At 39.0% G+C, this 128,243-nt stretch overlaps 4 protein-coding genes, 3 long non-coding RNA genes and 1 pseudogene across 9 annotated transcripts in view; 5 read left to right on the top strand and 3 right to left on the bottom strand.

Annotated features, from left to right (window-relative positions):
• The first annotated feature begins 27,833 nt into the window (after positions 1-27,833).
• On the top strand, positions 27,834-30,846 carry LOC121778043. The gene is made up of 2 exons (XM_042175358.1): positions 27,834-29,055; positions 30,109-30,846. Exons 1-2 carry the CDS (start codon positions 27,834-27,836, stop codon positions 30,423-30,425), a joined length of 1,539 nt encoding a protein of 512 aa, XP_042031292.1. The 3' UTR covers positions 30,426-30,846.
• Positions 30,847-32,185: 1,339 nt separating this feature from the next.
• On the top strand, positions 32,186-33,237 carry LOC121764237 (NDR1/HIN1-like protein 1). The gene has a single exon (XM_042160292.1). It carries the CDS (start codon positions 32,338-32,340, stop codon positions 32,962-32,964), a length of 627 nt encoding a protein of 208 aa, XP_042016226.1. The 5' UTR covers positions 32,186-32,337; the 3' UTR covers positions 32,965-33,237.
• Positions 33,238-36,698: 3,461 nt separating this feature from the next.
• LOC121764257 (NDR1/HIN1-like protein 3) lies at positions 36,699-37,649 on the bottom strand. The gene has a single exon (XM_042160311.1). The coding sequence runs from the start codon at positions 37,567-37,569 to the stop codon at positions 36,853-36,855; it is 717 nt and encodes a 238-aa protein (XP_042016245.1). The 5' UTR covers positions 37,570-37,649; the 3' UTR covers positions 36,699-36,852.
• Positions 37,650-59,606: 21,957 nt separating this feature from the next.
• Positions 59,607-62,912, bottom strand: LOC121764233. The gene is made up of 3 exons (XR_006042552.1): positions 62,078-62,912; positions 60,827-60,895; positions 59,607-59,840 (listed from the first exon to the last, which is right to left on the bottom strand). It is a non-coding gene; the product is annotated as an uncharacterized LOC121764233 (long non-coding RNA).
• Positions 62,913-64,477: 1,565 nt separating this feature from the next.
• LOC121778027 lies at positions 64,478-73,042 on the bottom strand (annotated as a pseudogene).
• Positions 73,043-78,813: 5,771 nt separating this feature from the next.
• LOC121792150 lies at positions 78,814-87,593 on the top strand. 2 transcript variants are annotated; one of them, XR_006048844.1, is made up of 5 exons: positions 78,814-79,448; positions 80,406-80,501; positions 82,009-84,692; positions 85,650-85,745; positions 87,394-87,593. It is a non-coding gene; the product is annotated as an uncharacterized LOC121792150 (long non-coding RNA). The 2 variants fall into 2 exon arrangements; XR_006048843.1 differs by lacking the exon at positions 87,394-87,593 and having other exon boundaries at positions 85,650-86,289.
• Positions 87,594-93,298: 5,705 nt separating this feature from the next.
• Positions 93,299-97,754, top strand: LOC121792149. Its single transcript, XR_006048842.1, has 5 exons — positions 93,299-95,512; positions 95,629-95,713; positions 95,909-95,996; positions 96,106-96,194; positions 96,894-97,754. It is a non-coding gene; the product is annotated as an uncharacterized LOC121792149 (long non-coding RNA).
• A 27,365-nt stretch (positions 97,755-125,119) lies between these two features.
• LOC121764224 (transcription initiation factor TFIID subunit 15-like) overlaps positions 125,120-128,243 on the top strand; it is a 3,364-nt gene continuing 240 nt past the window's right edge. Inside the window, exons 1-8 of one of the 2 annotated variants that reach the window (XM_042160286.1) lie at positions 125,120-125,243; positions 125,437-125,617; positions 125,912-126,264; positions 126,376-126,573; positions 126,956-127,039; positions 127,550-127,631; positions 127,705-127,828; positions 128,050-128,243. The exon at positions 128,050-128,243 is cut by the window's right edge and continues 240 nt beyond it. In XM_042160286.1, coding sequence (XP_042016220.1) covers positions 125,498-125,617; positions 125,912-126,264; positions 126,376-126,573; positions 126,956-127,039; positions 127,550-127,631; positions 127,705-127,828; positions 128,050-128,234 — 1,146 coding nt within the window. In that variant the 5' untranslated portion in view covers positions 125,120-125,243; positions 125,437-125,497 and the 3' untranslated portion in view covers positions 128,235-128,243. Of the gene's footprint in view, positions 125,244-125,436; positions 125,618-125,911; positions 126,265-126,375; positions 126,574-126,955; positions 127,040-127,549; positions 127,632-127,704; positions 127,829-128,046 lie in introns of both variants that reach the window. The other variant, XM_042160282.1, reaches the window with a different exon arrangement.

Below are 128,243 nucleotides of genomic sequence, written 5' to 3'. Positions count from 1 at the left end.
TGGTGGAGCACGTTTACGTCGTTGTTCGACCCGGGGACCCCGAAGTACGCGTGCCAGATCCAAAGGCGGTAGTCGGCAATGGCCTCAAGTATAACGGTTGGATGGGTGCCTTTGTGGCCGCTCGTGTAGGACCCCTTCCACGCCACCAGGCAATTCTTCCATTGCCAGTGCATGCAATCGACGCTGCCGAGCATCCCGGAGAATCCGTGCACTGTTTCGTGAAGGTCGAGCAGGAACTGACAATCGGTCGTGCTTGGCCTCCGGAGAAATTCGTCGGTGAAGGCTGCCCGAACGCCTTTGCAGAATTTGAGTAAGCACATTCGCTCAGTGCTGTCTCCGATGTGGAGGTATTCGTCGAACATGTCGGCCGTTTGTCCAGTGGCAAGCTGGCTGATTGCTGCAGTACATTTCTGCAGCGTCGTGTGGCTGGGACGGCCGACCGCGTCGTACCTTTCCTGGAAGAACTCTTCCCGGGCTGCCAAAGTATTCGCGATTTGGAGAAATAAAGGTTTCCCCATGCGGAAACGGCGACGGAAGTACGTATCTCCCCAAACCGGGTCATCGCAGAAGTAGTCGCGTACTAACCTTGCAGCGGCTTCCTCCCGGTTACGATGGATGTACGTACGGGAGCGTCGTTGGGGCGGCGCGGCTTCTTCGGCCTCCCGTCGTCGATCTTCTTCAAGTGATTGTTGCAATATTTGACGCATTTGTTCAAAAGGATCCATTAGTTTGATTAAATTTGGGAGAAGGAAACGAGAGTTGATTTGAGATGAAAATTGGGGTGGAAATAGAGAGGAATAGATGTGTGCTTGTGATTGAAATGAGTATGAAATAGGAGTATTTATAGAGTAAATAAATAAATAAATAATAAAAAAAAATATAAAACGGATATAAAAAACGGTCACATTACCGTTGCCAAAAAAAAAATTTATTAAATTCGTATTTAAAAAAAAAAATTGAATTATTGCGTCACCGGGACGAAGCCCACTCGCGGGGCAGCGAGTGGGCTTCACGCGTCGAATGGGAGGCCGCCACGTCGCCTAGGCGCGTGGCGGAACGTTTCGTTCCGCGTTCCTCCGGAACGGAACGCGGCCCGGCATAGGAACGGGGGCGGCACGAAATGGCGAAGGAACGTAGGCTGCAACGCGTGCCGCCGCGGAACCGTTCCGCCGGAACGGCATAGGAACCGCAACGGCACAGCGTTGCGGGTGCCCTAAGAGCATCTCCAATGGCGGCGAGCGGACAGGCTAGCCGATTCCCGGTGCTGGCCGGTCCACTCGCAGAACCATTGGAACCGGCGAGCGCTATTTCGGCGAAAAAATCGGCGACCTGACGCCGATTTTCGGGCGCTGGCCGATCCGCTCGCCGGTCGGCTGGCCGCCATTGCAGGCTCCCGATCAGCGACCGATCGACCAGCTCAATTTTTTCTTGTTTTTAATTTTTCGAAACACTATATATACGCGATTTGCACGTTATTTTCATTCGCACCGCTTGTTTTAACGAGTTTTCTCTCTCACTTAATTTCTGTACAAGAGCAATAAAGCAAAATGGAGAACAACGAGTCTACTCCAGTGATGAGCATGTCTCTAACTCCCACGGTACCCGTGGGAGGTGGATGGGATCCGATGGCTGGGTACTACAACATGTACCCTTGGCAGCAGATGATGCCCGGGATGGCAGCCGGGGGTAGTATGCCGGTATGGCATGGGATGCAGGGCGGGCAGGGGGTATCGGGGATGCAACCTGGGATGCAGATGATGCCAGTGTGGCAGCCGGGGATGCAACCCGGGATGCAGGGGACGCCGAGGGGGGGGACAATGTCTATCGCCCCAGTCTTGATTTTTTGACTGCTTCTTTGCACACATCGACCTCATCCGAGACGCAGTTCACTGGGTGTGACACTTTCTCCTTAGAAGAGTTGGGGATAGATCTTGAGGATGCGGACACTCTCGTTTAAACGGGGGAGTAGGGCGGGGTCGGGGCACACCAAAGAAGAAGAATGGCAAGGAGAAGGGCAAAAGGGTGGTCAGCGAGTCGTCGCAGCCGGCTGCTGACGACAGCCCGACACGGAGGAAGTGGACGGATGCGGAGAACGTCGCGCTGTCCAAGGCTTGGGTGAGTATTTGCGATGATCCCCTCCATCGAACAATCAGAGGATCGTTAACTTGTGGGCTAAAATATCAGCAGCCTACAAGGCATTTTGCCCGGAGGGGAGGCCACACAGCGAGGAGGAGTGCCGGAAGGGGTGAGACCGAATCAGGGCTGCGGTCTCCCGATTTTCGGGCTTGTACACCAACGCCCTCCGCATGCAGACCAGTGGCCAAACTGACGAGTACTGCAGGAGGATAGCGGAGATAGCCTTCCCCGTGCCCGGGCTTTATAAATAGTTCACCTACTAGAACTGCTATGAGGTGCTGATGGACTCCGAGAAGTTTCGGGCAGGTGTCGATGCTGACTGGCCGAAGAAACAACGACTGAACTATGCCGGTGATTATAGCGGCAGCAGCGGCGGTTCCCACGACCTCCCCGAGGATGTTCAGGAGTTCCCGTCCCCTCCATCGTTTACTCGCCGCACTCACCCGGTTGGTCAAAGGCGGGCGCAACGGGTAGCAAGGGGGTCGCTCAGGGGTCCCAGGAGGTCTAGTCGGCATCCCCCTGTTGGCAAGTCGCCAACCGAGCTCGCCTTCTTCGCGCGTCAACAAACGCGGGCTCAGATGCACAAGATCTTAGCGGAATGGAGGGCGGCAATTGACCCGTGGAGAAGAGGTTTCTTCACTCAATGCTCGAGAGTATGCGGGTCGATTTGGATGCCGCCTCGGCACAGTTGGGGGGCTCAGATGCCGCAGATTTGGGGGTCCCGGATAGCGGCGACAACGGCGGCGACGGCCACGAGGAGTGAGGCGGAGACGAAGGCTCGTGTGTGGAAGAGGGGTTTTTTTTTAAAAATTAATGTAATTTTTTTTAATTAATGTACTTTTTAAAATTTTACTATTATTATTGAATTTTCTTCTATATGTGTCGTAAATTTAATTCCGTATTTTGTGTGATTGTTAATTATTTATTTTTTTATAATTTTATTTATTGTGACTAGCCTATTGTTTGTCCAGTTGCTTATCCTGATGATGTGGCAAGAGGACTTTTTAGTGCTAATAATGTGATAAGAGGAATTTGTGACTAGCCATGGCTAGCCTAAAACTATTGGTGATGCTCTAATCATCCATAAACAGAGTATGATAAAAAAGAGTTTAATGAAATTAAAGAAAATGTAAAATAAGAAATTTGAATAGACGTATTGCTTGCTTGGAGGCCAAGGAATTTCCGGTACTCGTTCTCTCGAAGCTGCTACTGCACGAACTCTGCGTTTCTCCTTTCTTTATTCCCAAAATACCCCCACCGCCATATTTTAATACCCTCCCCTCTATATATAAGCTCCATATCCACATTTCTCGATCAAAATTATTTCCCCCTTTTTTTAATTTAGGTTGACGATATGGTGGAAGGCGGTGGTGGTCCGGCGTTTCCGGTGGTGTTTTTCGACGGCGAGCGGGAGATGAACATCGGAGAGGTCAGAGTCAATCCGACGCTCGAGTACAAGCCGTTTCAACACATGCTGAGCCAGAAGATCGGGATTTCCCCCAACCAAATCTCCATCTACCTCGTCGACCGGAGAAAGAACCCTAAGTCGCCGTTCTCGGAGGACCGCCGCCGGATTCCGATCACGGGGAAGGTCAACTTCGCTCTAATCTGCCGTCAGAAGGAGTGCTGCTTCCTGGTCGTACTGAAGAGGTCTAGGAAGTCGAGGAATCGGAGGGAGAAGGCGATGACCGGGCTCGATCTCGCCGACTTACTGCCGGGGAGCGAGTTTCCCCGGCCGGCGATGCATTTGGCGCCGGAAAATCTGGTATTACTCCGGAGAAATCAGCAGCTTCCGTTTCAATCGAGACAGAACGACCTGTTGCAGGGTTTGGGATCTGAGAGAGTAAATTATGAAATGGCAATGGCGAGGGGGAACTTGGACGCTGCTTATTTCCCTAATTATGATGATTGGTATGCTTTTCACCCTTCGAAAATGATGATGACGAAATCTGAAACTGGAAAAGTCTATTGTGAGGAGTGTGTGAACGCGGAGAAGGATGGGGAAACGCCGTCGTTTCACCCCTGCGCAAACGACGCCGTAGTGACCTGGCTACCCGCGCCGTTGGGGCCGATTTGTCGGCCGAATAATCCGGCTCCTTGAGGCATGTTCTCTGATACTACACGATTTAGTTTTTCTTTTTATTTGCGTTTTAGGATCAGATTCAGAGACGGCTCTGATGGAATTGGGTGAATGGAATTAAGAATTTTTGTGGTATAATTGGGCATAACACGGAGTGGTTTATGCACGAAATCGTGGTGGGAGCACACGTGACCTCCATTCAAGAAATGTTTGAAGGAATTGTGCCAGAGTTTGTTGATTTTTTCGTCGAATTCATGAGAGGTTGGATGTTTGGCCGAGAATTGGAATTTAATCTCGGATTAAATTAGGGTTTTAATTCTCATCTTTTCTTGTTTTCAGTTTGTAGAAAGTATTACTGCTAGAAAACAGAGGAAGTATAGTAGGGAGGAGGATTCTGTACATTGCCCTTGTTTTGGTGCCTACTTTTGTTAGAAATTGCTGTGTTCAAGTCTTACTCCTTTTGTGTTTTTGAATCGTTTTCCCCCAATTTTTTTTGTTGCTCGATCCATCCCCTTTTCGAATTTTATAAGAGCGTCCACTATGGGGGTGGACGCGGCTATAGCCGCGTCTGGGGCGGGTGGGCGGCGGTGGGCGGGCGGCTATAGTGGGAAAGGTGGGCGGACAACTTTTTGGGGCGATGGGGGCGGCGGACACGGGATAGCCGCGTTCGGGGCGAGGACGCGGCTATGGAAAAATAGCATTTTGTATTTGGAATTTGGGGGCTATTGGAGGTGTCCACTATAGTGGCGGAAATAGAATTTTGGGGCTATGGACAAAAAACTGGGGCTATGGACAAAAAACTGGGGCGAGGCTATTGGGCGTGTCCACCTTATAGTGGACACCCTAAAATACAGTACTTAATTAAAATACTAATATTGATTATTGAGCCGGATTTAGTGAGTCACTAGAAAGTTGGAAATTCTAAATTGATTTGCGCTTTTGGGAAAGATTTTAATTAATGGCCCCACGAGCCCACGATTCATGTCAATATGATGGATATTTTTTTCTACGACAGTTCTATCCAAATAGTAGTATGGGATGTTTAAAAATCTACCATGGTAATAGCCCCGTCATAGGCTAGCTACAAACTCCTTATACCATATCAACTAGACAAGCAATATGCTAGCCACAATAAATAAAATTATAAAAATAAATAATTAATAATCACATAAAATATGGAATTAAATTTACGACATAAATATATGAAAATTCAATAATAATATTTAAATTTAAAAAAGTACATCAATTGAAAAAAATTACATTAATTAAAAAAAAATCTAATGACGTGCAGTCCTCCGCGCTCACAAATCTTCAATTTAATCATTTTGGAGTCGAATATGAGCATTCACTTGGCGCATGTCGGCATGTGCCTTGAGGCGGCCGACTTCATCGTGAGGTACCCCCTTCGTACGTTGGGGGCGGCCACGCCGTGGCTTGGGCCGGCTTCATTAGCATCGTCATTGGCCCAACTAGTCAGTTGTACACCTTCAACTTCGACAATCATGTTGTGCAGGATAATACAAACGTACATTATATCAGCAATGCAGTCGACATGCCACAAACGCGTTGGACCCCTAATTGCCGCCCATCGAGACTGGAGCACACCAAATGCGCGCTCCACGTCCTTGCGCGCCGACTCCTGCCATTCTGCAAAGTAGGTCTTCCCCTCATCTGATGCGCATCTGATCGTCTTCACAAAGACGGGCCACCTAGGGTATATCCCATCCGCCAAGTAGTAGCTCATATCATGTTGGTTTCCGTTGGCGATAAACTGATGGCCGGACCGACACCCTGACACTGCTCGTTGAAAAGGGGCGACGAGTTGAGGACGTTGAGGTCGTTGTTCGACCCGGCTACCCCAAAATATGCATGTCAAATCCACAGGCGGTAATCAGCTACGACCTCGAAGATCATCGTGAGATTCTTTCCCTTGTACCCGGTAGTGTAGAACGCTTTCCATGTAGCGGGGCGGTTCTTCCACTCCCAATGCATACAATCTATACTGCCCAACATCTCGGGGAACCCATGCTTCTCCCCGTGCATCTGCATCAGATCCTGGCACTCTTCAGGGGTAGGGCTTCGAAGATACTGATCACGGAATATTTCAATGACGCCCTGACAGAAATACTTCAGACAATCCATGGCAGTTGTCTTACCGATGTGGAGGTACTCGTCCCATATGTCTGCCGCTCCTCTATAGGCCAACTGCCTGATTGCCGTAGTGTACTTTTGTATAGGTGTGTGGCCGGGTCTGCCAGCCGCATCGTACCTGAACCGAAAACACAAATATCGACGCTCCAAAGCATCAACGATACGCATAAACACTGCCCTACGCATCCTAAAACGCTGCCTGAAAAGAGGCGCCCCAAACCACGGTTCCTCCGCAAAGTAGTCTTCATATAGCCGCTGATGTGCAGCTACGTGATCCCTATCAATCACTGCTCGTCGGCGGACAACAGGTGGAGGTCGAGGTACCGCCGACTGCAAGGCCCTTTGTATCAACCGGTTTATCTTGCGGGACGTATAAGCCTCCAACTTTTCGTTCATTTGCCGTTCGTACTCCTCACCACCACTACCACCACTACTACCACCCGCGTTACTCATTTCACGTTGTTGTTCTTGTACAGAAATTAAGATGGAGAGAAAACTCGTTAAAACTAGTGGTGCGAATGAAAATGACGTGCAAATCGCGTATATATAGTGTTTCGAGAAAAAAAATTTTTGAGCAGGTCGATCGCTCGCCGATGGGGAGCCTGCAATGGCGGCCAGCCGACCGGCGAGCGGATCGGCCAGCGTCGGGTCACCGATTTTTTCGCCTAAATGGCGCTCGCCGGTTCCAATGGTTCGGCGAGCGGACCGGCCAGCGCCGGGAATCGGCTAGCCTGTCATCTCGCCGCCATTGGAGATGCTCTTAGGGTGTCCACTATAGGAGGACAGCCGACTCCCACCGCCGCCCCCCCCCCCTTCTTGCACAGCCGTTTCACCGCCGCGCCGCCCGTGTCCACCCCGTTTCCAGGCAATAGGGCGCCGCGGCCCTCGCCCCACCCATTCTTCCTCAGCCGCGTCCTCGCCCCCTTCTCGCCGAACGTCCTTCCGCCCCCGATTTTTTGTCCACTTCGGGGCGGACGTCCCTCCCACTATAAGCCGCCCCGTCGTCGCCCCCGTCGGGGCTATAGCCGCGCCGGTGTTATAGTGGATGCTCTTCCCACGAATTTCCATGTCTAAACGGAACTCGTTAAAAGATTAACTCGTTTTTTAATTCTCGTGAAATTTATGACTTAACATTTCGAAAAAGTTCTTTGCGTTTATATTTAAATAAATATATGTGGACTTGGTTTTTGGTCCCCTTGGAAACACATTGTAAATTAATTAAGGATAACATGTAACGTACATTAAGATTAAATGTAATCACGGTTATCTTTGATAAAATGGTAAGTAGATACTATTCACTTGTTATACATCTTGACTTTGCCACAAATTTTAATAATTATATAACTTTTAAAAAATGAAAAAAATGAAGGTGTATAAATTTTATTTTTATATATTGTATTAATTTTATAATAAAGAGTGAACTACACCAATGGTTCCTAAAAAATTTTTATAGTCTTTTTGGTCCCTAGAAATTACATTTTTGGTACCTGTCAGTCTTTTATACCCCTTTACATTTGAAAAATCTCCTAAATGCCATGGAAGAAATTTTTGGTATTTGAAAATTACAATTTTAGTACCTCTTCAATCATGCAATTTTTTTGGACATACACCACCTTTTGAATTAATTCACTTAAACTTTTTAAATAATTATTTGAATAGCGAATAGATTAAACTTTATAATGAAAAAATTACTATAATTTACTTTAATATTTTTAGAGAAAAATGTTACTGGCAAGAGTTCGCTTTAATTTACATTAGATATAATTCACTTAAATTTTAATTATTTTACTTAAATAATATTTTTAACTATACTATATTTTAATTAATGTAATTAAAATATTTATTTTTCACTTATAGGGAGTAACATTTAAATATTTAAGTAACATTTTTAAATAAAAAAATATTAAACTATAATATTTTTTTCTTCTTAAATTTAAAAAATGTAAGTTGAATTTCTTTAGTTTACATTAATATTTTTATTAAAAAATGTTACTATTAGATTAAATTTTTTCTTCGCAAATATACAGATTGATTGAATTATAAAAATAAATAAAACATAATTTAAACATTTGATTTCTTATTTAAATTTTTGCAATCATAAAGCATCAAATATTATTTAAATGAGGGTTTCATTGACTTTTTAAAAGAAATGATCATGGAAGAAAAAATAAATAAAAAATTAAAGGGAGAATTGAAAGGTCCAAAATGCCCCCAAACATTAAATATTCACACTAGTGGTGCCTAGTGTTACTTTAGTCTTATCGTACTAAAAATGATACAAAATTTTTTTGAGGACCATTGGTGCATTTTTCGACAAGTTCATGGACTATTAGTGTAGTTCACTCTATAATAAAATATGAGTGTGATTAGAAGGTGAAATAATATGTTGTCCACTTATTAAAAATGAAAAAAAAAATGTTTCTTTAAATGCTGGATAGCCCGCAATGACAAAATGTGTCAGGTTTTAGCTTCAAAGAATACATATTATAGAACGTGGAAAAAATCTAATTTAATTGAATTCACCTATATTCCACCTCTATATAGTACCTACGTCTAGATTATATACTAACTCGTAGGGATATCTTCAATCATACATCAAACTTCATTTTTAGTGTAAATAACTTCTCCAATCAACTGCAAATCTAAATTCATTTTTACATTTTTCTACGGAACAACACTCTAATGCCAAAATTTTGTGAGACATATAGTACTAAAAAATGGTGTTAAATTTAAGTTTAGTGTAAATGGATGGTGTAAAATTAATTTTGGATATAACATATACTGAAAAAAGAGTTCGAGTTTAAGTTTGACATGAATGGTTAAGGATGATATAAGAGTCTCTCTAACCAAAACTCATTTTTGGGTAGAGAATCATCTCTAATCGTTCCCCAAATCGCAACACAATTTTGAGTTTGTTGACAATGCATACCCAAATTTGGTATACGCCATTCACAAATGCAAAACCTTTTTGAAAAATTGTGTTCCAAGTTCCAACCAAACTGTGCGTTGTATTTTAAGAATGGATGAGAGAATTAAAATTAAATAGCTTACCTGCATCGTCGATTGGGCCTTTAAAATTTGTGTTGTTTAATGAATTGATTAAAGTGGGCCTTTAAAATTGGGCCAATATAATTGGATTTAATCGTATTATAAATTGAAGATGAATGATTTAATGTTTGATAGTTTAATAATTAATTTATTAAATATTTAATAATTGAGCTAATTAAAGTATTTTTAATACATAAATTTATTAATAAAAATATTATTAAATTAATAATTTATATAAATTACTGAAAAAGTGTTGTGGGGTTAATACTTAATATGTTAAATTAAGATTGAAAAGGTATGCAAAGTGAGGGAATATAAAATACTATTTTGGTTTGAGTTTGGTGTAAGTGGTTGGAATAAAATTATTGTTTGATATGATATATACTTAGATTTGAGTTTTGATGTATATTGATGGAGATTGTATAATTACAAATATCCACCTGAATTTTATTATCAATATATGACTCCTAATTACACTAAAAGTCTTGCTACAGTATGCATCCACCAGTACTTCATATTCACCAAATTATAACTGCGTCACCTACTATATAATTGGGTCGTATTTCGTAATCGATAAGAAGATATAGAAGGGATGCAGTCGATAAAATGATATAGAAAATTGAAAAATAAGTATACGAAAGATTTATAGATCACAAAGATACTGAGTGTAAAAAACTGAAAAATAAGTAAATGAAAGGTTTATAGAATACATTAAAAAATGGTATTTTAATGTATTAATTAAATTAGATTAAAGAGAATAAGTTCATTACTCCAATGCCCATGCCGTAGATTGAAAGTATCGATATTTTATTGAAGAGAATTAGGGCCCATAGATTACAATATGGAGTCATTTGTAAAGAGAAAATGAGCAAATTATGTGAAGCCTTGTACGACATAGATATCCCAAGAATATGAGATTCAGCCCAACAAAAAATTAAAACAAGTACATAAATTGTAGAACACAAGGAAGGATAAGAAATGTTTGATTTATAATCTTCAATGCAACCAAAGAATCCTTTACTACAAAGATAATGACAACTCTTGTAACTTTTATCATGCAAAACCATCTACAAACCTCGATTCCTAACTACTACTATTCTCTCTGTCCCAACTAAAATGATCAATTTTTCTTTTTAGTTTGTCACAACTAATATTACACGTTTCTATTTTTGATAACTTTCTCTTTCCAATTAATACACTCAACCACTTTTCTTTCTCCATTTAATACTTAGAGTGTCCACAATAGTTTGGTCAAGATCAAGGCACAGCTACAAAACTTATCCACAGCCACAAAAACTTGTCCAGCCCAATAGTAGACTTGTCCACAGCCACAAATCACATTATTTTATCCGAAAAAATAAAAAAAGGTGTAGATGTGTGTGATAGGATGAAAAATGAAGTATTTATAAACAAAAAACCGAAAAAATAATAATAAATAAAGTTTTTCCGGCCGCCGCGGTCAGCGCCGCGGCCCTACTCCATGCGTCGTGTCCACGCCTAGTAGTCCCCCCCGCTACGGCCCTCCATTTCCACCCCTATAGGGCGCCGCGTCGTGTCCTCGGCCGGGCGCCACGACGCCCTATTGTGGACAACACTCTTATACTCACTTTTTTCGCTCCAATTAACCGTATAACTAACAATTCCTAAAATTTCGTGACGACTAAGAAATGTGTCATCTTATCGGATGGAGTACTCTAGGAACATATTTCTATAAAGTGACTGATATATAATACAATCATAACTATTATAGTACTATGGAATCTAAAGATAATAGTTCACCCAACAATCATAACCGTCTCTTGAAGAAGATTTTCCAAAAATATATCAAAATTTATCTCGAAAAAATAAAGGGGCATTTATACAAGATTTTCCAACATCAGTGATTGCTTTAATAAATTAAGTAAACAAGGTGATGAATCAGTAATACCTAACCGGCTCTATAATTCACAGATTGAAATAATAGTTGGATGGAATAGTGTAGAAAGTAGAAGAACAAAGTTTATCACAAGTTCCTATTATTCAGAAAGCATGATGTTAATGTGACTACACTAATACCAGTATACCACACATAAAGATATTTAAGGATCAGTTTGTTTGTCAAAACTAAGGTTGTGATTTTATTTCTGAAGTTATATTTTAATGTGGGTAAGCCGCCATTGTCGGTTGTGAATATAATTTGTGGGGATATCCTAGCATAGTGTCTCCCCTCCCTAGATTCCTTATCCACCTCGTTTTCCTTCTATTTTATTCTGAAAATTATTTTATTGACGAAGGCTCTACTATACTATGTAGCCCATGAGACATTAGGTTCCAAACTTTATTTCCTCTAGATTTTCCATGTGACCTTCGCACAATTACTTAATTGATTTTAGCTGTAATTATTTAAAGTATTATGTATGCGTTAAATGAGTCTTTTCAATAAAGTTAGAGATTAGTCACTACTCATATCTAGGCGTGCACAAACCGAACCGGCCCGGCGGTTAACCGCCGGTTCGGGCCAGCCGGTTCATGAACCGGAACCGGAACCGGGACCAGAACCGGCGGTTTGAACCGTCCGGCGGGTTGCAGCTTCCAACAGGCCGGTTCAGGGTCGAAGGATGCGTGAACCGTGAACCGGCGGTTTACCGGTTTGAACCGGCGGTTCAACGGTTCAAACCGCTGGTTCAGAGTTGAACCGCCGGTTCAACCGATTTTTTTTAAAAAAAATTATTTATAAAAATTGATTTTTATATTTAAAATCAATTTTTACAAACAAATGAATACAAGAAATTCGTAATAGCCCATATATATTTGATGGGCTTGCGAATTTATGAAACCATTCTTGGTTGTTTCTCTTTTATAGAGACATTCTTGAATATTTTATGTTCCACTTTTGATGTGAGACAAACTCATTCTTGGTTGTTTCTCTTTTATAGAGACATCCTTGAATGTTTTATGTTCCACTTTCGATGTGGGACAAAATCATTCTTGGTTGTTTTTCTTTTATAGAGACATCTTAGAATGTTTTATGTTCCACTTTCGATGTGGGACAAAATCATTCTTGGTTGTTTCTCTTTTATAGAGACATCCTTGAATGTTTAATGTTCCACTTTCGATGTGAGACAAAATATGTTGAAGTACTTTCTTTTATAACTACATGTTTAGAGCATTCATTCATCTTTTTCCAATGTGGGATACAAAACTTTCTTTTGTCTTCTACTTTTCTTCATGTTTTGTATGATATATATAAACAAAATTATTATTCAAATATATTCTTGATTGATAAAAATAAAGAATTATTGAGAAATATGATTTGTATATAGAAAATATTTATTTGTATAATAATTATTGTTAGGTTTATACAATTTGTATAAGAATTATTCTTTCAATGTGTATAATATTATTTATTAGTTAACATATACATAAATTTATAAACATAAGCAAATCATTAATGATAAATAAAATATTAAGTAGTGTTTATTAATTTTTGTAAATAAAATATATTCATTATAAGTTGAAATACACTCTCTATAATTCAATACACTCTCTATAATTCAAGTTGTGTTTTCCCTATAATTCAATACACTCTCTTCCAATTTAAATGCTCAAGTCCAATATTAAGTATTGATATTTTAAAAATCAAAAGGTTTAACTTTAAGTAGTGTTTATTAATTTTTGTAAATAAAATATATTCATTATAAGTTGTAATTTTTAGTCTAATTCAAATTTATTATCAATAAAATTGTAATTTTCACCTTATTGTTTGAAATTTGTGTAAGCACATTTTATACATAATAAAGACTAAAAAGACAAAAAAAAAAATTACTCCATACTTAAAGTTGGATTTGATTTTTAAAATGTCAATACTTGGATGAGAGTATATTGGATTTTATTTAATTTAGAAGATAGTATATTGAATTATTCTCTTTTATAGTTACACATTTTGGATGTGTTACTCTTTATTTCAATGTGGGATAAAAGTCTTTATTTATAAGTATATTATAGATCGTCCATCATTGTTCGTCTATATTAATACTCTATCTTCTATTATTATAATTTAACAACAAATATTATTACATAAACTATTATTCATTAGTTCTTTATCATTAATAATTTGCTTAGGTTTATAAATTTATGTATATGTTAACTAATAAATAATATTATACACATTGAAAGAATAATTCTTATACTATAAACCTAACAATAATTATTATACAAATAAATATTTTCTATATACAAATCATAATTCTCAATAATTCTTTATTTTTATCAATCAAGAATATATTTGAATAATAATTTTATTTATATATATTATACAAAACATGAAGAAAAGTAGAAGATAAAAGAAAGTTTTGTATCCCACATTGGAAAAAGATGAATGAATGCTCTAAACATGTAGTTATAAAAGAAAATACTTCAACATATTTTGTCCCACATTGAAAGTAAAACATAAAACATTCAAGGATGTCTCTATAAAAGAGAAACAACCAAGAATGATTTTATCCCACATCGAAAGTGAAACATAAAACATTCAAGGATGTCTCTATAAAAGAGAAACAACCAAGAATGATTTTGTCCCACATCGAAAGTGAAACATAAAACATTCAAGGATGTCTCTATAAAAGAGAAACAACCAAGAATGGTTTCATAAATTCACAAGCCCATCAAATATCTATGGGCTATTATGAATTTCTTGTATTCATTTATTTGTAAAAATTGTTTTTAAGTATAAAAATCAATTTTTATAAATAAAAAGTATTTTTTTTAAATTTTCGGTTGAACCGCTGGTTCAAACCGGCGAACCGCCGGTTCATGCCAAAAACTAGCGGTTTTGAACCGCCTCGTGAACTGGCGGTTTTTTGAACCGGAACCGGAACCGCCAGGACCCTTGGCGGGCCGGTTCTGGTTCATGCATATGATGAACCGTGAACCGTCGGTTCATGAACCGGAACCGGCGGTTCGGAACCGTTGTGCATGCCTACTCATATCCTTTCGTTAGTTTAAGAGCTTTAGCAATGGGACACCCTGAGGGACGCCCTAAAGCCCGCCCTATGCACCGCCACGTCAGCATTTTATCCTCCTACCCTTCCACCTGCAGTGAGGCGCCCTATAAGCCGCCCTAAAGGCTGCCCTAAGCATTTTCTTTATTTGAATACTTAAATAACTATAAAAATTGGAAAAAAACCTTCATTTCATTTAAAATTAATACATTACAATACGAATTTAAAAAAATACGCATTCTCAACGACGACGGTTACGGGCCCAAACTTCTTCAACCATGTCGTTCATGAGCTGAGCATGGTCTTTTTGGTTGCGCATTGAGGCCTGTCTAGACAGAACCTCATTGAAGCCCGTCAGTAATCCTCGAGTGTGGGGCGCGGTCGCCGTGCTGGAGCTAGATCCACCTTCATCATCGGCCCAATCGGTGACGCTTCCACCTTCGTGTTCGACTATCATGTTGTGCAAGATTATGCACGTATACACGACATCGGCGATGACTTCCTTGAACCAAAGACGCGCCGGCCCTTTCACTATTGCCCACCGTGATTGGAACACACCAAATGCCCGCTCCACATCCTTCCGCGCCGCCTCCTACTTTTGCGCAAATAAAACTCTCTTCTCACCCATTGGACAGCTGATCGTCTTCAGAAAAACAGGCCACCTTGGGTATATGCCATCGGCCAAGTAGTACCCCATGTGATATCGGCGCCTGTTGGCAGTGAACTCGATGGCCGGGCCGTTGCCATTGCATTGCTCGGTGAAGAGGGTGGATGAGTTGAGGACGTTGATGTCGTTGTTCGACCTCGCTACACCGAAGTAAGCATGCCAGATCCAGATCCGATAGTCAGCGACGGCTTCGAGGATCATCATCGGGTGGTTGCCATTGTATCCACTAGTAAATTGGCCTCTCCACGCCCTCAGACAATTCTTCCACTCCCAATGCATACAGTCGATGCTCCCTAGCATCCCAGGAAAGCCGTGCGCCGTCTCGTGCATCTTCATCAGGCCCTGGCAATCCACAGCAGTCGGCTTTCGCAAATATGTGTCGCTGTAAGCCTCCACAACTCCCCTACAAAATCTATTCAAGCACTCGCGGCCAGTTGTCTCCCCGACGTGAAGGTACTCGTCGAACATGTCCGCCGTGGTACCTTAGGCCAACCGCCGGAGTGCAACCGTGCACTTCTGCAACGGTGTAAGTCCGGGTCTACCGAGGTCATCTTCCTGATATTGGAAGTATTCATCACGTGACTCCAACGTCTGAACAATGCTGAGAAAAAGATAACGATGCATTCTAAACCTGCGGTGAAAAACAGTCGGGCAAATGGTCTGCAAATAGACGTTCATGAGCTACGGTGTGTTCGCGGCGGACAAATGTCCGACGTCGAATAGGCCTGGGAATCTGCTCCGCCGCCGCCTCCTCCTCGCGCTGCATTTCGGCTAAGCAATCCGCCATTGCGTCATTGACGGCATCGAATAAGGCTCGCGTCAAGGTCCGACTAACGCCCTCCGAGGTACTCCAGTCGTCGCCGTGGTTCATTTTTGTTTGTGAGAGATTATCAAAATATTCGTATGGAATGTGAGAGAAATGTTCGTATGAAAAAACGCATTCCATCATCCGCGTCGCCCACAATGGGCCGACGATGCCCTATCGTCCGCGGATGATCTATAAGGCGCAGACGATGCATCGGGAATCGTCTGCGCACCCACAGTGGGTGGATGATGGAGCGCCCGAGGCATCGGGCGACCTATCGTCTGCCCCATTGCGGATGCTCTAAAGACAACTTTTCATCAAGATTACTCACTACTGCTCCGAAAAGCCGTAACCTGCTAGCGGCATTTTAGTAGAACCATTGATACTTTAGACATTTACCTTTGTAGGGATCAGACCAATCCAGATTCACTAATTACCGAGACCTATTTGTTTTTATACAAGAGAGCTCAGCCAAACTCTCAACCACGCTGCTGACTTTACAAAGAAACTAGCTAGGATACAAGATTACAATATCTAGCTATTACAATCCTTCGTTGAAGTAATCCTAGCACTCTTTGTCCGAATGCTACTGGATCACCAAGGAGAACCTGCACACTAAGTGAACTTGTTAGCAAAACAACACAGGATCCTCTTGGATCTAAAGAGTAATGTACACAAGTAAGCAGGAAACTCAAGAATCAGAATAGATCTTTGTAATGGCTCAGCCCCCCGCCTATAGCACAAATCTATTCTCTAGAAACTAGATCCAAGGGAGCAACGTTGAATCCACCAGTGATTCACCTCACACCGCAGATACCAAACCAACCGACTCCACCAAACCAGATCTGGAACCTCCGAACACAAACTCACACAGAACCTCACACACAAAACCCTAGTTCTCACCAACACCACAACAACCGAAGCAGTTGTCTTCTCCAACACTCACACAAGATCAATCACTCAAAGAACCGTGAAAGATCACAGAGAAACAGCCGGAGACTAATCGGAGAAGAAAAGAGAGAAGAGAAGAATTTCTGAGTGAAGAGAGTAGAGAGAGCAGTTTCGAATAATATCAATCGGCAAAGGAGAATGCATGATATATATATTAACTGAGTATTGGGCTAGGGCAGCCACCAGCATACATTCTATCTGGGCCATCATAAAACACAACCCAAATAATGTCCACAACCCAAATATTCAACATACTCCACCTTGGACATTATTCTGAGAAACCAATATGCACTATCAGCTAAGGTTTAAAATCATATCCTACAAGGCAGCCCTCTCAGCTCCAAAGAACATAAGTTCACTAGCATTTAGGGAAGCCACCAGGTTGCCTTTAGACACCAGAGGGTTGACACCCATGAGTGTAAAGGACTTCATGCCTATAGTCACCTAACACCATTACCACAACTGATAAGGTGACTGAGGTCTTTCCCCCGGGACATGCAACATATCCTAGGTCAAAATGCAAGTACTTTATGCAGAAAAGAAGTTTTTCAAGTGGTAAGCTCTTAGTTAACATGTCACCAGGATTTCTATCAGTATGCACTTTTTGAAGAAAAACTTCATCTTTTTCTACAATATCTCTAATGTGATGAAACTTTACATCAATATGCTTTGTTCTATCATGAAATACAAGGTTTTTACACAACTGAATAGCATACTGAGAATCAGAAAACACAGTAGGAGGAGACTTCACAAATTTTAGTTCAGAAAACCCTCCCTTTAACCACACAACTTCTTTCATTGCCTCTGTAATGGCAATATATTCTAACTCAGTAGTGGACAGGGCCACTATGTGCTGCAGCTGAGACTTCTAGCTAATACAGGACCTGCAAACTGTAAACACATAGGAAGTGGTGGACTTCCTCTTATCCCTATCATTAGCATAATTAGAATCAACAAAACCAGTTAGTGAAACACCATCACATTTAGAATAGCACAACCCATACTTAGTAGTATGTTTCAGATATCTCAGGAGCCACTTCAAAGCTTCCTAATGAACAGGACCAGGATTTGCCATGTATCTACTCAGACAGGACACTGCATAAGCAATATCAGGCCTGGTACTTACCATCAGATACATTACTGATCCAATTGCATTTGCATAGGTAATTTTCTTCATGGCATCAATATCAAATTTAGTTTTAGGGCACAGATCTTTACTCAACATAAAATGAGCAGCTAAAGGCATATAGGCAGGTTTAGCATTAAACATGTTAAATTTTTCCAGAATTTTGTACACATAAGGTTCCTAATGCAACACAAGCATACATTCCTTTCTGTTCCTGAAAAGATTTATTCCCAATATTTTCCGAGCATCACCAAGGTCCTTCATATCAAAATTCTCACTCAAAGCAGTTTGCACAACCTTTATAGTTTTCAAACAGGGACCCATAATAAGCATGTCATCAACATACAACAGTAAGAAGACAAACACATAATCAAGATTTTTCACATATAAGCATGCATCAAAAGTATTTCTCACAAAGCCCATCTTATGCATACAATTATTAAACTTGATATTTCACTGCCTAGGTGACTGTTTTAAACCATACAAGGCCTTTTTCAACAAACACACAAGATTGGGAAACTTAGGATCAACAAAACCTTCAGGCTGTCTCATGTAAATTGGTTTATCAAGATCACCATGCAAGAAAGCAGTTTTGACATCCATTTGTTTCAACTCCCAGTCAAAATGAGCACATAAAGCAAGCATTAACAACACAATAATGAATTTAACAACAGGAGCAAAAATTTTAGTATAATCTACCCCCTCTTGTTGAGTAAAACCTTTTGCCACAAGTCTGGCCTTGTACCTAAGGCCCTCCACCTAAGCATGCACAACGGTTCGGAACCGCCGATTCTTGTTCATGAACCGGTGGTTCACGGTTCATCATATGCATGAACCGGAACCGGCCCGCCAAGGGTTTCGGCGGTTCCGGTTCCGGTTCAAAAAACCGGCGGTTTACGTGGCGGTTCAAAACCACCGGTTTACGGCCTAAATCACCGGTTCCAGGCCGGTTCGGCGGTTCGTCCAATTTTATTTATTTTTTGCATTATTTTTATTTGTTTATGTATGAAATGTGCGTAAATAAAATTCAAAAAAATACGATGAAAGTTACAATTTTATTGAGATTACACGTTTACAACAATTACAAATCGAAAAAACCTTGAGGTCTTAAAGTCTTAAACAAAAATTTAAATACAAACGAGAGTACTAGTCAATAACGAAGCTAATTACAAATGACAAAAAAGACGTAAAAGTTCTTATAAGAAAAACTTATAAGTACATATACTCTTAATCGGCGAAGGAGATCTTTCTACATAACTAAATTAAGGACACCTTTAGCAATTCAACTTTAAATGTTGAGTTTAGTCTAACAATCAACAATTATAGTAGAATTGTCAAAAGTTTCCCGGATTTAGCCGTATAGAGAAATTTACTTCATCGACTAGAGTATATACAAATACAATTATGTAATTGTATTTGCATATTTTTAAAGTAGGAACAAATGGAAAAAAAAGAAATAAAGGAAAAAAGGACTTGAGCTCAACTTAAATTTAAAATTTAAGTTGAGGTGTCTACGTATCCCCAATGCTCATTTGCATTAGGGAATCAAAGTCCACGTAGTTCTCTTACCTTACTTACCTATTTGGCTTGGCCGGCGGCGGTTGACGGTTGGCCTACGATTCATCCCCGGTGAATTCATCTTGTGATCCCTCCTGACGATCATCACAATCATTTTCTTGTTCTCGGACGTCAGCTTTGGCCCAATCATCAAGTAACATCACGGCTTCCATATTTTTCGCCGAGAGCTTACTTCTTGATTCATCCAACACATGCGAGCCAACACTAAAAGCGGACTCGACGGCGACAGTGGAAGCCGGAACAGAAAAAATATCCTTGGCCATTGACACAAGGATGGGAAAATCTTTCTCGTAGGTTCCCTACCAATCGAGGACGTCGATTTGGACGGGAGGAGTAGGACCTTCATCACCAAAGGAAAAGAGTGAATCGAAATATAAATCTAATTCACTCACCATACCTGAGTACCTTCCGCCGGTGCTGTAGCTGTATAGGTCGGCTAATTGGGATTGCTCGTTGGGGTCATCATAATCGGCTTGAAATGCGAAGCTATAGTTATGTTGTGGAGGAGGGGGGTCTTCTGACTTGGTGGGTAGTGTTATATTTGGTTTCATATTCGGTGTAGAGAGCGCGCAAGTTAAACTCGAGGGTTTGTTGGATAATGGACCTGTCTGGGAGGGTTATTTGAAATGTTTCTGAGAGGTCTACTCCAAATTCGTCACTGGTATCGGATTGGATTGCTTGAAGGGGGCCAAGATCAATAGAACTTAAATTATTATAATAAAAATCTAAAATCCTAGAGGTACCCGCTAATTTCCATTTTGGATCCAATACCTTTGCAATCAAAAACACGGTTGGAATCTCACTGAAATACTTAAGCTATTTTTCAATCATATAATATAAAACACACATTAATTCATGTGAAGATGAAGCATTTTTCATTGCAGTTTTAAAACCAAGTGATATATACATGCAATGCTCTAAAACACGAACAACAGTGCAATAATAAACACCAGATAATTCAACAGTAGCATTTTTGAAATATTTGAACAATTTAAATAAAGCCACGCTATGTTCCCAACAACTATGTGAAAGATATAAATCATGAACGGGATAGGTTATATAAAAATCACATAAAGAATTTTTATGCGTCAAAGTAGAATTCAGACAATCATATGTCGAATTCTATCTATGAAACACATCCATAGTAAAATTCGTATATCTAACATTCTTTTGATGATAATATTTCTTTCATGCTTTGCCAATAGTCGGCTTTTGATGGATTAATCTAACTGCAGTTCTAATAGGACTAACATGCTTTTGTCATAATTCAAGCGCATCTTGTACACATAAATTTAAAATATGACATATGCATCTTTGATGAAAATACTTACCTCCAATTACCGGAGCACAAGCCGCAATCAAATCGCTAATACTTGCGATGTTAGCAGTTGCATTATCAAAACCAATAGAAAATATTTTGTTGCATAATTGAAACTCATTCAAAACTTGTATAATCAAAGAAGCAATTTCGGGTGCAGTGTGTAGAGTTTCAAATTCTCTAAAACCTATTAAACGTTTGTTTAAAGTCCAACTATTGTCCACAAAGTGAACCGTAATGCCCATGTATGAATGCCGGTTAAAACAATCAGTCCACACATCTGAGCAAATGTTCACTTTGTGGCCCAAGTTAACTAAATAATGTGATAATTCAACATTTTTCTCTAAACATTGCCTAACGGTAGATCGTTGAACGGTCATTCGCCCTATTCTTTTGATAGCTACGTTTAAACCACTTTGCATAGTAACCTCAAATTTTTTGTCATCATAAACGTTAAAAGGAAAATGCTTCATTGCCGCCCATCTAGTCATAACATCAGAAAAAAAAATTTGATCATATTTAAAAAGAGGCGTACCTGACGAACCCGAGCCACCGGGTTGGAAGTTTAGTTGGGTTTGGGTAGATGTAGTGTCGCATTCTACCGGATACTTTGTCACCAAGTGGCGACGGAGGGTGCCATATCCCCCACCACTCGAGAATTTGTCGACTTTATCACAATAGTTGCAATATGCATGAAACGCCGATGTCTCTTCTTGAGAGTGCGGATCATGAGGGCTTGGAATCACCACCGGGACCTTCTTGTAGTGTTTGACAAAAATATCAGATTTCAAAGCTTTTGCCATATTAGTGGGTGGAGGGGGGGATGCATCTCCTCATTTCCACCGGTGCTAGATGGAATACGAGAATGAGATCTATCATCGTTGTTGTCCGAGTCCGACGATATAGACACGTCATACTCATCATTTTGTTGGGAACCACCGCCCACCGCCCCCACCTTGATGCATTTCAGCGAGTAGCATGACCATCCTATGATCTTCTTCTATCTATAAATATAATATAAGTTGAAGTTTAATTAGGAATACAAAAAAAATTAAAAAACTCAATCTTATGAAATTATGAATTGTAAAAATAATTTTTCATTACTTACTTGCATTCGTTCAGCCGCCACTCGGGAAACCTCTTCCATAACTTCTCGACGACTAGACCGCCTTGATTTTGAGGTACGACTAGTACTTTGATCTTGGGCAATTCCCTTGCCCCGATCACCACGTCCCGGTCCACCACGAGAAGAAGATATAGTGATAAATGAAAGTAGTATGGATTGAATATGGAGTATGAAATAAGTGATAAATTACGAGCACAACAACAAATATAGTAGTAAGTAGTAACTAGTAACTAGTAAACAACTTGAGCAATTAGAGAGAATGAGGAGAGAATAGAGAAATAGAGATTGAGAATGAAATCCTTGTTAACACAAGAATGAGGTGAATAAAAATGAGTGGGAAGTGTGGTATTTATAGGAGTAAAATTGGAAGAAATAAAAAATAAAAAAAATTTCAAATTTCAAATTCGGCCAAAACCAGCGGTTTACCGCCTGAACCGGCGGTTCAACCATAAACTGGCGGTTCAGTCCATGGTTTTCTGACGGAAACCACCGGTTTCTAACCAGTTTTCAGGCCTACGACCTGCACCCTACGACCTGCCACCTGAAAAGTCACCGGAACCGACGGAAACCGGTGGTTTTCGTCAGAAACCGCCGGTTTGAACCGCAACCCTAGCCTGCAACCCTATGCCCCTAGCCGGCCCTAGCCGGAATCCGCCGTTGGAACCGTTGAACCGCCGGTTCACGGTTCAATAATCCCTCGACCCTGAACCGGCCCGCTTGAACCGCGAACCCGCCGGATGGTTCAAACCGCCTGTTACGGTTCATGAACCGCGGGCCCAAACCGGCGGTTAACCGCCGGGCCAGTTCGGTTTGTGCATGCTTACCTCCACCTCATTTTTCAACTTATAAAGCCATCTGCAATCAACCAGAGATGCACTAGGAGACAAAGGTACAAGAATCCAGGTAAGATTAATTTTCAGAGAATGCATCTCCTCCAACATAGCTTTATGCCACTGACTCCAGAATTTAGACTTGACAGCCTGCTTTTAAGACCGAGGTTCATCCCCATCAGATTCATACACATTGAAAGCTAAGTTAATCAGGGCAACCAACCCCACATAACCATCATATCTAGAAGGTTTCTGAACATTAAGCCTTCTAGGTCTATCCCTAGATAACACATAGTCATTCAAGTTGGGAGCATCAATAGCATTTTGAATACGAGGATTAGTTCTCACAGGACTAGCATGCATATCACAAGCATTATCAATATTATCAGGTAGAGGTACATTGTTGACATCATTAGCTTGTAGATTTCCCTAATTGGGTGTCTCATCAGGAGTATAGACTGGATGAGAGTTCCAAAAAGGCAGCTCCACCTCGCTTGGAGCATCCACTGAATGCTCCACACCAGTGGGCTATTCTGTGGACTCCACCTCAATAAGAGGATCATTGTCTACAGTATCTGAAGCAGGGTTGTTTGTCACCTTTAAGTAAGGGAATTCATCTTTATTAAAAACCACATCCCTTCTAATAATGACCTTAAACACAGGCTCATCTCTCAACCAGACCCTATATCCTTTAACACCCTCAGGACATCCCAGAAAAACATCATTTCTAGATCTAGGCTCAAGTTTATAAGTTTTGGCATGCACAAAAGCAGAACAATCAAACACCCTTAGATGAGAAAGATTCAAAGTTTTTCCAATAAAAACATGTTCAGGGCACTCCTCTAACAAAGGCACAGAGGGAGATCTATTAACCAAGTAAGTAGCAGTCAACAAAGCTTCACCCCAAAACTTTTTAGATAAACCAGATTTTGCAATCATGCATCTCACTTTATCAAGTAAGGTCCTATTCATTCTTTGAGCAACCCCATTTTTCTATGGGGTATAAGGAACAGTTTTATGTCTTCTAATTCCAAAACCAGCACACATATCATCCATCTGTTTATTACAAAACTCCAAGCCATTATCAGTTCTTATAACCTTAATTTTCTTTCCAGTCTGAGTTTCAATTAAAGTTTTCCAAGCAACAAGCTTTGCAAACACTTCACACTTATGTCTCATGAGAAAGCACCAAACTTTTCTTTAAAAATCATCAATAATAGAAAGAAAATACACAAAACCAGAATGAGAAGACACAGAAGCATGCCCCTACACATCCATATGCAAGTATTCAAGAACATTTCTACTGATATTTGCAGGTACAGGAGTAGGAAAGGTAACCCTATGTTGTTTACCCAACACACAAGTGTCACAGAAAGGCAAGTTACCATGAACATCAACTTCAAATAAGATAGCATGCTTTTTCAGAATTCAGTCATTTTCACTCATGTGACCAAGCCTATTATGCCACAACATAGTTTTATCAGTTTTAACAACATTGGCACATGCTTTTTCACATATAAGAGGCACAATAGTACAGACATACAAACCACATTTTCTTTTGGCCTTAAACAGACACATAGAACCTTTGCAGATTTTCATGCATCCTTCCCCCCATTTACCCCCAATGCCAGAGTTCTCAAAGGCAGTACAAGGCATCAAATTATAGCATAGATCGGGATCATATCTTACATCCTTCTGGTTCAACACATAGCCATTATCAAACTTTAAACACACAGTGCCAATTTCAAGAATTTCACATTTCTTGTCATCAGCCATTGACACATAAGTATTAGTTACATGCTTAATATCAGTGAACACTTCCTTGAATGGACTGACATGATAAGTACATTCAGAATCACATAACCAATCATTTGAAGTAAATGGGCACATAGAAGAAGCATTTATATACATCAAATCATGCACCATATACACAGATTCATTAGCAGCATCATATTTGGCAATATTCACAAGATTTTCAAGCTGAGAGTTATTATTGGGAGATTTATTCTTTTTAGGCTTTGTACACTCTTTTTTGTAGTGCTCAACTTCTCCACAATTAAAACACTTCCTGAAAGATTTTTGGTCCTTGCTAATGGACCTAGATCTGTTCTTTTTCTTAGAATTAGAGTTGGTACCAGATCCACCATATGATTCATTCCCCCCTCTTGACTTAGGTCTTCCCTTGACATTCAGAGCCTTGTTAAAAGCATTTTTATCAACAACCCTTTCCCTTAATTCAAGTTCTTTAGATTTTAAGGAGCTAATAATCAAGTCCAGAGGGGCAGAGTCCCTGCCATACTTAATGGTAGCTTTCACATCACTGTAAGAATCATGTATGGCATTCATTAGAGCAATACTAGTGTATTCATCAATAGTTTTATCACCAGATCTTTTAATATCCTGCACAAGCTTCTGAAATCTATCCATATTATCATCAATATCCTTGGACAAGTCAAGCTTAAATTTGAACAATTTTTCAAGCAAGTACATTCTTGAAGAAATAGAAGTTTCAGTAAAAAAAGTATCAAGGTGTTTCCACATTTCAGAAGCAGACTCAATATGATCAATTTTCCTAATCACAGAATCAGACAGATTGAGAACCATAGTAGCTCTAGCCAACTCATTCATCTCATCCAGTTTTTCTTGAGGAGTGTCAGCAGGCAAAGAATCATCAACAGCCTTAAACACATTTTGCTGAATAAGAATGCATTTCAATTTCTGTTTCCAAATAACAAAATCATTTTTTCCATTAAAAGGAACCAAACCAACATGTTGAGTCATTTTTAAAATTACTTTTGTAAGAACACAGGAAGCAAGACAGAAACACAGAACCTTGTAAACTTTAAAGCACAGAGACATACACAACAAGACAAAGCACACTTTCACACAGCTTTCACACCAAATCAGACTTTAAATCCCTGAATGTCATGAGCAACATTGGCTAAGGCTATCCCAGTTCGCAATCACTCACTTCTGGAGGGCACAGGGGGTCACTTAGGCAGTACCAATGCTTGGTCAAGTAATGAGAGGTCAGAAAACACAGAGCACCAAGAAATAGCAGAAGCAGAACACACAGAGAAAGCAAGAAACGACCTAAGTCTTTGCTAGAGACTGTCTACCAGCAAACAATATCCCAAGCCTAAAGTTGGCACTAAAACAGAAAAAGAAAATAGGAGATTCAGCCAATTTACCAGAGCCCCCCCCACTCGAAGGAGGATTCCACTTGCCCACCTCCTTAATGTGACTCGGCGTGCCGGACTAGTCCCCCAGTGGCTCTGATACCACTGTAGGGAACAGACCAGTCCGGATTCACTAATTACCGAGACCTCTTTGTTCTTGTACAAGAGAGCTCAGCCAAACTCTCAACCACACGGCTGACTTTACAAAGAAACTAGCTAGGATACAAGATTACAATATCTAGCTATTACAATCCTTCGTTGAAGTAATCCTAGCACTCCTTGACCGAATGCTACTGGATCACCAAGGAGAACCTGCACACTAAGTGAACTTGTTAGCAAAACAACACAGGATCCTCTCGGATCTAAAGAGTAATGCACACAAGTAAACAGGAAACTCAAGAAACAGAATAGATCTTGGTAATGGCTCAGTGATGTGAATCCGGGTATTCACAATCATAAAATACAACGATGTCGAGGGCCGTGGGTTGATTGGTGTCCGAAAAGAGGGTGGAGACATGTCAAGGTGCTCAAGGCCTCGTGGGGGGAGGGAACGGAAGTGACGCCCGTCCAAATATTTCTTATGGAGTCATTTGCCCCTCACTGCGCGAATTTCGTATAATGGTCATAACTCTCTCATCCGGACTCCGATTGGGGCGTTTAAGATACTCACGCGAAGCCCTTTCGAAGACGAAGATAGTGCTTTTGGAGGATTCCAGAGAAATCGCCCGACCGGGCGATTTTCAAGGGGAAAACGCCCGACCGGGCGTTCTGTCAGTTTTTGGTCGCGAATTCCAGAAAGTTCGCTCAACCGGGCGTTTTGCATGAGCCAAAACACCTGACCGGGCGTGTTGCCCGACTTGCATTTTTGGACTCTTTTTGTCTCTTTTATTTAGCACTTTTAGTCCCTTGTATAAATACCAATGTCTAGGGTTTTGTGGGGGGACTTTTGAACATTATTGAAGAACAAAGACTCCATTGGAGCACCCATCTTCATCATTGAAGATTTATCCAAAATCCCTTGTGGTTGCATTTAATCTATTGCCGGGCTTAGATTATTTGTTAAGGTATGCTTGCTAGTTCTTGTGTTGCTAGTTGGTGGAGCCATTAGGTTTTTGTTTGTGAAAGTAGCCATTGGGTTTTTCTTTCTTGAGCTTGAATCTAAATCATAACACTTATCATCTTCTTCTTCTTTTCCATCTTTTTATTGTCATATTTCTTGTTTGGGTTATTGGATATTATTGCAAGAACAAATCCGGGCAACATATGTTTATTGAATCCTTAAGATTCACATTATTTGGTATCAAGAGCCATTGGTTCTTGTTCTTGTAATTGTTAGAAATTTATCAAAAAAAAAGAAAGAAAGAAAAAAAAAGTGATACTTCAAAATATATCCACGGGCTTTAGCTATAAATCGGTATACATATTGTTGGGTATGCCAAATTGATTATTCCAAAGTTGTAGACCAAAATTGAATCAATTGTTGGGTCTATTGTTGTTGGGTGAAATTGTGCACACAAATTGTTTGTTGATTTGTCCCATTAGCCTAGCACCCTACTTTCACTTATCTTGTGGCTTCTTGGACTAGTTTTCACTTGTCTAGTTGTATATCTTGTTTGTGCTATTTGTGCAACCCTTGAGATTACATCGTCGAGAGCAAGTGAGAGAGAGTATCTAGCCACTAAATCTCTAAGCCTTCCGAGAGATTTTGGGTGTGAGTTTGGGGAATTGGGGACATGCTTTGTGGGTTGGGAAGTGAGCTCCTCACTAAAATCTCCATTCTTGGGTGTGTGCGTTGTTTGTGTTACTAACAAAAGGGACTTGTCCCTAGTCTTGTGCAATTTGTTTTGTAGGTACTTGAAATGGTGAACTCTAGGCATGACTCGCCTATAAATCAAGTTGCCTCACCATCCGATGTTACTATCGAAGAGATGTTCTCCTCAATCATGAAGGAGATGCACAAGGTGCGGGACAATGTGAATGCTATGCAAGGAGGATTTACGACTTTTCATGAGGATATAGCCCTCCTCAGAGATCGAGTTAGGCATAACCATTCCATAGCACCTAGTGACCGAGAGAGACATGATTGGAGTGGCTACAACTCAAGGTACCATGATGATGGACTTGATAGAGGGAGTAGAAGGGAACGAATTCCAAAGTTCCATGGAGAGTCACACTCTAGGAGGATGAGGGATCATGGTCATCATAAGGTGCATGAGTGGCTAATGGGGGAAGAAACCTCAAGTAAAGCAAGGAAGAGCTCAAACTCTCAACATTATGGTTGTGGCACAAGTGGAAGAAGTGTCCCACCAAAGAAGGTGGACTTATCTCATCCTAGCTATCACACGAAGGTTTCGTCGTGGTTGTCATCCAATTTCCCTCCTTCAAAGAGCTTGATTCAAAGTGAGCGTGACAATGTTAATCGCATTGTTAAAGAGCGTGTCAAATATAGGGTGGATTTTATTGCCAACGAAAATGAAGAGCAATGTGACGATGAAAAAGAGTCTACGGCCATATATGAAGAAGACGCACACCCAACTTTCAATGATGGTGTGCCAAGCATAGTGGAAGCCGAAGACGAATGTGAACCGTTGAATGCCCTTCAAATCTTGAACACCGAACCAAAGCTACATGAGGTTGCTAATGGAAACAAGCACTTGAGAGAGGATCGAGAGAAAGAGAAAAAGCTAGAGAGTGAGGGCATGCTTCAAAAGCCAATAGAGTGTGAGAAAAGGCAAAAATGTGAGACGCAAAAGCCAAGAGAGAGTGGTGGGGGTGAGTGTGAATCAAAGCTATCAAGAGAGAAAAACTACAAGCATGTGAGAAAAAAAAGTGGCTTGTTAGATTATAAGGTCAACCTTGGGTGGGCACTAGATAATCCTTTGCTTTTTGCCCTTGGTGAGAAATATAAACTTTTACCCACTAACACTTATATTTCTTTTTGTGTTGATGAGCCTTTTATAGTGAGTAAAATTGAAGACATGGAAGTGAGACATCATGATGCAAATGGCTTGGAAACTACCTCACCGAAAAATGATCAAGAGGAACAAGAGCAAGTCGAAGAACTCATTGCCCAAGGTTCAAGTACACTATCCTTGCTTCCTTGTGATGTTTCTTTGAAGTGCTTAGATAAGATTGATGTGTTGGACAATAACTTGCTTTGCAAAATTGATTTGAACCATGTTGAGCCTATCTTGTACTTAAAGCATGAGTTTGTAAATTCAAGAGTGACACATGTGAATAAGATTGATTTTGAAAAGCCGGCTTGTGATGATAGCTTTGTCATTGGTGATTTGTGGCATCAAGAGCTTGAATATTTGAATACCAAGTCCATATTTTCATCTTATGTTGACCCCTTCTTGAGAAATCCAAGCATTGATAAGTATGTTATTTCGATTTTGGATTCTAACTTGAAAGATGAAATGACTTCCTTGCATACTAAGATGTCTAAGCCTTCACTTATTCGCCATTTTAAGTTTCATAAACATGTGGATGAGAATGTTGATGACTTTAGAACTTGGTATTTGCTATGTTTTCATTGCAAAATGGTTAGACCCTTCAATGGGATTGGGATGTTCTATGGTTGTTTTGTGAAGGACTTTTCCACTCACATGTCTTTTGTGGGTTATGTTGTGATTAAAGTCATAGTAATGCATTGTTCCCATGTGTGTGCCCATGTCTTGAAATTGTTAGAGCAATTGCGAGGGACTTATTTTTATAAGTTTCTTATGTTAATTGATATTATGTTTTACAAGATTCATGTGGTGTTATACAAGGTTCACATGTCTTGTGTTGAGCATACCCTACATGCTATGCACAATGATTTTTGGTCACATTCTTCTCATAATAATGATCACTTCTTCAAAGTATTGGAGCAATTAAGTAAGCATCATGTTGACAAACTTGATTCTATATTTGGCATAATTCCTTGTAAGCTTCAAGAAAATAATCTTAAGATTGAGGTCTCCTTTGTTCTCATTGCTAAATTCGTTTTTGAATGTGATAGTGGAAGTTGGTTCGTTGATTGTGATTGTGAGAACCATCTCCTTGTTTGTGAAATATCTTTTGGGTTCCAAAGTGAAATCAACCTCTTGTATTGTACTATGATATTTGATTTGGACTCGCTCGATTTTGTAGGTGTACTTGATCGGGATTTGAGGACAAATCCTTCAAAAGAAGGAGAGGATGATGTGAACCCGAGTGTCCCAAAGAAAAATCGAAGAACCGGATTTGAGGACAAATCCTTTGACAAAGAAGGAGAGGATGATGTGAATCCGGGTATTCACAATCATAAAATACAACGATGTCGAGGGCCGTGGGTTGATTGGGGTCCGAAAAGAGGGTGGAGACATGTCAAGGTGCTCAAGGCCTCATGGGGGGAGGGAACGGAAGCGACGCCCGTCCAAACATTTCTTATGGAGTCATTTGCCCCTCACTGCACGACTTTCGTATAATGGTCATAACTCTCTCATCCGGACTCCGATTGGGGCGTTTAAGATACTCACGCGAAGCCCTTTCGAAGACGAAGATAGTGCTTTTGGAGGATTCCAGAGAAATCGCCCGACCGGGCGATTTTTAAGGGGAAAACGCCCGACCGGGCGTTCTGTCAGTTTTTGGTCGCGAATTCCAGAAAGTTCGCTCGACCGGGCGTTTTGCATGAGCCAAAACGCCCGACCGGGCGTGTTGCGCGACTTGCGTTTTTGGACTCTTTTTGTCTCTTTTATTTAGCACTTTTAGTCCCTTGTATAAATACCAATGTCTAGGGTTTTGTGGGGGGACTTTTGAACATTATTGAAGAACAAAGACTCCATTGGAGCACCCATCTTCATCATTGAAGATTTATCCAAAATCCCTTGTGGTTGCATTTAATCTATTGCCGGGCTTATATTATTTGTTAAGGTATGCTTGCTAGTTCTTGTGTTGCTAGTTGGTGGAGCCATTAGGTTTTTGTTTGTGAAAGTAGCCATTGGGTTTTTCTTTCTTGAGCTTGAATCTAAATCATAACACTTATCATCTTCTTCTTCTTCTTTTCCATCTTTTTATTGTCATATTTCTTGTTTGGGTTATTGGATATTATTGCAAGAACAAATCCGGGCAAATCTATTTCTTTTTATTGTCATCTTCTTCTTCTTTTCCACCCGCTTATAGCACAAATCTATTCTCCTGAAACCAGATCCAAGAGAGCAACGTTGAATCCACTAGTGATTCACCTCACACCGCAGATACCAACACCAACCGACTCCATCATACCAGATCTGGAACCTCCGAACACAAACTCACATAGAACCTCACACACAAAACCCTAGTTCTCACCAACACCACAACAACCGAAGCAGTTGTCTTCTCCAACACTCACACAAGATCAATCACTCAAAGAACCGTGAAAGATCACAAAGAAACAGCCGGAGACTAATCGGAGAAGAAGAGAGAGAAGATAGGAATTTCTGAGTGAAGAGAGTAGAGAGAGAGAGCAGTTTCGAATGATATCAATCGGCAAAGGAGAAGGCATGATATATATATCAACTGAGTATTGGGCTAGGGCAGCCACCAGCCCACATTCTATCTGGGCCATCATAAAACACAGCCCAAATAAAGTCCACGGCCCAAATATTCAACAACCTTTAACCAAAACTAGAAAGATTATACTATTTCCCCCTGAAATTCATGTTAATAGAGTCATTTTAATATTTTGAGCAGTTTGAAGTTAACTGAATCATTTCTTTTTTTAAATAGAACAATAACCTCTCTTACTTTATTCATTAATACAGTTATTAATTTTAATATTTTGAGAAAAGTTTGAAATTAACTGAATCATTTCTTTTCTTTTTTTTAATAAAACAATAATCTCTCTTACTTTATTTATAATCACTTAACACACTATTCTTAAACTTCATACTAAAAAGAAACGTCTCAATTTACAAGGAACAGAGGGAGTATATATACGCATATGAAATAAACAAATAATTATACACTATCATCCCTCCTATATACTCCCTCCATTATGCGATAATGACAACGTTTCTTTTCTGTCTTATGTATTAAAAAAAATTTATGTTAAGTGAGTTAAGTAAAAGAAGAATAAAGTACGAGTAGATAGTTTAATATTATCAACTCAACTAAAATCAAATCCCATCCTGTCTTAGACGTCTTCCCTATGAGTATTTGCAAATATATACGAATTCACGGATATGAAATCCAATAAACACACACGACACAGAGTGGGAAGTCATTATCCCACAAGAGCGTCCACTCGTTTCCACCTTATCAAATCAACCGAGCTGCTTAGCCGGGCTATATTAAGACAATTAGCAGACCTCATAATAATTTCTCATCTCCACACACACCCAATTAAATAAATTCAGCGGCATGTCGGGGAAGTGCAGCCACCACAAGAGCAAGCTGCGGAAGGCCCTGCGCAAGTGCTGCGCGTGCCTCCTCGTCTTCAGCTTCATCATCCTCCTGGTGATCCTCCTGGTGTGGGCCATCCTCCAGCCCAAGAAGCCCACCTTCCTCCTCCAGGACGCCACCATCTTCGCCCTCAACGTCTCCGCCACCAACGTCATCTCCACCACCCTCCAGATCACCGTCCTCTCCCGCAACCCCAACTCCCAAATCGGCGTCTACTACGACAAGCTCGACGCCTTCGCCACCTACCACAGCCAGCAGATCACCTACTACACCTCCATCCCCCCCGTCTACCAGGACCACAAGGACCTCAACATCTGGTCCCCCTTCATCTACGGCAACGACGTCCCCGTCGCCCCCTTCAACGGCCTCGCCCTCGCCCAGGACCAGTCTAACGGCGCCATCAAACTCACCGTTAAACTTGAGGGCCTCGTTAAATGGAAGGTCGGGTCCTTCGTATCCGGCCGTTACCACCTCCACGTCTCCTGCCCCGCTTACATCCCCCTTGGAAATAGCGAAGCTAACGGCATCGTCATCGGCACCGGCATTAAGTATCAGCTCTCCCAGAGCTGTAGCGTAAGTGTGTGACAATTATACTTAAATTTAATCTTCAATAAAACAGAGGAATTGAACACACATATATATTGATGAACCATTACCACTCCACAGGCCGTATTTTTAATTAAATGTGGAATATTATTAGGCCCATTTTTATGTTAATTTTTATTTTATATTTCTCAGCTTCTTAATTGCTTTTGTTTACAGAGGAGCAGATAATTGTACATTTTCCTCGTGATTAAATTTGTATATCTTTGTAATGACTTGTGTTTGGGCTTAATTGATTCAGTGATTATGCAATAATTGGCTCTTTGATAGTGGGTGTTTAGTGGAGGTATTAATAAATTAGGAGGCACTTTCCTTTACTATTGACTTATTCTGTTATGCAGTTGCTTCTTCTTCACTAAAGTCAAGTATCCTTTGATTTAAATAATGATTTTAAAATTTGATAGTACTAATATTCTACACTCTCTAGTCTCTTTTGATTTAAATAGTGATTTTACAATTTGAGAGTTATTATCCTCAAGTGGTATAAAGTATAAACAATCTCACGTATGAGCTGTTTATGTGACCAAACCATGTGATTTTCCACCATTTAAAGTTTGTTTACATACCATCATCATCAGTGTGGAAAAAATTAATAGGATCAATTTAGGGTTGTTGAATATAAAGTGATCGTGCTTTAGAGTTGTTGAAAACTCCTCGAAGCTATTTGTTGTTCAATTTCAACAGTAATGAGAATATGAATAAAATATGGAGGATAATAAAATAAAGAGACTTATATTTTTATTTAAATGACACGAGAATTGGTTGTATAATTCGTTTTTTTAACTACGGCTGGTGGTACTATTAAGCCAGAATTATTTCATTAAAGAATTTCTATTTGAAATATGGTACACTGGAATAACAAGGAAAACTATTTCTAAATAAAGAAAATGATATTTTCCCATTTTTATTAAATATCTCATACTTTTTAAATTCAAATTTTCATAATAGAGATATAATTAAATATAAACTACTTTCCTATAATTTACAAACTAAAATCAAACTAAAATCTAGACTAGATCTTAGTTTGTAATTTGTAGGAACGATATAGTTTGCAGTATATATAGTACGACCCCTTCATGTGTTATGTTAGACATATTATAATATACTATATACACGCAGAAATATAAGACAACTACTGCAGTTTTATGTAAATAATTTTAAATCGAATATTCAGCTAATTATTAGAAAATTTAGTTGACAAGATTATTTATTCCCATTTTTAAAAGTTATATTTACTTTAAATTGAATTGATTAGAATCTTTTAATATATTGCACCAATAATAAAAATTAAAAGCGTTAGCATAAAAAAATTACACGAAGAAGATGATATATAGTTTACACACAAATAGTACTAAAATCCTGATGGAACACACAAATATTAAAATCGAGTTCCTAGACAATTTCCACACAAGTCTATGCTATAAAGGTAGACCCATTTTAAATTTTATTCATAAAACAAGATACTAGTAAGTACATGATAACAAAATGTAGTACACAGGTAATTCATATAAAAATACAGTGGGCTTCTACTGGGCTGGGTCAGGCTTGGGACCAAGCCAATTCTAAGTTTACAAAAAGGCTCAATTAGAGCCCGGTCTAGCTACTAAACCAGGTCCAGGTCTGCTCTATTTCACTAGTGGGCCGGCAGTTGACATGTGTAGCCTGCCAGGCTTTAATAGTTTAATCTTTGAATAAGTTGACATTTTGGGAAATAAACCTAGTTCAATTCATCTTGAGGACATTCACAATGCAGCCTCGTTGGGATCGGCTGCTTGGCGGGGCTGCGTTGCAGCGCCTCTCAACCATATGGTCGCCCGACAAACAGCCTGAATCCCGGCTGAAACACCGCCGCCGCGCAACGCTTGCAGAAGCATTACAACTGTCGCGGCTGGCATGCGATTTAAAACTTTACATATATATTTTTGATAATTTAATATATATTGCTTTCAATTTTTTTTAACTATCTACAAATTTTGAGAAATAGATCTAAATGCTCAAGCGACGTTCATGGTCTATGCATATACAATGGTGAGATCCGAACTATTCAGAAACTTGGATTATTCTAGAGAAATATTCCATGTATTTTACTTCTCATATGTTCAAGGTTGAGCGCGTCCACCTATGATCGATGAGCTTAAAAAAAGGATTTAATATAATTTCATATTTTCAAAGTAATATGAAGCAATTTTTTAAACGATAATTGTGAAATTGAGTTGGGATTGAAAAATAAAAATTTATCATATTCAAGAATTAAATTATTATGTTCATTAATTTCTATTTCAGAAATTTAAGAATAAATTACTTTAAATCTTAGGCCCCGTTTGGTAGCTATGTTACGATTAGATAAGATGATTAATCCGGGTTTATTTGTGCATTTGGTAGCTATGTTAATAAACTTAATAGCCCGTGTTTTGTATCCGGCCCGCACAAAGCCCATTAAAAAATCTATGTTTCAGTCACACATGTAACCACCCATTTTGGCATGTTACATATCAAGGATGCCTAGTTAATTTTGCAAAATACATTTTTACCCATAATCAAGCCTTCTCCAGCCTCGGGAGCTCACCGCCGCCTAATCCGACTCCGGCAACGCCGCAGCAGCAGAGGAACCCTAAGAAGCGGACGCGAGCTCGCGGCGGGCGCCGACCACCGTGCTCACCACCGACACCAACAATTTCAGGCAAATGGTGCAGGAGTTCACCGGCGTCCCCTCCGCTCCGTTCTCCGGCGGCTCCCCGTACTCGCGGCGGATGGATCTGTTCTCCGCCGCCTCCGCCTTGAGATCTGCCGCGAATCTGGACGGCATCGGCCCGATCTACCCCCTCCGCCCCGTCGCGAATAAGATCCTCTCCCCTTTCTCCTCCGCCGTCGCGCCGCCGTCGCAACTCCTCAATTCCACCATGATTGACTCCATAGCTCCGACGGCGACGATCACCAACGCCAGCAGCGCGTCAAAATCGAGCATCAATCTGAGCGGCTTCAGCGCCTCCGCCTCCGCCGCGGCGCAACACGGCGATCGGAGTAGGTGGAAAAGAGTGGAAACGGTGAGGAACAACGATTTGATTCACGAATTTGACGGAAACAACAACAATATCAACATCGGTGAATCGCTGAATTACAATTTGAATGGTGAGGAAAAAGGAATGGAAAATGCTGCTTCTTCCATAGCTGAAGGTACAGTGGCATCATGAATATGTTCTTCCGATCAATTAATTAAGTAATTAAATAAAATTAATGAGGATAATTTTGACAATTACAATTTTAATCCTTATTTGTGACTTGTTATACCAAACACTTAAATAAGATAACTCAAAATTATCTTAATCTACCGAACACTCAATATATATTTCTTAACTAATTGAAACTATGATAATTATCATGAATTATATCATACTTAGTCAAAAAATGACATAGCTACCGAGGCCTTAGTGTACAATTGAGAATTCATCAATTTGGTTTATGTTTTTCATCGTCCAGTTACGTTGGCGGTACGACATCGTTTCCGTTAAGAATTAGACTCTTTTCTCTCTCCACCATTATTAATTTCGTCAACTTGCTCAGCAGGAAATTCAAATTTTTTTTTAAGTAACGTAGAAGTCCACTCTAACGGGCAACATTTAACAATTTGTGACCGTTTCTTCGTCACTCAATGGTCACTTAATTATCGCCTCTTAATTAGTATCTAATCCCAATTCATAGAAATTAACACAACAATCTAATAATAAATTCTTTATTTATTCACAAAGCAGTACTGAGAAGATACCAACAAAATTCAAAACGAGAATAATGTTGTATCAAAAGTCGATAAACAAAAGAATAATAGTAGCACTAACAATAAGATGAAGTAATCATGAAACAATGAAAAGACGCTCAACGCCAATCGAAATCACACCTCGTGGGCTCGTAAGGCCCTCCTGAGGCCGTCCCGTTTGAACTCAACGGAATGTTCAGTTCGCAATCGATCTTCGGCTTCACTCTGGTGGATTTCACAAACCAAAACTTGAGTCTGATCCGCAGATACAGCTTGATGTCGATGTCGTACCTTCCGGCTCTCAGATCTTCGTTGTATTTCAACATCTCGTTGGCTCCGAGCGGCACCAATTGCGATCCTTTGAACTCGGCGCTGACGTTGCTGGTGTTTTTCTTCCCCTGATAGAACTTCTGCAGGTCGACGGTCTGGAATCGCTGGCCTTGGTAGAAAGCCCTAGCCTCGATCCGGTCGTAGTAGATGCCGATTCGCTTGTTCGGGTTGCGAATCGTCAGATTCAGCGCCAGATTGTAGTGGAGCGTGTTGTTGCGGATGTTGAACTCGGTGAGCGATGCCTCGTTGACATGGAATTTGACGGTGTTGGGGCGGAAAATCAGCCAGAACACGAGGACGACGATTCCGACGATGATGAGGATGGTGAAGAGGATCTGGCAGATGCAGGTGCAGAGGCAGTTCATGAGGCAGCCGCAGCAGCAGGAGAACGGGTTGCAACAGCATCCGCCCCCATCGCGGCCGGGGCGGTGGTATTTTTGTGACGGTTTCGACGGCGGAGGAATGGAAGGGCCGTAGTATGCCCCATTCAGGTGCGGCTCTCCCATTGGTTGAAGAGTGGTTGGAACAGATATTCCTGAGAGAGAGAGAAAAAAAGGGTGAAATTAAATCTGATTTTAAAAAAAAAGTGGTATGCCTAGACATATATATACACTTTTTACAGTACACGTAGGGATGGGTATTTGTGTGTGAAGAGGAGAATTAGTATTGTAGGTGGAAAACAAGTGACACGCGGCGACACATTATTGGTGTGGGTTTGATTAGTGATGGTTTGGCGAATTTTTGATGGTGATGAATGCAGGAAAATACAGATCACGATACAGAGATTTACGTGGTTCGATTTACTGAGGTAAATCTACGTCCACGGGAAGAAAAGAGGGCAGAGTTGTATTGCTTGATCTGTTTTCTACAGCTTACAATACAGACTTGCTATTTGATATTTGATCTCTAGAGAACTTAACCCTTCTTTATCTGATCTGAGTTCTATTTATACATTGAACTAAGATCGTGGCTTGCATCACCACTAATGATGGTTGTGAATGTCGTGGAGGTCATGGAGATCCTGCATGGGTCCACTATCCTGCATGAGATCCTGCATGAGTCCACTATCTCTGTGCTTGATCCACTATCCTGCATGTGATCCTGCATGAGTTGACTATCTTCCAGTTCGGTCGAATACTGAGACCGAACTGCTGAACTATTGCCGAGTAGCTTTTGCCGATCTGAGAGTGGAGCTTTTACCGAGCTGTAGGCTGGGGCCGAACTCTTTGGTAATGCCGAACTGATACTCTTCCTTGGGCTTTGGGCTGATGGGCCGTCACTGCTATTGGGCTTGTTTAGTCCGTACCCCATCACTACCCCCCCCCCCCGAAAAGCGAAGTGAATCACTTCGGCGAAGCGAGTCACTTCGGCATTCTGGATAAAGGTACGGGGGAGGCTGACGTCAGGGGACGTGCCTTGCGCGTGACTGCATTAAATGCGACAGTAAAATCCGGCCGTTGAATCCTGAAAAGGTGGGATTCGAAACGGTGCGATGATTTTGAAATCTTCTCCGAATCTGATAAATACGTCCTTTCTTCATCAGTTGAACACTTTTGCTATTGCTTCTTCTGCATTCTCTCTCTTTTGCGAAAAAATTTCCTTCCGCTTTCAAGAATTTCTTCAGAATTTTTTCAGACTTTCAAAGAGTAAGAACTATGTCTTCTTCTTCTTCTTCTGAGTCAGGTAGCGGTAGGAAAGGGGATAAGGGGTCTTCTAGCCGGAAAGAATCCGGGGAGAAGACCGTAGAGTATTTTCACAGTATCTTGAGTAAGGATACTGTGATATCCTTACACGAAAAATATTTTTTTCCTGGGGGGAAGGTTGCGATTCCCGACGACCTTCATAGGGCTGACTCGCCGCCGGAGGGTTACGCCACCGTTTATGAAGCCGGCTTGGAATGCGGGCTTCGTTTCCCTCTTCCCCCTGCCTTTGTAGAGCTGCTAGATTTTTTTTAACTCCCTTTAGGTCAGGTGACTCCGAACTCTTGGAGGCACTTATCGGCCTTCGCTGCCGAACTGCGTAGGCTAGATAAGGATCTGTCTCTGAGGGCAATCCTTAATTTCTTCCAGTTTAAGAGGAAGGGATCTTGGTTTTACTTGATCCCTTTACAGCCTTTTAGGGCCTTTTGCAAAACCAAGTGGTCAAAGTGGCAACATCGCTTCTTTTTTTATAATAGGACAGCGGCTCCCGGCTTTCCTTGGAGAGGGCCGAAGTCCGTGATTCCTCATCCTCGGTTAGAACCGTTGGACGAGCTCGAGGGCGAGCTCAATAAGATTCCTATGATTAGGAAGCAGTACCTGGAGTCTGAGCTCGTCAAGGGCGACTTCGTGTTCGACTCCTCGTCTTCGGACGAAGAGACTGAGGGTGAGGAATTCTTTTTTATGCATTACTGCCTTGACGACGAAAACTAACCTTGTTTTCTTGCTTTTTGGCAGTGTACATGCTGAATAAGATTAGCCGCAAATCCTCCGAATCTAAGGAACCGGAGAGGCCAAAAACCACCAGCTCGGTGTCTAATGCCGAGAAGAATCCGAAGAGGCAGAAGACCTCTTCTTCGGATCCAAAAAAGCCGGAGTCCACTTCGGCAAAGGGGAAGGGGAAGACCCAGAAGCCCCCAAGAGCGCCAGAGAAAGACGTGGTCTTGGCGCCTCCTTCGGAACATATCTGTGAGCCATTTTTATGGCCCACGGACTTCGCCGAGGTGAATTCTCTTCTTGATTTTCTGGCCTTGCTTTTTTCCTGTATTTTTTGTGGCCCCTCTGTTGACTTTTTGCTTTTTCCATTTTCAGAGGAACGATATGCTCTCCAAGCTCGTCTCCGTCGAACTCTCCAAAGCGTCCAACGACTATGCTGAGATGCAGAGGAAGTTGGCGGCTGCTTGTCACCGGGCCGAGCAGGTTGAGGCAAACTTTGAGAAAGCCAGAGCTGCTAGGATTTCGGCCCAGGATGAAGCTCAGTTTGCCAAAAACCAACTCGTCATCCAGCGAGAGCAGACGAAACGGAGGGATGCTGCCGCCGTGGTTGCCCAAGGAGAGGCTCTCTGTGCTTTCGCGGAGAAACTCTTTCTGAGCAACCAATTTTCAGCCTTTGTCGGTGATCTGCTGAAACTGATGACCGATAAAGCCGAGCAGGGTCCCGAAGTCATCCTGCCGCTGTACGGCCGAGAGATAGCAGCTCGGCTTCAGAGTCTGCCGGTGCTTGAGGAGCTTGCTTCGTCCTCGGTCCTGCTTTCTGCAGACCAAGTTCGTAGTTGCCGAGCTGACCGCGATGAGAACATGGAGGCTATCTTTGCCTCCATAGGGTCAGTTTCACCCGCTCCAATTTTCCATGGAGAGGGTGAGACCGAGCAGCATGAGCGGCAGACCGGCGATGAGCAGGCCGAGCAGGAGGCGCAGCAGATCGGCTACGGTGGCGCCGAGCAGGCTGGGGAGAGCAGGGAGGCCGAGGCTGAAACTGAAGCAGACAAGGAGAAGGAAGCTGAACCTCACCGAGAAGGCGGAGACGAAGCTGGCGGAGTATGATTTCGTCTCCCTTCTCTTAGTTTAGTTTCTTCCTTCTTGTAAAACGGCCTTGAAGCCCTTGTGTAGAAAAATTTTTTTCTTATGAATGAAAAAATTCTTCTTTCTGCTCTTGTGTCTTCGTATAGCCTTTCGTACTCTCTTTTACTCCTGTTGTGGTTTACTACCTGCTCCGTAATCTGAAATGCCGAACTGACATAGCTGCTCTATATTCTGAACTCTTAAGGAGCTGGAGGTACTTCACTGGAAGCGGCTGTACTCTTCGGCTTTAGACGAAGCTGAGAAAAGAGCCATAGCTGACCAGGTGAAGAATGACGAACTCTTGGCTCGTTCAGTGAAGCTGGAGGCCGACAATAAGGACTTAGAGTCCGAAAAGAAAGATCTGGAGGCCGAGCTGAATACCGCCGTCGCTGAGAGGACTGCGTATGAGGATTTCATCTGCAGGCGCGGGGGAATGACCATCTCTGAAGTTCAGGAACGAGTTGACGAACTGTGGGAGGAATATCATGTACTCCGGAGGAACAATGCGCTGGAGAGCTCGGCTTGCCAACAAGTCGTGAAATCATTGCGGCGCTGGGCTTCTCGGTACGACATCATTCTTTCCCGGCGTCCCTCAATCGAGAGATTCCTTAGGCATTTCCCGTCAACAGATGGTCACACTCCAGCTCAAACCCCTGATTCACTTGCTCAAAACCTTACTCCAATTCAGCAACGAACTCAGGAACAGCCGGAAACGTCAAGACGAGAACGGACTCAGGAGCAACCGGAAACGTCAAGACAAGGACGGACTGAAGTTCGTAGAGGAGCTGTGATTATGAGTGAGCAAGATCAACAAATGCTTCGTGAAGAGACTCTTCGCCGCCGAGGTGCTAGAGCTTCCCGGGCTCAGGGAAGAGGCGGTAGGTCGATTAGAGCACCTCGTCGACCTGCTTATTCTTCAGCTGCCCGGAACGCCCGAACTCGGCTTCACGAGGATTTTGTGAATAGATGGCTCAACTTTAGCAACCAGGGACAGTAGAATAGTCCTTTGTAATAGCGTAACGCCTTCTCGTAGGGCAGCGGAGTTGTATGCCGAACAAGTTTTAATAAATGAAATCTTCATTTCGCTTCTATCACTGCGTATTTTACAGCTCAGCGAAAAAATTTCATCGTGCTCGTCCTCGGTCTTATGAAGTAAACTTCTTTGACCGGACTTGTCCTCGGTCTTATGAAGTAAGCTTCTTTGACCGGACTCGTCTTTGGTCTTATGAAGTAAACTTCTTTGACCGGACTTAGTCCTCGGTCTTATGAAATAAACTTCTTTGACCGGACTCGTCTTTGGTCTTATGAAGTAAACTTCTTTGACCGGACTCGTCTTTGGTCTTATGAAGTAAATTTCTTTGACCGGACTAAGCTTGTGTCCTAATTTGGCGAGTTTTATCGCTCGGATCGGACTTTCCCTTGTCCTAATTTGGCGAGTTTTATCGCGTGGATCGGACTTTCCCTTGTCCTAATTCGGCGAGTTTTATCGCGTGGATCGGACTTTCCCTTGTCCTAATTCGGCGAGTTTTATCGCGTGGATCGGACTTTCCCTTTGTTGCAGTTCGTTTCAGACGAACTGCTTGTTTCTTAAGCCGAATTGTGGTCTTGTATCCTCCTTAGAAGCTTGGACTCACAATCGTTGGCTTATTGTTGCAGTTCGTTTCAGACGAACTGCTTGTTTTTTAAGCTGAATTGTGGTCTTGTATCCTTCTTAGAAGCTTGGACTCACAATCGTTGGCTTATATATGTTCTAAAAAGGGGATCAGCCTTTGAAGAACAAGATACCTCAGTAACATTTGTAAGAGACGACACGCACATAGACAGACAAAACGCACATAGACAAACATGAAACACAAGTAAAAAACAAAGAAAGCACATACCCCTAGGACCGAACTAGACACAAAACTGACTGACCGGACTGTCTCTTACAAATGGAACTTCTTGAGGTTGGAAACGTACCATGTTCGGGGTGCTTGTTCTCCTGACATGTGAGTCAATTTATAAGACCCTTTGCCGAGGACTTCTGGCACCCGATATGGACCTTCCCATGTGGGTTCGAGTTTGCCCAGCTTTTCTGCTCGGCTTACTTCGTTGTTTCTCAAGACGAGATCTCCCACTTGAAATTGCAGCTTTTTCACCCTTTGGTTATAATACCGGGCTACTTGCTCCTTGTACTTGGCTGCTTTTATGCAGGCTAATTCTCTTCTTTCTTCGGCCAGATCTAGTTCGGCTCTCAGTCCGTCCTCATTCAGTTCTGCTGAGAAATTAAGAGTTCGGGGACTGGGTATGCCGTTCTCAACCGGAATCACGGCTTCAGTGCCGTACACCATCGAGTTCGGCTCCGGTGTGACTTCGGTCATTTCGCCTGCCTCTGACTCCGGCTGCTGTGATTGCTATGCTTGATGGTGCCGAGCTGATTGCTCGGCACTTTTAAGCGCAATCTGCAAACACTTGCTCTTTTTTTATCACCTCGGATGACCGCTATCCCTCCTTTAGTGGGGAAGGAGTTCGGCGAGGAAGCCTCTGATCGCCAAAAGGAGTTCGGCGAGTTTGTCCCTGATCGCTATGATCGGGCTTCCTCCTGTCTCCTCGGGATGAGCTGTCTAAAGACCGTTTGCGACGGTCTGCCTCATCGGCACGGGAGAACTGGTCCGCAATGTCCCACATCTCTTGAGCTGTTTGCGGACTGCATTCCACGAGCTTTCTGTAGAGAGCTCCGGGCAGGATTCCATTTTGGAATGCCGAAATGACAAGTAGATCATTGAGATCATCTACTTGTAGGCATTCCTTGTGGAATCTCGTCATAAAGTCGCTGATCTTTTCGTCGCGACCTTGACGTATAGAAAGCAGCTGAGCCGAAGTGATTCGGGCTTCCGCTTTCTGAAAGAACCTCCTGTGGAAAGCATCCATTAGATCTCGGTAAGATCTAATGCTGCCTTGGGGGAGGCTATCGAACCACCTTCTTGCGTTCCCGATAAGCAGCTCGGGAAACAGCTTGCACATGTGGACCTCATTGAGACCCTGGTTCGCCATGTTATACTGATAGCGTCCCAGGAAGTCATGAGGATTCACCAACCCGTCATAAGTCATCGACGGAGTTCGGTAGTTCTGTGGAAGGGGAGTTCGGGTGATATCGTCCGAGAACGGAGTCTTCAATGCTCCGTACATGGCGAACCCGACATCTCTTCGGTATGGAGGAGATGGAGATCTCCTGTGATTCCGGTACCGAGGAGGAACAGGAACATGTCGGGGTTGAGGATTCTTCTTCCTGGAAGACACGGCACTACTGCGGTAGTGACTTTCATGTCTGGATGAGGAAGGAGAATCCACCGTTTTCGTCTTCGGTTCTTGGCTCTTTTGCAGGAAGGCTAAGAACTCATCCTGCTTCTCAGCCAAGAACAGCTTGACAGCCTCATTCAAATCAGGCTGCTGGGAAGACTCGGTGTGTGGACCTTTTGAGCGGCTTGTTCCTTCATCGTGAAAACTGGAAGTAGATGTCTCCCGAGGCTGTTTTCCGGACCTGCGGGCTGGACTAGCTTCCTCATGGTTTTCACGAACGGTATTACGGGTAGTATGTGATCTGGTATGCATTTTTTTTGGGGTGGAAAAAGGGTCAAAAATTCGCTTTATCACAAATTTGGTTCTCTGTTTCCCACAGACGGCGCCAGTGATGGTTTGGCGAATTTTTGATGGTGATGAATGCAGGAAAATACAGATCACGATACAGAGATTTACGTGGTTCGATTTACTGAGGTAAATCTACGTCCACGGGAAGAAAAGAGGGCAGAGTTGTATTGCTTGATCTGTTTTCTACAGCTTACAATACAGACTTGCTATTTGATATTTGATCTCTAGAGAACTTAACCCTTCTTTATCTGATCTGAGTTCTATTTATACATTGAACTAAGATCGTGGCTTGCATCACCACTAATGATGGTTGTGAATGTCGTGGAGGTCATGGAGATCCTGCATGGGTCCACTATCCTGCATGAGATCCTGCATGAGTCCACTATCTCTGTGCTTGATCCACTATCCTGCATGTGATCCTGCATGAGTTGACTATCTTCCAGTTCGGTCGAATACTGAGACCGAACTGCTGAACTATTGCCGAGTAGCTTTTGCCGATCTGAGAGTGGAGCTTTTACCGAGCTGTAGGCTGGGGCCGAACTCTTTGGTAATGCCGAACTGATACTCTTCCTTGGGCTTTGGGCTGATGGGCCGTCACTGCTATTGGGCTTGTTTAGTCCGTACCCCATCAATTAGTGTTATATTAATATGTGAAAACGCGGTCGCTTGATGAAAATTTGTTACCCAAAACGATGATGCTTGGAAATTTCTTCGACGTTGACTTGATATACCTTTCAATTTAATTATACGCGGCAGCGTATCCAATATCGACTGCTTTCATCCTATCATTGATTTTGTAAATCTTATGCTATTTTATGTAAATTATAGTAATAAATTTTAATTCTTTATACCCTTATTGGTGTGTTTTTTTTTTTGAAGTCTCGGTCTTTCTATGTTTATCCCGATTATTTATTGTTCAACTGCTCTGTTTTATAGTAGTTTATATTTACTAAAATATCAATATTAATTATTCATTAGAGTAAATTGTTTTATTGTTAGGAATTTAATAATTAGTATTTCTGATGCTTAGATTAGCATTACTTTTTTTTGTCAACAACCATTTACTACGATTCAGTCTTAAATTTTCAGCGCGTATATCTATGGTTATTTACCTTTTACAATTTGTTGTTATAATTGTCTTCCATTTTACTTCCTCGTATTTTATTTCATCCAATGAATCCTGACATGTGATACGATCTCATATCTTAAGAAATCACAATATCTTAGTTATCTTTTATTTCATCATATCTTTTTCATATCTTTGTTTTCTTTTTCAATAAGTTAGGTTAATAGTATTCTAGTATTATAAATAGGAGAACTTGTTATCATTTTATGCAATCAATGAATGAAAATTAATATTTCTGCCCAACAACTCGTTCAGAATTATCTGCAACTTAGATTCTGCGCTGCCCGACGGATAGGTCTTCCGCGCACAGCCAGATCTTCGTCCCCGCCGATCCTACGTAAGGACGCCGGAGAAAGAAACAATCAAGGTCCGTATCAGCTGGTGCTTTCATTGAGAGCTGACCCTCCCACCATCTCGAATCAAAGCTCCACTGCTGCCCGACGGAAAACATTCCGCGCACAGCACCTGCTTTGGTTGCCAAGTCCAGCCTGTCCGCCGAGCTCTAGCCGCCGGACAATCCTACTTCTACAAAGCCCGACGGGAAGGATTCCTGCGTGCCGCGTTGAAGTCAGACCATTATCTATAACCCATACCTCACCACCCAAAAGAAAAGAGTAACCCTCTTCGTCTAATTCATCCAAAAAAAAGGAAGAAAACCACCAAACAGAAGCTTCCCCATTCCTTCGTAGAAAACATCCTATCTTCAGTCCGTCAACATGTCATACGACTATGCCGGCTATCACTGTTATCAACGCTTGTCCTATGATCAGCCACCACCCAGGTACAGGCATGAACCCTACGGTCCGCCGCAACCTCACCGAATGGGGTCTGTCCAGACGTGCCGCCCCACTTGTTGGGATCCTCCCCGACAACGAACCGATAACTGTTATCCACCACTGTATCGTGATCCAGGTATGGTCCCGGATTCATACGTCGAGCCGCGAAACTCCTACGCCCGATCTTGAACAGCCCCATGTTTCTGCACCACTCCGAAAGATGGCATATCCTCCATTAAGAAATAATGAGGCTTCTTTTGGGCCTTCGCGTTTAGTCCCCAGTCCCCAATGAATCAACGGCTCCACCATGCCACCGCACCAAATCCGATCAAACCCCAGTGAGTCAGCCTTCGTGTTGGGAACCCCCTCTAATGGCCACCCCTGCTGTAGACCAGATCCATCAACCCTACCAGCCGCCACTGCCGCTGCCGCGATCAAATCACCCGCCGCAGTCGAGTCCAGCACAGCCCTTGGAGCTGCTGCCCTACTCCACTCCAGGCCCTCTCCAGCCCTTGCAACCGCTACCGGAGACAGCTCCATTGTTGGCCTCTAATCGTCTTCCGCAAGCTGCTGTCCCGAGCTCGAGGCCAAAGGAGTGGCAAATGAATATGCACAAGGCCGGTGAGTATGATTTGATAAATAAAGTTGTGCCTTGTTCTCATGATGTTGTGGGAGAAAAGAACATTGTTGAAGATAAATGGAAAGAGAATGGGATGGGACCGAATGGTTTAGTTGAGAGTAAAGACGATGGAGATAGTGACATACTTAAGATGATCGAAATGATCACCGTGCGCGCATTCGATCCTGGTATATGTGTCAGTCTCAGCAATCAAAAAGGAGAATTTCTTGCTCTGCAGATAGCAAAACCGGATCTACGTGATAGCAAGAAGGAGCTTCCGCATGAAGAAGTAATCAAGTGCTTGTTTGCCACGGGGACCTCTCGCATAGAGCTACCCATGCCTGCAAACCATGTTGTCTTCAATACTGCTCCGGAATTTAGTGGGGATTTGAATGTCACTGATATTACAAGCATGAATCCTCGATTACCATCGCTCGACGCCGATGCAAGGTTGATTCCTCCACGAAATAACAAGCCCTGTTTGATCATTCAGGGACGTGTGGCAGAGCTTTCCATTTTAGCATTGAATTTGGATGACCACATCAGTCTGCCTTCGTTGATTTTTTATGGAGGTGATGAAGGGACACGCTCAGCTGCTCGGTGTGTGTTTGATCCAGGAGGTGACGCCTCGCCAACGCTTTTGCTGTCAACTCTCGTCGTTGCTTCGTGGTTTCCACCTTGAGGACAAGGCGGATTTCAACCGTGGGGGAGTTGATACGATCCCATATCTTAGGAAATCACAATTGTTTAGTTATCTTTTATTTCACCATATCTTTTCCATATCTTTGTTTTCTTATTCAATAAGTTAGGTTAGTAGTATTCTAGTATTATAAATAGGAGAGTTTGTTATCATTTTATGTAATCAATGAATGAAAATTAATATTTATGTCCAACAACTCGTTGAGAATTATCTGCAACTTAGATTATGTGCTGCCCGACGGATAGGTCTTCCGCGCACAGCCAGATCTTCGTCCCCGCCGATCCTACGTAAGGAGGCCGGAGAAAGAAATGATCAAGGTCCGTATCAACATGATACATTAAAATTCTTAATCAATTTTTTTTAAACATACAAATGACCACATAAAATCGTATAGACAGTGGGCAGAAAACTTTTTCTTTGTTTGTCTGATTTATATGTATAAAATGCTAATTATGTGAACTTAAAATATGAAGTATGAATTTGTGTTGTCGTCCCTACCTTTATTGAACAGTATATCTAAAATATTTTGACTAGTCAATAATTCCAAAATTAAATACTCTGTAACAACTCAAAAAATAAGATTGCGTTGAATTTACTACAAGAAGGCAAAATTGGATTAGAGATATTCTCAAATCCTGGAAGCGGCGAGGTGGAATGATGCCACGTCGGGGCCATCGGCAATGGTTCACCCGTCTCCACATTGATTGGCCTTTGAATTTGAAACGAGTTCATGTTCACATTATATAAGTTACAACCTCGTAAATGTTTAGCTAATTGTTGGATTTTGGAGCCTGTATTTTAGGTTGATATATTTTCTACACTAATTAAATTTGTTTCTTTAGGATATGTTTTATTGTGATATGTTTTTTAGTGTCACTAGATGATTTGTCTATTGAGATAAAGAACGCAGAAAAAATAAAGTGATGAGAAAGAAATTGTGTTTGTTAGAAGGAGAAGAGAACAAACCGTTTCTCAGAAGAAGAAAAAATTTACAAATAAGAGAATGATAAAATAGTATTTTATTTCTTCATTCTTAATTCTAATCAAATATCACCACCTGTTTATAAAGAATGGGGATAAAGAAAGATATATGTAGAAAATTTATTTAAATCCTAACAAATTATCGATATTATTTGGTTGAAAAATGGAATAACCACCTCTCGCTATGACGAAATCTAGCTTTATCATAATTATCCCATAACATATTCGAACTTCTAATTCTTCAACTTGTTTATGTATGATGATAGATTGGGCCTCAACAAGCCATTGACTAAATCAGTATTGGGCTAGGCCTATTTTATTTATTCAAGTTATAAGAGCCTTGCCACAATTTAAGCAAAAAATGAATAGTTGTTCTGATATTATGCTTTGAATTTCGATTGTTCATTGTTGCATGCTCATCAACCCGAAGGGCTCGGACTTTATGATAAAAGGTAGACTGCAAAAAATAAAAGATACTCCACTAAAATACTTTAAAGACTACATTATATTGGGTTATTATTTTTTCTCCATTATTACAAAGTCTTTTATAAATTTCAATTCCTGTCATACATTAGAGGTACATTATAAATCTAGTTTGTGCTATAACAGATTGTCAATGAAGATGATACTATTAGAGCATCCACAACGGTGGACGCCAGCCCCGCGTCCGTCCGTGCCAATGGCAAGGACGAGGCTCGCCGCAGCTGCGCTCGCGCCGCTGGCACGGCGCTACTCGATATCGAGCAGCGCCGTGCCAGCGAGCAGGCGACGTGGCGGCACGCGATTGGGCAACGGCATAGCCGTTGCCTTTGAATATTTTTTTATTTAAAATTCATTTTTTAAATTTTAAATAATGATAAAAAATATATATATATTTTCCAAATCCCAAAAATATGGCCATTTTTTTTTGCCTGTTTTTCTGAATTTTTTTGGATTTTTTTTATTTTTTTCCCCAAAATCATCTATATATACACACATTCATCATCCATTTATCACATCAAATCATCTCTCATTTATAATTCTCATACAAACTATCAACACATTCATCCCTCACTCAAAACCTCAAATGGATTTCACCCATCTTATGACGGAAGAGGAGCGCGAAGAACAAGAATACTACGAACAACATCGTGCCGCTTACGAAGCATATGTCGCGGCGAATACCCCCGCTCCTCCTCCTCAACGAACTAGATCAACTCGCCGCTACATCCATCGTGACCGGGAGGGAGCCCACGAAAGGCTCGTTGCCGACTACTTTGCCGACCAGCCGCGGTTTCCGGTAGATTACTTCAGGCGCCGTTTTCGCATGTCAAAGCGCTTGTTTATGTGAATTGTCAACACATTGTCCGCACGTGTTGAATTCTTCCAAACAGGTCCAGATGCAGCCGGCCGACAAAGTATCACGCCGTTGCAGAAGTGTACGTGTGTCATCCGACAACTCGCTACTGGGCAAACGGCCGACATCTTCGATGAGTATTTGAATATCGGTGAGTCCACTTGAATCCTTTGTCTAAAGAATTTTTGCGAGGGCGTTGGTTCAGCTTTCGGGGATAAATTCCTTCGGGTACCCACCACCGATGATTGCCAACGGTTGCTTCGTCTTCACGAATCAGTCCATGGCTTTCCCGGAATGCTTGGCAGCATTGACTGCATGCATTGGAGTTGGAAGAATTGCCCGATTGCTTGGAGGGGGCAACACTTAAGCGGTCACAAAGGCGGCTGCCCAACACTTATCCTTGAGGCGGTCGCCGACTACCGCCTATGGATTTGGCATGCATATTTCGGCGTTGCCGGATCTAACAACAACTTGAACGTGCTCTATTCGTCACCCCTCTTCAATGACTTCACCGTCAACGGAACTACATACCACATGGGTTACTATCTCGCTGATGGTATCTACCCAAAGTGGTCGACTTTCGTGAAGACGCTCAGCAACCCGCATGACCCGAGACGGGTTCTTTTTGCGCAGCGTCAAGAGTCCGCGCGGAAAGACGTCGAAAGAGCCTTCGGGGTCCTTCAAGCCCGATTCAACATTGTGAAGGCCTCGGCTCGGCTGTGGTACGTGAATAATATAGCCGACATCATGTTCACGTGTATTATCTTACACAACATGATTATAGCCGACGAAGGGCCAAGGGCGGCTAGCTTCTACGACGAGGATGAAGCCGGAAGCTCAACAGCGAGGTCTCCCCCACGCCGAGGTGAATATACGACGGTTGGCCAGAGGATCGAGACAAGGCACACAATGCGCGATACCCGAATCCACATTCAGCTACAAGAAAACCTAATCAAACACATGTGGGAGAAATTCGGCAACGAGTAGTGGTTTTTTTAATTTTTAGTATTTTAATTATGTAATTTTTAATTTTTAGGATTTTAATTATGTCGTTTTTATTTTATTTGTCATTTGTAATATTATTTAGGTTTTTTAATGAATTTTAGTATTATGAAAATGTTTTTGTTTAATTGAATTTTAAATTAATTGTGCTCGTCCTTGCGGAAGAGCACAGTTGTGGGTGTTGTGCTCCTGCCAGAGAGCAGACAGAAAAAGTGGGTCGGAGCCCACAATCGTGCCGCTGGCAAGAGCATGGTTGTGAATGCTCTTAGCTAGTCATAGATGCACTAGTCATAGATGCACTAGAGTGTTATTCAACATTTGAATTTATCCTTGTAAGTTTTATTTGCATATTACACGTTTCAAATTTATTTGATAAAGTTTTATATAGTAGTATATTATTTTGTGTATACATGAACATACATATGACCGTCATCATTTCTAATACTATCACCTTTACATAAAAAATCTGTTGTGATTGCGTGCCCCTCTAAATTTTACGCAAGCGTTCTATTTTAAGCTAGTACTCCTTCTCCTTCCGATCCATACTAGTGGAGTTTTTTGTTATTGTTGGTTGAAAATTGACTACGATACAAAGATACACTAATCGGGCGTAATACAACTCATGAAGAATGGAGAAATTAAATGAAAATAAACTGAATTGAAATTACAAAGAAGAATTCGAAACAATAAACCGTAAAGATGTAAACCGAGTCGAGGAGTCATATTTCCGCAAGACGAGATACGCCATGGTAGTACTCTCGGATTGGCGTGTCGTCCCCAACGATAAAACGACTTTGTCTTGTTCGTTGCTAAATACATGTTTAACAAGGTTCTCTCCACCAATGTGGGATAATTAACACTTTTAATTAATCCCTTGGTTTTATCTCATAGCTCCTTTATAGCTCACAATTGTGACAAACTTTAATTCATAATTTCTCACTCACCGGGAATCGGTTTGGGGAAAATGAATATACCACGGTCATCTACTCCGAATGTAGATCATCCCTATTGCATTTAATTTTACAAAATTTGTTGTGATTTGCACACAAGGCTTTCACACACTCAAGAAGATCACACACACACTCACTGTTGTATGAGATCACACAATGCAGAAACACACACACTCACACTTTGAGTATTGAAGATGATAATCTTGGAGAGAAACTGGAAAACTCTTTATTGATAAAACTCCTAACTACATACACGGTTTATGAGCTATTTAAAGCTCTACAATCAAGTAGCAACTGCTACTAACTAACTACAACAAGGATCAAGAAAACAAGAAGAATAACCGCTACATCTCAGCTAACTAACTGCTGCTCCAACGACTAGTTTCTCTAGGTTGCTTCTTCCTTCTCGGCTCAAGACCGAACTCCCTTCTCGGCTCAAGACCGAACTCCCTTCTCGGCTCAAGACCGAACTCCCTTCTCGGCTCACAACCGAACTCCCTTCTCGGCTAGTTCCAGCTCAAAGCCGAGCTTCCTTCTTCTGCCTTCTTCTTCTCGGCTAGTTCCAGCTCAAAGCCGAGCTTACCGAACTCTGCCTTCTTCTTCCAACTGAAATGAGCACTCCATTATTACAATTCTCCACCTGAGGGCTCATCTCAGTTCTTGCACAAACATTGATCAACTTCTTGCAATGATCAAACTTGTCTCTACCTAGAGACTTTGTTAGCATGTCAGCCGGATTGTGCAAGGTGTTAATCTTAATCACCTTCACTCTCCCCTTCTCAACTGTATTCAGCTTGGATTTGTCCACCAAAATCCAGGTTTTGTTCTTGAGTAAAGACTCTATTTCTTCATTCATGGCCTCTATCCATCTCTCTCTGTCTTTGCTTCTCATGGCCTCTTTATAGGTGAGAGGATCAGCAATATCAATACTCTCAGCAGCACACAGTGCATAATAGACCATATCTGCAAATTTCTCAGGAGGCTTTGCATTTCTCCTTCCCCTATCTCTTGCAATCTGGTACTCTCTGGTAGGATCTGCTGTGGGCTTATCATTTCTTCTACCTTGAGCTGGAGCACCATCACCCTCTGGATCAGGTTCATTTTCTGAGTCAGTGACTCCACCTGCTCCTAGGCCAACTCCCATAGGCTCCACCTTGAAAAAATCACTCTCAACTTCACTGGAGTCACTTGAGTCCAGCTTATCTTTCAAGTAGGGCATCTGATCCTCCAAGAACACCACATCCCTACTCACCACCACCTTCTGCCTACCAGGTTCAATACACCAGAGCCTATACCCCTTAACACCCCTCTGATATCCCAGCAAGATACATTTCAGAGCCCTAGCTTCAAGCTTACTTTGCCTAGCATGAGGCATAGGCTGCACACCCAAACACCTTGTATTTTGAGTAGTCACTATGAGCTCCATACCACATGTAATCAGGAGTTTCAGATTTCAGGGCAGTAGATGGGCATTTATTGATGAGATAGGCTGCTGTATACACCGCCTCTCCCCAGAACCTGCTGCTCAAACCAGAACCAAGAAGCAGGCACCTCACCCTCTCTAGGATAGTCCTATTCATCCTCTCCACAACACCATTTTGCTGGGGATTACCAGGAACAGTACGGTGCCTCTTCATACCCTTCTCTTTGCAAAATATATCAAATTCAGCAGACAAGAATTCCAAGCCATTGTCAGTTCTTAAACATTTAACACTCCTTCCTTTCTCTAGCTCCACCTCCTTACACCATATCTTGAACTTAGTGAGTGTTTCAGATTTTTCCTTAAGAATATATACCCACAACTTCCTTGTATAGTCATCAATGATAGCTAGATAATACTTTCCTCCACCAATTGAACACACCGGTGAAGGCCCCCAAAGATCACTATGTATGTAGTCTAAAGGGGCTGTAGAAGAGTGAATACCTGTAGGATAGGGTGCCTTCTTTGCTTTTCCAAGTATACACTGCTCACAGGGGTCCATCTTGTTGAAATCTCCAGAGATCAGGCCCTTCTTGATGAGTTCTTTCAAGCTTCCTTCTGCTGGATGGCCCAGCCTCTTGTGCCATAGCATTAGGGAATCATCTGACACAGCATTGCTTTCTCCATCAACAGCCTTAGCCTTCAAATAATAGAGAATATGCTCTCTGTCAGCCTCCATCATCACTGCATCTCCAGATTTCACAAACAATTTTCCTTGACTCATTAATATAGTGAACCCCCTCTGCTCCAGCATTCCCAATGAGATGAGGTTCCTCTTCACTTCTGGAATATACCTCACCCCAGTCAGGATCTTCACAGAGCCATCTTGTAGGCTTAGCTTCACCTTCCCTATCCCTTTTATCTGACAAGTATGATTATTTCCAAGAACAACCGTACCCGATGCTTCTTGAAGATCATGAAACCAGCTTCTATTGGGGCACATATGGAAGCTGCACCCCGAGTCCATTATCCACCTGTGACTGACCCCACTGTCACTAATATTCATAAGTTGAGCCGGGGGATCAGCACTCTCCACACAATCAGATTGGTTGTGTCCCTCAGAGGCCATCTTTCTCTTCCATGCATGACAATCTTTCTTCAAATGTCCAGGTTTCTTGCACCAATAGCAAGCTCTGGTTTCCTTCTGAGCATCAGAACTTGAGGGTTTAGGGCCCTCAAACTTCTTCTTGAAGTTCTGCTTCTTGAACTTCTTCACATTCAAGGCCTCTGCAGCTTGAACATTGGAGCTTGCAGAGCCTCTGTTGGCTGTCTTCTGGAGTTCTTTGGCCATCAAGGCTGAATAGACTTCTGCATAGGTGATAGGTTTATCTCTTCCATAGATAATTGCATCACTTAACTGGTCATACGAGCTAGGCAAGGCATTCAATGTGAGAATGGTCTTATCCTCATCTGAAATCTTGACATCAACAGATCCCAGGTCATCAATGATCTTGTTGAACTCCTCTAGCTGCTCAATGATGGACCTATCTCCAGAAAAACTATAGGCATACAGCCTCTTCTTGAGATACAGCCGGTTAGCCAAGGATTTGGCCAAGTAAACTTCATCCAACTTGTCCAAGATCTCCACCGCAGTCTTGGCTTCTTGAACATCCCTCAAGACCTTATCTCCAAGGCACAGAATCACTGCAGAATGTGCCTTGAGCTGCATCTCCTCCATCTTTGCCTGAGCTTTATCATCAAGCACTGGAGCCTTTCCTTTCTCCTCTGGTTTTGTAAGAACTGCGGCCAAGCCTTGTTGAATCAAAACCGCCTTCATCTTCATCTTCCACAGGCTATAATCATTCTTGCCTGTGAACTTTTCTGCATCAAGCCTTGCTGCCATCTCTGAAACCGTTTGATCCTCTGCAAATCAGCTTCAATATCCCTTCCCACAGACGGCGCCACTTGTTGTGATTTGCACACAAGGCTTTCACACACTCAAGAAGATCACACACACACTCACTGTTGTATGAGATCACACAATGCAGAAACACACACACTCACACTTTGAGTATTGAAGATGATAATCTTGGAGAGAAACTGGAAAACTCTTTATTGATAAAACTCCTAACTACATACACGGTTTATGAGCTATTTAAAGCTCTACAATCAAGTAGCAACTGCTACTAACTAACTACAACAAGGATCAAGAAAACAAGAAGAATAACCGCTACATCTCAGCTAACTAACTGCTGCTCCAACGGCTAGTTTCTCTAGGTTGCTTCTTCCTTCTCGGCTCAAGACCGAACTCCCTTCTCGGCTCAAGACCGAACTCCCTTCTCGGCTCAAGACCGAACTCCCTTCTCGGCTCACAACCGAACTCCCTTCTCGGCTAGTTCCAGCTCAAAGCCGAGCTTCCTTCTTCTGCCTTCTTCTTCTCGGCTAGTTCCAGCTCAAAGCCGAGCTTACCGAACTCTGCCTTCTTCTTCCAACTGAAATGAGCACTCCATTATTACAAAATTAAATGTCTCGTCACATTTATTATTGGTCAAAGTCTATTGACCAAATACGATTCCAACAGTCATTTTGGTACGTTCTATAGTAATGAGGTCATTTTTATTTTTTCTAAAAGTCAACGCATTTTTTCTCATTTACTTTACTCTCTATACTTTTTTTCATTTCCTACTTTATTCTTTATTTACTGAATTCACTTAATATAATTTACTTTTCTTTATTTACTGAATTCACTTAATATAATTTTCTTAAAAAATGAGTATAAAGAAAAATGACTCAACGGAACTAAAATAGTACTGTAATAATACTATTTGAGAAGCCTATATTTAAAAAAAGTATCGGACAAAGGTGCAACCACCGACGGCCGTCAATTTTAAAAGGGCATGTGCCACTAACTCGCCGTCATCGCCGTTTTATAATTAACAGTACTACTATAAATAATATAGCAGGTGCGCGTAATCATTAACATTAATATTAGTAATATTTGATGTATTAAAGTAAGATGCGAAACTCCAACTCAAAATTTCAAATTTCATTCTGCGAAAATATCATGATTTGGGATGTATGCGTCAAAATTGAAATGTATTCTCCATATAAATCAAGGAAACAAAAGTAAAATTGGTATTGGCAAGGGGCAGAATTACATAGCTAGAAGCCAACCAACGGCATGTGCAGTTAGTTGCGTTCCTCTTTTGTTTTGCTTCGCCATTTGTCACATGGCTCTCGCATCATTAAAACTTCACACACAATGAGATTTGCTCAATTTTTACTATACCTTGAAAGCACTCAATTGATATTGTTTGATACTATGAAAAGTCAAAATGATGATCGAGATGCACAATCCTGTCAACTCTAATTTTTTCGATAATTTCAATCTTTAATCTAATCAACCCCATCCAAATTACTACTAAAACTCTTTTATGCACAAACTTTTTTTGGCAATGGACCAATTCGATTTTTTGTTAATTAAAGAAGTGTTACTATACAATGATACTCCATATGTCCCATTATAAATGAAACGTTTCCTTTTTGGTCTGTCCCATTAAAAATGAAATGTTTCTAAAAATGGAAACAATAATCTCTCTACTTTTTCTTCTCTTGATTTACTCTCTTTTCATTAACTCACAAAACAATACTATATAAAATCTCGTACCGAAAAGCAAATGTTGCATATTTATTGGGATGGGGAGTATTACTTACTACCACACAACTCACATATGGGTTTCATTACTTACTTGATTGTGTTCACGGTTGAAAATTATTTGGCTTAGTTTTCTAAAACGTAAATGCAGATTGTGAAAACAGAAAAACACAATGGCGAATAAAAATAACATTAAATAAAAGTTGTAATGACAAATAAATTATGTTCTTAGGGACAAAAGGTGATTCGCTCACCCCAGGCGCCCCCATAACCCGGCCCGACATCGCTATGGAGGGGTTCAAACACGGTACCTCAGCGGCCCATTAGGTGGGAGGAACTTACACTGGTAACCAGCACACAAGGAGCCACCACAGTGGTGAAACTCCCACACTGCGGCTGCCAGCATTCGATCCTGTCTGCTTAGGGACAATCTACCACCCAGGAACCAACTGAGTTAAGCCCGTGCGAGCCAAATAAATTATGTTCTTGTAAGTACATTTTGTAAGTTGAACAATAAAGAAGTTACAAGCTTCGACATGACTAAATATGTCAATGGCTTGAAATTGCAACGCTGCGTCTAGAGGTCTCCAAACCGAACCGAACCGGACGAACCGGCCCGGAACTGTCACCGCGGTTCCGAACCGGAACCCGAACCGTCGGCGGTGGTTCGAACCGGGACCGGAACCGCAGGTTCCAACGGGCCGGTTCAGGTTTGCGGATTTTGAAGAACCGTAACCGGCGTTTTCGGCGAGACCGGTTCCGAACCGCCGGTCTCGCCGAAACCGCCGGTTCGGCGGTTCCCGACAACTCCCGACACCTTTTCAGGCCTACTTCCTAGCCTTTTCAGAAACCGCTCCCGCGGCCGCCGGTTTGGGCAGAAACCGTTGACGGAAACCGCCGGTTTCGACCGAAAAACCGGTTGTTCCGACGGTAAACCGGCGGTTCAACCGTTGTTTTTAAAAATTTGAAATTTGAAATTGACGAAAAATCGCCGGTTTCCACCGAAAATCGGCGGTTCCGGCGGTAAACCGGCGGTTCGGCCATTATTTTCAAAAATTAATTTTTTTTTAATCACAATTTTCCCCTATAAATACCTCCTCCTCTTCATTTCTACTCACCCCATTCTTGTGTTAATAAGAATTTCTCTCTCAATCTCAATTTATCTATTCTCCATCCTCATTCTCTCAAGTTGTTTACGTTATTTGCGCTCATAATTTACTCACGTTGTTCACGTTATCATCTTCACACAATCAGACTACTCTCTATTCTCCACTTTCAATTTCCATAAATATTTATATCATGTCTTCATCTCGTCGTGGTGGTGATCGGGGCAAGGGAATTGCTCAAGATCAAAGTGATACTCGTCGTCGACGTGCCCCTTCTAGAGCACAAGTTGCGGAGGAGGTGGGAAGGCTAGCCGCTCTTCGACATCTATGTGTCTATGTGTTTTATTTTTGTGTTAGTATTTTTACTTAGTTGTATAATTTTCGTAGGAGGAAGAAGATCGAAATGCGGCCTTGTTACTTGCCCTCGCCGACGACGACCAACAAGGGGGGCATTCACATTCGGCTTCGCGTTTCGAGTACGATGTGAATCTATCGTCGGACGAAGGCGATGATGGATCGCATCAATTCCCCCCTTCTAGCACCGACCAAGTTGGTGACAATGATGAGGAGGAGGTCGATGCTCCTCCTCCCGCAGGACGACAAAAGAAAAAGATGTCTCCCAAGTTGAAATCCGAGATTTTCACCAAACATTTCAAGAAGGTCCCGGTGGTAATTTCAAATCCTAATGATCCGACCACTACCGTTGAGACAAGTGAGTTCAAAGCATATTGCAACTATTGCGATAAAGTCTATCCATTTGTTATCGGTGGGGGATATGGTACTCTCCATCGCCATTTGAAGGCAAAACACCCAGTGGAATATGGGCATTCTAAGTCCCAAAGCCAAATAAACTTCCCATCCGGCTCATCGTCTCAAACAGGTACGCCGCTATTTAAATATGATCCGAAAAATGTTATCGATGCTATGGTAAGATGGGCGGCAATGAAACATTTGCCGTTCAATTTTTTTAATGACAAAAAATATGAAGTTACTATGCAAACCGCTTTTAATGTTGCTACAAAGAGAATTCCCCCCTCTACTGCTCAAAGATCTAACAACCGTCAGTTTTTTGACAAAAAAAGAGAGGTTGGAAAATTTCTATCCACCTTGGGGCACAAAGTAAATATTTGCTCCGATGTGTGGACGGATTCTTTCCAACGAAATTCTTACATGGGAATTTCATGTCATTTTATAGACAATAGTTGGTCTTTAAATAAACGTTTAATTGGTTTTAGACAATTTCCTTCCCCACACACCGCACAAGCAATTGCATCTTTAATTATTCAAGTTTTGAATGATTATGAGTTATGCAACAAGATATTTTCGGTTGGTTTTGATAACGCAACCGCTAACACCGCAAGTATATCCGATTTAATTGCGGCTTGCTCCCCGACGGTAAGTGGTAAGTATTTTCACCAACGATGTATTTGTCATATTTTAAACTTATGTGTACAAGATGCTTTGTCTTTATGGCAAAGACATATTCAACCTATTACTACAGCTGTATCCTTGATCCACTGGAAGCCTCAAATTGGCAAGGCGTGGAAGAAGTATTGCCATACGAAGAAAATAAGGTACACAACTTTTACTTTAGACGTGTCTACTTGTCACGACCGCACTTTCTAAGGATAGAAAACACGGTTGATCGCGACTAGGGGAGGATTAAAGAAGCGGGGAAGAAAAGGGAAAACAACAATACTCGACCATAGCTCGAAACGAATGAGAATAGTTCGAATAAAACCAGAGCATCTCAACAATCAACAACTCAAGAATAAATATTATCTCAACGATACAAGAACTCAGAAGAAGGACAATTGCTCAGCGGATGTATTTCGAGAGTAGAATAATGTCATGTATGAAGACACAACACATTCTGAACCTTTCATAGACATCTTCTTTACTTTTATGCTCAACACCCACTGCGTTCGTCACCGCTCAACCTGCACATAGGGAAACACATGCAGGGCTGAGTACTTGATGTACTCAGTGAACAAATGCCAAAACAATTTATAAAAACAATCATGTCATGCCACCATTTCGGGAATCTCGGGTTTCACTTTAAAATGCCGAGAAGCACTAAAAATATTTCAAAAGCACAAACTTTCGACACATCCTCAAATCATTTCCTAATCATTTCAAAACACAACCATTTCTCCAAATTTATTTAAGAAACTGTCATATCTGTTCTTTAGGGTGCCGTGTAAGGGGCCACTTTCCACGAGCACGAAAAACCGGCCAACCCGTTCGATGACTCACGGTTCTCATCGTGTACACTAGTCCGAGTAGGGACGCACCCTTGCTAGGACCCGAATTCGATTAAACTCATAGTAGGGACTCACTCCCCACTAAGCAATCATCAACATCAATATCAATCTCATCAACATCAACATCAATCTCATCAACATCAACATCCTGTGAACGAGAATGTGGCCTCAAACTCGATCACTAGACCGGCCGACCCAAAAGACGGCTCACGATCCCCATTGGTGTACACTAGCTTGAATAGGGACTCACTCCCTACACAAACCCGAATTCGATTTCAATAGGTCTAGTAGGGACAACTCCCTTGCTAAACAAACAGATAGACATTTCTCAAAATAAAAACATAGCATGACATACCCTTTTGAAAACTTTATTTTCCTCAAAACGTATTTGAAACACAATTAACTTTTCTGTCAAGGTCGAGCATCATCATATCACATCCACAAAGTCGAGCAATTCACAACCACTCAAAGGGTATCACTTTCACAATCAATTCACAACATATGACAATTCACTTTCACACTTTAAACATATATATCACATCGTCATGGAATGAAATGATAATTGGCAATCACACTTAGGAAGCAATTCATCACTAAAAAAATGATCAAACCGGATATAATAAATCGCAAGCTCTTGAAAGTAATTTAGTTCGAAAGCCCACCTCGTCCGCTTAAAGGTGTCGCACTTGAGTATTTCCTCTTTCCGGATTGGAGTCTCACAGAACAATTCCCTTTAAATAATAACACAACAATCAGCGCGAGAAAACTACTAATTAGAATGCATGCACCCTCATTAAAGTCTTTTATTTCATTTCTCGGTTTTCGATTATTCGGTGGCCGCCTAAAGTTCCTCCGTTGGCTCCTCGTATTTTCCTCCACGATGTTGAAATAAATTCCCAAAAATTATTTAAGCGCATAATTAAATTATCTCAACTATTTCCCTTCACAAATAAAGTTATTTCGGACTTAGGATAAAATTATTCATCCCTTGAAATATTCCGGGATTAATTAAATAATTCGTCACAATAAATTATCGGCCCAAAGATTTATTTTAAACTGGCCCAAATTCTTATTTTATTTTCCAGCCCAAACTAATTATTTCACCTACCTTATATCCCTAATAAAACTCCTAAAGCCCAAAGCAAAATTAAAAGGAGCCCATACTTTAATAAATCATCCACTTTTAATTAAAGAAGCCCAATTCCTTTTTTTTAAACAAAGCCCAAAAAAGTACTCCACCATTCCTCCCACGTCTCTCTCTCTTCTTCTCAAGCAGAACTACCCCAACCCAAAATTTGAAACTCAAATTGAAGCACCACTCAAAATTGAATTTGCCAAACAAAGAATATAATCCCAAATCCCGTCACTCTTTCATTCAATTCCAGATCAGAAACCGCAACGTGCCGGCAAACGGAGGACGTCGTCGTCGGCGCTGCAGACTGCACGGAGGTCACCGATGACTTCAACCGTGATTTGTAGTACCGCCTCCGTCAAATTCTCCGCCGTTAGACGCTCGCGCACCAGGTGCGATCTCGCGGTCACCGTCGTCGTCGCTCGGCGTCGCCGCTCCGGAGTGGAGGAATCTCTGTCGTCGCGGTCCAGATCCTCCACCATCGCGTCGATCCTCACACCGGCAGCCTCTGCTGTTTCTCCGTCGCCGTCGGGTTCGGCCACAGCGGCTGCGGTCAGCCACTGCCCCGAGTCGTCGCCGCTACTGTCGGCTTCTCCGCCGGTTCCGTCGCCCCGATTTACCCCGAAAGATGAGTTCTTTACCCAATTTTTATGTTAATTCGTATCTTCGCTTAATTCTGATTGTTGATTTAATTCCGAGTTCAGCGTGGGAGTGATGTATGATGATATGCTGCGGAGGGTATACTAAAAGTTCATGACTTGAAATTGGGAAGGGATTTTACCTTGATAACACGATATTAGTTGTGAAATTGTAGAACCGAAAGGAGTAGCCCACTGGATTTTTGCAGATTCAGTTTCTGTAATTCAATTGATTGAGCTCTCAGTTTCTTGAATTTGTTTCGATTGAGATAAGAAGAATATCAGCCATGTTCTTGAAACTTCTTGCTGATTTTAGTGGAGCAACTTGTGGGGATGGAACTTGATTGTGAATGAACTAATATGGAGGAGTGGCGGTATGGAAAGAGGAGATTAGGGTGGTGAAAGTGATTGTATCTATATGTATAAAAGATGGCTGTGAAAGTGGCGTAGGTAGCAAGGCAGCAAGTTGCTAACATTCTCTCCTAATCATTCTCCTTTGTCAGTAGATTTGAAATTCTCTCCTTTCATTAAATGCAGTAATAAATGATATGTCAGAAGATTGATCCTAAAGGATCTGCATCAGATTTAGTTGCTATTTTCTTGCATTAGATTAATCATTTAGAAAAAAAAAATTATTTGCTTATTTGTTTGATTTGGTGCAGGAAAATCCAATTCCAGTTCGGAGCTGCTCTCGTTGATGTACCCGATTTTCTTTAGAACAAAGGATGTATTAAATTAAATTTTGTTAGACTTTTGTTGGACGCATCAGACATTAAAATTTTGATTTTGGGATCTTTTTTTTTCGGGTTGTTACACTACTAGATGGAACTCTACATATGATATGTTGCATTCTACATTGGAGCATATAGAATATTTAGTTGATTTTTATAGAACTTACCATGTTGATGATTTATATCTAACATCTTCTTGTTGGGATCAATGCATGAGCTTGTTTAAGTTATTCAAAGGTATTCGAAATGCCACTATTGAGTTATCAGGTGTGTATTATTGCACATCCGTTCGTGTTTTAGAACATTGCATGATCATATCACTTGGTTTTAAAATTGCAACGAAAAATTCCACAAACAATCTTGAGTTAATGTGTGTTTTATATTACATGGTTGAAAACTGGCTCAAGTATTTCAACGAGATCCCCACGGTTTTTTTGCTTGCCAAAGTTTTGGATCCAAAGTGGAAACTAGTTGGTACTTTCAAAATTTTAGAATTTTATTACAACAATTTGGCTTCTATTGATCTTGAACCACTCCGAGCTTTGCAAACTGACGAGGACGACAACTACATAAACCTAGCCCAAACATTCCAAATAAACCTCCCCACCTCCCAAGCCTCCAAAGAAGTTTTGAGTTCGACTTGCGGGCTCTCTTTCACGATTACGAAGCCAAGTACAACCGTACCCACCAAGTTAGACCTAGACCCCCCCGTCAAACACATAACTTTGGCTTCTTCCAAGTTGATAACCCCGACGCCCAATCCCCATTGGCGGACCTATACGGCTTCAGCAGCGGAGGAAGGACTGCAAATTCGACAAGTGGTTAGACTTATATTTTGACTCACACTTTTCATTCAATGAGGAAGAAGGAGGTCCCGTTCCCCAACAAATCGACGTCCTAGATTGGTGGGGATTACACGAGAAAGATTTTCCCATCCTTGCATCAATGGCCAAGGAGATCTTTTCGGTTCCGGCTTCCACTGTCGCCGTCGAGTCGGCCTTTAGTGTTGGAGGCAACGTCTTGGACGACAGAAGAAGTAGACTCACCGGGCAAAACATGGAAGCCACCATGTTACTTGATGATTGGTGCTCCGCCGAAATTAGAGACCAAGTACCGGATTGGAACAATCAAGTAGTACAACCCGACCAAGACTACTTCTCCGACGAAGAAGAGTAGGCGCGCCGCCAATTCCTACGATCAAGCCAAATAGGTAAGCAAGGTAAGAGAACTACATAGACTTTGATTCCAAAATGCAATTGAGCATTGAGGATACGTAGGCATCTCAACTTAAATTTTAAATTTAAGTTGAGCTCAAGTCCTTTTCCTTTATTTTTTCCCCCTTTGTTTCGAATATGTAATTTGTAAATTGTAATCAAGACTTTAAGTCTTTTGTAATTTATAATTTTTATGTTGTAATTTGTAACTTTTAAGTTGTAATTTGTAGTTTTAAAGTTGTAATTTGTAAATTTTTAGTTGTAATTTGCAATTTTAAAGTTGTAATTTGCAATTTTAAAGTTGTAATTTGTATCAATAAAATTGCATTTGTACATCGCTTTATTCTAATTTTATTTATACAAATATATTTACATTTTTTACTTGATTACAAATTCACAATGTATAAAAAAAAGAAATTGAACCGCCGAACCGGACGAACCGGCCCGGAACCGGACATGCAAAGGCGGTTCCGACGGTTCACTTGAACCGGCGGTTCACGGTTCAGGAACCGGAACCGCCGAACCTTGGCCGGGCCGGTTCAGGTTCACTTATTTTTTGAACCGGAACCGGCGGTTCCAAACCGTGGTGACGTCTAGCTGCGTCGATGAATTAAAATTTTATTTATCATATCGATGTGAACCAAATATGAATTAGTATTTAGTAATAAAAAAAAGATGATCATGTTCCCTCATTTGCATACTTGGCTCCGAAATCTAAACCTCTCATTCTCCAAATCATACTCGATGTAAAAATTCTGCTGCTGATAATTCCCCAAAATTATAGCAGGGCCCGGCCCGAACCCATCCTCCATCCCACCGCTCGAAACAATTGTCATGCAAATCACCGATTCATCCAGAAAGGAGAAGTAATCCGCCAACGGCAGCGCCATCTTCGCACCGCCCTTAAATTGGAACGTCAGTTCAGGCAAATCCACCGCCTTCTCGCCGGAGATATTGTAGCAGGGCCGAAGGCCCGACTCCTTCTCCACAACCGCGGCCCGGCCGTATTTTTTCCCAATTTGCCTCTCAAACTCCTCCGCCACCAGCTCGAACACCTCCTTCTCCATGTAGGTGAAGGTCGTGCCGGAGTCCACGATCGTTCCGCCTCTCCCGTCGGAATCAGGCACCAGATATTTGTACGGCGCTTTGACTTTGACTCCGCCGACGGTGATCTTCCGCAGCGTGACGTAGTAGTAATCGTGGAAAGCGGCGTTCCCCGACGAAGGATTTTTTTCTGAACGGAGTGTACTTGATTCCGTCTCCTCCGGCGGCGGCGCCGCCCGTATCGAGTACTAAATCGCTGGTGACCGGTTCTCCGTCGAAGTGATGGGAGACGAGGCAGTAGGAGAATTTCTTGAGGCTCATCTGAGCCGGCAGCGACTCCGGTCCGCGGCCGAAGCCAGCAATGCCGGCCGGCTGGCGGTTGGAGAAAATCGAGCAGCCGGCGACGAAATTGGCGAGCGTTTTATCAGGAAATACTAATGAATCGGATAGGAGCAACCCGGTGGTAGACCCGGACCCGTATTGGATGATGTAGGGCGGGCAGGGCTGGGTGCAGTGGGTGCGGGTTTGGTTTAACCCGCATTGGCTGCAGCGGAGATTGGGGAAAATCCATTTGCATTTAGGGTTTCGGCAGCCGAGGATTTTGGCGGAGGAGGAGGATTTGGTGATGAAAGTGGTGATGTCAGCGGGGTCGATGTCGGCGAAGTTGCAGGAGTAGCGGCGCGTGCATGGGAACCAGAGGAGGCTGCTGCCGGTGTCCATGATGAAGGTGGAGGTCTGCGGCGGCGGTGGGGGAGAGGTGAGGGTGGTGGTGTATGCGGAGGAGAGAGAGGAGACATAGTAAAGGGAGGTGAGGAAGAGACAACATATTTGGATAGCTACTGTGTCGATGTGAGATGTCCGTCCACCTAAAATTATACTAGTATCAGAAATTGGGAATAGTTTTGGACAAATCTTATCTTCGATAGCAGTGTATCAAGTGGATGGATTTTAATAAATAGTGTATCAATTGGATGCTTAATAAAGTAGAGTTGGATGTTTAATAAAGTAGAGATTGAAGAAAAAATAAAATAAGTAAAATGATTAATTTTTATAAAAGAAATAAAAAGAGATTGAAGAAAAAATAAAATAAGTAAAATGATTAATTTATATAAAAGAAATAAAAATAATTTAATTATAGAAAAATGACTCAATTAACGTGAACATAGTAGTATTTATTTTCAGAGCAAAGCAACCGAGTAAATTATTAGTGCATTAATAAATTCTTGTCTTGTTACGTCTCATTATAATCTTCTCATCAATGAGTTATTGCGTAATAGGAGTATATCAGGATAGAGACTTTTTCCCGTTTCTTTATCCTATTGTTAAATATACTTATTAAACTAAAAGGCACTTAGTTTTTTTTATGATAAAATATAAAATTCCCAACCAAGATAAATTTTTGTGTAGAAACGTGACTATGCTTTACCGACTGTGTGTAATAAGTATAAAAACTTTCAAAAATTGCCCGCAAGGGCGTAGCGCAGTTGGCAACGGAGGGGCAGATCTTGCTGTAATGAGCCTGAATTCGAATCCCACTACTATCGGGTAGTTGCTTCCATCTCTCAGGCACAATTGTGAGGCCTTGCTTCCATCTCTCAGACACAAGTGTGAGGCCTTGGGAGATGGGCTTCTGGCAGCCAGAGGGTTATGGCCCCCCTTAACGGGCTACTGCGTACCCTGATTGAACCCCCTCATATACGCAAATAATATTCCACATACTTAATTATAGGGATTGAAATAGAGTGGGTGATGAGCTTCTGGCCGCCAATGGGTTAAGGTCCCCCTTAACAGACTACTGCGTACCCTGATTGAACCCCCTCATATATGCAAATAATATTCCACATAATTAATTATAGGGATTGAAATAAAGTCTTTTGCAGATTTGATGATAATTGTAATATTTATTAACATTATAAAGTGTAACAACTCAATGCAAGATTGGAATAAGATTATTTTTTTGTAAAATTATACTATCCGTACATCACATGTAGTGTCACGGTTTCATATAAAAAGATTGTTTTTAGTGCTCTCAATTTTTGTCTATTTGTAAATAGCGTTATATATAGGTTTCATCCAGGTGTTTCATATTGGTCTTGACCTACGGTATAGTTTCAGAATTTTCAGTAAATAAAAAATTTGTTTCAAAACCAGATTGTGCAAATGTTAAATATGTAAGAATTTATATCTTGGTTGTGATTGAAGGGTTAATTTTAAGAGTAGTGATAAACGTGTTGGAAAATTATGAGATACAAACTTGTCGGCTGAAAATCACACGGAAATAAAAACAAGGAAATTACACGGAAACAACTGAAAACAAAAATTACACAGAAAAGACTGTGGAAAGCAGTAAGCCGAGTCGAGGAGTCCTCTTTCCGCAAGACGAGATACACCCCGGTAGTGCTCTCGGTTTGGCGTGTCGTCCCCAAAGATAAAACGGCTTCGTCTCTGAAGTAGCAGCACCGCTAGCAGCAGAGCTCCGGCGAACGGGAGTAAGGCGGGGGCAGAGTTTCGACGGGAAGACTATGCAAAGAGGGAGAGAGCGTGAATGCAAGAATGCTTGTATATGTTCTATGTAGAATGCAATGGATACATGCCTATTTATAGGCCAAGTCCACCCGCAGGGGCATTGATGGAGTCAACAGCCATTATGTGTGTCATGATGGCTTGACTGTAACCGCCGGGAGTTATTGACTGGTGCACTAGCCATTGGGAGCTGAAGAGACACGACGCACCTGGACACACTACACGACGGGATACACCATGGACCGTCGGGGTCCAGCGGGGACCTTTTGTCTCCCGTTATGCGTCGGGGTCCAGCGGGAACATGACGTGGACCAGACCCGTCGGGGATAGCGTGGAGTTTGGGGTGATCTAAAAAAGAATAAGCGGGGCTTGAACCACGCTCAACGACCAGCCCAAAGACCAATTGCCAAGGCACAAGGCACACGGCACCCGACACCCGGGGCACGGGGCACGGCGGCGGCGCTCGCGTGTGCGCGCGTGTAGGTTCTGTCACTCGTCTTGTTCCACGATAATTATTACACATAATAATTCATCTTATTAAATATTTAATCAAAGAAGTTTATCATCCCCGATGTGGGATAATTAACACTTAGTTAATTAATCCCTTAGTTTTTCCCATAGCTCATTTTTTGGCTTTATTGTGACCAACTTTAATATATTATTTCTCACTCACCGTGAATCGGATTTGAGAAAATGAATATACTACGGTCATCTACTCGGAACGTAGATCGTTGCTGTCGCATATAATTTCACAAAATTAAATGTCTAGTAACATTTATTATTAGTCAAAGTCATTTCACCAAGCACGATTCCAACAATCCCCCACATGAGTGGAAATTGTCAAATGCATATATATGCAGACACAAGCTCAACCCTCAAGAGGTATCTAAGCATTAGGATAGGTAGTTTTTTGCTTTGAACCATCCATAGTCTACACCATTTGATACACAGGCGGACTAGTAGCGCGATGCTTTGAACTATTCCTCCACGGCTTGCACCGAGACAATGATGTTAACACTTAAACACCTCAACCTCATCCGTTCTCACGTTTTGTGTCCATTTCAGGCCTTGGACACCACTTTGGATTCATAAGTGTATTGTTTGAAGCGGCCCCACTTCACACTTACATAGGTGATTCCTCGTTAAGTATCTTGCCATACTCGGTCTCCTTGAGAACTTCATCTCAACGAGATCCTTTATGGATTATTAAAAGTCATAGACTTAACCTCACCACTAGGCAAGTTTTTCAACACTCTATTACTCTCTAGGGAATAGATGTAGATGAGTGTTCACACGAATTCTCACAGCTTAGTTTTCCCATTGAAACAAGTTCTTGGGATCTCCAATCATCATGGTTGGGTTACCACTATGACAATTCTTTAGTTTGTAGATTTCAAACTCATTCCCTCTAGCAATTTATTCATTTGATCACGATTTAACCCTTTTGTTAGCGGATCTGCTAGATTATCCAATGACTTCACGTAGTCAATTGTAATCACCCCTGTTGTGATCAAATGTCTCACGGTATTATGTCGTCGACGGATGTGTCGAGACTTACCATTGTACAGGCCACTGTTTGCCCTCCCAATAGAGTCTTGGCTATCACAGTGAATTAACACTGGAGGCACGGGCTTTGACCAATATGGAATGTCTTCAAGGAAGTTTTTAAGCCATTCGGCTTCTTCCGCAGCTTTATCTAAAGCTATGAATTCAGATTCCATGGTGGATCAGGCTATACATGTCTGTTTCGTGGATTTCCACGAGACAACACCACCCCCAATAGTAAAGACATATCCACTTGTCGAAAGTGAGTATTTGTTATCGGATATCCAGTTTGCATCGCAGTACACTTCAAGTACCAGGGTGTAACTCAAAAAGTGTAGCCCATGATTTTGAGTATACTTGAGATACCTCAAAACTCTTACAAGAGCTTTCCAATGCTCTTTGCTTGGATTGCTCGTATAACGACTCAACTTGTTCACGGCGCAAGCAATATCAGGTCGAGTGCAATTAGTAAGATACATAATACATCCAATGACCCGTGCATTATCTTCTTGTGCGACGGGCTCACCCATGTTCTTGCTCAAGTGAATATTGAGCTCTATAGGCGTTTTAGCCGGGATGTCATCATAGGCGTTGAACCTCTTTAATACTTTCTCAACATAATGAGATTGTGTTAAGGTGATTCCTTCGGATGTTCTTAGAATTTTCATTCCAAGAATTACATCGGCTAGACCCATATCCTTCATGTCGAAGTTTCTCTTTAACATGGCTTTCGTGTCGTTAATCACTTGGGTGTTACTACCCATGATTAACATATCATCAACATAGAGACACACTATAACGTATCCATTATCAGTGTTCTTAATGTAGACAAATTTGTCACATTCGTTGATTTTAAATCCATTTGATAACATCGCGTTATCAAATTTTAAGTGCCACTGCAACGGCGCTTGTTTCAATCCATAGAGGGATTTAATCAGTTTGCATACCTTTTTCTCATGTCCCGGTACTACAAAACCTTCTGGTTGTTCCATATAGATTTCATCTTCAAGGTCACCATTTAGAAACGCAGTCTTAACATCCATTTGATGAATCTCAAGATTGTGTACAGCAGCAATCGCGAGAAACACTCGAATTGATGTAATCCTCGTTACAGGTGAGTAGGTATCGAAGAAATCGTACCCTTCCTTTTGTTTAAAGCATTTGACTACCAATCGAGCTTTATACTTGTCCACTGTTCCATCGGCCTTAAACTTTCTTTTAAGGACCCATTTGCATCCTAAAGGCTTAGCATCTTCAGGTAGATCAACCAACACCCACGTGTGGTTTAGCAAAATTGAATCAGTTTCGCTTTGAACAGCTTCTTTCCAATGCAACCCGTCTGGGCCAGCAAAGACTACTTTTATCGATGTTGGTTCTTCATCCAACATAAATGCAATATAGTCAGGACCAAATGTCTTTGGTGTTCTGACCCTGCTACCACGTCTTAGTACCGTATCGTTTGGATCAGGCCTTGTTCGTTTGCGCGATTCTGACTCCTCATCCACTGATTTAGAACTAGTGGTTTCATCCTCAATCATCTTCTCAGAATTGGGTGTAATATTTCCCTTGTCTTTGCGAGGAAATATATTTTCAAGAAATATATCATTTCTTGACTCGATTGTTGTTCCCATGGTAATAGTCGATATTTCAGACTTGTGGACAACAAATCAATATGCACTACTATTAAGTGCATACCCAATGAAGATGCAGTCAACCGTTTTAGGACCGATTGTAACTTCTTTGGGCGGAGGAACCATCATCTTTGACAAACACCCCCACACTTTGAGGTATTTGTAGGATGGCTTCCTTCCCTTCCACAACTCATAAGGAGTAACGTCCTTACCTTTGCGTGGGATTTTGTTTAGGATGTAATTGGTTGTCAAAACAGCTTCCCCCCACATGTTCTGGGGCATCCCCGGACTGATCAGTAACGCATTCATCATCTCTTTGAGCAGGGGCGTAGCCAGGATTTTTCTTGAGGAGTGGCAAAAATATAGCATATAGAGAAATTTTATGCATTTGAGGAGGGGCATTTAGTGTATTTGATCTATATAATTGAATATGTGTATATAGAAATATAATGGTAAAAGAAGGGTGAGGAGGGGCAAATGCCCCAGCTGCCAATATGTTGGATTCGCCCCTGTCTTTGAGAGTTCGATTCTTGCGTTCTACAACACCATTAGATTGTGGTGAATATGGTGCAGTCGTTTGATGAATTATACCACTTGCGTTGCATAATTCCTCAAACGGGGCTACGTATTCACCTCCTCTATCACTTCGAATCATTTTGATTTTACATCCAAATTGATTCTCGACTTCGTTCTTATAATTTTTGAATGCTTCTATTGCTTCGTCTTTACTTCTTAAAAGATAGACATAACAATATCTTGTGCAATCATCTATGAATGTGATAAAATATTTTTTACCACCTCTCGTCTGCACCAACTTTAAGTCACATACGTCCGTGTGAATTAATTCAAGGGGTTTTGTGTTTCGTTCAACCGAATGAAACGGTAACTTAGTCATTTCGCCTAAAGACAAGTTTCACATTTGTTTTGAGTTTTTACTTCATTTACCTTTAGTAAATCTAAACTTACTAATCTTTTAATGACATTTGGATTTACATGTCTCAATCTATTGTGCCACAATTTAGAACACTCAACCAAGTAGAAGAAGTAGATGCATTCTTATTATTAGCCAACGGCTTAGGGACATGGCGTGTAGCTACACTAAGCTTGAAAAGTCTGTCGGTTACAAAGCCTTTTCCGAGTGACTTTCCAAACTTGTACAAAGAAAACCTATCAGATTCAAATACAAGTTTAAACCCCTTATTCACTAGTATTGATCCTGACACTAGGTTCTTGCGGATGTCCGGGACGTGCAGCACATCCTTCAAAGTGATGGTGACGCTGGACGTCATCATGAGAACCACGTCCCCAATGCCGAGGACTTGAGACGAGGCTTGATTCCCCATATTGATTTTCCTTCCTTCAACAGCGGTGTAGGAGGCGAACTTGCTCTTATCGGCACAGACGTAGGCAGTAGCTCCAGTGTCGATGTACAAGCCACCTTTGTTATCAACGAGGTTGACTTCTTCTATAACCACAACAACAAGGTCACTTTCATCCCAGTCCTTGAACTCTTTTTCAACAACGTGGGCAGCCGGTTTCTTCTTCGGCTTGCGGCAGTCCTTGGAAAAGTGGCCAGGTTTGCCACAGTTGTAGCAGTTGCCTTTAACCTTCATCGCAGGCTGCTTCCTCTTGCCCTTGTCCTTTGTAGTTGGACGAGAGCGTTTGTTGGAGGGACCGCCCCGCTCCAACAGATTGGCCTTTGCAACAGGTGGGCCATGACCCTGAGCCAAACCATCGCATTTGTGCACGTCTGACTCGATGCGCAGCTTCACGATCAAGTCTTCAAGATTCATCTCCTTTCGCTTGTGCTTAAGGTAGCTCTTGAAGTCATTCCAGCCGAGTGGAAGTTTTTCAATGACCGTGCCCGCCATGAAAGCTTCAGGCAGGGCCATTCCCTCGGCGTCGAGGTCTTGGATGATCAGCTAGAACTCTTGCACTTGGTCCATGATTGGTCGGGAATCGACCATTTTGTAGTCCAAGTACTTGGCTATTACAAATTTCTTAGTGCCCACATCATCACTACGATACTTCTTATCTAGCATTTCCCACACTTGTTTTGATGTGGGAATAGTACAATACACGTTATAGAGACTATCATCTAAAACATTTAAAATAAAATTTTTACAAAGATAGTCTCCTTTGCGCCAAGCGTCATACTCGACGTACATCTCGACACGTGCCTCGTCCTCGCTTGGCGGGGTTAGCTCGTTCTCCTTGAGGAAGTTCACAACGCCCAACGTTGTTAGGTAGAACAACATTTTCTGTTGCCATCTCTTGAAATCCATTCCCGTGAACTTCGATGGCTTCTCGGCGGGTGGCATCATCCTTGGTGCCTTTGGTGCCGAGTTTGTCCCATGAAAGGGACCAAGTCCGTTGCCCCCGTAGGAGCTAACAATTAGGTGGTACACAGTACCCCCCATAGTTGCGTGGAGCATGGAGGCCGAGCATTTATGCCGACCCTAAAGGATCCAGCACCTGTGCCGACCCCGATGGATCCAGCACCCGTGCCGACCCCGGAGGGTCCAGCACCCGTGCTGCCCCCGAAGGAGCCAGCACTCATGTTGACCCCGAAGGATCCAACACCCGTGCCGTGCCCGAAGGCCCGGACACTCGACCCAATGAATGATCTAATGGAACCACTGAAAGTGGAACCGACCGATCCACTTGATATGAATCCGGTAACCATCCTAAAGGGGTTGTCGAACACCCAAGGGGTTGTTGAGGAAGAAGTTGAGAAGCCAGGAGTCGGAATCATCGTTATGTCCGACGACGTGTTGACGGGTACAATGGGGACACAGTGGATGGAAAGGTGGCAGCGGCGGTAGACGGGCCAGTTGACATCTCCAAGCAAAGGTGTTGATTAAGTTCAGTTGGTGTGTGTAAACTCCTTTAGTGGCAAGAATATCTCGTCTTGTGATTGTTGGAAAATTATAAGATACAAACTTGCCGGGGCAAAAATTACACGGAAATAAAAACAAGGAAATTACATGGAAATAACTGAAAACAAAAATTACACGGAAAAGTCTGTGGAAAGCGGTAACCCGAGTCGAGGAGTCCTCTTTCCGCAAGACGAGATACGCCCCGGTAGTGCTCTCGGTTCGACGTGTCATCCCCAAAGATAAAACGGCTTCGTCTCTGAAGTAGCAGCACCACTAGCAGCAGAGCGCCGGCGAACGAGAGTAATGCGGGGGCAGAGCTTCGACGGAAAGAATATGCAAAGAAGGAGAGAGCGTGTATGGAAAAATGCTTGTGTATGTTCTATGTAGAATACAATGGATGCATGCCTATTTATAGGCCAAGTCCACCCGTAGGGGCATTGATGGAGTCAACAGCCAGTATGTGTGCCATGATGGCCTGACTGTAACCGCCGGTGGTTACTGACTGGTGCACTAGCCATTGGGAGCTTAAGAGACACGACGTACCTGGACACACTACACGACGGGATACACGGGTACCTTTTGTCTCCCGTTATGCGTCGGGGTCCAGTGGGGACCTTTTGTCTCTCGTTATGCGTCGGGGTCCAGCGGGGACCTTTTGTCTCCTGTTATGAGTCAGGGTCCAGCGGAGACCTTTTGTCTCCCGTTATGCGTCGGGGTCCAGCGGGAACATGGCGTGGACCAGACCCGTCGGGGATAGCGTGGAGTTTGGGGTGGTCTAAAAAGAATAAGGGGGGCTTGAACCACGCCCAACGACCAGCTCCGAAGAACAGCCCAAGATCCAAGGCACAAGGTCGGGGTCCAGCGGGGACCTTTTGTCTCCCGTTATGCATCGGGGTCCAGTGGGAACATGACGTTGACCAGACCCGTCGGGGATAGCGTGGAGTTTGGGGTGGTCTAAAAAGAATAAGCGTGGCTTGAACCACGCCCAACGGCCAGCTCCAAAGAACAGCACAAGGCACAAGGCACCCGGCGCGCGGTGCGCGGCTCGCGGGTCACGGGCGGGCAGCAGCGCGCGCGTGTGTGCGCGTGTGGGATCTATCACTCGTCTTGTTCCACGATAATTATTACACATAATAATTCATCTTAATAAATAATTCATCAAAGAAATTAATATCCCCTATGTGGGATAATTAACACTTAGTTAATTAATCCCTTAGTTTTTCCCATAGCTCATTTTTTGGCTTTATTGTGACCAACTTTAATATATTATTTCTCATTCACCGGGAATCGGATTTGAGAAAATGAATATACTACGGTCATCTACTCGGAACGTAGATCGTCTCTATTGCATTTAATTTCATAAAATTAAATGTCTAGTAACATTTATTATTAGTCAAAGTCGTTTGACCAAGCACGATTCCAACAAAACGTACATAATTTCTACGTACATAAATGAATATTTTAGGTAATTCATGTTAATAACCGGTTCATGATTTTTAATTGCTTTTAGATCAACTAGTGTTACCACCCGCGCTATGCACGAGCCAAATGATTTTTAAAAAATATATATTTAAAACGAATTAAATCAAAATAAAGAATATATAGAAAAATATAAAAATTATTGCAAATCAAGAATATAAACTATTTAAATGTTGTATTCATAAGATTATAAAGATTTAAAAAGGACACGAGGACATGAGGGAAATAAATAAAAATAGAAAGGACATGACGGAAATAAATAGAAATACAAATAAAATCGGATATACAAACAAAAGATTGAGAAATACTAAATACCAAAGTAAATGAATAAAATTATTTGAAAAAATAAATAGTTCATTATAAATTCGATCAAGAAAACATAGAATTCAAACATCTTCTAAACAAAATCGTTACAAACATATCTCTGACACCGGTAATTCATACATTTTGAAAGACTTATCTGTAAACAACATTAAAAGTAGAATCACTTCTACTATCATTCTCTTCCCCACAAACTAAAATCTTCAAACCTTCACGACTTGTGACTCTAAATGTAGTAACATAAAGTTGTCCATGACTGAAGACCGATTTTTTCAAAAATAATCCAACATAGGACATATATTGACCTTGACTTTGTTAATGGTAGGAATAGAGTAAAACTATTCTATTACAAATAACAAAGAGGAGACGTGCGACTAAAGATCAAATAGTAGGAGTCAGGTAGAATAAGATATTTTAATAAAGGAAAATGTGCGACTAAGGATGAAAAAGCATATGATTAGATTAAATAAATATTTCAATAGTTTTGATTAGGTACGCTAGTGCAGCCCGCAACCCCGCGGGGTGACCCGAAGTTCGCCAAATGTATAGGGTTAGGGTTGGAAATCATTAGCATGATAAACACGATTAGCCCGCAACCCGTTAGGGTCAGGCCTGAAAATCCGATGGGCCTACCTGGAAACCCGATAAAATTTCTATTGTTCAGTTTTTTTACTCTTAATTCGACACTCCATTGATTATTTTTATAATATAAATATCTAAAAAAATAACTTTCAAAACATAAAAATTATATATTAAAATTTTATTAATATAATAATAGATAAATAAATTAGAAAGTTCAAATTCACTAAAAAAATATTAAAATTTTTAAACATGATTTAAAAATTTTCGAAATATGTTTATGTTTCATTTTGAAATCTCAAATATTAGTATTTGATCACGTTTATGTTTGAGTTTAAGCATATATCTCAAATTTATCATGATTAAATGTTCTACATTTTATAAATATAATTAATTTTCATCATTATTTATTGGATCGCATGTTAATTTTATCGGTAGCAATCTGATTAAGGGTTAGTCCGAAATCCAAGCTTTTAGGGTTATGGTTGAACTTATTTAACCCGAAAAAGATACAACCCGATTAGCCTGTACCCGATTGACCCACAATCCGAGTAAACCCGAGTAGGGCCGACCCGATTGACATCCCTAGTATTGATCAACAAAACATAGATATTCATATATAGGAACAAAAATTAGAAAAATAACAACAAACCATTAGTTCATAAATTTTGAAAAACTTCTTTGTAACCAACATTAAAGGTAGAATCACCCATACTATCATCATCATGTCCACAAACTAAAATCTACAAACCTTCACTACTTGTGACCCTAGATACAACAACATATAATTGTCCGTGACTAAAGACTGACTTTTTCAAAAATAATATACATCTAAAGGAAATTGTCGTCGTTTGAATTTGAATGGGAACCTAGGATCAGATGGTATTAAAAATTATAAATATAAATAAAATAAAATAAAATAAAATAAGAAAAAATAAAATAAAATAAAATGAATAACTCAAAATATGTTTAAGATTTTCGAGCCAAACCAATGATGATCATAGTGTTATACCACAAAAAAAATTATGACACTTGTACGGTTAAAAAAGGGATAGTATTTGCACAATTGTATGCATACCCAATTACATAAATAAATAAAAAAATATACGATTAAAAATTTAACTAATATTCCAATGCATAAAAAGCGATTAAGGCAAAAGTCTTTCATTAAAAAATGACCTTTGAATATGCCTTTACAAAGTTAATGATATTTAAAACAAAAGAGTGAGAACAAAATACCTCTATCTCGATTTAAGTTGACAAAACGAAATTACTCTCATTCCACAACATATGAATTATGTTCACCACGAACAACATCACCTATAAGAATACGGCTTTTAGAGGATTCATCCACATCGCACAAAAAAAACTCCCTCTGTCCCTGAAATTTTGTCACATTTTTCCATTTTAGTTTGTTCCATAAAATTTGTCACATTTCACTTTTTACTATTTTTTGGAAGAGTGAACTACATAAACCATCCCTGACGTTTCCATTTGTTTCACTCCAGGCCCCTGACAAAAAAAATATCGCCACACGTCTCTGGCGTTTAACATAATCACATATCGTATATTTGTAGTCATTTTTCGGACTAAAATACCCTTATGCCTTGCAGGGCATTTCAGTCATTTTTACTCTGCACATGGCTGCATTTTTGCAGACATTAGCTCTGGACATAGCTGCGCTTTTATCAAATCAAAGTTGATCTTTATATTAGGTGAGGTCAATATCCAAGCTATTATAATATAATTGTTTGAGTTGATTTATTTGTTTTCACAAATACCATAAAAAATTTGTTAAGACATTGAATTTGATACACAATTAATCAATAGATATTATAAATAAATATAATAAACCTGCACAAAAAAATGTATTATATTCCTAACAAGAAATTAAATTAGGTGTTAAAATATTAAATGGTACTATATTTTATTACATAAGGTAAACATTTTTTCTCCTCTAGTGATAATTAGATAATCAATGATGATGCCTGAAACCCCAAGCATCGGACTATATATAAAAGGTGATGGAAGAAACTGTACTGGAAGTGGAACAAAAAAAGGTAAAAATATAAGGAAAGAAAGAAAAGAAGAAGGCGTATAGAAATTGTTACATGAGCTTTATTATATAACTGAGCAGAAGTCAAATCTCGTCAGTGAACAATAATTAGCAGGTACATGCAGTGCAGCAGCCTGCCACAGTAGATTTCCATTCGATATGACCATAATGCCCTTTTAGGGCTGAAGGGTCTTTTAGTCCGAAAAAACCTGATATATGATTATGTTAAACACTAGAGACGTGTGGCGATATTTTTTTTGTCATAGGTCTGGAGTGAAACAAATGGAAACGTCAGAGATCGTATATGTAGTTCACTCTTTTTGTAATGGGACCTCACATTCCACTAACTTATTCTCACTCATATTTTTATTATAAAACTAATACTTTAAAAGTAGAACCCAGATCCTACCAACTTTTCCAACTCACTTTCCATTACATTTCTTAAAACATGTGTCCGGTCAAACTGTGACAATATTTAAGGCATGGAGGGAGTAATTATTATTTCAATTACATAAACGGAAAAATTATATAATTAAAAATTTAGTGAAGAAACTTATATAAAATTCTTTTATGAAAATGTGGTATTTCTAAATGCATTTACAAAATTATTGATATTCAAAAGAACGAGTGGTTAAAATATCTCCATCTTGATTTAAAATCGACGAAACAAAATTACTCTCATTCAAATATCTCCATCTTCATCACGTTTATATTTGAGTTTAAGCATAAATCTCAAATTTATCATAATCAAATATTTTACATTTTATAAATATAATTAATTTTCATCATTATTTATTGGATTGATCGCATGTTAATTTTATCGGTAGCAACCCGATTATGGGTTAGCCCGAAATCCGAGCTTTTAGGGTTAGAGTTGTAACATCCCGAATTATAGGCACCAATAAAAGGTTTGGATATGTGGTGAGGAATAGTAGTTAAGTTAAACCGTAAGGTATAAATTTGATACGAAATGCCGATTAGTCAATTTTCGGCAATTTCTTTTGTCCGTGTAAAATCATAAATCGAAGCTAAGGGGTAATAATTTTATAAATTACAAATTATGGCCTAGAATAATTGTTGATAATGTGAGGAATTGTTTTGGGCCATTTGAAGGTAATTAAAAAAATTTCTATCGCCGATAATTTCAGTTTTTAACGAAAACGATCGGCGAAACTTTTGAAGATATAGACAGGAATAATTTTGCCTTAAACTAGAATTTAAATGCTAAATGATGATATAAAGAGTTCCTAAATGTGATATCATATGATAGGGCAATAAAATGTTACAAGATAATTAATTTATTTAAAAACTAACTAAATAATTAAATAATGATTAGAATTCTCTAGAGAATTCTTTTGTCTATCATCAACTCCAAACCCCCCCTCATTTCAGCCACAAGCACGTCCTCCCCCTCTCCATGGAAGACCAAAAGCTTAAGCTTTTTAATTTCCAAATATTTGTCATTTAATCGGTAAATCGATCGGGTAATCTTGTATCCGCCAGCAAATCGAGGTAGCCCTTTCTTCCTATTCTATTTTTATACCTTGAACTTGAGTATATGTTGATGTTGAAGGGCTGAAATTTCATTCACTTGGGGGTAGGAAAACTAACCGATTAAATTTCGATATATTGACGTTTACGCGATCATAGGCCTTCATTTGTCGTTGTTTGATATTTGAATTAGAAGTTTGATTACATGGATGTGAATTTGGATGAATATTGAACAGGGGGGGAGCTGAATTGATGATATTTGATGTGGAATGGTTGGGTTTGAGATAAAAGCTTGAGAAGAATCAAACTCTCTAATCTGCCGCCTCCTAGTTTGAATTATTAAGCATTTTAAGAAAGGTTAAAACTTTTGTTTAACAATTTTAAAACTAACTATATTTAGTATTGAGGTCCCCTGAATTTTATGGAGAATTTAGGAGTTCAGTTACTGCATGTATAAATTGTTAAGACAATACCGCCGGAAACTGTCAAAATTGTGGTAAACTGCCATATTTTAGTATGTTCTATCCGAATTATTCAGGGCATTTAAGGTCAATGAAAACTTGATTTCATAATTTCTAAATTAACTATAAGGTGTCTCGTTGTTCTCTGAATTTTGTGACTAATTAAAGAGTACAAATACTATTTATAAAAATTGTGTAGAAAATGTTGCCAGAAACTGTTCGATTTTGTTAGTCTCTGGTAAAAGGAGAATATCTCTCAAACCATTAGAAATTTTTGAATGAATCTTGTTGGATTATAAACTATACTTCTTTGGGCATTTAAAAATATTAGGTCAAGCCTCTAAATCCTTCCGAATGAATATAGAATTTTTATGACGAATCAGTCCAGTGCAGTTGTATAGTTAGATGATTTAAGTTAATATAGCAAATTAATTTATTTAGATGATTTAATGATGAAAACATGATCATGGGTAAATATGAGTTATTAATTGGTACGCTATTTATATTATGCATTAAGCGAAGGAGCATATAGTGCGTTTTGATCACAAAGGAGTGGATTTAGAGGGTAGAGAAGTATCAAGGTGAAATAGGCTTATGTTCATAAGCCTGCGAGGTAGCGTATCCTCTCTATGGTTTTCGATTCTTTAGGTTGAGATGATGTGTGCTATAATGTGATTATATGTGAGATGTTTAAATAATGTGCTTAAATATGCTTATAATTTAATATGTGGATTATTATGATTCTTATTAATTTTAATATGAATGATCTGTGGAAAAAAAAATGGTACGAATATGAATAAAGACAATGGATATGATATGCAATGAAGTGTAATAAATTATGAAGATCTGAATAATGTGAAATATGTCTGAATAGATTATGAAAAAAAATATCTGAATATATATGAAAAAGAGTGTCTGTGAATTCGATAAGAATGATTATCTGAAGTGATATTTGGAAATGGAATAAATGTGAAAAAGAGATTTGAAAGAAGAATATGAAATAAAACGTCCTGTTTGCTTGGTCATATGTGTTGGGTACAATTGGCATGCCATAGGACAGCAGCGCTGCATTATCTGTGATCACTCGTCTTCTGGATAACCGAAGCGAGGATCGTCTGTTATCTGATGGGCCCCTATCTGATCTGTCTGATCTGCACCCTAATGGGTGGTTTGATTATCTGTCCGCACCCTCATGGGTGGTCTGATTATCTGTCTGCACCCTCATGGGTGGTCTGATTATCTGTCTGCACCCTATGGGTGGTCTGTGCGGAGTCCTCTCGAGGACAAAATCCGCGTCTGCATCTGATTCTGTTTCTGATCTGGTCCGTGTACCCTGCCTGAAACCAAGCAGATATTGGGGCTATAAGATAAAATAATATCTGATGATTTCTGAATAAATGATCTGTAATATATGATAAGATAAGAAAAAATTAATATCTGATGACTTGTGAATAAAGGATCTGTAATATGTGATTTGTGATTTGTGAAATATGATATATGATATGATTGTTGATCGGTCCTCACGGAGGAAATGATATTTTATGTTGAACGGTCCCCGCTCGGGGTAATTAACACGGAAGAATAGTATATGAAAATGAATGGTAAAATGAGAAAAATGTGATACGAAATGATATATGATGATATGCGAAATCTGGAGAAACCAAAGCTATAAGATACAATGAAAATGTTGTAGTATAGAAATAAATATATGAATCTGTTATCAAGAGACCATAAGAGAAATATGACGAGGATGATATGATGAATATATATGGGTATCTGAACAGGTATGCTTTGGTGTGAAAATTCTGAGAATTTGGAATATATATATTGTAATAATAAGTCAAGATAATAAGGAAATGGCATTAAGAATGAAATCTCTGAAGAGACATGAGTAAGAATATATGGAAAAGTTGTATGACGATAATACAAATAAGTTTGATATAATGAGATTGTAAGTAATTTTGGAAATCTGTGAAATTGAAATGAAAACAAGCAAAAGATTAAAAAGGAAATAATGTAGTTATTATAGTTACTATTGTCTTAGCTAAGAGGGTTGGATTCTGTAGTTTGGATATTGCTACTGGGCTTTCGAGCTCACTCCCCCTCTTTCCCCCCTGCAGGTTAGAGTCGATATTATGTCAGTGGTGTTGCGCAGCTTTGCATCTTTGGCGAGTCACTGGTGGTCAACTTGGTTTAGTAGTCGTGGCATGTTATGTAATAGTTTAATCTTTAACCTTCCGCTGGATAAATGTTAAGTTTTTAAATGTAATAGATTTTAATTATGCTTTTAAGCTAAAAAGAAAAAGGAAAAATTTCAGTACGGGTTTTCGATACTGAAACGTGACATCACTTATTCGGTGGGTTACCTACCGGGTAAGGGGTGTTACAAGTTTTGGTATCAGAGCCTAGGTTTAGGCGGTTCTGGAAAGAAGTGATTCAGTAAAGTGTGTAGAAACATGCCACATAGGTTTAATTGTCTGTTAGTACCAGTGACTCGATGCAGCTGCTTATGTCTAAAGTGGAAAGAAGTTAACAAGGTACGGGACATAGTTTCCCGTGTGACCGAGAAAGATGTTATATGGGACTGGCCACCCCATATAGCTCTAATCTCGGTAGCGTCGGTATGTGTAAAAGATTTAAAAAAAAAAATTCAGGGAGGATGGGTCTGAAAATGTTGATGAAAAGTATGTCCTAATGAAAGATACTAATAAATATATGCAGATTATGAAAGGGTATAAGTAAAAGAGAAGAAAATGAGTTAAAGGAATGATATGGAAAGAAAGTAAGTTATACACTAAGTGACCATCATGATATAAAAGTGTAACACGAAAATTCACAAAGGTATGTGGATTGTCTGATATAAGATGGATTAAGAGTCATAAAGTAATATCCTATAATGATAAACAAAAGTATAGAAATATGTGAAAGGAAATGTGTTTGGCAAAATGATAAATATTGATATGAAAACATATGAAACTATAAGGCATTATATGAATAAAACCATAAATGTGCGAATGAGAAAATGCGACGAATAAGAAATAAATGATATGATCTGAACATGTGTGCCCCTATATGGATTACATGTGTACTTCGAATCGGGCAATATGAGATATGACGTGATGTGATGGAAATATGAACTGAATAATCGTGCAAGACAATAAATTATATGATTGGAAATGTGAACTCCGTGAGAATTATGTGTGCGCTCGAATACGAGCTATATAAATGTTAGAACCGAATGATGATTCAGAAATGAAATGGAAAATGGGAATGTATGCTCTAAGCGAGCTGTATAGTATATGATAAGATATGTCTAAAAATATGAGTTTGAAATTGAGCTATATGATATAAAATGGTATTCTGGTTGAAAGTGTTGTCTGTGATCTGTAAATGTGTTAGTTATGGATAAGAATGAGTTTTGAAAATAAATATGGTTGTTGATGAATACTGACTTGATATTTGAATTATGTTGTGATTTGGTGGTTTGATTTGATAATCTGTGATTAACATTGTATCTTGTTGGTTTTGGGGAAGCACTGGTTATAGAGAAAACGCTGCCCAATTTTTGCTAGAAATTGATCAGATAAATTAATACGAAGTTGTTGTAAATAAACTGATAAGTGATAATACATGAAGAGAATGATGTTACATGATGACTTAAGAAAGGAAAAAGGGAAAAGATAAGAAGTGTTGTGAATGATAATAAAGGAAAACGTAATGAAATGATGATATGTGGAAAGTGAAATGCACCCTTCGTCGGCTATAAGTGCCCGAATAGGGACTATGCAATTGGGACTATACAATATATGATGAGTATGTGAATTATACATATGCGTGATGAATATGATATGTGCGCCTCATGTGGACAAAGAAAAGATGCAAATAACATGGAAATTACTATGTAAAGAAATGATAATGTGACAAATGTGCTTGAAATATATTAGAGATAATGATAATATTATTATGTGATCGCAAAATGTGGCTATGTGTTAAGATGTGATTATGTGATTTTGTATGTCATTCTGTGTTTGGTTATGGAAGTGAGGATACGCTATGTAGATGAGGATATAGGATGTCGTGGAATGGCATACGTATATGCGACGCTTATAGGAATGATGTAAACCCGAGGGAATTTCGAGGACGAAATTCCTTTTAGGGGGGATGAGTTGTAACATCCCGAATTATAGGCACCAATAAAAGGTTTGGATATGTGGTGAGGAATAGTAGTTAAGTTAAACCGTAAGGTATAAATTTGATACGAAATGCCGATTAGTCAATTTTCGGCAATTTCTTTTGTCCGTGTAAAATCATAAATCGAAGCTAAGGGGTAATAATTTTATAAATTACAAATTATGGCCTAGAATAATTGTTGATAATGTGAGGAATTGTTTTGGGCCATTTGAAGGTAATTAAAAAAATTTCTATCGCCGATAATTTCAGTTTTTAACGAAAACGATCGGCGAAACTTTTGAAGATATAGACAGGAATAATTTTGCCTTAAACTAGAATTTAAATGCTAAATGATGATATAAAGAGTTCCTAAATGTGATATCATATGATAGGGCAATAAAATGTTACAAGATAATTAATTTATTTAAAAACTAACTAAATAATTAAATAATGATTAGAATTCTCTAGAGAATTCTTTTGTCTATCATCAACTCCAAACCCCCCCTCATTTCAGCCACAAGCACGTCCTCCCCCTCTCCATGGAAGACCAAAAGCTTAAGCTTTTTAATTTCCAAATATTTGTCATTTAATCGGTAAATCGATCGGGTAATCTTGTATCCGCCAGCAAATCGAGGTAGCCCTTTCTTCCTATTCTATTTTTATACCTTGAACTTGAGTATATGTTGATGTTGAAGGGCTGAAATTTCATTCACTCGGGGGTAGGAAAACTAACCGATTAAATTTCGATATATTGACGTTTACGCGATCATAGGCCTTCATTTGTCGTTGTTTGATATTTGAATTAGAAGTTTGATTACATGGATGTGAATTTGGATGAATATTGAACAGGGGGGGAGCTGAATTGATGATATTTGATGTGGAATGGTTGGGTTTGAGATAAAAGCTTGAGAAGAATCAAACTCTCTAATCTGCCGCCTCCTAGTTTGAATTATTAAGCATTTTAAGAAAGGTTAAAACTTTTGTTTAACAATTTTAAAAATAACTATATTTAGTCTTGAGGTCCCCTGAATTTTATGGAGAATTTAGGAGTTCAGTTACTTCATGTATAAATTGTTAAGACAATACCGCCGGAAACTGTCAAAATTGTGGTAAACTGCCATATTTTAGTATGTTCTATCCGAATTATTCAGGGCGTTTAAGGTCAATGAAAACTTGATTTCATAATTTCTAAATTAACTATAAGGTGTCTCGTTGTTCTCTGAATTTTGTGACTAATTAAAGAGTACAAATACTATTTATAAAAATTGTGTAGAAAATGTTGCCAGAAACTGTTCGATTTTGTTAGTCTCTGGTAAAAGGAGAATATCTCTCAAACCATTAGAAATTTTTGAATGAATCTTGTTGGATTATAAACTATACTTCTTTGGGCATTTAAAAATATTAGGTCAAGCCTCTAAATCCTTCCGAATGAATATAGAATTTTTATGACGAATCAGTCCAGTGCAGTTGTATAGTTAGATGATTTAAGTTAATATAGCAAATTAATTTATTTAGATGATTTAATGATGAAAACATGATCATGGGTAAATATGAGTTATTAATTGGTACGCTATTTATATTATGCATAAAGCGAAGGAGCATATAGTGCGTTTTGATCACAAAGGAGTGGATTTAGAGGGTAGAGAAGTATCAAGGTGAAATAGGCTTATGTTCATAAGCCTGCGAGGTAGCGTATCCTCTCTATGGTTTTCGATTCTTTAGGTTGAGATGATGTGTGCTATAATGTGATTATATGTGAGATGTTTAAATAATGTGCTTAAATATGCTTATAATTTAATATGTGGATTATTATGATTCTTATTAATTTTAATATGAATGATCTGTGGAAAAAAAATGGTACGAATATGAATAAAGACAATGGATATGATATGCAATGAAGTGTAATAAATTATGAAGATCTGAATAATGTGAAATATGTCTGAATAGATTATGAAAAAAAATATCTGAATATATATGAAAAAGAGTGTCTGTGAATTCGATAAGAATGATTATCTGAAGTGATATTTGGAAATGGAATAAATGTGAAAAAGAGATTTGAAAGAAGAATATGAAATAAAACGTCCTGTTTGCTTGGTCATATGTGTTGGGTACAATTGGCATGCCATAGGACAGCAGCGCTGCATTATCTGTGATCACTCGTCTTCTGGATAACCGAAGCGAGGATCGTCTGTTATCTGATGGGCCCCTATCTGATCTGTCTGATCTGCACCCTAATGGGTGGTTTGATTATCTGTCCGCACCCTCATGGGTGGTCTGATTATCTGTCTGCACCCTCATGGGTGGTCTGATTATCTGTCTGCACCCTATGGGTGGTCTGTGCGGAGTCCTCTCGAGGACAAAATCCGCGTCTGCATCTGATTCTGTTTCTGATCTGGTCCGTGTACCCTGCCTGAAACCAAGCAGATATTGGGGCTATAAGATAAAATAATATCTGATGATTTCTGAATAAATGATCTGTAAGCTGTAATCTGTGATATATGATAATATAAGATAAAATAATATCTGATGATTTCTGAATAAATGATCTGTAATCTGTAATATGTGATATATGTTAATATAAGATAAAATAATATCTGATGATTTCTGAATAAATGATCTGTAATATATGATAAGATAAGAAAAAATTAATATCTGATGACTTGTGAATAAAGGATCTGTAATATGTGATTTGTGATTTGTGAAATATGATATATGATATGATTGTTGATCGGTCCTCACGGAGGAAATGATATTTTATGTTGAACGGTCCCCGCTCGGGGTAATTAACACGGAAGAATAGTATATGAAAATGAATGGTAAAATGAGAAAAATGTGATACGAAATGATATATGATGATATGCGAAATCTGGAGAAACCAAAGCTATAAGATACAATGAAAATGTTGTAGTATAGAAATAAATATATGAATCTGTTATCAAGAGACCATAAGAGAAATATGACGAGGATGATATGATGAATATATATGGGTATCTGAACAGGTATGCTTTGGTGTGAAAATTCTGAGAATTTGGAATATATATATTGTAATAATAAGTCAAGATAATAAGGAAATGGCATTAAGAATGAAATCTCTGAAGAGACATGAGTAAGAATATATGGAAAAGTTGTATGACGATAATACAAATAAGTTTGATATAATGAGATTGTAAGTAATTTTGGAAATCTGTGAAATTGAAATGAAAACAAGCAAAAGATTAAAAAGGAAATAATGTAGTTATTATAGTTACTATTGTCTTAGCTGAGAGGGTTGGATTCTGTAGTTTGGATATTGCTACTGGGCTTTCGAGCTCACTCCCCCTCTTTCCCCCCTGCAGGTTAGAGTCGATATTATGTCAGTGGTGTTGCGCAGCTTTGCATCTTTGGCGAGTCACTGGTGGTCAACTTGGTTTAGTAGTCGTGGCATGTTATGTAATAGTTTAATCTTTAACCTTCCGCTGGATAAATGTTAAGTTTTTAAATGTAATAGATTTTAATTATGCTTTTAAGCTAAAAAGAAAAAGGAAAAATTTCAGTACGGGTTTTCGATACTGAAACGTGACATCACTTATTCGGTGGGTTACCTACCGGGTAAGGGGTGTTACAAGAGTTGAACTTATTTAACCCGAAAAAGATACAACCCGATTAGCCCGCACCTGATTGACCCACAATCCGAGTAGGACTGACCCGAAACCCGAGTAGGGCCAACCCGATTGACATCCCTAGTTTTGATCAACAAAACATAGATATTCATAAATAGGAACAAAAATTTAGAAAAATAACAACAAAACTATTAGTTCATAAATTTTGAAAAACTACTCTGTAACCAACATTAAAGGTAGAATCACCCCTACTATCATCATCATGTCCACAAACTAAAATATTCAAACCTTCACGACTTGTGACCCTGTATACAAACAACATATGGGTGTCTGTGAGTAAAGACTGACTTTTTCAAAAATAATATACATCTAAAAGAAATTGTCGTCGTTAGAATTTGAACGGGAACCTTGGATCAGATGGTATTAAAAATTATAAATAATCATAAAATAAAATAAGAAAAAAATAAAATAACATGAATAACTCAAAATATGTTTAAGATTTTCGAGCCAAACCATTGATGATCATAGTGTTATACCACAAAAAATTATGACACTGTATGGTTAAAAAAATGATAGTATTTGCACACTTGTATGCATACCCAATTACATAAACAAAAAAAAATATGATTAAAAATTTAGTTAATCAACTAATATTCCAATGCATAAAAAGCGATTAAGGCAAAAGTCTTTCATTAAAAAATGGCCTTTGAATATGCCTTTACAAAGTTAATGATATTCAAAACAAAAGAGTAAGGACAAAATACCTCCATCTCGATTTAAAGTTGACAAAATGAAATTGCTCTCATTCCACAACATATGAATTATGTTCACCACGAACAACATCACCTATAAGAATGCGACTTTTAGAGGATTCATCCACATCGGCACAAAAAAAATAATTATTATTTCAATTACATAAACGGAAAAATTATATAATTAAAAATTAGTGAAAAAACTTATATAAAATTCTTTTATGAAAATGTGGCATTTCTAAATGCATTTATAAAATTATTGATATTCAAAAGAAAGAGTGGTTAAAATATCTCCATCTTGATTTAAAATTGACAAAAAAAAATTACTCTCATTCAAATATATCAATTATGTTCACCATGAATAATAGGATTATCAACGGATCCACCCACATCGGGTACAAAAAACTAAATAATTATTAGTACGACTTAAATAAATATAATATAATTCAAATTTTAAATTTCTATAAATTAAAACAAAAATAGAAATATATTTTACAAAAATAAAATAATTAATATAAGAATATCCAAAAAGCTCCAAAAAAAGAGCCCAATAAAAGTTAACATATCTGCCCAAAAAATATAAAAACACAACAGCCCAAAGAAATACAGTAATACTCATGGCCCAAACGTTATACACACAAAATGGCCCACAACATTAGTCCAATTACTTAACAATTAAAATAATTACACTTTACAGCTGATTAAATTAATGAGAGTTTACAACTAATTAAATTAATCGTACTTAGGGATTTCTAAGCTTGACTATTACAACCTATAAATATAGTTTTTTCACCATTTCTTCTCTCCTCAGCGGCGCCGACACACATAAACCCTAGAAATTCGACGACTCGATCTTCAGCTCCGACGACTAAATCGCCGCTGTCAACAGGCGCAAACTGCGACATCTGACCACAACGGACTGAATCGCGACGTCTCCTTGCCAAAACTACGCTGTCTCACCACAAACCCTAAAGCTTCCACCCTACTCCGCCGATTTTTAACGCCGGCGTCGCCGGCACAAAACCTAGCCAACGTAGTCTTATCCACACTGCCTGCGCAAACCCTAGCCGACGCAGGCTTATCCACGGCCAGCAGAAGCTATTCGAATCAATCGACGACGGAATGGAATCGCAAACCCCAGCCCCAATTCAAGGTAGGCATGCACAAACCGAACCGGAACCGGAACCGGCGACGGCAGTTCGAACCGGCCGGCAGTTCAAGCGGGCCAGTTCAGGTTCGGAAATATCACGAACCGTAACCGGCGGTTCACTGGTTTGAACCGTCGGTTCAATAAATTTTTTAAAAAAAATTATTATTTATAAAATCAATTTTTATATATAAAAATCAATTTTCACAAATAAATAAATACTCCCTCCGTCCCAAGCTACTCGCACTTATTTCCTTTTTGGGCGTCCCAAGTTACTTGCACTCTTTCCATTTTTAGTAAAAATTTTCACCTACAGCCGTCATTTTTGACTTTCCTATACACTCATTCCTTAATCTCCGTGCCGAAAAGGAAAGGAGCGAGTAGCCCGGGACGGAGGGAGTACAATAATTTCATAATAGCCCATATTTATTTGTTGGGCCTATGATTCTAAGAAACCATTCTTGGTTGTTTATCTTTTATAGAGACATCCTTGAATATTTTGTGTTTCACTTTCGATGTGGGACAAAATATGTTGAATTATTTTCTCTTATAAGTACATGTTTAGATCATTCATTCGTCTTTTTCCAATGTGGGATACAAAACTTTCATTTGTTTTCTACTTTTCTTTATTTTTACTACATTTTATTATTCACTAACTTTATCTTTATTTGTGTTATGATTCATTTTCTAAGACAAATTTATAGAAAATAATAGAATCAAATAGAAAGTTCAATTAAATTTGAATGTTGCATGTTGCTCATAATTTCTATATTTATAGAATGTGGATGTGTTCAAATAATAATAATAATTGGATTTAAATGTGCTCACTTTTAAGAATTCTAAGAAACCATTCTTGGTTGTTTCTCTTTTATAGAGACATCCTTGAATATTTTTTGTTTCACTTTCAATGTGGGACAAAATATGTCGAAGTATTTTCATTTATAACTACATGTTTAGATCATTCATTCATCTTTTTCCAATGTGGGATACAAAACTTTTATTGTTTTCTACTTTTCTTTATTTTTTACTACATTTTATTATTCACTAACTTTATCTTTATTTTTGTTATGATTCTTTTTCTAAGACAAATTTATAGATAATAATAGCATCAACTAGAATAGTTTAATTAAATTTGAATGTTGCATGTTGCTAATAATTTGTATATTTATAGAATGTGGACTTGTTCAAATAATTGGATTTAAATGTAAGTATGTTGTTAATTTTTCTCAATATATTGATTAAAATGTGAAAAAATAACAATTAATATAATTGGTATAATGTTGATAAAAATAGATAACTAAAGAATGATTTGTTTAGTGGTATAATATAGTTTATATATTAGTAGTAGACTAATAGTATGATTTTGTATAATAGTTGTTATTCTAATAGATGTAGTATAATTTATATAAATAAAATTATTATTTGTGAATATATTCTTGATAGATAAGAATAAACCATTATTGAGTAATATGATTTGTATATAGATAAATAATTATTCATATTATAGTTATCACTAGATTAATACAATTGTATAATAATTATTCTCTTAATGTGTATAAATTATAATGGTATTTATTAGTTAATATACACATAAACTTATACACAAACAAATCGATAATGATAAAGAATTAAAGAATAATACTTTAATTAATTATATTTGTTGTTAAGTTATAATAATAGAAGATAGTTAAGATAAAAACTAATATAAACAAAGATGATGGAGATGTATCATGTAGTTATAAAGAAGGAGTTTTATCCCACATTGAAAGAAATAGCAACACATCCAAGAACATGTAGCTATAAAGGAGAATCATCCAATACACTCTCTTTCAACCCAAAAGCTCAAGTCCAACATTAAGTGTAAATTGTAACTTATAAGTTGTGACTTGTGACTTGTAGTCTCGTTGAAATAAACACCAAAACGAGAAGAAATGCAAAAAAAAAATTTATGAACCGCCGAACCAGCTCGGAACCAGCGGTTCAGGGCAAAAACCGACGGTTTTGAACTGCCTCGTGAACCGGCAGTTTTTTGAACCGGAACCGGAACCGCCGGGACCCTTGGTTGGCCGGTTCCGATTCATGAGAATGATGAACCGTGAACCGCCGGTTCATGAACCGGAACCGGCGGTTCCGACCCGTGTGCATGCCTAATTCAAGGCGTTCAGAATTTATTCGGTTAGATCGAAGACGGTTTCGATTTAAGGTAAAATCGGAACAAATTCCACTTATTTTTCTCCAATCCTTGATACTTAGTTAGATTCTAACATTTTCATGTACTCTTATTTTACAGACTCAGAGAAATTATGGAAGGCTTTAGACGATTCAAGATGGAGAGGATGAACACACGTCGGCTTGTTCGTCGCTTCTCATGCTACGGACAGATCTGACAACGGACGACGAAAACACTACAAAACCCTAGGAATTTGGGTTTAAAACTGTCGATACAGCAACTGTCACGACCGCCCTTTAGGGTTAATAAATATGTGCGATCGTGTTTAAAAGAAATTAATAAACAGACGAAGGGAACTAGAGTTTCAATAAAGAGTTTGACCAACAATTAATATTTAATAAAAAAACCAAGAGGTTGACATTATCCAAATAATTAGGTTCAAAGCTAAATGAATGATGAGTAAAAACAATGTCTCAGCGGAAGCGTTCAAGAGAAAGAGTGACGTCATGTATGGAGACACAACGACACTCGTAGTTCGCAACTAACCAAACCATGCTTCAAAGTTTAAATTGCTCAACACCACCAATTGCTCGTCGCTGCTCAACCTGCACATAGGGAAAACACATGCAGGGCTGAGTACTATAAAATATACTCAGTGGGCTCTTGCCGAAAACATTTTCAATAAAAATATTATTTATCATGCCATACATAAGTAACCATCGGGGTTTAGCTTTAGAAAGGCCCGAGGCACTCAAAATCATTTCCCATTGTAGACTGATCAGTCATTTTCCCATAGACGTTAGCCACATCTACCAATACATGACTTGGAATGTGGCCACAAACCAAGTCACTAGACCGGCCAGCCTGTACGCTAGCACACAGTCTACCATAGGTGTACACTAGTCCAAGTAGGGTTTGCGGCCCTACGAGGACCCGAATTCGATTTATATAATAATGGCATAAAGCCACATCAGATAGGTACGTTAAAAATCAAATCACGGCATGATAAATACAGTTTCATTCCCATCGATAAAATATTTAGAACATCGTCCTTATTTAAAAGAAAGCCCACCTCGATTGCTTAATCCGAAACTATTTTCTTTCCTTTGCGTTCACGATTCCCTTGCGAGATATCACCTTTAGAATTAAAATAACACATAAATCAACACACTTTCAAATTAAATAAATAAGATGCATGCATCCTAGGCGAAGTTATTTAACTCGTTTTATCTCGGTTTTCGATTATTCGGCGGCCGCTTACACCCTTAATTCCTCCGTTAGCTCCTCGTATTTTCTCCACGATATCGAAATAAAATTCCCAAAATTAATAAAAAGTAATTAAATTATCGCAAGCATTTTCCCCTCGAACTATATTTATTTCGGACTTAGGATATAATTATTCGTTCGTTGAAATATTCCAAAATTAACTAGATAATTCGTCACTATTAATTATCGGCCCAAAGATTTATTTAAAAGTCCAAGACTTAATTATTTCCCCACCTTATATCTCCAATTTAAATTTTAAAGCCCAAAACAAAAGAAAGAATGGCCCAACTCAAACACAAAACAAAACAAAACTTTCCCATACTCCCTCATCTCGGTCAACTCTCTCTCTTTCGCCCTCTCACCATTCTAATTCCTTTCTTTTCTTCTTCTTCTTCTTCAATTTCCCCATATTCTACTCTTCATGATTCCAATCACAAAATTAATCAAATTATTCCACCGACCCATAGCTAACAGATGCGAATTGCTCAATTCTTCCATCACCTAATGCTTTCATGAGTTCTTCTGGCAGCGGATCCCAAATCGGCACCAATTTCTCCTAATTTCCGTCGGTTTCTCCAATTCACCCCACGACGTCGGCCGCTGCTCGCCGGGAAGACAGAGTGTTGCCGCCACGGTGCTGTCGGCGCAGTCGCCGGGTCAGGATTCACCACCTCCGTCGCACAACGCCGCTGCTGCCGTCGGAGTGGAGGAAATTCTGCCGCCGATCCGTCGGGAAGAGCTGCTGCTGGAGCGCGTCCACCGCCGTCCAGCCGAGCCCCGATTGACCTCCGAACAACCCCGGAACAACCCCGAAAGACTCCGACCCCATGAAAGATAAGTTCTAACAGTTACAGTTCAGTTTCGTTTGTGTGTTCAATCAAAATCTACTTCTTTTTGCGTTTTAGGTTTGAAAGATTAAAGGGGAGTTCGATTGGTGTTGTTTGATTGGAGATGGGTGCAGGATGATATGTCGTACATAGAATGCTAAAAATTCATGCTTTAAATTTGGATAGAAATTATACCTTGATCAGATTTCGAAAGACAACAGGTAGCTCTCTCTCACGAATTTGGTTCTCAATTTCTGCCGGAAGAAGATTAAATGAGATGGTTTGAATTATGAAAAATAGAGGAAACTCTATAGAATTACCTTGAATCTAAGTTGTGAAGAAGAAGTCTTGGTTTTCTTGCTGTAGAGAACGAGTAGAATAGGAAAATAAACTGAATTGGAGATTTAAAATAGGAGGGGTGGTTTGGATGTGAGAGAGATTTGGGGAGAGAGGGAACGGTTTTTCCAATGTGGGTTTACATTTTCGAATTCTGCTTCTTTTTTATTTATTTTGGATAAATTTGAATTTATTTGGTATTTATTTGCAGATCACGGAGGAAGAAAATCTCTGCAAAATCTTTAATTAAAATTTTGAATTAAAGCAGCCCACAATTTATTTATCACGGACTGGGTTTCTATATTATTTATCCGATTTATTCGATCCAACTCGCGGATTGAGTCCAATAAATATTCCTCACGGACAGGAATTATTTTAGATTCGCGCAGAAATTTATTTCACAAATCTCTAGTCCAGCAACAATTAATTCACCAACAATTAATTCACCGACAATTAAATCACGGACTTCGAAATATTAATAGCATTAAATGCAAGTATTTTAGGGTTCGAAAGTTAAGGTTCAAAAAGTGGGGCGTTACAGCAACTGTATATTTCAAATCGGTCCCGAACTGAAGAAAAGATGGTGGATTACTGACCTAGAGACATATTTGCACGAAAAGTTAAGTTTTGTTCAAAAATTTATTGTTTTCTCGTTTCTAAAGTAATTGCATGCCTAAATATAGTTAATTTGCAGTTTTAGACGTCTGAGTGTATGCCTGAGTATCTTTCACATATTTATTGCAATCCTAAATATTATTCACAAAATTATTGTTTTCTGTTTTGTTAGCCATCTGTGTGTATGTTGGTCAATAAATGAAGACTTTATATAACCTTTCCAAGAGTTATCTAGGGTTGAATCTGCTCAAATCTTCAAAGTTCTGGTAATCAAAATAAAGTGTGTAACAACCTTAACTTGCATTACAAAGTAGATTGAGCTGCCCATACTTACTGGTTGGAGACGGCCAGATCACATCCTTAATCTCATACATCATGAGTTAATCCTTGGCAATCATGTTCACTCCATGATTAGTTCAAATGACTTTAATAATGAACATTGAAATTTCTTTTCATAATTGTGGTTTAGCTTGGTTCAATTGTTTGCATTATGAATTTGTGCAATGTTTCATGTTACTCCGTTGGATGCCGATTCAATGTCAATTGCTATATTAAAGGAGAAATCTTCGTGGTAGGGATTTTCTTGTCTTGACAATCACCTTCTGCTCACGTTCCCGTTCAACTAAAATCAGCATAAAAAAATCTAAGGACTGTTGTAAATATGACATGTGATATGATATGCATTCAGGCAAGAAGTGAGTTCAAATAAATTCTTACTCCTCCAATGGCAAGGATATGAAAGGTACTGAAATGTTGCACAACATCTGGTTTTAATGCAAGCCTGAAACATAGAGAAAACAAAAAAAAAAAGATATACTATATGTTAACTATGCAGTTCACTTTTCTTGTATCAAGCAGGTTTGAGAACCAAAATTTCTGTTTTTTTATGGGATGAAGAACATCCATTAAAGAGGGGTCAAGAGTCTGTCTCAGGAATAATAAGGTAAAGAACTTGAAGCCAAGATGAATATTCAGTTCTAAATGATTTTAGAAGAGTAATAAATGAGTATTCCAAATTGAAATCTAAACATCACGAAGCAAGAACAAAAAAGGAAAGAATCACTAAGATGAAACATGGAGAAAATAAAAACAAATTACAAATATGTTAACTGCAGTTAACTTCTCTTCTATCTTGCAGGTTTGAGAAGAACATTTAACAAACATAGAATGAAAAACATCCACTATAGAGGATCAAGAGTGTTTTTCAGAAAGCATAAAACAATAAGGTAAAGAATCTGAAGCTAAGATCAATATGCAGTTGCACGATTGAGTTCATATGAATGTTGGCAATGTAATAAATAAATGTTCTACAATGCTACTGCTTGAATATTGCAGATTTGAAAGGAAGCACCTAAAAATATGGAATGAAGATCTATTCAAAGCAGATTAAAAGAGAACAAATTTGGGAAGAAAGAAATGTGGAGGTAAGAAGGCGTTGCTTGTTTCAGTTGATAGTAATTTTGGAAGAATAATAAGTAGGTTTTATAGAGAAAAAAAACGTGGGGCTTACATGATAAAAGTTGGGTCGGTTGTGTAATCCAAAAGTATGCATGTTCCCCATAAAAACATAATCATAGAAAGGACACAATAAAAAAGAATCAATATAAATTATCATCCCTAAAAATTATTATTATGGTTAGTAAATATAAAATATGTATTATAGAATTAGGTTTAGTAATTCTTAGTATAAATAGAGTTTAGTATAGCCTGTCAATTGGAAACCCATTACATATAATAAATAGAATTTATTATAACCACCTGCATTCATAATATTACGGTTAGTAATGTATAAACGAATCAATTTATTAGTTTAAGTAAATCTTAGTATACATCTTAATAAACAGAGTAATTAGGCCTTGATATCAAATATTTGATTTTCAGAAATTGACAGAATTAGATTAGTTTTAGAATTATGCCCATGTAATATCATATGTTATTATACTGTCTCTTATGAAAGATAATAAGTTTATACTCTACAGTTCTAGGGGGTTGGAATACTTATATTGATGACAGATATGCTTGAAGGGATAGTAGGAATTAGATTTGTGTTAAATTTTTATTTGCCAATGGAAAAATGAAGATTATACTTTTAATTATGGCTTCTAAATTGTTTAAAATTGCAGGTTAAGATGTGTATAAGAGACGCACAAGAGGAGAGCTGGCTGATTGAAAAGCTAATAAAGATAATCATTATGTTTAAATAGGCATGCAACATGGATGGTGGAACAACCAAGAAAATCTCAAAAGATGAGTCATTACACTGCAGCAACCGGACCAAAAAAATTTCTAATATGCTTCAAAAAAACAGTGAAGTGCACACACCAATCAAACTATAACTAAAAAATCGTGAAAAAAAAAACAAAATACCAGCATTGGAACAACGAATGACTTTTAGTTATCGTCTAAAAACAGTAACAATATGCATGAAAAAAGCTGAATACATATTTACCCTTGAATTAAGAATAGATATGACATAAACGTGTGAGGATTTTTCTCTCACCACACACTCTCTCCTTTCTCTCTCAGTTCTCTGTCTTCGATGCAGAAGATGTTCCGCTGCATCAGCAAGCAGTTCACCGCGATGATCGGCCGGAAGGCTTTCCTGCATTTGTACACTGGGGAGGGGATGGACGACATGGAGTTCACCGAAGCGGAGAGCAACCAACATGAATGATCTGCTGGAGGAGAACCAGCAGTATCAGGACGGCATCGACGACGTGGAGGAGGACTACGACGACGGCGGTGCTCAAGATTACGAGAATTGATATATACTCCGTATAATATAAAAAAATAGTGCAAATTGCCTTTTCAATAATTTTGTCTTTGTGTTTTACAGTAAGTTTTTTATTCATTCATCATATACGAGTTTTTAAGAGTTGGTAGCCGGTAGATGCTTTGACTTGGTTTGTATTAGTGATTGATTGATCTGTGTAGCTATTCATTGTAAATTCATTTTCTTGTTTATTGAAGTCTTTATTTGTGGATCTTGTTTTTTTTATTCTTTGAAATCCTAGTTAATTAACACATTACATATTTATTATATTTAATTGTAAAATAATTTGATAAATGGCATTATATGTTTTTACAAATAAATTTTTATATTAATGTTTTATTAATTAAAATTTTGGAGCGTAAAAAGTTAATATCAAAATTATGAAAAATCTTAAATGAAACCGCATACTTAATTAGTATTAATACATCATAGATCAAATTTTAATTTCTTGCACTATACCGTAAATTGAGCTAAAAACTCTAATGTTTTGCTAAAAAAAGAGAAAATATTAACTATATAGCTTTACAATATTAAATAAATGAGTTAAAACTATTTGATTATTTTTTTATTGATGCTCGATTGTGATGTTCTAAAATTTAAGAAATTAAAATAAATAAAATCAAAACCGCAACTCATACAGTATTAATATATCATATGGAGTATAAGTAATACAAGATTTTAATTTGTTGCATGATATAGTGAATGAACCAAGAATTCTAACATTTTTAAAGAAAGAGAAAATATTAACTATATATTTTTAGAATATTAAATACTCCCTCCGTTCCACAATAATTGTCACTCTTATTGTTGGCACAGTTTTAAGAAATATAAAGAAAAGTTGGTTGGAAAAGTTAGTAGAATGTGAGATCCACTTTTTATATTGGTTTTATAATAAAATGTGAGTGAAGTGAGTTAGTGAAATGTGAGACCTAAATTAAATGTGACAATTATTGTGGGACGGACCAAAATGGAAAAGAGTGACAATTATTGTGGGACGAAGGGAGTATATGAATTAAGAACATGTGATTATTTTATCGAGGTTCAACATAACGTTCCAAAAATTAAGAATTAAAAGAAACTAAAATTTTAGAAGTAAAGAATTAAAATTGAAATTATGAATTCTTAAAATTAAAACCGTAAAATTAATAAGTAGTACTATTTCATATAACATATATTCAATTTTAATCGTTGCAAGTTACAATTATTTGAGCTAGGAACTCTAATATTCTATTTAGAAAGAGAGAAAATACAATTACATATATTTAAAATATTAAATATATAAATTATGAGCATGCGATTAAATATTTTTTCAGGGTTCAACATAATCTTCCAAAAATTATAAATTAAAGAAAGAGAAAATATTAACTAAATATTTTTAGAATATTAAATATATGAATTAAGAACATGTGATTATTTTACCGAGGTTCAATGTAATGTTTCAAAATTTAAGAATTAACATAAACTAAAATTTTAGAAAGTAAAGATTTAAAATTGAAATTATGAAATTCTTAAAATAAAAACCGTAAACTAAATGAGTACTATTTCATCTATCATATATTCAAATTTAATTGTTGCATGTTACAATTATTTAAGCTAAGAACTCTAATATTCTATAACAAAAAAGACAGAGAAAATATTAGTCACATATCTTTAAAATATTAAATAGATAAGTTATGAACATGCTATTATTTATTTTTTCCAGGTTCAACATAATCTTCCAAAAATTAAAATAAAAGAAATTATAACTTTGAAAAGTTAAGAATTAAAATATAAATTAAAAAATAAACAAAATCAAAACCGTAAACACTAAACACAGTTAGTATTATTGCACCGTGTATCAAATTTTAATTTATTACTCCATGTTTTAGTGGGACTAAAGAAAAGAAAATTCGACATATTTTTTATTGGACAAATGGAGTCTTGTATAAAGAAAAAGAGAAATTATTATTTGAATATATTAGAGATATGAAATAGATAAAGATAATAACATGTGATTTTTTTTTATCGAGGTTCGATTGTAACGTTCTAAGATATTAGAATTTAAAGAAACCAAATTTTATAAAATAAATAAAATAATATAGTATAAAATTCTTAAAATCAAAATCATATACTAATACGTAATTAGTAGTATCAAATTTTAATTTGATGGATGTTATTGAACTGAGCTAAAAATTCTATTATTATATAACATCTTGGGGCTAAAAAGTGACTAAAATTTAATTATAAAGTAATTATTTTTATCTTATGTCATAAATTTGATTATTTACAGTTCAATAATTATTAGATAACAAGTTTTTAATATTTCATAGCACTAATTTGTTATTAAATTATTTAAATTAAAATTTATAAAGACTAATTAATAAGAGATCCGATATTATTTATTTTCTATAATAATACATCTTTATTTAATTTTTTTATTTTGAAGATATATTTTTAAATAAATGCAATAAAAGAGCAAGAAATTTAAAAATATATTTTCGAATCATATTTTAAAAGTTGTATGCGCCACACATGTCGTTAAATATACTACTTATTGTTTAATCGATGAACTATGAATAGGAGATATAGAATTGGGGTTCATTTAATTTGATGGAGTAGGAATAGGAGATTTGGTTAGCAATATAATTAATGATTCACCTCGGAAATATCAAGATATAATAAGGAATAAAGAAAACTAAAAGTGATAAGTTTATAGTAGTAATTGTTTTGCAGATACTAATAAAGGGTAGTGATCAAGATATAACTAATCTTAAGTGTATAACTAGAGAACAAATCTCAGCCACACATCTTAATGGAACAAATATTATTTATTTTAATAATACAAAATAGGCTAAGGGTATTTTTGGAAATAACAATATGAAAATATAAAATAGGATCATGAACATATCCTCCACCTCCAGCTACGTCACCACTGGCGCCTTCTCCAGATCCGCCGTCAACCACAACGCAGGCTGCACCGCCCTCTCCAACGTCGTTATGGCCGTGACGGTGATGGTCACGCTCCTCTTCCTCATGCCGCTCTTCCACTACACCCCTAACCTCGTGCTCGGGGCCATCATCATCACCGCCGTCATCGGCCTCATCGATCTCCCCGCCGCCGCTCACATCTGGAAGCTCGACAAGTTCGACTTCCTCGTCATGCTCTGCGCCTTCTTCGGCGCAGAGGCAGATAAATGAGCATGAACAAGCCGATGCCCTACGCGAGTATTAGCAGCAGCTAGTAGAGAAGCCACCTCGCCGTCTGGTATTTCACGAAATTCTCTTCGGCTTCGGAAAACGACGCTATGTAGAGGGGCGGCAGCTCTTCGTCATCGTCGTTGTTGAACTGACCGGAATCCGGGGCGCGGTCCAGTAGCAGGCCGCTTTCGAGTCGGTCTGTTTCAACTAACCTGTCCTTGTCTTCTTCCATTGAATCCTTTTGAAACCTATCATTAGCTAAGCAATTCCTTGAGAATAATTTACAAAGTACAGTACCAACTTTCGTTTATATGTTTGGGTAAAGATCATGCTTCTGTGAAAAATCATGACGTAAAACTGTCTAACAGATCAATTCTGGAATGAAGAATAGAGATTAATACAACAAATGTAAACAGGAAAATCAAATATGATGAACAATAAATAGGAGCGAGCGATTATGGGTCCGGAGGAGAAAATGAAGAATGGGTGGTGGATAGGGGAGTGTGTAAAACAGTGTGATTGTTTCGGATTGCTTCTTCACTTCATCTCTCACCGCTTCCGAGCATAATCCGCACAACCACTTACCCTCGAATTTGGCCTTCACCTTGTTGATGTACTCTTCTGTGCACTCTTCTTTCAGCCCGCAACACTCGTACTTCACCACTTCTATCTCCATTCTTTTTCACCTCACTTACAATTCAACACAAAAGTGCTCTTAGCTTTTTTGGTTTCTTTTTTAGTTGGGAGAAAGATAGGGAATGGTAGGGAAGAAAAGCGCTTATTACTTCACTCTTGTGTACAAAACACATCACTCTTATTATGATTTTACTTCACTGTTGTTTACAAAACACATCACTCTTAGCATGATTTTACTTCACTCTTGTTAACAAAACACATAACTCTTATTCTGATTTTACTTCACTGTTGTTTACAAAACACATCACTCTTATTATGATTTTACTTCACTCTTGTTTACAAAACACACCACTCTTATTCTGATTTTATTTCACTCTTGATTACAAAACACATCACTCTTATTCTGATTTTACGTCACTCTTGTTTACAAAACACATCACTCTTATTCTGATTTTACTTCACTCTTGTTTACAAAACACATCACTCTTATTCTGATTTTACTTCACTCTTGTTTACAAAACACATCACTCTTATTCTGATTTTACTTCATTCTTGTTTACAAAACACATCACTCTTATTCTGATTTTACTTCACTCTTGTTTACAAAACACATCACTTTTAGCATGATTTTACTTCACTCTTGTTTACAAAACACATCACTCTTAGCATGATTTTACTTCACTCTTGTTTACAAAACACATCACTCTTAGCATGATTTTACTTCACTCTTGTTTACAAAACACATCACTCTTAGCATGATTTTACTTCACTCTTGTTTACAAAACACATCACTTTTAGCATGATTTTACTTCACTCGTTTAGAAAACATATCACTCTTAGCATGATTTTACTTTACTGTTGTTAACAAAACATGCTTTTTTAATCATCATCATCAGCTGATACTGCATGAACATTGAAAAACGATATACAATATACTATTTCTGTTGGATTTAAGGTAACAACAAAATGGTTGAAAAGAATGAAGAAATATACACTAGTGGTATAATCATAATACATGTTTTACAATAATAAAAATCATCCATCCTCTCCAGTAGCCTACTAAGAAAAGGTTCAAAATATATTAACAAAGATAGAGATAGAGATACAGATAGCTCTGTCTCTGCACAATAAATTGTTGTCAGTTCAACTCGTTCATCATTCTCTCGAAATCCCTAAACGACATTCCACGAGTCAAAACCGGTGCCGAATTGTACGAAACCGAAACTCCGCCTGCTGGCGGAGCGGAGGCGGAGGCGGCTAGGCGGCGGGGGGATAGTAGAATCCTTTCCCGTGAGGCTCTGAACGACGGATTTGAAGCTTCCTGAACAGAGAAGAGGAGAAGAGGAGAAGAATGATCGCGGTTCTTTTCAAATGAATTCAATTTGCTGACGCAACCTAATTTTGGCTATGCAATGACCATTATACCCCTGCCTTGTTATTGTGGAGTAAATTTGTGATTGGGGGAACTAATTCCTCTTTAAATTAGAAAATTACATGTATTAATACTAGCCCTTGATTTTCTTGATCTTGTGGTTGTGATTTGTTCTCTAGTTGTTTGATTAAGGGGTGTTTGCCATAGATCACTACCCTACTAATAAATATTTAAAGGAGAAAAAAGGTGGAACCTTTTACAAGATTAATCGATAGGTAAAGATCTGGAGGAAAAAAGGTAGAACTTTAAAAGATTAATCGATGGAGTAGGAGTATATCGATATGGAAATCTTAATTTGGAGATTTGTATCAAGATTAATGTTTCTTTTTAGGATTTTAAATATAATAGGGATAATTTAGTAAGTAACAATATACTCCAATTTATAATAAACCGCTTAACGGCATTATATACGTAGAATTTGTGTATGATTATCTTTTCCCTAATTTTAATTATGTTACTTTCGGACAGTTATAATGCATGTTTAATGAGAGTATGAAATGTTGAATATTGTGAATTTAGCCGTTGGATGAAGAAGCGTACGTTTCAATTGTCAACCAATATATTTTTATTTGATTTGATAGGTTTGAGTAGGCCTGTCAAAATGAACGGCGGGTATTGGATATCCGATATCCAAACCCGAAAAAGTCGGGTAATTGGATACCCGAAACTTGATTTTTCGGGTTTCGGATCGGGATCGGGTATTGAGAAATTTGGATTTTGGGTATCGGATATACACGAATTATCTGATTTTTTTAAAATTAGTGTATTATTTCTAATTAGGCCGACTTTTACAAACCCAATTACCCAACTGTTCGTATTCTAATTCTAACTGCTTAGTCATATATTAATTCTAATATTTGAAGACTTTAAGTAATTAAATATTAAGGTTTTTAGTTTTTACTGAGTTACTGCAACACGCCTCCCTCCCCTCTCCCATTCTCTCGCCTGTTCCTCCCTCCGCCGCCTCCCAGCGCCGCTGCCGTCTCCTCTTCCCAGCACCGAGCCTCATCTCCCCCAGCGCGGTCCCAACGAGCTCTCATCTACTGCCCAGCGCCGCTGCCGTCCACTGCCAACGCCATCTACATCCGTCAGCTCGTCCAACAGTGAAGGTAAATACGTGATCATTTTTTGATTGCAACTTGCAAGAATACTTAACTTAACACACTATTCACGTAACTTGGATTATGAGCATTCTTTATACATGTATTAGGTATACTTAAAACTTTGTTTTTGTACTACTTTTTGTTGGATTATTGTTAATGTTAATGAGTTGGACTATTTCTAAAAGTTTGCAACTAATATTAAAAAAACATTAAAATTGAAATCGGGGCTGGATACCCCAGTCGGGTATCCGGGTACCCGAAATCAAAATCGGATCGAGTATTGAATTTTGGGATATTCGGGATCGGGTACCCGAAATTTTCGGAACGGGTATCCACGGATACCCGATTTGACAGGCCTAGGTTTGAGATTCTTCCTCCAGTTTCTTAAGCTTATGTGTGAAACTTATCCACCAGATTGAAGATGCGCGATCAAGAAATTAAACTTGAAATGAAATAACAACTAATATACGTGGTTCGGCCGAAATCAGCCTACATCCACGGGAGAACTCAAGTGACTTGTATTAATATGGAAACGAGATTACAGACTATCAATCAACATGAACTTACAACAAGAACAAGCTCTTCTCCTAGAGATCTCACAAGAAACTCGACTTTGAGATCTATACGTTGAGAATATGAACAACACCGCAATCTTGAGCTAAGACTTCTTCCTTGATCACTGAGATCAATAATCAATCACGACTTGGATTGAGCAACTAAGCCTCGAACTCTTTTTCTCTCTGTGTTTCACTCTGTTTCTCAGTTGTATCAAGATGATTCTGTTATCTATCATACGTGGGAAGTTATGAGCTTTTATACCTGACTTCTAATCGATTGCTAGGGTGCATAATCCCATGCATGCGAGCCCCCATGAATGCTTACGTACACCCTCACCTCAACACCACTTCATGCATACTTATTTGCTGCATTTGATGTTGCGAGACGCACGCATGCAACAAATCTCCACCTCGTTTCCAACATCAATATCATACTGTCCTTATTATCCAAATCCTCTTACTTTCATCTTCTAACAACACTCACCAACTCCAAGCAGTATACAAACTTGGATGCTAGTACTCCCCTAGTCATAGCATCAGCCGGATTGTGTGCAGTAGCAATCTTCCTGACTTCTATCATCCCCTTCTTCACTTCATCTCGGATGAAATGCAAACGCACATCTATGTGCTTGCTTCTATCATGAAAAGTCTGATGTATTGACAAACATATAGCACTACTGCTATCACAATTAATCACCACTTTCCTCTGCTTCAGTCCCAAATCCTCTAGGATTCCCTTGATCCAAAAACTCTCTTTCACTGCATCAGTCAAGCCAATATATTCGGCTTCAGTTGTGGACAATGGCACTACTGATTGCAAATTCGACTTCCATGTCACAGCTGCTCCAAACAATGTAAACACATATCCAGTCTGTGATTTCATATTGTCTTGGTTTGAGGCAAAATCTGAATCAAAAAAACCTTCCAAGCTATCTTTGATGCAGTCATTTTTTCCCTTATACAAGATTCCATAGTCTGCAGTTCCTCCAAGATAGCTCAACATCCACTTCAATGCTTGCCAATGCATTCTTCCTGGATTGCTCATGTACCTGCTAGTAACACTTACTGCATGAGCTAAGTCAGGTCTTGTGCATATCATGAGATACATGATACTTCCTATGATATTAGAATAAAGGATTTTCTTCATCTGCTATTCCTCTTCCTTACTTCTGGGACAGTTAGCAGTTGACAACTGAAACTGCTGTCCAATTGGTGTGGAAACAATTCTTGACTCATTCATCTGAAATTTCTTGAGTAGCTTATCAATGTAATGCTGCTGACGCAGCCATAACATCCTTTTCTTTATGTCTCTAATGATGTCAATGCACAGAATCCTCTTAGCTTCTCCTAAATCTTTCATTTCAAATCTGCCCTTTAGGTCATGCTTTACCTTCAAAATATCATCGGTATCTGATCCTGTTACTAGCATATCATCTACATATAAGAGTAAGAATGCTACTGGTTTGCCATCTTAGCTTTTTATGTGTACACAGCTATCATATTGCGAGCTCTCAAATCCAATCTTCTTCATATGCGCATCAAACTGAATATTCCATTGCCTGCTGGATTGTTTCAGTCCATAGATACTTCTCTTCAACAAGCACATCTTATTCTCATCCCCAGGCTTCACAAACCCCTCAGGCTACTCCATGTAAATGCTCTCTTCCAACTCTCCATGAAAAAAAATTGTCTTCACATCCATTTGATGCAACTCCCAATCATTTTGAGCAACCAATGCCATGAGTATTCTGATGGAACTATGTTTGACTACTGGAGAAAATATCTCATTGAAATCAATGCCTTCTCTCTTATTGTATCCCTTAGCCACCAACCTGGCTTTATACCTAATTCTGTTTCCTTCTAATGCTTCAATTTTCTTCTTAAAAATCCACTTACAACCAATCAGCTTCTGCACCATTTTCCTTGTAACTAGAATCCATGTCTTATTTATCAATAAGGAGTCAATCTCATCTTGCATAGCCTTAATCCATCTGTCCTTTTCCTTGCCCTTGACTACTTCATTATAATTGCTAGGCTCCACTGCCTCCACCTCATCTGCTAGACAGAGAGCATAATACACTAAACTTGAGTTGCTGTATCTGGCAGGTCTCCTGATCACTTCTCTTCTTCTTCTTCTTCTTCTATCTCTTGCTAATTGATAATCAATGAGATCTTCTTCATTCTGATCACCTTGATCAGTGTTGTCAGGGCCTTCATTGGATTCATGGATTGCCTGCTCAGAATCTGAGGAACTTTCTTCTTCTATGGTCTGATCATTGTCATTTTGCTGCTGTAGCTCCACCTCAATCGGTACACTGACTTTGTCTGATATCTCTGCCCTCTCAAGATCCTTGTATGGCATCTCCTGTTCTCTGAATATTACATCCCTACTTATCACAATCTTCTGATTGCCAGGCTCCATAGACCATAGCCTATATCCCTTAACACCTCTTTGATAGCCAAGCATAGCACACTTCAATGCTCTTGGCTGCAGCTTGCCTTGCTTGATGTGTGAGTATGCTCTGCACCCAAAAGGTCTCAGCTTATTGTAATCACCATGCTTCCCATACCATCTGAAATCTGGTGTTTGGTAATCAACTGAAGCTGTAGGGCATTTATTCATTAAGAGTGCAGCTGTAGCAGCTGCTTCTCCCCAGAATCTTGATGGCATTCCAGATGAGATGAGCATGCATCTCACCCTTTCAAGAATGGTTCTATTTGCTCTCTCAGCAACTCCATTTTGTTGAGGATTATTGGGTACACTGTCCTATGCCTTTTAATCCCTTTAAGTTTGCAAAAGTCATCAAATTCATGAGATAAGAATTCCAATCCATTGTCTGTTCTGAGACATTTGAGTGTGATTGCTTTCTCCACCTCAACCTCTTTGCACCAGTCTCTGAACTTGTTGAAAGCATCTGATTTCTCTCTCATAACATATAGCCATAGCTTCCTGGAATAATCATCAATGATTGATAAGAAGTATCTGCATCCCCCTATAGAAGCAACTTGTGATGGCCCCCATATATCACTGTGAGCATAATCCAAAACTGATGAGGATGTGTGCTTTCCAGTAGGGTACACCAATTTCTTGCTCTTTCCATGTATGCAGACTTCACAGTCTCTTGAACTCATCATAGAGTCTGCTTTGATGACTGCATCATTTATCAATCGATTCACCTCATCTTTTGACACATGGCCTAGCCTCAAGTGCCAAGATTCTGGACTCTGATGTTGTGCAATATTGACTGCATTCGTTATGACAACTGCTTCCAAATAGTACAGACTGTGTATCCTTTTGGCTTCCATAACCACCTGAGAACCCTTCATCACCTTCATGATCCCATCAGCTGACAAAAAATAGCAACCCCTTCTCTCCACGGCTCCTAGAGAAATCAGATTATTTTTTATTTCAGGTATGAATCTGACCTCAGATAGTATCTTGATTGATCCATCTTTCATTCTGAGCCTCACATCTCCAATTCCCCTAATTGTGCACTAGTGATCATTCCCCAGAAACACAGATCCTGATGCCTTTTTCATATTATCAAACCATTCAATTTTTGGACACATGTGAAAGCTGCATCCACTGTACATTATCCAAGATTCAGAGATCTCAACATCAGCTACATTTAAGACTTGTGCATTCTCCACTTCTTGAGCCACATCAGCAATTGCAGCACTTGCAGCCTCCTCTTCTTTCTTTCTTTTGAATGCATAACAAATTTTCTTTATGTGACCTGGTTTCTTGCAGTAATGGCAGGATCTTGATTCTTTTTCTTCCTTCTTATCAAATTTTCCCTTCTTCTGCCATTTCTTCTTGCATGCCCTTTTGTCTGCAACTTTCACATTAAGAACTTCCCCATCCTGATCCAGAGGCTTGCTCACATATACTCTCTGAAACTCCTTGGCCTTCAAGGCAGTTAGCACCTCTTCATATGTGAGTGAAGTGCTTCTTCCATACAAGAGAGTGTCCTTGAGCTGATCAAAGCTCTTTGGAAGAGCATTTATGTAACATCCCAGTTTTTTGTGACTTTTATTTAATGAGTTGAATTGAAATTTCAATTATGAAATTGATTGTTTCTATGTGATTAAGTGAATTATGTGAAATAATTCTCGTTGGTGATATGGAATGAAGTGTTTGATATTTTTTTTTATGTGGGGAAAATCAACTCTTTAGTGTTGTTTTTCGTATCTAATCTCTTTTACCTCGCGTTGGGATCGAGTGTTAGGTTTGAAGTAAGTATCATATAGTTCTTTTAGCATTGAAGAACTAATAGCTAGTTGTGAGGTTCTTTTTACACATAAAAGTCCAAAAGCGTTTTACAACGAGTTCGATGCTAGAATAGAATAAGAACACGATTTCGGACATCACAAGAGTCGTGCCGGGATGGACTCGCGCCGGACAGCCGTGCCGAGTGCCGGGCAGCCCCGGGACAGCCCGTCTTCTGTCCTCCGGGTCTTGCTCGATCACCACTTTTTGCACTCCCGATACCTACACGAAAGAATAAACCACGTATCAAATACACTTTCGACAACAAATTGAGACGAAAAGTTGGATAAGAACCGCGTCACATCAAGACGAAAAGTTAGGATAAGAACCACGTCGCATCAGGCACGTTTTCCAACGACCACATTAATTACTCGTCGCATCGAAACGAAAAGACGTGAATTTTTGTCTTTTATGAAAAATAATTTTTTCATTTCCATTTTTTTTCTTTTCTTTTGTATATATATATATATATATAACTCCATCCTTCCCCCACACATTTTTCTCCCTCACTCTCCATCCTCTCCGAAAAAAAAAGAAAAACTTCTTCCACCTTTGTTATTGCTTCAAGTGGAATGGATTTTCCAAGAATTTCCGACGAATCGTGTCAACGTTTGTTTCTACCGTTCGTTTCTTGATTCAAGAAGGTATAACTAAGTTTTCTTCTCATCTCTTTCATTGAAACTTTATTCTTGAATCCTACATGCATATAGAGGGTGTAGGAATCATAGATCGCAAATTTATCGGTGGGAAAATTGAGTTTGCATGAGAACTTTGATAGTATGCGTTTTGATTTGAGGTTATATTAAATTGTTTTGAATCCTTGGTGAATGATATAAGTTTATGTGCAAACATGTTTATGAGAGTCTTATCAAGCATGATTTCGTGTTATAAGCATGAGAATTTGTATTTGGATGATTGGGGAAGAAACCCTAATTTCGAATTTATGAGTCTGAAATCTGTGACGTTCGAATAGTATTTCCTGATGTGTGATTGACCTATCAAACGGTCAAATTTTGATATGAAAATTTTACTGGGTAAATTTCAAGGTGATTTCTGTGTCTCGTATAAATTTCAGCCCTTTTTGTCAAAAAATGAATTTTTGAAAAATGTTTGAAGTCGACTGCGCAATTCTGCCAGTAACGTGTGTTCTCGACCAGAAGGTTTCGAAATCTTTTTGACCGAACAAATGATCTCCGTTTGATGTAATTCTTGAACTAGATGAAAATTTGAAGTGTCTTCTGAGTCTTTTAAAATTTTCAGCCTTATTGGACATCGTATGAATTTATGATGAATTTTTCAAATGAACTGCGCAGTACTGCTAGAATTTTTATGTTCCGATCAGAGAATTGCATAAATGTTTTGACTGACCAAATGATATGATTTAGGTGTGAAATTTTAACTGAGTGAACTTGAATGTGTCTACTGTGTTGTGACCAAAATTTAGCTTCATATGAGGTCGGGTGAAAGTTTAGTGATTTTTACAACACGGTCGCGCAGTTCTGCCAATTTTCTGCCTTGATAAAATGACACTTATTCTCAAGTTTAAAAGTATTATATGATGCATGTATGTCCAAGGAACATGTTTAACAATGTGATCACGTGTGATACATTGAAATATATTATGGTGTATTTTTCCGCCTTTGTGACGAACGTTGGGTTGGGTAAATTGAGAATAACGATGAGAGAGAAACGATAGGACATGCATAGTAATATGATTTTGTGGAAGGCTGATTTGTGTTGTCGTTGGCAAGGGTGATTGAGTATACGTGAGCTCGAGGAACGAGGGTTGCCATAAATGGATATTTAATGGTTTAAGCAAACGAGGTGGGCTTTCTTTTACTAAACTCTTTTACGCTTTCAAAAGTATGATTATGGTGTAATAAGGGTGGTTTAAAGTGTTATGTCATGCCATGTTTGTTTTGATGATGAGATTGTGCCTGATGCCTAGTTTGTGAGTGCGCTCCATTAGGCTATAGGGCTAGGAATGAAACGAATTCGGGTCTGAGTAGGGCCGCAAACCCTATCAGGCTAGTGTACACAGGTGGGATCGTGAGCCGTCCTTGCTAGTCGGCCGATCTCGCGGGCGAATAATGTGGCCACACTTTCGTCGCACTATGGAAAGAGAATGTGATTGAATGATTGATGAGAAATTGGGGAGATTGATTGTCTGGCCAGACTTTGAAATGTTTTTGTGTTCTCGTGATATTTCTTAACTACATATAAAACTCGAGATCACTGGTATGGATGACATAACTGTTTGTTATGAAAATGTTTTCGGCATGAGCCCATTGAGTACAACAAGTACTCAGCCCTGCATGTGTTTTCCCTATGTGCAGGTTGAGCGGGATGTTGCGGTAGATGTTGAGTCGGCATAGAGAATATGGATGCGTTGTGTCTTCATACATAGGTGTCATCCTTGACTCTCTTTGAAACCTTATTTCCGCTGCTATATTTTTTAACTAAAATATTATTCTTTAAGCTAATTGAGGCTTTCTTATGAAATGTTATCCTTAAATGCTATTTTTAATGTTTGTCCCTTGGTCACGATCGCCTCGTTTGTAACACCCCTAGTATGGGCGGTCGTGACAGAGTGGTATCAGAGCTTCGTTCTTTCGCTCTGGTCCGAGAGTCTTCTTTCACCTTAAGTCTAGAATAGTAAACCTTAAACTGGAAATGTCACGAAGGCTCAACATCCAAAGCATCACGCTCAACCAAAGAAAGTGAGGTATGTTTTAAGTTGTTGAAAGAATGTGAGATCGATGTATGAAATTGATGATGATATGATGAGGATGTTTTAGCAAGTGTACGCATGTGAATGAATGTTATACGTGAAGATGAATTTTGAGGATATGATTATGTAGAATATGAGTAAGATTGACATGAAAATTTAAGCACGTGTTATATATGTGAACACGATGTTGTGATAGTATAATTATGTGAAGTATGCGCATGATTGACAAGATGATCTAAGCACGTGTGGTATGTTGATCATGATATTGTTATGATGTGATTATATGGAGCATGAGCAAGACTAGTATGATGACTAAGTATGTTTTATATGTGTGAAAGTACTACGACGTGAGCATGTGAACATAGGATGATGGAGTGTTTTACATGAAGGACGAAAGTTGATGAGTTGTTTTGAGAATGTTAAAAAAAAAATTTAGAAAATAAATGAGTAATTTAAGAATGTTGTTTCAAACGTATATGTGAAGTGCATGAGTGTTTTGTTTGGAATAAAAATGTGTTATGATGTTTTGTAACATTAATGACTCGTTGTTCTAGTGGAGTTTGATTGAGGAAAAATGTTTATGTCGTGGAAGGTTGTTGAAAAAAAAAACCTTTTCGATTGGAAAATTTAGCCAAGGAAGTGTGATGTTATATATGTTATGAGGTGTGAAGTATGAAGCGTTATTCTATGGAGTGTTTTATACGAGTGATGAAAGTGGATGTTCAAGTATGTTTTGAGTTTTGAGTCAAAACTTTTACTCTAAAGATGAAAGTGAGATGTGAAAATTTTGAGGAAAGTGTGAGAGTCTGAAGAAAATTTTATTTCAAAAGTTTTGAATGATAATGAGAAGTGTGAAAGTGCTTTGCTTTGAGATGTGAAAATGTCGTGTGTTATAGTACTTGTTGTGATATTTTGTTATCTACGAGATGATGAAATGTGTCGTGAACTTAGAGTGCCGAAGATGTAGACCTAGTTGACCACGCAGACTGTAGTTCTAATTTGAAAACTCACCTATTGCTTTCCCGAGCGATGCAAACGAATGAGAATGGAAAGTGGGGGGAAATTCCTAAATTATCGAGATATGAGACGAGAGTATCGAGATAGAGGATGGAGACCGGTGGACCATGAAATTTTTTCTATTTCTTGGAATGACGCTATGAACTTTGTATGCGAACATAGAGTGCCTAAGAAGTATGTTAGATTGAATAATATCGAATTTAGTTGTTGACAACTGCAATATCACTTTTCCGAGTGATGGGACAAATGGAAATATGTGGTGTGAACTCGAACTTTATCGAATGATTACAAATTCAGAATTTTTTTTCTGAATGACGAGAACAACGAGAATGCGAAAAGACGTAGCATATGATAAAGAGTTTAAGAAAAGAAGAAGTGCAAATTGAAAAGATGTTCCAAACGAGAAAATATTCGAGGCAAGAAGAGATGCGAAATGATGTAATCCTACAACGGATGTAGAGATCATACCTGCGATCTAATAGATAAATCCGATCTTCGGTCAAAAGTGGCGATGCGGCGAAAACGACCGTTATGAGCGTGAGTATACCTACAACGTTTTAAGAAAATGACGATTATCACGTGCACGGAATATATGAAGATATGGCTTTCGACTACTGTTATTAGTTGTAACAACACGATGAATCTCAACTTGGAATCCGCAGTTTCGTAGAACGATGTTACCATGTTCGGCCTCAGAAAGATGAACGTGAGAGCGTGACCCTCGTAGCTAGAATGAATGATTTTAATCAACAGTACTTACTTGGGATTATAAGAAATTCTTTTTGGAATCTTTCAATTAACGGTGAGCCTTTGTCTAATTACGACCTTGTTTGACTCACAATTCGCAATTATTGCACGTTATTTCTTTTCCTATATCGAGTCATGATTCACTTTCAGTTCTTCAAAATTTGTGTTTGCCTTCGTCATTTTTGGGACATCTTGATTAGTAGTCTTCTTTGATTCATCTTTTGTAAGGACAATATTTTGACTTTATGAACTTCCGCCTTTGAACTTTATTTCTAAACTTGTTTGTAGTTATGACCTTCAGTACGATCCCATTCCCAAACATGTTTCTTCAAAGGAGGGAATATTCTTCTTGGAACTTTTGTACACCTTTTTATTTCGTAACTATGCATGCGGCAAGTTCTTCCTTGCAGAAGTGATATTTTTAGCTCAGTTTCACTACATATATTGTTTCATGCTCCATGATTTTCTTTCTGCAACACCAAGTTAAGGCTATTGTGTCTCTTTTTCCTTAACGTGGTTGATCTAGCCGATCTTCCTAAAAAGTTCACTTCACGTTGGTTGCAACCCTGTGAATCCATTGATGTGACATCATTATTCAGTAACATGATGTCGTCGAATCATGATCAGTGCTACCTCATGACATATGTCTATGCTTCTAAATCCTCCCACGATTGATCATCTCATGTCATGACATGTTGGAACCATCATTCATTGATGCCAAAATTTTGCAAATTTGATTTGACAATTGAAATATCTTATTTGGCAGCCTACTATGGAATTTGAGACCTGATTCAGTTCCATCCTGTTTTCAAGGCCTATCTTATATTCTTTCGAGCTCTCGTCAGAAGTAAAGTCTCAATTTATTTGAAACCTTAATTTCCAGAATGAACATGATCAAGATCAATGAAACTTAGACCCTGCCTTATTTTTTTCAAACCAATTTCTACAAGTTGGTGATGAGATCTAAAAGAGTCGAACTAGAAGTGTTTTTCTTGTTTTCTTGATTAATTCTGCAACCTTTCTGATTAAGACACCTTCAGCAGTGTTGCTACAATTTTGAATTCAGTTCATATCCAAGTAAGACTCCTTGATCAATTTTCGAGTTCTTGATACTAGACTTGGAGAAAAGGGTGGGGTTGAGCTTTTCGAATGTACACGAGGGAATAAGTTTCTATACTCAGACATGCGTAAAAGTGATGCACCAGCTAGAGGCAAATTTCTTTTCAAACCCCTGGCGACGAGCCGACTATTTTTTTGTATGGGATTTCTTTAAATCGACAAACCTCTATAATCTCCGCATTGCAAGCAACCATGATGATAAGGAAATGGCGTTCGGCGTATCTTGTGTACTTGAACGGAGATGAAAAGAAGGATTTGAGAGTGGAAGACGTGGCAGTAGTACGAGATTTTCTCGATATGTTTTCCCGAAGCTTTGCCTGGACCGCCAACCGATAGACAATTAGAGTTCACTATTGATTTGGAACCAGGGGTCAGCGCCAGTATCGAAGGCGCCATACCGAATGGCCCCTAAAGAGTTGGCAGAGTTGAAGATTCAGTTGCAAGAATTACTAGATTTGGGATTCATTTGACCTAGTGTGTCACTGTGGGGAGCGCCTGTGTTATTCGTGAAGAAGAAGGATGGAACGATGAGGATGTGCATCGACTACCGTGAGCTCAACAAGTTGGCCTTGAAGAATAAGTACTCACTGCCAAGAATCGATGACTTATTTGACCAACTTCGAGGAGCTGGAGTATTTTCAAAAATGGACTTGAGGTCGGGATATCATCAACTAAAGATCCGACGAGATGATGTACTTAAGACTGCTTTTCGCACTCGTTATGGCCATTATGAATTCGTAGTGATGCCATTTGGACTGACCAACGCCCCGGCCGTCTTCATGGACTTGATGAACCTAGTTTTCCACGAGTATCTTGACAATTTCGTGTTAGTCTTCATCGACGATGTTTTAGTATACTCGAAGAACGAGGAGGAGCATGGATGGCACCTGCGAACCGTGTTGGAAACTTTGCGAAAGGAAAAGTTGTATGCCAAGTTTAGTAAATTTGAGTTTTGGTTGAACAAAGTGAACTTTCTTGGTCATATAGTGACGGCTGATGGAATTCAAGTGGACCCAGCGAAGGTCGAGGCTGTGCAAAACTGGAAATCACCGAAAATGCCGAGTGAAATCCGCGGTTTCTTGAGATTGGCGGGATACTACCGACGTTTCATCGAGGGATTCTCTAAAATTGCGAGACCGATGACGCAACTATTGAAGAAAGGAATCAAAGTGGTTTGGACGCCGGAATGCGAGATGAGTTTCCAACTGTTGAAAGAGAAGTTGACTACAGCACCTATCCTAGCGACAAGGACTTCGCCGTCTGTACCGACGCGTCGAAAGTAGGACTTGGATGCATGTTAATGCAAGATGGGAAAGTGATAGCGTACGCTTCCCGGCAATTGAGACCGAATGAGCTTAATTTTCCGACTCATGATTTGGAGCTAGCAGCAGTAGTGCACGCACTAAAGATTTGGAGACACCATCTCTATGAAGTGTGATGTGAGATTTATACGGATCATAAGAGTCTCAAGTACTTCGAGCAGAATGAGCTAAACATGCGACAATGTCGTTGGTTAGAAGTCGTGAAAGACTATGACTGTGGTAATCACTATCATCCGGGCAAGGCGAACGTAGTAGCTGATGCTTTGAGTAGGAAGAACCAACTGCAATTGGCTTATTTCCTAACGCAAGAGGAAGCGTTGATTCGCGAATTCGATAGAATGAGATTGGAAATAGTAAAAGCACCTGAGACAGTAGGAGGAAGAATAGTGACGCTAGTGATTGAGCCTGATTTGAGAACCAAGCTCATAGAAGCCCAACGACGTGATGAGAAATTTGAAAGAGACACGCGTGAAGGTGAGAATCGAGAAACATGACCATTTTCGTGAAGAGGCGAACAATGCTTTGACGTTCGATGGACGATTATGTGTGCCGAAAGACGAGGCACTGAAAGATGAGATTTTGAGTGAAGCATATGACACACCTTACACTGCTCACCCTGGAAGCACGAAGATGTACCGAGATTTGAAGCAACATTTTTGGTGGAACGCAATGAAAGGAGACGTAGTATCGTTCGTAGAACGATGTCTAACTTGTCAACAAGTGAAAGCCTTACACCAAAGGCCATATGGAAATTGCAACCGCTCGAGATTTCTGAATGGAAGTGGGAGCATCTAGCTATGGATTTCGTGACAGGTTTGCCAAAGTCGCAGAAGGGCAACACTGCGATTTGGGTGATCATCGATCGACTAACTAAAAGCACGCACTTTTTACCAATTCGAATTACTTATGGCGCGGACAAGCTAGCAAAGCTCTACATGAATGAGATTGTGCGTTTGCATGGGGTGCCAAAGACCATTGTGTCCGACCGTGGTACGAAGTTCACATCAAAGTTTTGGATGAGTTTGCAACGGGAATTGGGCACACAACAAAACTTCAGAACTGCTTATCACCCGCAATCGGATGGACATTCAGAGAGGACGATTCAAACGCTTGAGGATATGCTACGAGCCGTTGTCTTAGATCGAGGGGAAAGTTGGGAAACTGTTCTGCCGTTGGTTGAATTCGCCTACAACAATAGCTACCAAACTACGATCGATATGGCTCCGTATGAAGCTTTATATGGTGAGAAGTGTCAATCCCCACTATATTGGGATGAAGTTGGAAAGAGGAAGATGTTAAGACTCAGCGCTATAAAGGAAATGACCGAAATTATACATCAAATCAGCGCAAGGATCAAGGAAGCTCAAGATAGGTAGAAGTCGTATGCTGACGTGCGTCGAACGGAAATCAAATTCAACGTTGGTGATAAAGTGTTCTTGAAAGTATCCCCGACGAAAGAAGTTGTGAGGTTTGGAATGAAGGGCAAGTTGAAACCGCGCTTTGTAGGATCGTACGAGATATTCGATGAAGTAGGTCCTGTAACGTATCGTTTGGCGTTACCTCCCAGTTTTGGGAATGTGCACAACGTGTTCCATGTGTCGTAGTTGCGCAAGTGCGTGTTTGACCCCAAGCATGTGATTCGTCAAGAGGAAATGATCCTAAACCCCGACATGAGCTACGAGGAAAGGCCAGAGGCAATCCTAGATCGGAAGGTGCAAGAGTTGCGAAACAAGTCGATAGCATTCGTGAAAGTGTTGTGGAAACACCATGGTTTCGAGGAAGCCACGTGGGATTTAGAAGATTGAATTAAAGAAAAGTACCCCGAGTTGTATATGTGAGACGATCAAATTTCAGGACGAAATTTCTGTTAAGAAGGGAAGAATGTAACATCCCAGCTTTTTGTGACTTTTATTTAATGAGTTGAATTGAAATTTCAATTATGAAATTGATTGTTTCTATGTGATTAAGTGAATTATGTGAAATAATTCTCGTTGGTGATATGGAATGAAGTGTTTGATACTTTTATTTTTTTTATGTGGGGAAAATCGACTCTTTTGTTTTTCGTATCTAATCTCTTTTACTTCGCGTTGGGATCGAGTGTTAGGTTTGAAGTAAGTATCATATAGTTCTTTTAGCATTGAAGAACTAATAGCTAGTTGTGAGGTTCTTTTTACACATAAAAGTCCAAAAGCGTTTTACAACGAGTTCGATGCTAGAATAGAATAAGAACACGATTTCGGACATCACAAGAGTCGTGCCGGGATGGACTCGCGCCGGACAGCCGTGCCGAGTGCTGGGCAGCCCCAGGACAGCCCGTCTTCTGTCCTCCGGGTCTTGCTCGATCACCACTTTTTGCACTCCCGATACCTACACGAAAGAATAAACCACGTATCAAATACACTTTCGACAACAAATTGAGACGAAAAGTTGAATAAGAACCGCGTCACATCGAGACGAAAAGTTTGGATAAGAACCACGTCGCATCAGACACGTTTTCCAATGACCACATTAATTACTCGTCGCATCGAAACGAAAAGACGTGAATTTTTGTCTTTTATGAAAAATAATTTTTTCATTTCCATTTTTTTTCTTTTCTTTTGTATATATATATATATATAACTCCATCCTTCCCCCACACATTTTTCTCCCTCACTCTCCATCCTCTCCGAAAAAAAAAAGAAAAACTTCTTCCACCTTTGTTATTGCTTCAAGTGGAATGGATTTTCCAAGAATTTCCGACGAATCGTGTCAACGTTTGTTTCTACCGTCCGTTTCTTGATTCAAGAAGGTATAACTAAGTTTTCTTCTAATCTCTTTCATTGAAACTTTATTCTTGAATCCTACATGCATATAGAGGGTGTAGGAATCATAGATCGCAAATTTATCGGTGGGAAAATTGAGTTTGCATGAGAACTTTGATAGTATGCGTTTTGATTTGAGGTTATATGAAATTGTTTTGAATCCTTGGTGAATGATGTAAGTTTATGTGCAAACATGTTTATGAGAGTCTTATCAAGCATGATTTCGTGTTATAAGCATGAGAATTTGTATTTGGATGATTGGGGAAGAAACCCTAATTTCGAATTTATGAGTCTGAAATCTGTGACGTTCGAACAGTATTTCCTGATGTGTGATTGACCTATCAAACGGTCAAATTTTGATATGAAAATTTTACTGAGGAAATTTCAAGGTGATTTCTGTGTCTCGTATAAATTTCAGCCCTTTTTGTCAAAAAATGAATTTTTGAAAAATGTTTGAAGTCGACTGCGCAATTCTGCCAGTAACGTGTGTTCTCGACCAGAAGGTTTCAAAATCTTTTTGACCGAACAAATGATCTCCGTTTGATGTAATTCTTGAACTAGATGAAAATTTGAAGTGTCTTCTGAGTCTTGTAAAGTTTTCAGCCTTATTGGACATCGTATGAATTTATGATGAATTTTTCAAATGAACTGCGCAGTGCTGCTAGAATTTTTATGTTCCGATCAGAGAATTACATAAATGTTTTGACTGACCAAATGATATGATTTCGGTGTGAAATTTTAACTGAGTGAACTTGAATGTGTCTACTGTGTTGTGACCAAAATTTAGCTTCATATGAGGTCGGGTGAATTGTTAGTGATTTTTACAACACGGTCGCGCAGTTCTGCCAATTTTCTGCCTTGATAAAATGACACTTATTCCCAAGTTTAAAAGTATTATATGATGCATGTATGTCCAAGGAACATGTTTAACAATGTGATCACGTGTGATACGTTGAAATATATTATGGTGTATTTTTCCGCCTTTGTGACGAACGTTGGGTTGGGTAAATTGAGAATAACGATGAGAGAGAAACGATAGGACATGCATAGTAATATGATTTTGTGGAAGGCTGATTTGTGTTGTCGTTGGCAAGGGTGATTGAGTATACGTGAGCTCGAGGAACGAGGGTTGCCTTAAATGGATATTGAATGGTTTAAGCAAACGAGGTGGGCTTTCTTTTACTAAACTCTTTTACGCTTTCAAAAGTATGATTATGGTGTAATAAGGGTGGTTTAAAGTGTTATGTCATGCCATGTTTGTTTTGATGATGAGATTGTGCCTGATGCCTAGTTTGTGAGTGCGCTCCATTAGGCTATAGGGCTAGGAATGAAACGAATTCGGGTCTGAGTAGGGCCGCAAACCCTATCAGGCTAGTGTACACAGGTGGGATCGTGAGCCGTCCTTGCTAGTCGGCCAATCTCGTGGGCGAATAGTGTGGCCACACTTTCGTCGCACTATGGAAAGAGAATGTGATTGAATGATTGATGAGAAAGTGGGGAGATTGATTGTCTGGCCAGACTTTGAAATGTTTTTGTGTTCTCGTGATATTTCTTAACTACATATAAAACTCGAGATCACTGGTATGGATGACATAACTGTTTGTTATGAAAATGTTTTCGGCATGAGCCCATTGAGTACAACAAGTACTCAGCCCTGCATGTGTTTTCCCTATGTGCAGGTTGAGCGGGATGTTGCGGTGGATGTTGAGTCGGCATAGGGAATATGGATGCGTTGTGTCTTCATACATAGGCGTCATCCTTGACTCTCTTTGAAACCTTATTTCCGCTGCTATATTTTTTAACTAAAATATTATTCTTTAAGCTAATTGAGGCTTTCTTATGAACTGTTATCCTTAAATGCTATTCTTAATGTTTGTCCCTTGGTCACGATCGCCTCGTTTGTAACACCCCTAGTATGGGCGGTCGTGACAATTTAAGAGCATTATAGCCTTGTCTTCATCCTTTATTTCTCCATCCACACACTCAAGGTCATCTACTACCTTTACAAAATCATCCATCTGTTCCACAATACCTTTCCCTTCAAGAAACTTGATCGAATATAATATCTGCTTCAAGAATAGCCGATTAGCTGGGGACTTAGTCATGTATATGGACTCCAGTTTGTTCCATACGGCCGAAGAGGTCTTCTTCTTGCACACCTATCGTAATACTCAATCTCCAAGGCTGAGCATCAGAGCGCTATGAGCTCTATCCATAGCATCATTCTTCTTGATTACATCTTTGTCATCAGGATTGGTCGTCTTGTCAAGTTGCTCGTACTTCATGGCCTCCCAGAGACCTTGTTGCACGAGAATCGCCCTCATCTTCACTTTCCATAATCCAAAATCATTCTTCCCCGTGAATTTTTCAAACTCAAATCGATTTCCAGCCATCGCATTCGTCGCGCCTTCAACAAATTTCCCACAGACGGCGCCAATTTGTGAAACTTATCCACCAGATTGAAGATGCGCGATCAAGAAATTAAACTTGAAATGAAATGACAACGGATATACGTGTTTCGGCCGAAATCAGCCTACATCCACGGGAGAACTCGAGTGACTTGTATTAATATGGAAACGAGATTACAGACTATCAATCAACATGAACTTATAACAAGAACAAGCTCTTCTCCTAGAGATCTCACAAGAAACTCGACTTTGAGATCTATACGCTGAGAATATGAACAACACCGCGATCTTGAGCTAAGACTTCTTCCTTGATCACTGAGATCACCAATCAATCACAACTTGGATTGAGCAACTAAGCCTTGAACTCTTTTTCTCTCTGTGTTTCACTCTGTTTCTCAGTTGTATCAAGATGATTCTGTTATCTATCATGCGTGGGAAGTTATGAGCTTTTATACCCGACTTCTAACCGATTGCTAGGGTGCGTAATCCCATGCATGCGAGCCCCCATGAATGCTCACGTACACCCTCACCTCAACACCACTTCATGCATACTTATTTGTTGCATTTGATGTTGCGAGACGCACGCATGCAACATTATGAAGAGGGTAAATACATAATACTAGTCTTTCCGTTTCATAGTAATAGAAGCGTTTCATTTTGGCACGTGATTTGAGAAAAAATATGTTAAGTGAGTTAAGTAAATAAATAATAAAGTAAGAAATTAAAAAGGTAAAGAGACGAAGAGATGATAAAATAAGAGAGAATAAATGTGTTGACTTTTACTAAAAAAATAAAATATATCATTATTATAAACTATACCAAAATTAATAAAATGACCCAACTACTACGAAAACGGAGAAAGTTTATTATACTAACGACTTCCCAAAAAGATTATATATTTAAAAGAAACAACAATGCATACGTTTTTATTAAACTTTTAAAATACTTGTTATAATTAAATAAGGTCAATTTAACTAAACGGACATCAAGGAGCCCTCACATCTTTTTAAATGCAAATCAGTGCCTACACAATGCATTCATTACCGTCTCGTATCACTTTTAACTATATTTTTATTCTATTTCTTAACTAAAGGATAACACCCTCAAATATTCATATCTTATTATTTCATCCCTTAACTATTCATGATTCCACTATTTCATTTTTTCTTTATTTTATTTTATTCGGAACAACACACACCATGTCACCCCAGGCGCGTGTCCACACCGGAATGGGCAATCCCACCGCGGAGATCACCGTTGCGAGTGCTCTATAAGCTCATAACTTTTTATCATGACCTTACATTATACCCCTCTGTCTACGAATATGAATTTTACTTTTTGCATGAGTTTTAAAATATGTGAACTGAAAAAATTAGTGAAATATTAGACTCACTTTTAGACACTAGTTTACAATCAAATGTGAGTGTAAGTGTGTAACGAGTTAATGAATTGTTGGACACACTGATCATTTATAATAAAAATGAAATGAGACTTATATTACTTCCTCCGTCCTATAATAGATGACACACTTGAGGATTAGCACGAGATTTTAGGTGATGTTTTGTGTGTTAGGTGGAGAGAGAAAACAATATATTTATATTAATGTGAGAGAATTTTTTTTGAAAAAAGAAAAGAAATGTGACATCTTTTGTGGAACAAACTAAAAAGGAAAGTGTGATATCTATTATGGGACGGAGGGAATAAATAAAGAGATAGTCTAATAAAATAGTTAAACTACAGTTTAAACTTAATTATGAATAGCAGTAGAAAACTTTAGGGTGTATTTGGTATAATTAAATTAGAGAATCATGGATATTTGCTTGTAAAATAAAATAAAAAAATTGGTTAATTCTAGTTTTATGGAGAAGTATATATTTCAACTTTAAAATTTGTTTGTAACGAAACTATTGATTTAAATAGATTTTGTAATCAAATAAGAGTTTGGTGCTGACATGACTAGATGACTTGCTTACGAAACACTATCTACTAAAATGACGTCAGATTGTAGTCAGTGAAACAACATCGTTTTGTACTAAATTAAATAATTTTATTTGTTGTTCTCTTTCCCATCTCATTTCTCATTTCTCTATTCTTGTTTCTTAACATAAACTCTAATTCAACAAATGAAATTATTTAATATTAGTACAATACAATGTCGTTTTGCCACCTAAAATGCGATACCATTTAAATAAGCCATCAAGCTACATAAGAATCTTAATTGATTGCAAAATTAAAATAAATCAATAGTTCAATAATTTAAATGTAGATTTTAAAGGTGATATGCAAAACTAGAATTGGGCAAAATTTGGAAATTTTAAACAAATTACCTAAGAATTATGTTGTAATTCTAATATTATGGGATGAATAAGTATAATATCCTAATTAATCCCCAATCATGCCAAAATTAAGTAATTGACATAAAATTTAAAATTTTCCACATGGTAAGTCAAAAGATTAACTAAAATTTAACATTGACTTTTAATTGATATTTTCGTAATGATATTGTAGTAGTACATTTGTTTTAACTCTATATTATTTTAATATATTTTAAATTGTGTGTGCGGATGTATGTGAGGTGTGACGTGTGTCGGTGTGTGCAATATTGTGTTCTCTGTGTGTGCGTGATATTCCGTTTGTATTTGCAGTTGTAGGTGTATTTGTATTTGTAATTTAAATATTTACTTATCTATACTAATCTAAAGTGAAAGTTTTGATGAAAAGTCCTTAATGCCCTTTTTGGAGAAAAATGGAAAGATTAGGTGTCTTCTATTTAAAAATAAATTTTTAAGGCAAAAACAATTGGACAAATAATAGCCCAATAAAATGCTAACTTCTTGAAGAAGTTTTAAAACACATTTAAATAGTGCACTACCATTAAATTTTTTTTATAATTAATTTATTAAATTTATATATTAATTAGACTTATATTTGAGTTAAATTGGAATTGTGTTAGAGAGTTTAGTTTGCCTTCCATTTATTTAGGTTAAAATTGAGATTTAATCATTTATTGCAATATTTTTTCTCCAAATTAATTCACAAGCTAAACGACAACACATATATGTAATGCTTACAATTTCCATCATATATTTACTCAATTAAAGTTTTTAGTTCTTATATTTTAATTCGCCTCTAATTAAACAATACTACTAAGTTTATAGATTAAACTAAGGAATAAGATGACATTATATATATTTAAAATTAAATCTAACATATAAAGTTTGTATAACTTCTTAATATAGAGAGTAGTGTAAATTCTCACATTATTCAAAACAAACAAGATGCATAAAATATTATCGTTATTTTAAGTGATAGTAGTAATTTACTTTTTATACGTGTATATGGCGGGAAGTAAGAAATTTATTCTTTCCAATATAAAAAATTCATTTAGTCTTTGACAATGAATATCAAGTTATGCTATGGTCTGAAATTAAAAGAAAGAAATAAACAGTCAACTAAAATGTGATTATTGGATAATACAAATTTTCTAACTTGACTTCTCAAAGAGGTTTTAAATTTATATGATTTAAATTATTCATATATTTAATGTGGATATGTTTAATATTCCATATTTTTTTTAAACTAATTTTTTATAAATTAAGCTATTAAATTTATATATTAATTTACCTTTTATTTGGATTAATGACTTGCATAGCACTTTCAATAAACACCTTTACTCACACATATTTTATTTATTTGTATATCTTATTCTAATTAATTCATACTCTTAGATCATTAGTCACACATCTTATTTTTGTCATTAATTTTATTATTTTTACTTCACTTAGATTATAAATTAAAATTGCATAAATGTTTCATTTACTCGGGAGTAGTAAATTCTTCATTTTGAGTGAGACAAGATAAGTACATTTCTATTTTTTAAAATCTCCATATTGCTTTCAATTCTTATTTTCTATATATTTATTATATTTTATATTCATTATTTGAAACTCTTATGTCCCGTGCATAGCTCGGGTGTTAATACTAGTGCCTATAAAACTGAAATTGCAAAATTGAAAGATTTTGATATTAAAATTCTATTTTAGATTCAAATAATTTCATTACATTTAACACTAAAATGTAAATTAAAGTACTTATTTCCGAAGCTATCATACACTCCAGTCTCCAGGCAACACTCCACTTTCCAATTTTATCACACCGGACCTAGCAACTTTCACATTGGGCTTGATGAAGGCCCAGAAACGTAGGACTTTAAAATAGGGCCCACTAGGACCAAAATGGCCTTCTGATGTAAATAATTACGTTTGAGTCCCCGGGCGATTGACTGGATCCCTTCGCGGCCAAAAAATCCCCATTTTTTCCTCATCCATCCTACCGGCAGTGAACCTGCGACGGCAGCGGCACCACCACCGGAAAAATCAGGTTTATTATTCCTTCTCAATATATTTTCTCTTGCAAAAATTTTATTAAAAATCTTAATCACCACTTTCCGAAAAATTGCTCGGATGTGATTATTAGCCCTAATTACGCCCTAACATTCATCCCGACCCTTGATTTATAAATAATTAGTGTCTCCTCCTTTTTATGCCTAACGATTACTTGTCGTGGTTGATAGAGTGGTGATTTGGAGCTTGAATTATTGTTTGTGGTGCGGCGCTTCATGAATTTTGAGCGGAATGGCAAACTATTTTGGAAAGGGGGCGCCGACGAACGGGTCTGTTTATGTCTGCAACTTGCCTTTCGGTACTGATGAGACAATGTTGGCCGAGCACTTCGGCACCATTGGCTTGTTAAAGGTATTAGCTTATACTCAATTCATTTGTTGGTTTGGATTTTACCCTTGGATTATCATTTAATGGTTTTATCCATGCTACATTCTTTGATGTATGTTTTTCAAACATAACTGTTGAAGTTGTTTGGATAGCATCCATGAGACCTTTAATTTACTATTGGTTTGAAAAGCCTTGGTCATTATTTGTTACAAATACCAAAGTTCATGTTTGTGCAATTTGCGTATTAATGGGCTTGTGTGTGCGTTTCTGTGTGAGTGGTCATTTGTTGTCTGACTGAAGTGAGTTTCTACTCCACAGAAAGACAAACGAACAGGCCGCCCAAAGATATGGCTATACCATGATAAAGTGACAAACGAGCCCAAAGGAGATGCCACGGTCACTTATGAGGATCCTCATGCTGCACTGGCTGCTGTTGAATGGTTTAACAACAAAGATTTTCATGGAGCCACAATTGGAGTCTTTATGGCAGAGTCAAAGAATAAGGACGACGCTGTGAATCATGTTGATGACCAGACTATTGTTAGTGATGTCAATGAATTGGAGGAAGGATACTTGGATCCGAATGATGGGAGCGGAAGAGGTAGAGGGCGAGGGGATGCTGGGGGGAAGTCATGGCAACAAGATGGAGATTGGTTGTGCACGAATACAAGGTCTGTGATGCAATTATTGGTGAGCTGCTCATACTTGCTCTTCTGCTATCTGTTAATGTGACAGCTAGATACTGTTTGTGCAAACAATATCTTACGTTAATTGGTGGACAGTTGTGGCAATGTGAACTTTGCATTTCGAGGTGTGTGCAACCGCTGTGGAACTGCACGCCCTGCGGGAGCCTCTGGTGGAGGAGCAGCAGGTGGTGGCCGAGGAAGGGGTCATGGTAGTAGTGATGCAGGAGGGCCTGGCCGTGCAGTTGGCGCTGCTGGAGGCAGCCTTTTTGGTCCAAATGATTGGTCTTGTCCAATGTAAGAAGATATAACTTTTATAAAATTTTGGATCTGAATATTTTCGTTTAAGATGTTTGGGACTTGGATTTCCAATGTAGTCTGGCTCCATCTATAGAGTTTGTTGGATCGTATGGATTATTTAGGAAGTTGTAAGAACGCACCACATAATTATGAATGGCCTAAGTAAGTTAGTTATCATGGCAGTACATATTTCTCTTGGTTCTTGATGACGCAAGTATTGCTTATGAATAATTGCATTTGGTTTTCTTCTTCTGGTGCCTACTTTGTTATTAAGCCTCCTATGTTCTCTATTTTACCATGGGTGATGCTTATGTTCTTTGTCTTCAAATTTGCAAGACAATGCCTGCCATTCTACTTAGTTCATAAATTGATGATTCAGGTGTGGAAATATTAATTGGGCAAAACGCACAAAATGTAACATCTGCAATACCAATAAACCTGGAACTAACGAGGGAGGTGTGAGGTAAGTGGATATTTTGTTCTTATCTTTTCTTTTTTAATTCCTTTATTATTGCATCTGGCGCAAAGCGAATACAATGATTTTGAACATAATATTAAACCCAATCCTATGCTATATGCCAACCACCCTTAGTCTCTGAGTCACCAAAATTTTATATGATTAGTTGCTTTCCTCAGTTAAAATCATTCGTTAAGTCCAGACCTTATGGAACTATTTGTCCTTAATATACAAGGAAGAATGGTTACAATTTTGAAACAGGATTTAATTTTTCAATTCAGTCCCTTAAATTATATCCTTCATTTTTCCAATTTCCTAGTGAGTTGGCTTTTCAAAAAAATCTTTTACGACTAAGCATGTTACCCTTTTATCATCACCTTGAGCTGACTTTCTTATTTCATCTTGATGCTCACTTGGCTGTTGAGTGAAGGAGTGGAAGCTTTTCGGTTTCTTTGTTCTTGTATGTGCTTGTCTTAACTGAATACTGATCTTATTTGAGAGTTGATTTTGATGTAGAGGGGGACGTGGTGGAGGGTACAAAGAGCTGGATGAAGAAGAGCTAGAAGAAACAAAAAGGCGCCGACGAGCAGCGGAAGAAGTAATTATCAACCTTCATTAGAAGTATGGCCCAGTTTCAACTAATGTAACCTAAATGATATTCATGATTACAGGATGACGGTGAAATGTATGATGAGTTTGGCAATCTTAAGAAAAAGTTCCGTGCAAAAACACAAGCTGAAACAACTCAGGCTGTTCCTGGAGTTGGCCGTGCAGGATGGGAGGTTGAGGAAATAGGTATTAATCTATCTGGTGATAGCATACCATTTTTTTGTCTTTAGCACACATTTCAACAATTTGCTTTATTTTAAGCCATAGTGTTCGCTCAATTAATTGATTTCAAAATATCATTGTGGTGAGAAAAATGGATCTGCATTTTATGGATGCTCACTCCAAAAAGCTAATAGCCAATCCACTAAATGTTCATCTTACAATTATCTTTGGCTATGTCGCAGCAGGTGACAAGGATAAGAGAGAGAGGAGCAAGGATAGGGGAAGAGATCGTGATGATAGGGAGAGGGACAGGTATAGAAGTAGAGATTATGATAGGCACAGGGAGAGAGATAGAGGTTACGAGTATGATCGGGACCGAGACTACGGGCGGGAACGAGAGCGTGATAGAGATCGTGGTAGGTACCGTTGAAATTTGTTG

This window comes from Salvia splendens, chromosome 2 (genome assembly GCF_004379255.2).
Source record: "Salvia splendens isolate huo1 chromosome 2, SspV2, whole genome shotgun sequence".
Taxonomy (NCBI): Eukaryota; Viridiplantae; Streptophyta; class Magnoliopsida; order Lamiales; family Lamiaceae; genus Salvia; species Salvia splendens.
This window is presented reverse-complemented; position numbering and strand designations above follow the sequence as displayed.

Coding starts and splice junctions, on each gene's coding strand:
- LOC121764237 (XM_042160292.1), top strand. CDS start 32,338: ATGTCGGGGAAGTGCAGCCACCACAAGAGCAAGCTGCGGAAGGCCCTG.
- LOC121778043 (XM_042175358.1), top strand. CDS start 27,834: ATGGTGAACTCTAGGCATGACTCGCCTATAAATCAAGTTGCCTCACCA. Junction 29,056..30,108: donor ACTCATTGCCCAAGGTTCAA/GTACACTATCCT, acceptor TCGATTTTGTAG/GTGTACTTGATCGGGATTTG.
- LOC121764257 (XM_042160311.1), bottom strand. CDS start 37,569: ATGGGAGAGCCGCACCTGAATGGGGCATACTACGGCCCTTCCATTCCT.